The sequence below is a fragment of the Malus domestica genome, chromosome 06 (assembly GCF_042453785.1).
Source record: "Malus domestica chromosome 06, GDT2T_hap1".
Classification (NCBI taxonomy): domain Eukaryota; kingdom Viridiplantae; phylum Streptophyta; class Magnoliopsida; order Rosales; family Rosaceae; genus Malus; species Malus domestica.
The window spans coordinates 31495343-31616365 of record NC_091666.1 but is presented as its reverse complement, the minus strand read 5'-3'; the positions used below and the strand labels follow the sequence as shown (position 1 = coordinate 31616365).

At 38.8% G+C, this 121023-nt stretch overlaps 15 protein-coding genes, 2 long non-coding RNA genes, 1 other non-coding gene and 1 pseudogene across 23 annotated transcripts; 13 read left to right on the top strand and 6 right to left on the bottom strand.

Moving 5' to 3' along the window:
* Window positions 1–235: 235 nt before the first annotated feature.
* On the bottom strand, window positions 236–3212 carry LOC103455349 (pentatricopeptide repeat-containing protein At1g74630). Its single transcript, XM_070823298.1, is given in 6 exon segments — window positions 236–627; window positions 630–683; window positions 686–1391; window positions 1393–2123; window positions 2126–2369; window positions 3147–3212. Coding segments are annotated over 6 exon segments (1902 nt in total). The 3' UTR covers window positions 236–526.
* Window positions 3213–3301: 89 nt separating this feature from the next.
* LOC139196937 (large ribosomal subunit protein eL34-like) lies at window positions 3302–19385 on the top strand (annotated as a pseudogene).
* A 9-nt stretch (window positions 19386–19394) lies between these two features.
* LOC139196721 (glutathione S-transferase U9-like) lies at window positions 19395–20356 on the bottom strand. The gene is made up of 2 exons (XM_070823066.1): window positions 19984–20356; window positions 19395–19904 (listed from the first exon to the last, which is right to left on the bottom strand). The coding sequence occupies exons 1-2, from the start codon at window positions 20302–20304 to the stop codon at window positions 19533–19535; spliced, it is 693 nt and encodes a 230-aa protein (XP_070679167.1). The 5' UTR covers window positions 20305–20356; the 3' UTR covers window positions 19395–19532.
* A 703-nt stretch (window positions 20357–21059) lies between these two features.
* Window positions 21060–21140, bottom strand: TRNAL-CAG (transfer RNA leucine (anticodon CAG)). Its single transcript has one exon. It is a non-coding gene; the product is annotated as a tRNA-Leu (tRNA).
* A 62-nt stretch (window positions 21141–21202) lies between these two features.
* On the top strand, window positions 21203–24645 carry LOC103420341 (pentatricopeptide repeat-containing protein At1g74600, chloroplastic-like). The gene is made up of 2 exons (XM_008358402.4): window positions 21203–23990; window positions 24097–24645. Exon 1 carries the CDS (start codon window positions 21239–21241, stop codon window positions 23966–23968), a length of 2730 nt encoding a protein of 909 aa, XP_008356624.4. The 5' UTR covers window positions 21203–21238; the 3' UTR covers window positions 23969–23990; window positions 24097–24645.
* LOC103420340 (putative pentatricopeptide repeat-containing protein At1g74580) lies at window positions 24574–28626 on the bottom strand. 5 transcript variants are annotated; one of them, XM_029104022.2, is made up of 5 exons: window positions 28332–28626; window positions 25613–28140; window positions 25302–25431; window positions 25114–25215; window positions 24574–24938 (listed from the first exon to the last, which is right to left on the bottom strand). In XM_029104022.2, exon 2 carries the CDS (start codon window positions 28055–28057, stop codon window positions 25739–25741), a length of 2319 nt encoding a protein of 772 aa, XP_028959855.2. In that variant the 5' UTR covers window positions 28058–28140; window positions 28332–28626; the 3' UTR covers window positions 24574–24938; window positions 25114–25215; window positions 25302–25431; window positions 25613–25738. The 5 variants fall into 5 exon arrangements, with proteins under 5 accessions (XP_028959855.2, XP_070679929.1, XP_028959854.2 ...); XM_070823828.1 differs by having other exon boundaries at window positions 24574–24974; window positions 25302–25446; window positions 28332–28603; XM_029104021.2 differs by having other exon boundaries at window positions 25302–25446; window positions 28332–28603.
* A 2381-nt stretch (window positions 28627–31007) lies between these two features.
* LOC103420342 (uncharacterized) lies at window positions 31008–33534 on the top strand. The gene is made up of 4 exons (XM_008358403.4): window positions 31008–31353; window positions 31958–32602; window positions 32717–32815; window positions 32979–33534. The coding sequence occupies exons 1-4, from the start codon at window positions 31207–31209 to the stop codon at window positions 33333–33335; spliced, it is 1248 nt and encodes a 415-aa protein (XP_008356625.3). The 5' UTR covers window positions 31008–31206; the 3' UTR covers window positions 33336–33534.
* A 33-nt stretch (window positions 33535–33567) lies between these two features.
* Window positions 33568–34303, top strand: LOC114825501 (uncharacterized). The gene is given in 4 exon segments (XM_070823297.1): window positions 33568–33627; window positions 33881–33954; window positions 34050–34176; window positions 34178–34303. Coding segments are annotated over 4 exon segments (387 nt in total).
* A 656-nt stretch (window positions 34304–34959) lies between these two features.
* Window positions 34960–38764, top strand: LOC103420343 (probable methyltransferase PMT2). The gene is made up of 7 exons (XM_008358404.3): window positions 34960–35374; window positions 35908–36547; window positions 36740–36950; window positions 37108–37396; window positions 37521–37910; window positions 38124–38201; window positions 38305–38764. Exons 2-7 carry the CDS (start codon window positions 35915–35917, stop codon window positions 38537–38539), a joined length of 1836 nt encoding a protein of 611 aa, XP_008356626.3. The 5' UTR covers window positions 34960–35374; window positions 35908–35914; the 3' UTR covers window positions 38540–38764.
* Window positions 38765–39212: 448 nt separating this feature from the next.
* Window positions 39213–40100, top strand: LOC103420344 (protein PHYTOCHROME KINASE SUBSTRATE 3-like). The gene has a single exon (XM_008358406.4). It carries the CDS (start codon window positions 39213–39215, stop codon window positions 40098–40100), a length of 888 nt encoding a protein of 295 aa, XP_008356628.3.
* Window positions 40101–44515: 4415 nt separating this feature from the next.
* On the top strand, window positions 44516–45857 carry LOC139197226 (uncharacterized). Its single transcript, XR_011582433.1, has 2 exons — window positions 44516–44902; window positions 45388–45857. It is a non-coding gene; the product is annotated as an uncharacterized lncRNA (long non-coding RNA).
* A 14821-nt stretch (window positions 45858–60678) lies between these two features.
* LOC103437814 (NAP1-related protein 2-like) lies at window positions 60679–65395 on the top strand. Its single transcript, XM_008376315.4, has 10 exons — window positions 60679–60958; window positions 62317–62439; window positions 62531–62581; window positions 62809–62880; window positions 63002–63112; window positions 63204–63265; window positions 63370–63433; window positions 63538–63594; window positions 63706–63753; window positions 64973–65395. Exons 1-10 carry the CDS (start codon window positions 60830–60832, stop codon window positions 65054–65056), a joined length of 801 nt encoding a protein of 266 aa, XP_008374537.3. The 5' UTR covers window positions 60679–60829; the 3' UTR covers window positions 65057–65395.
* Window positions 65396–76320: 10925 nt separating this feature from the next.
* Window positions 76321–78417, top strand: LOC103409752 (transcription factor TCP15-like). Its single transcript, XM_008348547.4, has one exon. It carries the CDS (start codon window positions 76785–76787, stop codon window positions 78057–78059), a length of 1275 nt encoding a protein of 424 aa, XP_008346769.3. The 5' UTR covers window positions 76321–76784; the 3' UTR covers window positions 78060–78417.
* Window positions 78418–84435: 6018 nt separating this feature from the next.
* LOC103409827 (uncharacterized) lies at window positions 84436–87821 on the top strand. The gene is made up of 10 exons (XM_017325396.3): window positions 84436–84978; window positions 85067–85236; window positions 85328–85392; window positions 85699–85739; window positions 85858–85946; window positions 86057–86170; window positions 86367–86444; window positions 86884–86949; window positions 87269–87349; window positions 87458–87821. Exons 1-10 carry the CDS (start codon window positions 84861–84863, stop codon window positions 87563–87565), a joined length of 930 nt encoding a protein of 309 aa, XP_017180885.3. The 5' UTR covers window positions 84436–84860; the 3' UTR covers window positions 87566–87821.
* Window positions 87822–90217: 2396 nt separating this feature from the next.
* LOC103409753 (transcription factor bHLH47) lies at window positions 90218–93075 on the top strand. 2 transcript variants are annotated; one of them, XM_008348549.4, is made up of 5 exons: window positions 90218–90407; window positions 90991–91092; window positions 91906–92024; window positions 92171–92298; window positions 92517–93075. In XM_008348549.4, exons 2-5 carry the CDS (start codon window positions 91025–91027, stop codon window positions 92940–92942), a joined length of 741 nt encoding a protein of 246 aa, XP_008346771.3. In that variant the 5' UTR covers window positions 90218–90407; window positions 90991–91024; the 3' UTR covers window positions 92943–93075. The 2 variants fall into 2 exon arrangements, with proteins under 2 accessions (XP_008346771.3, XP_008346770.3); XM_008348548.4 differs by having other exon boundaries at window positions 90270–90554.
* Window positions 93076–94851: 1776 nt separating this feature from the next.
* On the top strand, window positions 94852–96575 carry LOC103437811 (HVA22-like protein a). Its single transcript, XM_008376313.4, has 5 exons — window positions 94852–95211; window positions 95332–95358; window positions 95480–95602; window positions 95979–96228; window positions 96303–96575. The coding sequence occupies exons 1-5, from the start codon at window positions 95150–95152 to the stop codon at window positions 96336–96338; spliced, it is 498 nt and encodes a 165-aa protein (XP_008374535.3). The 5' UTR covers window positions 94852–95149; the 3' UTR covers window positions 96339–96575.
* Window positions 96576–96920: 345 nt separating this feature from the next.
* On the bottom strand, window positions 96921–100667 carry LOC103409755 (microtubule-associated protein RP/EB family member 1A-like). The gene is made up of 8 exons (XM_008348552.4): window positions 100169–100667; window positions 99418–99486; window positions 99219–99305; window positions 98437–98543; window positions 98206–98348; window positions 98029–98105; window positions 97776–97889; window positions 96921–97268 (listed from the first exon to the last, which is right to left on the bottom strand). The coding sequence occupies exons 1-8, from the start codon at window positions 100274–100276 to the stop codon at window positions 97101–97103; spliced, it is 873 nt and encodes a 290-aa protein (XP_008346774.3). The 5' UTR covers window positions 100277–100667; the 3' UTR covers window positions 96921–97100.
* Window positions 100668–104584: 3917 nt separating this feature from the next.
* On the top strand, window positions 104585–105527 carry LOC103420337 (pectinesterase 1). The gene has a single exon (XM_008358395.4). It carries the CDS (start codon window positions 104686–104688, stop codon window positions 105397–105399), a length of 714 nt encoding a protein of 237 aa, XP_008356617.3. The 5' UTR covers window positions 104585–104685; the 3' UTR covers window positions 105400–105527.
* Window positions 105528–107564: 2037 nt separating this feature from the next.
* Window positions 107565–108275, bottom strand: LOC103420339 (uncharacterized). Its single transcript, XR_011582256.1, has 2 exons — window positions 108049–108275; window positions 107565–107930 (listed from the first exon to the last, which is right to left on the bottom strand). It is a non-coding gene; the product is annotated as an uncharacterized lncRNA (long non-coding RNA).
* Window positions 108276–121023: the final 12748 nt, after the last annotated feature.

Below are 121023 nucleotides of genomic sequence, written 5' to 3'. Positions count from 1 at the left end.
TGCTGACCCCAAATGAGAGATTTGAACATATCGCTAGTGCCCACAAAAGTTTTGGAAATATCAGTCGGCACCAAATGAGATACAAGTTTGTTCACTTTTTCATATGGTGCCGTTGGCGTTCCTCCCGCCAAACGTTAAATTTTCTCACCTAATTCCTTTGGATATTCTTTCTCAATATTGTATCAAAAGATTCAAAACCACAACAGATTCAAGCCAAACGAAAACCCCATGAAAATTGTAAAAGCCACGAATTTTTCACGATTTAACAAGTGCTTCCAACCATCAATCACTCCATCTGCATTATAATCCCTCTTGATTTATAAGTTTTTTTCCAGCATTCATGATTTCCCTTGCTTCCATTGAACCAATTGTCGAAATTTGAACCAATGATACAACCCCATGCCAAATTCTTGGCATTCTTTTTTGTCTTTGTGCATCAGGGTCAGTATATTAACTTCTTCCACGACGTTGATCTCTCTTAAAATTACAGGAGCTAAACTTCTACAAGCGCTTCATCAGTCGCCACTCACCAGTAATCTTTGCATGAACAAGAGCCATTCTTGAAGGAGTGAAAACGGCTTCTATCTCTAACCACAATCTCCACTCTATAAACCTTAGAAATCAGCTCATCACCGTATGACAGTCCTTACAGACCCATAAATTCTTCACGATCCTTTAATCCTTCCTTCACGCTGTCTTGCCAACCCAAAAGCTACAGCAAGTTTCTCACTGTGCCTGAAAACTGAATCTTCTTTATCCTCTTCTTCTATGTCATGCAAAACACTCCTAACCTCCGGAACATAGCCTCCTTCAACCCTAAGTTTTAACATTACCTCACTTAGCTTCTCATAAGCATCTTCTGTAACTTTATTTGATTTTTTACCAGCCATAAAACTATACATGACCCGGTCAACTTCAATTGCACTCCATCCTGAAGCTTTCTTAATCCTCTGGTCAGCCATTGATCTTCTTAGAGCAGCAGCATCCTTCCACTTCCCCGCAACAGCGTATACATTTGACAAGAGAACGTGATCACCAGAATTGTCAGGATCAAGTTTGGAAAGAACTTCCTTCACTTGTTCTGCCAACTCAACATTACCATGAATGCTGCAAGCCCCAAGAAGAGTACGCCAAATGACAGCATTAGGAGATATTGGCAATTCACTTACAAAATCATAGGCCTTCTGCAGTTTACCAGCTCGACCATATAGATCTACAATACAACCGTAATGTTCAATAGCTGGTTCTATACCATATAAATCTCTCATCTTAGAGAAATACTCACATCCTTCGTCAACCAGACCAGCATGACTACAAGCATACAAAACTGAAATGAAGGTGATCCCATCAGGCTTAATTCCAGATATTTTCAGGCTTAATTCCAGATATTTCCATCTTACGGAAAATTTGTATTGCTTCTTTTCCATAACCATGCATTGCAAGCGCTGCTATCATTGAAGTCCACAAAATAATACTCTTCTTTTCTGGCATTCTTTCCAATACCAACCTAGCCATGTCCACATTTCCAGATTTAGTGTAGGTATCCAGGAGTGCATTATTGACTGAAATCATCCAAAGCAAACCAGCCTTCTCTACTAAACCATGTAAAATTTCACCAAACTCAAATGCACCAGCTTGCGCACATGCAGAGAGTACTCCAGTCAAGCTCGCCTCATTCGGTCTAATTCCCTCCCACTGTAGTTCCCTGAAAAACCCAAAAGCCTCATCAAAGCAACCATTCTGAGAAAACCCCACAATCATAGTACTCCACCACACATCATCTTTCATCGGCATCCTCAAAAATGCCTTCTTAGCCAGCTCAAGCTCATCCGTTTTCACATACCCTGCAAGCAAAATGTTCCAAGAGGTCAAATTTCTCAAAGGCATCTGGCCAAACATCGTCTCCGCACCCTTTGCATCCCCAAACCTAAAACACGAGGTAAGAATCGCATTCCACGCAACCATATTTGGTTCACGCATTTCCTCAAACACCTTTTGAGCAAACTTAACACGCCCGCATTCAGCATACATACGAATCAAAATTGTCCCAACAAAAAGATGGGTATCAAGCCCACAAGCCAAAGCTTGACAATGCAGCTGCATCCCATCTCTTGAAGCCCGCAATTCGCCGCCGCTTTGAGTACAAACGCGAAAGAGAAGCTATCAATGGGGTCGGTCAATCTACGACGCATTTCAGCATACACAACAAGCGCATTATGCGGAGTATCCGATTCGGCGAGCCCGCGAATGAGAGTATTGTACATGAAGGCATCTGGGTTTCGAAAATGAAGGCAGAGGCGGCGAGCGTAGTGGAGAGCGTCGGAGATTGTGACGACGCAGCGGAGGAGGTGTTCGCTCCGGGCGTGCCACTACATGCCGCTAGTAGACGGGATTTGAATGATTGAGGTTGCGCCTGAGTTTGACTTCGAACCGAGAGATTGTGCGGAGTTACTTAAATCAAGGTTCTTTCTTTGCCTTAAAAATAAGGACTTTACTTATATGGAGAAATAGAATAATATGTAAATGACAAGGTTGCTTGGAAATGTAAATGACAGAGGAAAGTGACTAATATTGCAGATTGCTTGTAATTTATATGATGGAAATGAGTACATAAAAGCTACAAATGAGATCGATACTACAAGTGAGTAGCAGAGCTAATAAACAAGAAAAGCAAAGGATGCTTGGCTAAAAATAAATGTTTACAAGGAAGCTGATGAGCTAATTTGAGTAGAGTTTTGATTGGTTGTTTTGAGTGTCCCTAATCCTTGTGCTTGTGCTCCTTTATATAGAGGTCTGGAAGAAACCCCCTGTTGAGGTTTTGTACTTGCCCGAAAGAAGCTTGGGCAGCTTGCATTTCCTTACTTGGGTAGCTTGCATTGCTTTTGCCAACTTTCATGTAGAAACAATATTAAAAGGGGAACTTGCATTTCCACCACATGCTTTCATCACATGTTTTCCCACTTGTAATAAACTAACAATTAAAAGAAGCAAGTTGGCTTCTTTCACATATTCTTGCCCGAAAGCATGCATGGTGACTTTCCATCCACTTGCATGAAAAAACATGCACTTTATCTTTGATTAAATAACTCTCTTGGCAAATCTCCACCACCAAAACAAATTGGAAGAACAATATTATAATGTCAAACCCCTCCACTTGCATCTAAATATATTTCCAAGTTAGCTTTCTTGCATATTAATCCTTCAAATGCCATATTTTACCCAAATTGCCCAAATAAGTAAAAATGGGTATATTTTGAGTGCAAACAGGAGGAGCTTACCGAAGACAAAGGGATGAGCGTCTATGCCGGTCTTGGATGCAAAGGCGTGGACTTGCTTCACGGTTTTGAGAGTGTTTCACTTGCACAGAAAAGACACGCAGAGCTGTTCCGCCGTGTTCATGGTCAGCTCTCGTACTCCTTCACGGGAGATACATCACGTTTTTATATTAATAGAAAATTTTATTTTTTAAGTTATTAACTTTAATTTTATTTTTAAATTATTAACTTTTTAACACACATCCTATCATTTGTATTATAACACATGATATAATTAATAGCGCAGGCTTTTTCGTGGTTCTTGTAAAAGTAGCCGTTTATTTGGGCGCCCAATTAGTACACAAGACTTTTCAAAGAAATTAATCGCAATCAGTGTTTAAAATAAAGAAAACTAATTAAAAGAGTTTGAAAACTTTGAGTTTTAACGATAAGGATAAAATAAAGGGTAAAATGAATAATATCATGATTGATTTTTTTAGTGTAAAAATATGATTTTTCATTAAAATGAAACAGTATCGGAAGCTTTTCGTTAAAATCCTCGTTTAAAATATTCGCGAAACGTCAACATTTTTTGCCAAAATATTTAAAAATCAAGGATAGAAGGAGTGAAATGTAAACTTCATTTTATATAGACAAGATATAGAAAAATCAATAAATATCGATGATATTTATCAATTCACTAAAGAAATTTTGCGGAAACCTATTGAAATTTTTAAACTTTTGAATTAATTTTGACTAAATCTAAATGAGTTTATATACCCACCATATTAAAAAAATTCATAATTTTCATCGAATACAACTAATATCGACATTTCTATGAATTTACATATAACCTTTTCACTAATATTGATATTTTCAACACTAATTAAAATCAATAAATTACAAGTTTAGTGAGAAAATTGGGATTTTCATCAAATCACAAGGGTATATAAGCAAGTAAGCCAATGAAAAAGACAAGAAGTAGAAATCATGACCGTTGAAAGAGAACACATGGTAGCCGTAGCCGTTAGATCCTAGGGCAAGTGAGGATCCTTTCTTCAGAGGCTCACATACCGTACGCGCCACAACTAAGCAACCAAGTCGAACCAGCATCGGATGGTCAAAACCCCTGGTATTTTTACTATCCTTAATACATAGTTAATTATATATTTATATGGGATTAAAGCTGATGCTTTTGTGATCAAGGTGCAAACTTTGAGTGTTTTTCATGTACTGTGGGTAATTAAATTAAATTTATGGGGTTTTCTATATGTTATCCTGCGAAGAAATGATATGATGCCGCTGTTAAATTTGAAAATTTTGAGATTTTGATTGATCCAATTTCATAAGAAAATTTGTGTTCTTTTTAGAATTCCTTGACTTGCAATACAACAACAACCAAGCCTTATCCCACTAAATAGGGTCGGATGTATGAATCCTAGAACGTTATTGCGTGCGATTTTGCACCATGTATTAGCTTCAAGTTCTCCATATCTTTTCTTAAAGTCTCTCTCCAAGTCTTCCTAGTTATTCCTCTACCCCTTTTGCCCTGAGCCTCTATAGATCGTTCTAAACTGGAGATTATGAGGGATTGCTAATCTAAACTAAACTGACCTTAAAACATAAAAACTAGACTCTAAAACTCTAACTAACGTTATATGACTCAAACAACCTTAAAAGACTCAAAACAGCTTCAAACAATCAAATTGACTCAAACTAGACACTAGAAATGACTTTGAACGTAAATTGATTTGATTATAACTCAAGACACTCAAAAACACAAAATAACACAGATTCTAACCTAATTGACACTTAAAACAAAGGGGGTTTTGGTTTTGACGAATTTGAACTAAAACAAGACAGAAACTAAACTAGATAAAGTTTGGTACGAATTTGGATTTCTGGATGGTTTGTGGGCTTAGCTAGAGGTTCCTTATCCGCACATAACTTATATGAACATGAATCGATTTCCAGTTACTCTTTTGTTGAATTATGAACGACAATGCCCCAGATTAACCGTGTCAATGACTAATTAACCCTCAGATTTTACTTTAGTTATTGGATTGGATGACATCATTCGACAAGCCAAAGCATTCTTCAAAAGTTCCCTACATGACATCATAATAGAGATACAATCAAAGATCATTACGTTCTGTGAAAATCATAAGCATTGACAAAGCATTCGTAACTATGACATCATGATACTCATGCCAGGAATTTAACTTAACGCGATCGTGACTAGCAACCTTCACTACTTGTGAATATAAGTTCCTAACGATTATGTGAAATTTCCTTATATTCTAGCATCAAATTCATGCATGCAAACTAAGTGTGCACCCTTAATCGACATACAAGAATAAGTTATGAATAAAACAGTTAAACAAATTGCATTCACGATTCACAAATTCATAACTGGATTTAATCAATTCATATTGCATATAAAATCATGGCTTCAAAGTCTCCCCTAGCTAAAAGGGGTTTAGCTCCTCATATTCACAAAACAAAGATAAACAAACTTAAACATTGAAATCAAAAGATAGATTACACCTAAGAATGATCCAGCAATCCAAACTTGAATAGCAAGCACTCCAAAGGTCCTCCTTCTTCTCTTTGTTGCGGCACAAGGGTTGGGTGAAGGTTTGAGTGGTGAATTGTGGTGGTGGATGGATATAGGTGAGTTATAGTGAAGGGGGGATTCCTTTTTTTTTTTCAATGAGGATGCTGCAATGGGCATTTATAGGGAGAGGAAAGACTTAACTTTGCAAAGGAAAGAGATTTGTTTAACTCAATTTCTAGTGGGTTAGGTGAGTGCACAATCCACTCAATTTCTGGTGGGTTAGGTGGGTGCACAATCTACTCAATTTCTGGTGGGTTAGGTGAGTGCACAATCCACTCTTGCAACTTGCATTTGTTTCTTCAGATTTGTAGCATGTTCCTAGCCTCTTTTGACTTCAAATTCGTCCATCCATCTTGCTCAATGCATAAGCTATCCAATCTTGGCTAAAAATTGCTCCAAAATGCTCCAAATTACACTTTCTTGCCAACTTTGTCATTAGAACCTACAAACACACGAAAATAGCTTAAATCATTATAATAAGTAGAAACTAACTAAATAAATGGCAAAAAACAAGCTAACCAAATCTCATAAATATGCTCCTATCAAATTCCCCCACACTTAGCTTTTGCTAGTCCTCGAGCAAAACAAACAAAGGAAACAAACAACCCAAACCTTCCAACAATCGCCTCAGGGATTTCCAATGAAATATGACATGTTAAAAATCACTACTCACATAAATTTTAGCCATCCTTACCCTTGAGCACATACTTGATCGCAGTCACCACTCACTAGCTCACATTTAATCAATTAAAACAATGTTTTGAATGTAGTAACATGCCTTAGAGAATTCACTCAATTCCTTATCGGATATACACTCTATTTTCACACAAAATTTCTGACTACACTCCCTATACTAGGTATATGTGAGAAGATTTATGTAAATATGTAGACTAGCACTCACATATAATTATAACAAAGAAGGCATTTTCTGGAATTATTAATACATTTGCATAAATATGATCTCATGAATGGAATGCCACTACTTAGACTCGAGAACCAGAGACACCATATGCTCATACCAATCCCAAACTCCACATATTGAAACACATAACACTCAAGATAGAAGTTAAGATCTCATGAATGGAATGCCACTACTTAGACTCGAGAACCAGAGACACCATATGCTCATACGAATCCCAAACTCCACATATTGAAATACATAACACTCAAGATAGAAGTTAAGGGATGTAACAGGGCTTAGGGTATTGGCTAACAAAGAAAGATAAGGATAAACAAACGTTCTTAAAGCGATAGTACGCAAAGTAATGAAATTGATACTTAGAATTCACTTTTGCATGCAGAAATCAACTTTAAACACACTGGGAAAGCTTCACACATCTTTTAGGGCCAGATTCAAACTTTTGGACCCTTTCTTCAACAACAACACTTGAGATTTCCTTTCTAAATATTTTTTTTTCGTGCCTTATTTCTTTTCTTGGCACACAACACACAAAAATCCCTTCCCCCATACTTATTTTTCTGCATAACGACAATAAAAAGGAATTCCTTCTAAGTCATGCTTCACTATGCCTTAAGAACATATTTTTCTGCATAAGGACAATAAAAAGGAATTCCTTCTAAGTCATGCTTCACTATGCCTTAAGAACAAGGGTATGGATAGTCCTATTTTAGGCTAGGTAAGGATAATGTGGCTAACAAAGAAAATAACCTAAACAAGGCTCAACGGGGTTTAAACCTACAAAACATAATGCAAAGGGTAAGGCTTTTTTTTTTCTGGTTTTAACTAACAACTTCATTTTGTTTATGTGTTATGCAATTCAATGTCATGCTTTGAATGAGACGGGTATGGATTCTAGTATTTGGAACTATAGTGATGAAACGTCTTCTAAGTAGCAACCAAGCAAAGAATAAGGAGATCATGCAACGACTTTAGAAAACAATAAATCACAGCTTAATAACTCTCCAAATAAGGCATAGGCTTAAGTCTCTCAAGGTTGTAGCGTTAATTTGAGTTCATTCCTTCAAGCATGTTACAAAAACTGATTTTTTTTTCTTTGTGATTACATGTGAATTCGTAAACGACAACTACAACTAAGCATAAACCAAAGAGCATATCAAACTTCCATCTATGTTTGTAACTTTTTTTTAACAATTATGCAATTAAAAACCAAATTCTCATCATTGTGTTGGAATGTACCCTAAGACACAAACAAACACACAAAAACAACTCTTTTTGGGTGTTTCAAAACATTTTTTTTTTAAATTTTCGTATTTTTCTTTCAAAACACATTAAAACCCTTCAAAACATAATAAAAACACTTCAAAATAGTGAGTAAAAACTTAGCTTCATGTGGTAGATGATCTTTGGCTTCGGTAGTGAATGAATCGGCACGTATTTTGTCATGCTTGTTGACTTTCCACAGCTTTGATCTTGAACTGCATTGGAGTTCTGAGCAAGGAAGATGAGAGTTCCTTGGTGGTGGTGATTTGATTGCATTGTATGGAGAGGCTTTGCTCTTTGGCAACGGTGTCGTCAATATGTTATTGAAACTTCTCGAGCTCTTGGATTCAACTCAGATTCATTCTGCTGGGTTATATGATTGTGCAGGGAAGGGTGTCATGCTATAGTGATTTGTTATAGCTCACCATGCTGCATTCTTCTCTGCTTGTTTCTTCTGTACAGCAGGCAGGCATGAGGTAAAGGTGTTGGTCTATTTCTTTTTTCAATCTTTCCAAGTGTCGACCGATTGCTTTCTTTCTCTTTGTCCCACAGGCAAGAGTAAGGGTAAAGGAAAACATGCCATGAGATATATTTTCCTTCGACTCTGATGATATGAAATACTTTTGCTCTTGATGACTTGATTGCAGAGGTACTCCAAGGAATAAGGAACACTGAGTAACTCGAGAGGCTTCGTTGGGAATGCATTCTCGGAGATGAAGGTTGAGTAAGTCTGCTTTGCTATGGAGGGTGAAGGTTGACATTTATAAGAATTTCTTCATAACTGGTAGAGATATTATTCTTTTACTCTTGTCGGCAACTGTTGGGTGGTTGAACAGTAAGATTCACACGCTTTCAACTTTGTCAGAAATCTTTGACAAAGTTGCCCGTAATTTCTGCAAAGTTGAGGTTGCTTGTGAAAGGTGCTGACAAGTCTGGAAAAGTCGATCTTTTGAAATTTGAAGATCGACCCGTGGTTTCTGAGCAGGTGCGGCTTTTGAGAAAGGATCACCCTTTCGATTTCTGAGCAGGCGCCTCTTTGATTTATGAGCAAGTGCCTTTTCGATTTCTGATTTTTATAGAGGCACGCATTATGTTCCAAAGCACACTTGAATTACCGCATGTAGAAGCTCCCTTCTTGCACTTCTGAGATCTTGATTTGTCCGACCTCTTCTTTTTCTTCAACACCTTAAAAAATGTCTTGCCCATCTGACCGTCGTTTTAACTTGAATGTCGGGGAAGATATTGACATGTCTTCTCCAGAAAACATTTGGCATCCGTCATTCTCATCCCCCAATGATCCTCTTACAGTTGGGGACTCTGTGATGAAGAACAATACAACCGCTACGGTGGTTGCTAGAAATCTTCTTACTCTAAGAGACAGTATAATGATTTCCAAGTGGTCCGACGAGCTGGTTATTCAGGACTCTCTGGCCTTCAGCATCCAATGTGCAGGCTCAGTATCAAACATGGGCCAACGCCTTCTTGCTCGATCTCGTCAGGTTGAGTCTTTGATGGCTGAGGTGGCTAGTCTTCGGCAAGAGTCCAGAGGGCTCAGGAACGAGAATAAAGAGTTGCACATGCTTGCAACTAGTTACTCAACGAGTATGAAGAGAAAACTTGACCAGCTGCAGGAGTCCAAAGTTCGGATTCAGAGTGATCATCAAAGGTTTGTGGCGTTACTCCAGAGGCAACTTTTGCCTTCACCATCTGGATTTTCACCAAGTGTTGAGGCTTCGGAAAATCAAACTTTGGCGTTTCGTCTTTCTGGAGCTCTGTCGAGTGCTGAGACACCACCTGACCAATGAAGGTTCCCTCGTATTTGTTTGCACAGTCTTGTAATAGATTTTTTATTTTATTTTATTTTCTACCCAATGTTCATTTCCGACAAAAATCAATGTAAAAACAACTTGTTTACCCCCCCCCCCCACACTTAAACCAAACATTGTCCTCAATGTTTTAAACATAGATTCACACATAAGCAAACAAACAACTAATGAACTAAGCATGACAAGATAAATGCAGTAAAGAGAAGGGTCTAGGAACGCAAATCTGATTGTGGAGCGATTCCTAGGTCTTCCTTATTTGAATACATTGGTTGCCTCCTCCCAAGAAGCGTTTGCTTTAACGTCTTCCAGCCGGACGAATACTTCCATTCAAACTCCCCTAGGTCCCATGGCATGGAATTGATCTTTGAATGGCAGGTGATACTTGAAGTGATCTGGCAATGGCTTAAATTTTAGAGTGGGTGCTTGAATCATTAACAACATATTAGTATAAAACAAAATTGAAATTCGGGGAGGTGGCTTACATGTTTACTCCGACATGAACTCAAGAATAAACACTTCTTTGAAAGTTTCAGGAATTTAGGATTTGGCCAGATTTGTGACTTGTCCTGTGTCATAAAACTCAACTTCTTTGGGCTTTGTTGTCTCACATACATCCTCGTTGATGCATTCTACATCTTCCATAGCTACTACTTTTTCTTGAATCCTTCTTCTTGATGTACAATTCTCTTCAAGAAATTCAACACATTCTGGAACTTGTTTTGTTGTAACAAGAATCGGGATAGTACTTGGCACATTTGGGAGGGCTTCCACAACGTATTTTTCACTCTCTTCTTCCTTGGAAATCATGAACCCGTGGCAAGGATTGTTCTTCCTCCTCCTCCTCAATCAGCAGCTTCTTATCCTCTTCTAGGCTATGTTTGGACGTTTTTAGGTTATCTCCAATCACTATAGCACTTCCCAAAGGGATAGCTTCAGCGATTTCAAAATCTCCCATTAGATTAACAATGGTTGAGTTGGAGAGTTCACTTTGTTCTTGAATTTGTCCCATGAATTCCGCAATCTCTCCCATTTGATTCTTCAATTCGCTCATCACTTGGTCTTGATTTTGTAATTCCTGCGTCAAAGAGGTGAGTAATTAAATAACTTTATCATTATCAAAAAACATACCTGAATTTGATTGGAATTGTTGTGAGGGAGGCTGTGGTGGATGCATCGACGTTGTATAGAACTCCTTATATGGCTGCCAATATTCTCCTTTTTGAGCCTCATTGGCTTGATTTTGTGAGCCATGCGCCAAATAATTTAATTCATCAAGAATTTGATCATAATCTATTGATGAACCTGAGTTTGGTTGGGCATACTGTATATGAGGTTGTGGTGGCTGCGCAGGGCTTGAATAGAACTCCTCATATGGCTGCCAATGTCATTCATGTTGAACTGATTGAGGATGAGGAGGAAGAACAACCCTTGCCACAGGTTCATGACTTACAAGGAAGAAGAGAGTGAAAAAGATATCGTGGAAGCCCTCCTAAAGGTGCCAAGTACTATCCCGATTCTTGTTACAACAAAACAAGTTCCAGAATGTGTTGAATTTCTTGAAGAGAATTGTACATCAAGAAGAAGGATTCAAGAGAAAGAAGTAGCTATGGAAGATGTAGAATGCATCAACGAGGATATATGTGAGACAACAAAGCCCAAAGAAGTTGAGTTTTATGACACATGACAAGTCACAACCATCACATTAAATCAGGCCAAGTCCTACATTCCTGAAACTTTCAAAGAAGTGGTATTTATACTTGAGTTCATGTCAGAGCAAACAAGTAAGCCACCTCCCCGAATTTCAATTTTGTTTTATACTAATATGTTGTTAATGATTCAGGCACCCACTCTAAAATTTAAGCCATTGCCGGATCATCTCAAGTATCACCTGCCATTCAAAGATCAATTCCATGCCATGAGACCTATGAGAGTTTGAATGGAAATATTCGTCCGGCTGGAAGACGTTCAAGCAAGCGCTTCTTGGGAGGCAACCCATGTATTCAAATAAGGAAGACCTAGGAATCGCTCCACAATCAGATTTGCGTTCCTAAACCCTTCTCTTTACTGCATTTATATTGCCATGCTTAGTTCATTAGTTGTTTGTTTGCTTATGTGTGAATCTATGTTTGAAACATTGATGAAAATGTTTGGTTTAAGTGTGGGAGGGGTAAACAAGTTGTTTTTACATTGATTTTTGTCGGAAAGGAACATTGGGTAGAAAAGAAAATAAATAAAAAAACCTATTACAAGAATGTGCAAACAAATAGAAGGGAGTCTTCATTGGTCAAGTGGTGCCTCAGCACTCGACGGAGCTCTAGAAAGATGAAGCACCAGATTTTGATTTTCCGAAGCCTTAACACTTGGTGAAAATCCAGATGGCGAAGGCAAAAGTTACCTCTAGAGTAACGCCACAAACCTTTGATGATCACTTTGAATCCGAACTTCGGACTCCTGCAGTTGGTCAAGCTTTCTCTTCATACTCGTTGAGTAACTAGTTGCAAGCATGTGCAACTCTTTATTCTCGTTCTTGAGCCCTCTGGTCTCTTGCCGAAGACTAGCCACCTCAGCCATCAAAGACTCAACCTGACGAGATCGAGTAAGAATACATTGGCCCATGTTTGATACTGAGCATGCACATTGTATGCTGAAGGCTATAGAGTCCTGAATAGCCAGCTCGTCGGACCGCTTGGAAAACATCCTACTGTCTCTTGGAGTGAGAAGATTTCTAGCAACCACCGTAGCAGTTGTATCGTTCTTCATCATAGAGTCCCTAACTGTAAGAAGACCATTGGGGAATAAGAAGAACAGATGCCAAATGTTGTCTGGAGAAGACATGTCAATATCTTCCCTGACATTCAAGTCAAGACGACGGTCAAATGGGCAAGACATTTTCGAAGGTGTTGAAGAAAAAGAAAAGGTCGGACAAATCAAGATCTTAGAAATGCAAGAAAGGAGCTTCTACATGCGGCAATTCAAGTGTGCTTTGGAATGTAATGCGTGCCTCTATAAAAATCAGAAATCAAAGATATGCCTGCTTAGAAATCGAAGAGGTGCCTGCTTAGAAATCGAAAGGGCGATCCTTTCTCAAAAGCTGCCCCTGCTCAGAAACCACGGGTCGATCTCCAAATTTCAAAAGATCGACCTTTCCAGACTTGTCAGCACCTTTCACACGCAACCTCAGCTTTTTGGAAATTACGGGCAACTTTGTCAAAGATTTCTGACAAAGTTAAAAGCGCGTGAATCTTACTGTTCAACCACTCAACGGTTATCGACAAGAGTAAAAGAATAGTACCTCTACTAGTTATGAAGAAATTCCTATAAATGTCAACCTTCACCTTTCATAGCAAGGCAGACTTACTCAACCTTTCTTTATCTTCGAGAATGCATTCCCAACGAAGTCTCTCGAGTTACTCAGTGTTCCTCATCCCTTGGAGTACCTCTGCAAACAAGTCATCAAGAGAAAAAGTATTTCATATCATGAAGGTTGAAAGCAAGAGTATCTTATATCATGCTTTCTCCCTGTCTTTTTCTTTGTCTTTGTTCTGACCTGCGGGACAAGGAGAAAGAGTAATCAGCCAGCATTTGGTATCAATCTTCCGATCTGGAACCGACTATCTGGAACCCCTTCTTGATTGCTCGCGAGTACTCATCTTCAACTGCTGATGTACTTCCAAAGAAGATGCTGCATCTGCATAGAGAACAGATAAGACAAGTGAAAATGATATCTTGAAGCATGTGGAGACAACGTGCTAATTCATCCTCAACTAAGCTGAGGATCACTTGCCATGTGAGACTGCTCATGGTCCGATTTCCTTCAAGATCAAGTCTACTCTTCCTTGCTAAGAAGCTCCCCAGCCCAGTTCAAGAATAAACTTGTGGAAAGATACTTCTTCAAAAGCAAAAGTACCTCATATCATCAGAGTCGAAGGCAAAGATATTTCATGGCATGCTTTTCCTTTACCATTGCTCTTGCCTGCGGGACAAGAAGAAAGAAAGCAATCAGTCGGCACTTGGAAAGATTGAAAAAAGAAATAGACAATCACCTCTACCTTGTGCCTGCCTGCCGTACATAAGAAACAAACAGAGAAGAATGCAGCATGGTGAGCTGTAACAGATCACTATAACATGACACCCTTCTCTGCACAATCATATAACCTAGCAGAAGGAGTCTGAGTTGAATAGAAGCTTCAACAACATATTGACGGCACCGTCGCCAAAGAGCAAAGCCTCTTTGTACAATGCCATCAAATCACCACCACCAAGGAACTCTCTTCTTCCTTGCTCAGAACTCCAATCTAGTTCAAGATCAAAGCTGTGGAAAGTTAACAAACATGACAAAATACCTGCCGATTAATTCACTACCGAAGCCAAATATCATCTACCACATGAAGCTAAGTTTTTACTCACTGTTTTGAAGTGTTTTTAGTATGTTTTGAAGTGTTTTAATGTGTTTTGAAAGAAAAATACGAAAATTAAAAAAAAAATGTTTTGAAAAACCCAAAAAGAGTTGTTTTTGTGTGTTTGTTTGTGTCTTAGGGTACCTTTCAACACAATGATGAGAATTTGGTTTTTAATTGCATGACTGTTAAATAAAGTTACAAACATGGATGGAAGTTTGATATGCTCTTTGGTTGATACTTAGTTGTAGTTGTCGTTTACGAATTCATATGTAATCATAAAAAATAAAAAATAAAAAAAAAGTTTTTGTAACATGCTTGAATGAAGGAACTCAAACTAACGCTACAACCCTGAGAAACTTAAGCCTATACCTTATTTGGAGAGTTATTAATCTGTGATTTATTGTTTTCTAAAGTCGTTGCATGATCTCATTATTCTTTGCTTGGTTGCTACTTAGAAGGTGTTTCATCACTATAGTTCCAAATACTAGAACTCATACCCGTCTCATTCAAAGCATGACATTGAATTGCATAACACATAAACAAGATGAAGTTGTTAGTTAAAACCAAAACAAAAAAGCCTTACCCTTTGCATTATATTTTGCAGGTTTAAACCCCGTTGAACCTTGTTTAGCCTATTTTCTTTGTTAGCCACATTATCCATACCTAGCCTAGAATATGACTATCCATACCCTTGTTCTTAAGGCATAATGAAGCATGACTTAGAAGGAATTCCTTTTGATTGTCCTTATGCAGAAAAATAAGTGTGGGGGGAGGGATTTTTGTGTGTTATTTGCCAAGAAAAGAAATAAGGCACGAAAAAAAATATATTTAGAAAGGAAATCTCAAGTGTTGGTTGTTGAAAAAAGGGTCCAAAAGTTTGAATCTGACCCTAAAAGATGTGTGAAGCTTTCCCTTTGTGTTTAAAGTTGATTTCTGCATGCAAAAGTGAATTCTAAGTATCAATTTCATTACTTTGCGTACTATCGCTTTAAGAACGTTTGTTTATCTCTTTAAGAAAGTTTTTTTATCCTTACCTTTCTTTGTTAGCCAATACCCTAAGCCCTGTTACAACCCTTAACTTCTATCTTGAGGGTTATGTGTTTCAATATGTGGAGTTTAGGATTAGTATAAGCATATGATGTTCCTGGTTCTCACGTCTAAGTAGTGACATTCCATTCATGAGATCATATTTATGCACATGTATTAATAATTTCAGAAAGTGCCTTCTTTGTTATAATTATATGTGAATGCTAGTCTACATTTTTACATCAATCTTCTCACATATACCTAGTATAGGGAGTGTAGTCAGAAATTCTGTGTGAAAATAAAGTGTATATCTGATAAGGAATTGAGTGAGTTCTCTAAGGCATGTTACTACATTCAAAACATTGTTTTAATTGATTAAATGTGAGCTAGTGAGTGGTGACTACGATCAAGTATGTGCTCGAGGGTAAGGATGGCTAAAATTTATGTGAGCAGTGATTTTTAACATGCCATGTTTCATTGGAAATCCCTGAGGCAATTGTTGGAAGGTTTAGGTTGTTTGTTTCCTTTGTTTGTTTTGCTCGAGGACTAGCAAAAGCTAAGTGTGGGGGAATTTGATTGGAGCATATTTATGCGATTTAGTTAAACGAATTTGAAGTCAAAAGAGGCTAGGAACATGTTACAAATATGAAGAAACAAATGCAAGTTGCAAGAGTGGATTGTGCACTCGTCTAACCCACCAGAAATTGAGAGGATTGTGCACTCACCTAACCTACCAGAAATTGAGTGGATTGTGCACTCACCCAACCCACCAGAAATTAAGTTAAACAAATCTCTTTCCTTTGCAAAGTTGAGTCCATCCTCTCTATAAATACCCATTGCAGCATCCTCATTGAAAAAGAGGGGGAATCCCCCATTCACTATAACTCACCTATATCCATCCACCACCACAATTCACCACTCAAACCTTCACCCAACCCTTGTGCCGCAACAAAGAGAAGAATGAGGACCCTTGGAGTGCTTGCTATTCAAGTTTGGATTGCTGGATCATTCTTAGGTGTAATCTATCTTTTGATTTCAATGTTTAAGTTTGTTTATCTTTGTTTTGTGAACATGAGGAGCTAAACCCCTTTTAGCTAGGGGAGACTTTGAAGCCATGATTTTATATGCAATATGAATTGATTAAATCCAGTTATGAATTTGTGAATCGTGAATGCAATTCGCTTAACTGTTTTATTCAGAACTTATTCTTGTATGTCAATTAAGGGTGCACACTTAGTTTGCATGTATGGATTTGATGCTAGAATATAAGGGAATTTCACATAATTGTTAGGAACTTATATTCACAAGTAGTGAAGGTTGCTAGTCACGATCGCGTTAAGTTAAATTCCTGGCATGAGTATCATGATGTTATAGTTACGAATGCTTTGTCAATGCTTATGATTTTCACAGAACGTAATGATCTTTGATTGTATCTCTATTATGATGTCATGTAGGGAACATTTGAAGAATGCTTTGGGTTGTCGAATGATGTCATCCAATCTAATAACTAAAGTAAAATCTGAGGGTTAATTAGTGATTGACACGGTTAATCTGGGGCATTGTCGTTCATAATTCAACAAAAGAGTAACTGGAAATCGATTCATGTTCATATAAGGTATGTGTGGACAAGGAACCTCTAGCTAAGCCCACAAACCATCCAGAAATCCAAATTCGTACCAAACTTTATCTAGTTTAGTTTCTGTCTTGTTTTAGTTCAAATTCGTCAAAACCAAAACCCCCATTTGTTTTAAGTGTCAATTAGGTTAGAATCTGTGTTATTTTGTGTTTTTGAGTGTCTTGAGTCATAATCAAATCAATTTGCATTCAAAGTCATCTCTAGTGTCTAGTTTGAGTCAATTTGATTGTTTGAAGCTGTTTTGAGTCTTTTAAGGTTGTTTGAGTCATATAACCTTAGAGTTTTAGAGTCTAGTTTTTATGTTTTAAGGTCAGTTTAGTTTAGATTAGCAATTCCTGGTTTAGAACGATCCTTACTTATCCATACTACAATTGTTAACAAGAGGGTTTAATTTGTGTGTTAAGTTCTCATAGGAATTCCTTGATCTGAAATATGGAGCAAAGCCCTACTTATCCTACTTATCCATACTTATCTCATAAGAATCTGCGTTGTCAGCGGTTTTGAAGTCTTTATAACTAAGAGTGAGATGATTACCTTATAATTGGTTTTACTGGCTTCGACTAGCTAAATGCCCGTTTCTTGTCTCCGCCTCTTCGTATTCTATGCATTTGATTGTATGTTTCTGAGTTGGAGTTATGGAGTTGTTTGAAACAATGCTGAACTTCAGTTTATTTACTTCATTTGTATGTCATAGATCATAGTTTTACTTGGATCGTAATCGATTCATTCCTGCAGTTGCATTTTAAATGTATCGTAAAGTTTTCCATTCTGTTGGTTTTGTGTGGACGGGGTTTCACTTACACCTGTGCTTTGATATATAGGCGGAAAGCTCGTGTATCAGACCTCTAAGAAGAGAGCAAGTGGACCCAAATGTCCTGTTACTGGAAAGAGAATCCAAGGGGTGAGTTGATTGTTTGGGGCGACTTGTTTTGGTTCTAAGTTCTAACTTTTGTTTTCAGTCTTTTGATCATCGATTTCTATTTTTTCCCACAAGAAATGTATACCTGATATGATATTGACTTTAGTGTTGTCATTAGGAAAACAAGGATTCACATTAAGCATTTTGGTTTATCGCATATGTTGCTAATACTGCAAATCTAATTTTTTATGCAATTTCTTCTTTTTAAAGGGTTATTATCGTATATATATATGCTTATTTTTTTGGTAAATCATATATATATATATATATGCTTAGGAGTTAAGATTATTGCATAACGAGCTTAATTTGTCACAATTAGTGTTTATGGAAAGTTAGGGATGTCATGTTGATATATATATATAGAGGAAGCCTTTAAGGGATGGAATCCCCATTTAAAAAAAAAATGGAGACATCCTCTTGACCGTTAGATTTAGCTTTAATGAAATTCTGTGGTTGAGATTTTGTAGCCTGTGATTTAATCTCAACCACAGAATTTCATTAAAACCAAATCTAACGATTAAAGAGGATGTCCCCATTTTTTTGGTAAATCATATATATATATATATATATGCTTAGGAGTTAAGATTATTGCATAACGAGCTTAATTTGTCACAATTAGTGTTTATGGAAAGTTAGGGATGTCATGTTGATATATATATATATATATATATATATATATATATATATATATATATATATATAGAGGAAGCCTTTAAGGGATGGGATCCCCATTTAAAAAAAAAAATGGAGACATCCTCTTGACCGTTAGATTTAGCTTTAATGAAATTTTGTGGTTGAGATTTTGTAGCCTGTGATTTAATCTCAACCACAGAATTTCATTAAAACCAAATCTAACGATTAAAGAGGATGTCCCCATTTTTTTTTTTAAATGGGGATCCCTACCCTTAAGGGCCTCTATATATATATATATATATATATATATATATATATATATATATATATATATATATATTGTTGATATGAAGTACGTTGTATTTCCTTTTTCCCGCCACTTATAGTTTGCTTTCTGCTTCCCATCTTGAGAAACTGTGTTGTGGCATAGCCTACCCTTTTTTAAGATCTCACTCACCACCATTACAGATTCCTCACTTGAGACCCGCTGAATATAAGAGGTCTAGACTATCAAGGAACAGGAGGACTGTGAATCGTGCCTATGGAGGTGTGCTGTCTGGTGGAGCTGTCAGAGAGGTTTGTAATGGCATTGCAGGATCATCAGAGCCTTTTCGGTGGAGGAGCAGAAGATCGTGAAGAAGGTTTTGAAGATTCAGAAGGCAAAAGAAAAGCAGGCTTCAAAAAGCAAATAGGAAGCGAACTATTTTTGTGATATGCAAGTGAGAAATTTTGACTATTACTATAAAAAAAAAAAAAAAGTCGTACCCAGTGCACAAGGCTCCCGCTTTACGCAGGGTCTGGGAGAGGTGAATGTCGACTAGCCTTACCCCCATTTATGGAGAGGCTGCTCCCAAGTCTCGAACCCGAGACCTACCACTCATGGGCGAAGGCACTTGCCATGATAAAAATTATTACTATGAGATGATAAAAATTATTGGAACCAAATTTGCTGTCATCTGTTTCTTTGATTCAGTATTACACACAACGTATTAATTTCGGATGGATACAGATTGAAAATATGCCACTGATACGTGGTTAACTAATGCGATCGAGCATGACTCGTCTGCTTGATAAACTGAAGGAGCTGAACAAGCTTGTCATGAGGAGGGTCTAATTCTTTCACCAGTGGATGCTCATTCGTTGCAGCTACCCATGAGAACAGCAACGGATTCCTATCTGGGTCCAACATTTTGAAACCAAGGACTTGTTCATGAGCTTTGTAAGGACCAAATGTTGCAACCATCAGTATGTCCAGGAGTCCCAGATTTTCACCGTTGGTGAACGGATCTCCTCCGTGAAGGTACTCCTTCATTCCTTCTTCAAACACTCCCAGGCTTGCAAACACTTCCTCGAGCGCTTTCTCTTGCGCTTCACCTTGACTTGTCACCACCCGGCTCATGCCCTCGAACAACTGCATCAACAAAATTAAGCATGATGATGATTGATGATCGAAAAGACAGACAAACATAAAAACAAGGACATTGGCTCACCTGTTGCTGGATATAAGAGGCCCAGAATCGAACTTTGGCTCGTTCATAAGGATCTTCAGGCAGGATTTTAGGAGCATTGTTCCAAGTTTCATCAATGTACTCTAAGATGACGTACGATTCAACAATCGGTTTTCCATTGTGGACAAGTACCGGAACCTTCTTGTGAACTGGATTGTACTCGAGGAGCTGCTGGCTCTTGTTGCTCAAATCTTCTTCTATGTACTCGTATGTTACGCCTTTAAGCCGGAGAGCGAGTTCCACTCTCTTAGAGTAAGTACTACCCCACATCCCGTGCAGTTTTACTCCGTTTTCGCCTTCCATCTCTCCCGCTGCAAGCAATGGCCTAGTTTTCTGGGTCCGAGTCTATGAGATTAGCCTTTTATATATAATTTTTCATCCATCTGTCGTCATGTTTTTGCCTGATTTTCTGTATTCAACAGTCAAACAAATAACCTCAGATATGCTTTTGGAGAAACGAAGGCATATTCTTTGAAATTTGACCATTTTTGCTTGGGAAAGAAGATTAGTTTAAACCATTTACTTAACTTGCTCGACAAGTCTGCCTAAACAAAGATTAGTGCACCCAAGTTTTCAACGTTTCGAAAGCAGAGGGACCTCTATCGACAGGAAGACAATTGCTGATACAATTTTCTTGGTCATAACTAACAAAATATTAGTAGCTGCACCTTTGATGTCAAGTTTTCCAAAAGATAATGTTCAGAAAGTCTTCAGGTTCCTGAACAGCGGCAATAAGCTCTTTGAGCGGAGAAAGGGCAATTCTTTCTTTCCTCCAAGAAGCCGTTGTCATTTTCAACGATTTGCAGTACCGTTGTGGGGGCGAAGATAGGTTTTACGAAGAGAAAAATATTAATGGAACTTTAACGAAAAGCTTCCGGTACATTTTTACACTAAAAAGTCAATATTGGTACTATTCAATTTACCTTTTATTTTGTTCTTATCGTTAAAACTCAAAGTTTTCAAGTCATTTTCGTTAATTTTCCTAAAATTAATTTGTCAAGAATGGATGGTTTGTGTGAACTCTGCGAGAAAAATTTAAAAAAGAAAAAAAATTAATTTGTCAAGAATGGGATTCGAACCCATGCCCTTTCGGACCAGTACCTGAAACTGGCGCCTTAGACCAACTCGGCCATCTTGACTTGTTGCAATTATCAGAGAATTTCAATTAAATACTAAATATTTGTGGCCACCGAGTGTTAGGTTATTACATGTTCATACGTTCCCGCGTTTATTCAAAATGATCTGTGACAAAATCATTATGCTCTCCCTTTCCGCTTCACGAACCCAAATGAATTCTCTCCTCAATCCAAAAATCCCCTCCAGAATCTCACTCTTTCAACTCAAGTTTCTATCTTCGCTTGCCGTTGAGGAAAACCCATCTTTTTTCCCCATCGAAAACGACCAAATTCCCAGTCGATTTGACCTTTTTCAGTTCTTCAATGATTATGCAAAATCAAGACAGTGTACCGTTAGAATCACTAAAATCGTACACACCCATTTGACCACAACCGGTTTGCTTCAATCCGATATCTTCCTCTCGAATTCATTGCTTGATTTGTATTGTAAGTCCGCTGCCATGGTAGATGCACTCAAGCTGTTTGATTTAATTGCTGACCGAAATTTTTTTTCGTGGAATATCATGATTTCGGGTTATAACCACATTTCGTTATTCAAGATGGCATGGGAAATGTTTTGTAGGATGCACACTTCGGGTTTTGGGCCCGATGAGTTTGCCTATGGGAGTGTTCTTTCGGCTTGCACTGCCTTGCAAGCTCCTATTTTTGGGAAGCAGGTTTATTCGCTTGCAATTAAAAATGGGTTCTTTCCGAATGGTTATGTTCAGTCCGGAATGATAGACTTGTTTGCGAAAAATTGCAGCTTTGAAGATGCTTTGAGGGTTTTTCATGATGTTTCGTGTCAGAATGTTGTGAGTTGGAATGCTATTATCTCTGGGGCTGTGAGAAATGGAGAGAACAGGGTTGCTTTGCATCTTTTTCGGAAAATGTTCCGTGGATTCCTGTTGCCAAATAGTTTTACATTTTCTAGTGTTTTAACCGCTTGTGCTGCGCTTGAAGAAATTGAAGTCGGGAAGGAAGTGCAAGGGTTGGTGATTAAACACGGTGCAGAAGATGTCTTTGTTGGGACTACTATTGTAGATTTATATGCCAAATGTGGAGAAATGAATGAAGCTGTCAAGGAATTCAAACATATGCCAACCCGTAATGTGGTTTCTTGGACTGCCATCATTTCCGGTTTTGTGCACAAGGACGATTATATTTCTGCCCTCAAATTTTTCGGAGAAATGAGAAAAGTCGGAGAGCAAATGAATAAGTACACTGTTACGAGTGTACTTACTGCATGTACTAGACCATCCATGACTGAAGAGGCAACCCAAATTCACTCTTTGATTTTGAAATCTGGATTCTTGTCAGCTGCCATTGTGGGGTCAGCGTTAATTAATGCATATTCAAAAATAGGAGCAGTCGATCTATCCGAGATGGTGTTCAGAGAGATGGAAAATATAAAGGATCTCAGGACATGGGCAGCAATAATATCTTCTTTTGCTCAGAATCAAAATTCTGGAAGGGCAATTGAATTGTTCCTGAGAATGTTACAGGAAAGTGTGAGACCAGATAAGTTTTGTACTTCCAGTGTCTTGAGCATTGTAGACTGTTTAAATCTAGGGAGACAGATCCACAGCTACACTCTTAAAAGTGGGTTGGTATTTGATGTTTCTGTTGGTAGTTCTCTTTTCACAATGTACTCGAAGTGTGATAGTCTAGAGGAATCTTACAAAGTTTTTCAGCAAATTCCTGACAAAGACAATGTTTCATGGGCCTCAATGATTGCTGGTTTTGTGGAACATGGCTGTGCAAATCAAGCCCTTCAGCTATATAGAGAGATACCATTAGAAGAAATTGTACCCGACCAGATGACTTTAACTGCAATTCTAACCGCATGTTCTGCCTTGCGTTCCCTACGGACTGGTAAGGAAATTCATTGTCACGCTCTTCGCAGAGGAGTTGAACAAGATGTACTTGGTGGGGCAATTGTGACCATGTACTCAAAATGTAGTGCTCTATCATTGGCGAGGAGGGTGTTTGATATGCTTCCGCAAAAGGATGAGGTTGCATGCTCCTCCTTGGTTTCAGGGTATGCCCAAAATGGGTATGTCGAAGAGGCGCTTCAGCTATTTCATGAAATGCTGATGGCAGATTTGACTATTGACTCCTTCACAATTTCCTCCATTCTAGGGGCCATTGCACTTTTGAATGGATTAAGTATTGGGACTCAACTGCATGCCCACATCACGAAAGTTGGCTTCAATTCACATGTTTCTGTCGGCAGTTCACTAGTGACAATGTACTCAAAATGTGCAAGCATTGAAGATTGCCTCAAAGCATTTGATCAAATTGAGAAGCCAGATCTAGTTTGTTGGACAGCTATGATTGTGAGCTATGCTCAACACGGTAAAGGCGCAGAGGCTTTACAAGCATACGAGCTTTTGAGGGAACAAGGAATCAGGCCTGATTCAGTGACTTTTGTTGCACTTTTATCTGCCTGTAGCCATAACGGATTGGTTGAAGAAGCTTATTTCTACTTTAGTTCAATGGTTCAAGACTATGGCCTAAAGCCTGGTGATCGTCACTATGCCTGTATGGTTGATCTTCTTAGTCGATCAGGCAGACTGAAGGAGGCTGCAACATTCATTAACAATATGCCTATTAAACCCGATGCTTTAATATGGGGAACACTGCACGCTGCTTGTAAAGTTCATGGCGATATGGAGCTTGGAAAGCTAGTAGCTAATAAGATGATGGAGTTGGAGCCATCAATGGATCCTGGCGCATATGTTTCCATTTCAAACATGTATGCAGATGTGGGCCAGTGGGAAGAAGTCATCAAGATTAGAAACCAGATAAAGGGAACTGATATGAGAAAGGAACCTGGTTGGAGCTTTGTGTGAGCTATAAGTAATATATGATCTGGTGAGTCAGACTGATGGTGATTTCTCTGTGACAGACGGGGTTTGAACTTTTTTTACTATGTCTCATACTTCGCTTCTCATTCCATGTTTTCGTTGGTTCTGTGTAGCGAAATACAGTCTCACTTCGCAATCAGACAGACACTTGTACTTACTGCACATAGATTTGAACAAGCATGCCTAGGCGAGCATAAGTTTGGGATTACGCAGATCTGAGGCCAAGCTGGTCCGAAAAGCCTAACTAACCGATCATTACAAATACAGAGGGAAGAAGATCAAGGCACACGCAATTTTATATGAAAAAAGGAAGAATCATTTTCCTGGAACTGTTCTTTTTGTTTGGATGTAGTTGTTCTGGATGACAAATCAACTAAGAAAGAGGCTGCAGAACGAGAGAACTGTGGCCAATGTTGCAGAGTTCGTGTAAACGCCTATCGGACATCATTGTTATACAGAGATGGGTGCTCAAGGGGCAGTATGGAGCTTCAACCCAGGACAGAACACATCGAAATTGATTGATCTTAACGTCGTTCCAACTTCTAGCTCGTAATTCATATGTAAGCAGCCAACAGATGGATTTTGTACAGTTTTACTCGTAGAAATTCATTTCTTCTATGATGGAAATAACGTTTACAAAATTGTATTAACATCTTTCTCAACTTTTCTTCTGTCCGGCAACGTGATGAATGCCCAAAACTACGTTCTCGGATTTCCGACGGCACACGTCTGGTAAAACCAAACTGTATTCTATAACTCTAATACATTCATACCAACCTATATATTCTCCAACATGGATATTCCTGTATCTACAAGACGCTCTATAAGACAACAGAGCAGGCCCTACATAATCCGCTTGTTCAAAGGACAACCAAGGGGCACTTGGGCTCACATCTTCCTTGCCTCGTGCCGCCAGTTTGTTATGCGAGATAACTCAGACGTTCCACGTTAAAACCTCAAAACATGTGCAAATCATGATTATATCATAAGTCTGTCCATACGAACAACACGAGGGAGCCAAGATTTAGTAAAGAAAAACATTAATATCTTAATTTCGTTGTTCCTTTTAAGTAAGAAGAAAGATCAGATAATTTTGAACCAGAATGATAAGAACAAAGTGACATACAAACCTGCATGCTTCCCCCAGTTAAACAGAGCACAAAAATTTAACTCGAATCATCTTCGTTATAAGCAGTTAAAAATTTCCAGAATTGGCACTCTCGGGGCAGTTTCTGTGAAATATAACTGACGCCAAGTCATTTTCAGTTTCATCAAAATATATAACTTAATAAATATATAGGGATTCGGTAAGAAGTACCAAATGTTCACCATCTTTGCAAAGGACGATTAGTTATCCATGCCCTTCCCTATACCAAATTTGTTGTTGGAAGTCCGAAAGGCCCCAAACATGATACTCAAGTTTCAATATTCAAAGTATCGGCCAAATTCTGTGACAAATAAGGCTGTTAAACAGACAACACGAGGGAGCCAAGATTCAGTAACGAAAGACATTAACATCAGTTAGCCACTTAGTGATCAGCGATTTAGAGGCTGAGCAAGCTATTCAGAATGAAATCTAAGCAGTAAGAATAAAAAGATGACCAATTACCAAAAGTTCAGGAGAATTACCCTCAGAAGCTACAAGAGCACTGGTAAAAAAGTTTGTTACTTCAGGTTTATGCCATCATTGCGCTTACCGCCATATCAGGACTGAAGAAGTATATGCTCCATAACAGAACTGTATTTTTGCAACACTCAAGGACTTCGTTTTGAAGTCATGGAAACACCTCGTTTGAAGCTCTTTTGTGTTTTCTTAACTACCTTTTTATCTCTAATTCCATCATATAGAAGTTCATAGGCATAATAAGTTATATGACCCTTCTTCAACAAATCTTCTACAACAATCTTGGGTGCAGCTATTTCCTTCTTATCAGACTCGAAGATTGTACTAACAACATCAGGAACAATGCCTTTCTGCACCATAAGGTAGACGATACCAACAGCCTCATGAACTCTATGCTTCACACAAAGACAATTTAGCACTCTTCCGAATGTCACCAGTGATGGAATGAACCCCTTCTCGATCTTCTCCAGGAGAAAATTGTACCCATGATCATCATTTCCTGCTTTACAGAAACCATCAATCATGACACGGTAAGTGAAACAGTCGGGGGCACATCCTTTGTCACCCATCTCACAAAATAGTTTTTGTGCTATGCTACTGTTAAGCTTTTCACAGAAAGCATTGATCATGATATTGTATGTCGCTGTTGTATGAGATACATTATATTCATGTTTCATTCTTGTAAATAGGTCATATGCTCCGTCCAAATCCCCATTGCCACACAAACCATTCATCAACGTGCCAAAACAAACAATATCTGGAGTCAAGCCCTTGTCTCTTATTTCCTGTAGCATGTCCAAGGCCTTGGTCACTTTCCTGGCTTTGCAAAGGCTTTCTACAAGTATGTTATATGTAATAATGTTAGGTACACACCCCTTCTCCATCATTGCTTGAAAAGTACAGATCACATCCTCGTATTTGGCAGCCTTGCAAAGGCCATTTAACACAGTATTGTACGTGATCACATCAGGAGTAACACCATGACTCCACATGCTACTAATGACCTCAAGAGCACTATTCAGATTCAACTGTTTACAGTAACCATCTATTAACGTATTGAAAGTAAATATGTCGGGAAGGCATCCTCTGGCAATAGCATCATTCATTAGTTTACTGGCATCAGATACATAACCCATCTTGCACAACCCGTCTATAACCAAGTTGTAAGTCCAGATATCGGGACTGCAACTGTTTCTTGACATCTCATTCATCAGTTGCAAAGCTTCCAAGAAAAGCCCATTCTGCGACAACCCTTTTACCAACGTGTTATAGAAAACAATATTAGGCTTGAATCCCTTTCCTAATACCTCATTGAACAAAGCTAGGGCACGGTCAATCTGGCCATCCTGGCATAAACCCTTAATCAAAGAGCAATATGTGAAGTCATCGGGTATGAATCCCTTGAAAATGGCATCACTGAGAATCTTATCTGCTTTTTGTATCATACCCAATTTGCAATATCCATCGATAATACTGTTGTAGGTAAAGGCATCAGGCCAAAATCCATTGTTCACCATTTTATGCATATAGCCCTCCGCTTCCTCAACCTTAAAGTTTTTACACAAGCCAAAGATCAATGTATTATATGTGACAACATCCGGAGTTAAACCTTCTATCATAAAACCATCCAGCATTCTGACAGCCAAATTTAGTGAACTGCTGTTGCAAAGCCCTTGAATGAAAATATTTAATGTAAACAAATTAGGAGACACACCCCTCTTCAGAACCTTGTTGAGAAGTTTTTCGATTTCTTGGACATGACCCTTCTTGGATAATGTATGAATAAGCTTGTTAAATGTGGTAACGTTGGGACATACACCTTGCCCGAGCATGTCTTTAAACAATTCATATGCCTCGATCTGGTAATTCTCTTCATAAAATCCACCTATGACCGTACAATATGCAACGGCATTGAACTCACACCCCTGGGTAGGCATGTTATTAAGCAGTCTCAAAGCAACATGAGGCCTGCTAGTCTTACAGAAAGACTTTATCCGTATTGTATAAGTATACACATCTGGATCAATCCCATTATCTCTCATCCCCATATACACCTTATGCGCTTGATTGAAATATCCATACTCAACGAGCACATTCATGATTGCATTATAAGATTGAACCGAGGGCTCACAATTATAAAACTCCATCCGCTGAAACACATTAACAGCTTCTTCAACCTTTCCTTTCCTTCCATAACTCCTCATGGCTCCAATGTACACTCCTTCTAGTAAGCTATTATCAACATTCATCCTCATGTCAGAAATCACACGCTCCATGGCTTCAAACTCGCCATGAAACCCGAGTTTTTCAACCATGCATTTGTAAGTTAGCAATGTGTGCTTAAACCCATCTTCCTTTTTCACCGAGTTAAACATTTCAAGCGCTTTAAACGGATCCTTTTGACACTTAACAACAGCAGCAACATGCTTAGGAAGTAAAACCCGATTCATACAAATAATTCAAAAACTAATAGCAGATGATAACAAAACAACCCATAATCCACAAGAATTTGAAGCCTCAAGCTTTAGCTATCCTGAAACCAAAAAAGGAAGAAAGCAACAAAAAGCTGTCATCTTTTTTCAACTTAGACACAAAAATTCATCAGCATCAGCAGCATTTACTTAACCGGAAGAAGACAATTAAAGGGTCTGTTTGGTTGCTGGGAAACTGTAAAAAGTAACAAAAAATGAATTCCTACTAGCTGGGATTAAGAGAAAGATTTACCTCTTTGCGTTCTGTGCTTTATCTCAGAACCATAAAAAGATCAAAACTTCATTTGTTTATCAGCAGGATTTAACTGGTACCGTGGTACGTAAAGTAAATAATCTCCGAATATAAGGGCAATACCTAAAGTTGAACGCAGGGAATGCATTGTAATGGTTGCTGTTGCTAAAATTTCCCAAAATTGGGGAGATTAGGGTTTCAATTGCAGAGTTGGAGAGGTGAAGAAAAAGAAGTAACCAGGACTGGATCCTCTGCTGCCAGTGTTTGGTTCCGTTTGGTTCCGTTTGGTCGAGTTATAATTATGATCCCGCCATGTCATCTTATAAGTGGGACCCAAGATGTGTTGATATTCGGAAAAAATCAACGTGCTTGATGATATAAAGTGGTTAGACAAGAGACGAAATCACACTGTTTGATTTTTCCCGAGGCCCAGTATTTATGGAAAAATGGACTTAAGATGCTCAAAGCTTTCTCTAGTCCTAGACTTATATGACACAGATACACTGTCATAATAACATTTAATGTAACAAAATAAAGATATGGGCTGGTTCGGTATAGGATACCAAACCGAAACCCTTGTCCCGATTCCCAAACCGAAGTTTTCGGGAATCCCAATTTCAATTATGATCCCAAACCAAATTTTCAGGAATCCCGAAGTAGTTTCGGAATTTCAGAACAAATCGGGAATCCCAAAATTATTTCTAAGCCTCGGATTAATCTTTGGTTTAATCTCTTCTCAACGCAGATTTGGCTAAATGAAATAAGATTTACAACTGAATTGCCTAGCTTGAGAGTTATGAACTATCATCTGCCTTCACAAGAGTCAAAACTCGACCTCTCCATTTATAGCTCACCTGCAACCCATAGCCCATCTCTTTATGACATAACAATCTGTTGATCATGGTTATGAACCACCACCTCCCATAATTTAGCTGCCCTCATATCCTATAACTCCAAACACATTAAGAAGCTTATCTGTCACCTACAAATTGATAAACCAAACAATTTAAAGCTATTGCGGTAACATATTCTTGGCAATTTGAAGTGTGTTATCTGGTTCATCCAGATCGTCCCAATCAAAGTGCTAACAACCACTAAGTAACCCAGCCTGCTATAGATCATATGTTTCAAATATAAAAAAGGATTTCCCCTTCACAGAAACCAAGAACCCAAATCTGATCAACGCCCAATAAAGACAACCAACCAATCCAAATTTTTCGATAACGCTCAAATAATCAATTAGAAAATTACATACTTTGAATTCCTTAGCAGCGAATTTCAGCACGGCAGCCTCTGGAAACCTGGAAAAAAAATTAATTGACATATAAAAAATTGTAAAAATTCGAAAAGCCAAAAAGGGCCTCAAAGAAGAGAAACTGAAATAGGAATCGAGGGTTATACAATATAGTGATGTACGTGTTGGAGAACAATTCAGAAATAAACAATATAACAAAAATAAACATAATTTGAAATTCACAATTTTATTTCACAAAAAGTATTTGCGGTACAGAATGAAAAGTATACAATAAATACATAAATTAATATAAGAATATCAACAGTACTAACTTGATTACAGAAGGTAGAGGCTAGCGTAAAAGCTATGTCCTTCGAACAATAATTCTGTCCCACTCTTGTGCTTGTGGTTCTATAACGTCTACTCGACCAGGATACAACTACCTAATCCTACAACCCGCATTGGATTATAGAATTCTAGCGAATTGCTTTGTGTGTTTACTCTCTCTGGAAAGTTTGTACGGAAGAAAATGAAGTAGAAAAGATGATTGATGATGAACTGAGGACTCCAGTTATATAGGCTCTTTCATACCTCTTCAAATACCTTTTGGATGTATCTGAAGCTTTACAACTCTCTACAAAAGGTTGTATCTTTAATCAAAACGTTTTTAATTAATTTAATTAAAAACTTAATTCGAAATTAAAACTAATTGATCAGATTAATTTTAATTCTTAGGCCCCAAGGCCCAAGGTCCTTGTCTTGATTAATTAATATTAATTTATATTAATATTATGGTATAATCATCAAGCCCAATCCACAGAAATGGTGGCCCAAGCCTCAATTCCCATTTCAAGTGGTCCAACACATAGCTAATATTGTAGAAGACAAAACATATATAAAGGTACTTGGGAATCTTGTTTTCACCAATGTGGGACAAGAGTCTCAAAACTTCAAACAATACGAACTCGCACCGGGGCAATTCCAAAACAAGTGATTCTCCAACAAGGTGAGGTGAGGTCGAAAGAGTGACTGAGTGAAGGTGACTGGGTGAGGTCGAGGATGAGGAGGAGGGTGAGCCGGTGAGGTCACTGAGGTGAGATGAGGTTGAGAGAGACTGAAAGCGAGTGATTGAGTCTGAGTCTGAGTTAGGGTTTATTTGGTTCAACAGTTGAGAGTAAATCTCAACCAAATCCGATGGTTGTTATATTTCAAATATATATTTAAAATTAAATAATATATATAATATTTTATTTTGATTCAGTTTGGGATTTCCGAACGAATGCAAATGTGAGACCGATTCCCATACTGAATTTTCGAAATCAGTGCGGTTTCAGGATATATATATATATTTTTTTTTTCCACCCCTAATGAGTAGTTTTTGTTTACATGAAATTATATCAATGACACGAGAAATCATTTGACGGTAATCGTATAAGTTGTTCTTTCTGGTCCCATTGTACACTTCCCTTTCTGACTTGGCAAGATCAGTGAGATAGACCGCATGAGGCCTCGTGAATGAGCGCACTATACTATCACCAAAAACCCCTTCGCTGCCAGACCCAAAAACCAGGCTCGTCGTCTCCGATCGTCTAAAACGGAGAGAAAGCTCGAAACTGTGGGGGAGAGAGAGAGAGAGAGAGAATGGGAGCAGCGGGAGAATGGCTGGAGAAGGCGTTGGTGGATCTCTGCGGGAAGATGGAAACGGGGGGTTTGGATAAGGATATGATATCGGGTTTGGTCTCCTACTGTGAGCTCGCCGATCCTCAAGACGCCAAAGAATACCTCGACGTGAGCCCAATTTCTTACTTTTTTTTTTCCTCCAATTAATTGTGTTCTTGGGTTACAGTTTTGTGCAAATTCTTAGGATTTGTGTAAAATTCAGTGAAAATGTTTATACTGCTGTTGGATTTATGGGTATTTTAAAACCCAATTGTTGATTGCAAATTGGGGTTGAGACTTGAGAGGCACCAATTGGGATCCGATGAGAAAGCTTCCATTTTGTTTTGGGCAATTCAAATTAGTAATTTTTTTGGTGTTTTATTGGAGTACATTTGAATTTTGGCAAACAACTTGTACTAGAACAATTGAGTTTTTCCTTTTGTCTTATGGGGTTCTTGTTTTGGACTGGACTTGAGACGAATGCTAGGGTATATCTTTCGTCTATTTGAGAGTGTATGCAGTTTGGTTGGAGATTCAAAGGAACTTTTATGTCTGTTGATTGAGATACCGTATCCGAGTTGAACTAGGTAAAAGTTATTAGGTGGTGTGATGGAATATTGCAGTGTTACTGAATTGAAGAAAGAGATGATTGTTTGTGTAGTTCCTTTACTTCTAGAACCGCGGATGTATATGTTTGTATGTTGGTATTTAAGATTGCTTGTCTTCTATGCAGAACATAATCGGGGAGGAGGTTGGCAAATTTGTGATTGAGGAATATTTGCAGAAACGGGGTCGCTCAGATCTTTGCAGCAGCACCCCGGTTGTTTCAACCTCAAGTTTGCATGCCTATGTTAAACCACCTTCAAATGAAGGTTCTGCAAGTGGAACCAAGAAACCGTTAAATACACCGAAAGTGGCTAAAGTCCCCAGTGATCAAGCAGCTTCCAGCAATCAGGTGAAGCAGCTTTCAAGTTCAAATAATACAAACCAAGGTAATTCTAAGAAGAAGAAAGCTGGGAAAGTCGTTTCACTTGCTGAGGCTGCCAAAGGATCAATTGTATTCAACCAGGGGAAGCCATGCTCATGCCAAGCCCGTCGCCACAGACTTGTGAGCAATTGTTTATCTTGCGGGAAGATAGTCTGTGAGCAAGAGGGCGAGGGGCCTTGCAATTTTTGTGGAGCTCTTGTGCTGAAGGAAGGCAGCACGTATGCTGGTTTGGAGGAAAGTTTTGCTCCCACATCAGATGCTGAAGCAGTAGCAGAAGCTTATGCAAAGAGACTCGTTGAGTATGACCGAGACTCTGCAGCACGTACTACAGTTATTGATGACCAGAGTGACTACTATGAAATTGAGGGGAATAGTTGGTTGTCAAAGGAGGTTCGTAATTTCTCGCTCCATTTTTGGAAAACATAATATGAATAAAATTCGTGCATGTTTGTATGTTAAATTCACTCACATCTCCATCCCTAATCCTTTTTTTATTACTTCCAGGAAAAGGAACTTCTGACAAAGAAGCAGGAGGAGATTGCAGAAGCTGAGCGGATCAAACGAAGTAAAGTAGTTGTATCTTTTGACTTGGTTGGTCGCAAGGTAATTATAACTTCACTGATTGTGTGCTTGTATGAGTACGGTTTGTTGTTGTAAAACTTTTCTTATGAGATTTTTTGTTGTATACTTGCATGTTGCTTTTGCAGCTTTAAACCGCATTTTCCTAAACGTGCATTTTGCCCATCCCATATTTTGTGTTCCGCAGGTCCTTGTAAATGAAGATGAAGCTTCTGAAGTAGAATCAGAAAGCAGAATATTGAGGCCCCAAGATGAAAAGGAAGTAAACCGCATCAAACCAAACCCTTCTCTTAAAGTACAACCAGTCTTTGTGGATCCGGGCCCTAGTAAGAAGCCTATTCAAGGTAGAAAGGCAAACAAGACCCTAACAAAAGGCTTGTGCTTGGGGATAACCGGGAGGGTGCAGCATGTCAGCGATGAATTGAAACATTTTATGGTGGACAATCAATTGGCAACTGCTTCAAATGGGATGTTTTCGCAAGGGACGCCTGTAAGTGGAGGTACGCTTGATGATGATGGAGAATGTTTTCTGGATTTCCATTGAGGGCAGTTTTGCGGTTTCATTTTTACTTTGCTCCAACGTCTGTTGTTTTGGAACGATAAAAAGAACAAAGGTGTTGAATGAAATATACAAGTTTCAGAACACCATTAGCTATATTACAATCTTCCCTTTTCGTTGCTTGTAATCCATTTTCGAGAATTTTTTTCGAGAATTTTGAATGGTTGAATTCCCTCTACTCAAACAGGTGTAGTCGTCGCCCTAGAATAATCCGCATATGAGTTTAGTTGCGGCTGAAATAGTCCCGAAAATTGGATTTTCATGTGATCTGTTGAAGGTACTGCCATGAGAGGAGGAATCCAAGTCTGTCCTGCTGCAAACTGTAACTGCTCAATAACTATCCCCCTGCATCAGCAAGAATGTTGGAAGAAGCAACATGACCTTCGGCACCACGCGGTGTTTTTAGTTCTGTGAACCCACTTAACAAACATAATTCCCCATCGAAATCGCCATGAACTCTACACGCACTTATCAACAGCCTCCAAACAACTGCATTTGGCTCTACAGGCTTACTTTTCACAAACTTGCAGGCCTCCTCTAGCCTTCCTGCTCCTGCATACATATCAATCACGCATCCACAGTGCTCAATTGTGAGCTTGATATGGTAAGACTTGCACAGACCTTCGTCAAACAAACCAACACGATCGCACGCTGGTAGAACACCGATGAATGCAACAGAGTTCGGTTCAACTTTCCCAGCACACACTCTCTGGAAAGCAAGAAGCGGTTCCTTATCAAACACAACTTTAGCTCGGGTCATGCTCCCGCATTTTGCATACATGTCTATAAGAGCATTGGAAACGTGTTCAGTTCTTTGATCCATTTCGGCCATGGCCCGAAATCTATCATCGGCTAAACAATCATTTGGTTATGCCATTTTGGGCCTTGCTTTAACCGAAGCTATTGCATCGTTTGCCCCAATGATGGTCTTTTTGATCCCATCCGTATTTTGATTGGTTTCGAGGGTTACAATTTAAAAAAAAAAAAATATATTCCACATGAGGACAATTTCTCTTTTGAGTAATGGGAAATAGAAAGCAAGCTAGTCCTCGAAAATGCTCATTAAGGTTGGAACTTACAATTTACTCTATGAGTCACGGTCGAACAGATTGTGTCATTTATATATTTAATCTTCTTCTAATAGGGTCCCACCATGAGCTTACTTTCATCTCAATACCTTTTAATCGTGTGTGGGTATACAGACGACGTAATTCTCACACCGGACTTCCACCAAATTTACCTAAACATATGGTACCTTTTCAAGTTTACCCTTTCACCAAAAAGCAAAGCCATCATCTTTGGCCCAAAATTTGTGTGCTATTTTACCCTTAAACGACGTCGTTCCCCAACACAACCCCTCATGTTTTTCCTGTGGCCGCGGGACCCAACCGATTGGGAACTAAAATGGCGGGATCAGATTCGGTGGAAGCATCATCAACCCTCCGATCCGATGCGAGAGAGTTTTCAATGTAACTGTCACACGAAGTGATACATTATGTATCTTTATATAAATAGTAGAATATATATATTAAAATATTAATAACTTAAAAATTAAAATTTTATATCACTTACATAAAAACATATGATATACTATCTATGTTTCCGTCCTAACTAAAAATTATAAACATGCGATCTTAAAGTCACTTACTTCAATTGAAACAGTGTTCCCCCGACCAAAAAAAAAAAAAAAGAACTGAATTGAAACAATGCGTGCAAACACACGGAAGAACAACAAAAGCATCCTCGGCCTCATCGTACCTTGTCTTTCCAGTTAAACAACGAAAGAAGAACAACGGCAGAGCCGCTCGCCCCGCCTCCGAAATCAAATTCGTGTCAGAATTTTAGCCGCTGCCCACGATTTCTGCCGCATTTCCTCTCATAAAGTTGTCGTCTTTTTTGTTTTGTCTTTTGTTTTTTCTTGGATGTCTCCGTCTGTGTCGTGGGTTACGGATTGCTGGAGGTGAAAGATGCGTTTGATTTGATCCGACCCGAAAAAGATTCGTGCTTTTCGCTCCCTGAGATCCGTAAGAGCTCTCGATCCTTTTGATTTGGATATGAGTTCTGTGTTCTTTACGCATGCTGCATTTTTTTCTGATTATTTTATTTTATGGGATTTAATTGGTAGTTTTATTAGTCTGTTTGAATCCCGTTTTGCTGTGGTGTGCTTTGTTCTTGATTTTCTTGGAATAACTGTGATTGACAAATTGTTGGTTAGTTTCGATTTTTCGAGTTTGTGAGACTTTACCTAAGAAGAAAAAGAAAATGGGGAACATATGAAACAGTGGAATTGCAATTATACGAGTCAATGATTTGTGTTTCGAACAATGTGTAATTTGTTTCGTGGGGAATTGAGCTTCGAGGTTCCAAATAATAAATTTTCGAAAATCTGATTTGTTTTTGACATCAACTCATCAAGGTAGTCAAGTAGTTGTGGAGTTTGGATAGAATATGGAACATACTTGCTGCATTTTCAGACATTTAAGGATCTACCCTATATTTATTTTCTTTTATTTGGAAAATGTCCTAATTGGTTTCGGGAATCCCAAAATACATTCAGGCACATCATGGCGACAAAAGGGAACTCAGGAGATAACAGGAGTCGAAGCTCCATGTCAATTGTCATTGTAGCTGGCCTGTGTTGTTTCTTTTACATATTGGGTGCGTGGCAGCGAAGTGGTTTTGGGAAGGGAGATAGCATAGCTGTGGAGATTACCAGACAGACAGACTGCAGTATCCTATCCAATCTGAATTATGAGACCCATCGTGGTGGGATTGACGATTCTGAAGGAGTTGTCAAGGAGTTCAAATCATGCGGAAATCGCTATATTGATTACACTCCCTGCCAAGATCAAATGCGAGCAATGACTTTCCCCCGAGAAAATATGAATTACAGGGAAAGACATTGTCCGCCTGAAGAAGAGAAGCTACATTGCCTTATTCCGGCACCCAAAGGCTATGTGACTCCATTTCGATGGCCCCAAAGCCGTGACTATGTACCTTATGCCAATGCTCCCTATAAAAGCCTGACAGTTGAGAAGGCTGTTCAGAACTGGATTCAGTACGAGGGCAACGTGTTTAGGTTTCCTGGTGGTGGAACACAGTTTCCTCATGGAGCAGATGCATATATCAATGAACTTGCAGCTGTGATCCCAATGGACAATGGGATGGTTAGAACTGCATTGGACACTGGATGTGGGGTAATTTTAATTTCTTTTTTTTTTCATTTTTCCGCTCCTTTTTAATGTCTTGACTGTAAATACTGCTATTCTCAAACACATCCGTACTCTTGTCCCTCGTTGAAACTTACAACCCAATTTTCAAACACCTAGCAGTTATTGCACGTTGTCTTAGAATTTGATTTATTGCCCATGTTGGTTCATGCTTCATAGGTTGCCAGCTGGGGTGCCTACCTATTTAAGAAAAATGTTATAGCAATGTCATTCGCGCCAAGAGACTCTCATGAAGCACAAGTTCAATTTGCTCTGGAAAGAGGTGTTCCGGCAGTTATTGGCGTCCTCGGAACTATAAAGCTGCCTTACCCTTCTAGGGCCTTTGACATGGCTCACTGCTCTCGTTGCCTGATACCGTGGGGTGCAAATGGTGATGCTCATAAATTAGCCACTGATATTGCTTTGCGTTTTATGAAGTTTAAGTGATTTTCTTTCCTCATTTTCTTTTTGGAAAAAGGCAAGCTTTCATAACTTTTAGGTAAGGATATCATTTATGACGTGAAATCATCCTTGGACTTATTCTGCAGATGGAATGTACATGATGGAAGTTGACCGGGTTCTAAGACCTGGTGGTTACTGGGTGCTTTCGGGTCCTCCTATTAACTGGAGGAATAATTATGTAGCGTGGCAGCGCCCTAAAGAAGAACTTGAGGAAGAACAGAGGAAGATTGAAGAGGTTGCGAAACTTCTCAACTGGGAAAAGAAGCATGAGAAGGGTGAAATTGCCATCTGGAGGAAACTAACAACTTCTGAGTATCGTCGTGACCAAGATCCTCAACCGAATACGTGTGAATCCAATAATGCCGATGATGTTTGGTATATCACTTTATTTGATCTACTGACTCTTTTACAATTTTGTTGAACATTTATTGGCTATCAGTTTACGTTGAGCTTTTTTTGCCATTTCCAAAGCAGTATTTAACCTTTTTCTGTTTCGTAGGTACCAGAAGATGGAGTTGTGTGTAACTCCTTATCCTGAGACTTCTGATGCCAATGAGGATGCTGGTGGGCCATGGATTCCATTCCCGGAGAGGCTTAATGCTTTACCTTTCCGAATATCTAGTGATTCTGTCCCGGATGTATCTGCTGAGACATTCCAGGAGGACAATAAGGCATGGAAGAAACACGTAAATGCTTATAAGAGGACCAACAAGTTAATGGACACCAGAAGGTACCGCAACATTATGGATATGAATGCCGGTCTGGGAAGTTTTGCTGCTGCTCTCGACTCTCCTAAATTGTGGGTTATGAATGTTATGCCTACAATAGCTGAGAAAGACACGTTGGGAGTTATATTTGAACGTGGATTGATTGGCATTTACCATGATTGGTAATTCTCAAACATTTCTTTTCTGTTTGTTCTTCTCTGCGACAATAATGTTCTCAAACTGGATTTTAAATATGCTGAGGATTAGGACATAGAATAACATCTGTCTTGCTGCTTAAAACCAATCATTCGTCCAGAGTCATTCTCTTGGCCTTCGTAACTTATGTTTTCTTGACATGCTATTCTGCTTGATAATCTTTTTTTATCTTCCTCCAGGTGTGAAGCCTTCTCCACGTATCCAAGGACATATGACCTTATTCACGCAAACGGTGTTTTCAGCTTGTACAGGGATAAGTACGTTGTTTTTGACCCTGCTTGTTACTATTGATTGAAAATGGTGTTTCTCCAATCAATCAAAGGCACTCGATCTTTTTGTACTAATAAAAGGCCAATGCAGGTGCAATGCTGAAGACATTCTTTTGGAGATGGATCGCATCCTACGGCCTGAAGGAGCAGTGATATTTCGTGATCACATGGATGTGCTAGTCAAGGTGAGCAAACTTGTGAGAGGAATGAGATGGAACACGAAAATGGTGGACCATGAAGACGGCCCTCTTGTTCCTGAAAAGGTATTGTTTGCGGTTAAACGGTACTGGGTTGCCGGTGAAGACAAATCTACAACGTCGGAATGAATAAGAAGCAGAAGGGGCGCGTCTCCTATAGCATTTTTGTTGATTGCCTTGTTCTCACCCCTCTTCTTTAAGTAATTAAATGATTTTTTTCATTTTCTTGGTCCTAAAATGTTCAAGTTCTACAGCATTTTCTTTTAAGTTAATGTTTAGTTTTTCTTCTCTTTTGTAACTTGATTAACTAATGATTTAATTCAATTTTATTATTAATTTAATTTTTAATACAAAGTATGGAGTAAGGTAATTGACAGTGTTCTTGAATTTCAAGTGTGCTAAATACAAATTAGCTTAACTTATCTGTATAAAATGCAAACCCCTTGACAATGTTAAACTTATCGGGACATCGTTGTGACGTTATTTCAAGTCAGTCATGCACTATTGTGTGTTTTAACTTTTTCATATGGCCAGTCAGTAATTGGCTTCGGATCGTAACAAAATAGCATCTCTTTGTTGCATGGAAGTCCTTCTCCCACGTACTATTTAGTGCAAACTGAAGAGTACACCAAGAATGTAGGACCTTCCCACAAGCCTACCTGTAGGAACTGGTTCTCAAGAAGCCCGTCAATCTCCAACCCTCCAAAAGCTCCTTGTCTTTCCAAAATTCCTTTTCTAATTTTGTGCTTTCTCCCTTTGTTAAATTTAAACATACTCAAAGAATCAAGCTTCAGTAGAAGCCATGGAAGGAGAAGCCAACAACGGTACTCGTACTCAGGACGCTTCATTTTCTTCTTACCTCAGAAGGGCAGAAGGTAACTTTGTAGTCAAGTTTGCAGGATCAGTTCATATTCCGAATCCCCCTCCTGCCACGAAGACTGAGGGTGAAACCGGCGTCTTTGGTGCGGAGAAATATTTCAGCATGATGCTGGAAGATGACGGTCCACGACTTGTGGACTATGACACAAGCAAATTTGGGCAGAAGAAGAAAGAAAATAGGGGTGGTCAGCAGCACAAGCAACCAAAGAGCAGGCCAGGAACCCCGAGTACTTGTTCTGAAGCGAGTTGGAACAGCCAAAGCGGCTTGTTATCTTGGATGAGGACCCCGTCTCAGAGCAAGAAGAAAAAGGTAAATGGAAAGATCAATGTCTTTTCGAGTTTTAGCTGCAATGGATCTTGCTCAGATAAGAAATCCATATCTGTTCATGAGATGAATGCCGCGCATGGAGGTCGCGGCAATAAAGATTTTAGGAAGCAAAACGTTGGGAATATTGATCACAATCCTGCTAAGCAGCCTCAACCAAGATCTAAGGCAAGAGATGAGGTGAACTACTCCAGCTTTGAAAGGTCAAACAAGGAAGAGCATTTCGCATTGGCAAATCTGAACTCCGGTGCGCAGAAATTGGCAGGTAAATCACAGTTGGAAGAGAAGAAAATGAAAGAACAAGAAGGTCCCCGGAAATTGCTCGAGGTGTTTGGATCCCAAAGGATGAAGGAAGACAATGTCGCAATAAATTCAGAGAGGAGATTGTCCATGCTAACTTCGGATGCCATTCCAAAAGCTCCAGTGATGAATGAAGATGCCGAGAGTGATGCTAGTTCTGATTTGTTCGAGATTGAGAGCCTATGACCTGCCACCAGGGATGAGTCCAGTGACACCGGCATGGAGAAAATGGCGGTAAAAGGTCTTACACCGGCTCCAACAACGATTGGCAATTGGAATCTTCAATGTAATTAGGGAAAGTTACCATTTGAAACTGGTAAAATAAATCTTTGAGAAAATTGTTCCAAATTTATCATGAACTTCACTTTCTGATTTTATCTTGCTCATGTATTTCATTTCTACTAGTTGAATGCATGAATTCAATTTAGAAACCTTACCAATAGGTCAAATATACAGTCTCGCTATTTCCGTTGAAGAATGTAAAGTCCCAGGTCGGAAACTTGACAAACTAAAATACAACTATAATCTCCCGTTTGGTGAACTGCGCATACGATTAAGTTGGGGATGACGTGTTCCACACCTTTTTAGTTGGGTTATCTCATAAAAGAACAACATTTTCTTAAAATATCCTCATGTCGTTCAAAGACAAAATACCCCAAAACATTGAGAGCATAGAGATTCCACACTTTTCAGGGCCATTTTCCACACCTTTTTAGTTGTGATTTTATCTTGTTTTCTAATTTGCAAGTGCCTGGCCAATGTGCCATTCATGTTTTGGAGCTTCTTAACGACTTTTAACAGAAGCAGCTTTTTTAAAAACGACTTTAACAGCAGCTGCTTTGGCAAGTATTATACAAAATATCTCAAATTAGAAACTAAGGGAGCATTTGTTTGTCTTCATTAGCTCTCACTGGACTAGACTAGACTAGACTGGACTAAGAGTTCGTGTAGTCTTGTGCTTGTTACTTGCAGAGACTAACTTTAATGAAATTAGAAGAAACTTGCCTCGACTAAAGATAGTCCAATGCAATAAATGCATCTTAAAAGGCCTTACAACTGGAGGCCATGCTTCAGAAAGTGCTAGCATTCGTTCGTCAGAAGCCCTAAAACTTTCTTTGCAGCCCGACATGGGCACATTATTGAGAGAAAAATCATAACTTACGGCTTCTGTCTTGGCAACAAGTCAGCCGTAGCTGAAGCTACTTACTGAAAGAATACCTCCTTACATGTAACGAGCCGAGTATCTTCTGTTGAGATGTCGTATTTTGTTTCCCTTGTGATTTTGATATGATTAATTAGAAGGATGGACCGTAAAGGATTATCAACATAGCAAGTTGGGTGGCAACATTCAATTCTGTAACTATCTTACAACTAAAGGTGGATCCCATTCTCTCTTCCCTCCCTTTCAACTAGGTTTGACAAGTAAAATGCCGCATAAACAAGATTTTTGTCTAATGTTGAGAGTATGAATTCCGCATTCAGGAGTTAACGCCTACAAAATAGTTATATGATCTTAAGTCTTTCTGCACATAAGGGCTTGTAATTCAAGTAGTTAAGAGTATTTACCTGTCTATCCATGCATTGTCAATATTAAAAAAAATCCTATCGATTGCATTTCAAAAAGCTCGAACGGTAAAATCCATATGTCACCCCATAATGAAAGGGGCAATCTCAAAATATTGGCATGTGAAGCACATCAGGTGCTCCGTTTTTTTTTTTTTTTTTCTTTGAGGCCGAACCTAAACTAGTGCTTGAGAGATGGTTGTTCATACAATGATTGTACGGATTCTCGAGAAGTTTGGTTTCAAATTCTGGTTCAAATGAGAAGTTTTGAATTTGGATGCTCACATTCTAACATGATATCCGAATAGGCTATTAACACGTCCTACACATTCTAAAATCTTATCTTAAAAGAAAGAATAAATATTGATTAGAAGCCTAATAGTTGTCCATACAACAACATATGACATTATGGTTTGAGAGGGAAATATGGACCCTAGTTGAAGAATTTTGCAGCTCATTCATCAGTGGTGGCAGCTGCCTAGTAGTAGTAGTACAAGGAATTATTGCCAAAATTTGCATCTTCTGAAAATTTGGTTCATATGCTTGATGTGGAAGTCCTTGCATATTATTATGCCATGATTTCAACGGTAAAACTCCCACAAGTTACATTTGTTCTGTGCTATAAACTTTGCTTGAAAAGCTAATAATTCTCTCTTTGCATAATGTGGTGGAGAAAGATAAAGAAAGGAAAGCAGGTATGCCGTAAATGCGGATGAAGAAGTTTTTGAGCATGACAGTCACAATGTCACACAATGTTACTAGTTCACGTGTTATATTATGATTTACGAGGTCTAAAAGACGTTATCTACCTAATAGCGCTCCAATTGAGGAACCTGTGGTGGTGAAAGAGACACATATTTGATATTCCTTAAGAAAAAATGGTGGCCTTGATCAATTCATTTTTTGGAGAGAATGTCCTGAAATCTTCTGCAGCTTGACACCCTATATGCATTGCCTGCTAGACAATACAAGGAAGCAGAGAATTTACTTGCCATGTGCAATTACAACACGTAGATTTGTATCATTGCGTGATGATCATCTTATTCATGGACGGAGGCAGCTTGTGCCCACTGGGGCAGCTGCTTCCACTCAACTTTCCTGACTTGAAAATTCCATATATTTATTAAAAATACACTAATATTCCTCGTATTCGCCTAACAAATGAATAAAATGCGTATATATAGTTTTGTGTGTGTGTGAAAAATGTTGTTTTGAGCAAACCTTAATTTATTGCTACTCAATCAAATAAATTGTCAATGTAATTAACATAAAAATTTGATTAAAACTGGCTACAATAGTTGCTCCTATTAGAAAATTTTTCTAGCTCTGTCACTCACACCGTCACACTAAAAGAATCTTTGATAAACTGTGAAGTGTGGAGTTCAATGCTCTAAAAATATAAATAATTAGAGTAAACTATCGATTTTGCCCCATAAACTTTCACCTAGTTTTCGATTTCCCCCCTGAACTTTTCGATTGGAAAATTAAGGACTCAAACTAATTTTTTTAGCCAATTTGCCCCCTACTGTTAGTTTATCAAACATTTCATCCATATTTCTGTTAAGTGAGACCATGTGCACAACATGTGAGAGTAGTTAAGTTATTTCACTCTTAAAAATGATTAAAAAACTGAAAAAAAATTTAAGAAAAAAAAACTTTCCCTATATTTTTTACCTCTAATTCCTATCCTCAATTTTATTTTTCACTTATGAGAAATGACATATGGTGTTATTGTCTTCAAAAGTATCTAAGTTAGTCTTTTTCTTCTTTTTCTTGAAGCATGTACTACCATTTTGTTTTTCTTTAACAAATTAATAATTTGACAAATGCTCATGGTGTTATTGTCTCCAAAGCAGTGCATTAATATAAGCATGTTACGTGTTGTGTTTCATTTTAGAGACATTAAGACTTTACTAGTAGAAGAGTTAGAAGAGTTAGAAGAGTTATAAAAATAGTTTCCAGCAGTTAACATATCCGCCATCTAGTAAAAACTACAACAAGTCAAAGAAAAAAACTACTTCAATCACTAGCATCAAAACTCCAAAGATCAGCTAACTACACTAATCCTAACTATTCCTCCAATTTTCTAGCAATAGTATCCAACCAAATCACAAAAAAAAAAAAAAAAAAAAAAAAGAGCATATCATACCCACGTAGTTCCACAAAGCTTTGCTTGGCTCCTCAAAATACAATATTTTCAAATAATAAATTAATTACTATAACAGAGAAGAAAGTGCACTACTCAACCTAGAATCAAATGATGGATATTTCAATTGCATTCTTGCACATTTAACACCATGAGCATTTGTCAAATTATTAATTTGTTAGAGAAAATAAAAATGGTACTACATGCTTCAAGAAAAAGACTAACTTAGATACTTTTGAAGACAATAACACCGTATGTCATTCCTCTTGCATAGGAATGAGTGAAAAATAAAATTGAGAATAGGAATTAGAGGGAAAAAATAGAGGGAATTTTTTTGAAAAAAAATTATTTTCAGTTTTTTAATCATTTTTAAGAATGAAATGACTTAATTACCCTTACATGTGCAAATGGTCTCACTTAACAAAAATATGGATGGAATGTTTGAAAAACTAACAGTAGGGGCAAATTGGCTAAAAAAAATTAGTTTGAGTCCTTAATTTTCCAATCGAAAAGTTCAGGGGGTAATCGAAAGCTAGATGAAAGTTTAGGGAGCAAATCGACAGTTTACTCAAATAATCACTTTATCTGCTGAGTAAACTAACACCATCTCCGTTGGAGATGATAAAATAAAATCAATTATCCAAGGGGTGTGATATCCACACACCCCATTTTACTTCTCACACACCCTTCTAATTTTCGGCCGTCGGATCGGATGAATTGAAGAAGATCAACGGATAAAAATTAACAAGGGTGTGTGAGAAGTAATTTGGTGTGTGTGGATAGCACACCCCTTATCCAATATAATATGATATGATAATGTCAGGATAAAGAAAAATTGTGCAACCACTTGTGTTTGTTGATTAAAATACTCTTGACTTGTAATTTTATATGCAAAGCTTGTCAGGCAAGCTTTTCCTATGAACTCTATATCAAGCTGCTTCCAGTAGTAGCATGAACTCAAGATGTGAGAGAGAGAGAGAGAGAGAGAGAGAGAGAGAGAGAGAGAGAGATGGCAGAGGAAAACAAAGTGACCTTATATGGAATGTGGGCAAGCCCTTTTGTTAAGAGGGTGGTTTTTGCTCTCATACTCAAAGGCATACCCTACGAATACGTTGAAGAAGATTTGAGGAACAAAAGCTCATTGCTTCTCAAACTGAATGCCGAGTCCCTAGTCATCCTTGAGTACATTGATGAAATCTGGAAAACTGGCCCTCAGCTTCTTTCACAAGATCCATATAAAAGATCCCAAGCTCGCTTTTGGGCCGGCTTTATGCAGCATGTGAGTTGAGCACAAAAAATGCAGTTTTTGAAGTCCGTTAGATAACCATTTTGTGTATATAGTTTTTATTTTGTGTCTATTTTATTACATTTCTTCCACATCCCTCGCACTGTTCTTTCTTCACTCCTCGCCATCTTGACGCAGCATGAAGTAGACAAAGGGTTACCAACGTAATCCCTTGTAGAATAAAGTCTAGAATTCACTAGAAAATTGAGAGAAATCCCAAAGGGTTGTGATTGATTAATTCTTGAATGATTGCAATTGATACATTGATGAGTTAAATAAAGATCACAACTCAAAGGACTTTTAGGAATTAAAACAACATTAATTGGATGCCAAATCCGCAATTTCCCACTACGTCCTTTTGTCTTCAGACGATCCATTTTCTCTTCGATCCACTCTGTCATTTGTTCTAGATCACATCTCTAACAAAAAGAATAAAAACTGAAACTATAGAGCTTACATTTGCTTGTTGTTTGTTACAGATTTTGGAGAGCTTGGCCATAGTGTTGGAAACCAGTGGAGAAGCACAAGAGAAAGCCATCAAAGAAGTGAGTGAGAGAGTAAGGTTACTAGAAGAGAGATTGAAGGGTTACTACCCAGATGGATTTCCCAGGTCATTTGACCTAAAAGATGTGGGACTTCTAGAAGTGGTCATTTTTTCACACTTTGGGTGCATATGAGGCTCAGGAAGAAGTCCTAGGATTTAAGGTCATAGACCCTAAAATACTCCACTTATATTTTCCTGCATAAGAGCTATGATCGAGATACCTGAGGTTAGTGAGATGCAGAATCCTCACGAGAAGGTGGTGGCTTTCCTGAAATTTGTTAGAGAGAATGCCCTTAAATCTGCAAAGTGACCAATGTACTTTGAGTTGTATTTGTTTTTTGCTGTGAATTATTTTGTTTTGTGTTAGAAATTCTATGATCTGGAATCCGGACCGCATGTTTCCTATGGACTAAGACACAAACAACACCCTAACCCCACCCCACCTTGATTTGTTATGCTAAACTGGCTCAGAATTTGGTTTCACTTCTCTTTCACGTGTCTTTAATTCGGTTTCTTCATATAAGACTCTTTCGTGGTTAAGGTGTACACTTGTGGATATCTGCCACTTGATGTACGTAGAACCCCCGCATCGTTGATGTCAGAACCTTGGCTCAAGGCATTTTCTTTACCCCTTCTTACTCTGAAAAATTAGGGGCACATTGCGTCCTTGAACCGATAACCATTTTCCGGCTAATCTAGCCTCCTCCGTCCCCTTGGACCAACAAGGGATAGTACAGGAATATTCACCTATTTATGTGGCAGGACGCACCTTCTTTTCTGCGTGCGAGCGGTGAATCATCGACATTAAAGTTTTGGTAGCGTGGAGTAGGTTGATCAACTTTCTACGTCGCTTGGGCTTTTGAGGTGATTAGACCTTCTTCGCTACTACATGGGCCCCTTGAACCTGGACTTTAAGCCTTTTGCTTTGAGCTGAGCATAAATTTCATGTCTTCTCGTTGACCTTTTTTGTCCGACTCTACTACAATTTTGACTCAATCACTATAACAAAGAAACTTAATTCTTGAAAATGTGGGGAAGTAAGTTTCATATTGCTCTCAATATCACAATTTGATTGCAAGGAACAAGAGAATTTCTTAATTATTATTTTTAAATTACGAAATCCTTGATGACATAGGTGCTTCTTGAAAGGTAATTTTTCTGGAGGGAGGAAGAGAGTGGGGACAGAAGAAAGTATAGTTTGGTCATTGGTGATGCAATGGGCGATATAAAATAGTGAACCTGCCAATCGCAAAGCAAAAAATTTGTCTTTGGTAAACTTTAGAGTTCAAAGCAAATTTGAATGCGTCGGTTGAGATAATATATATCATTACTTTAATTATCTGGTCAATAAGCTTTTTGATTTTCGTAGTTGATAATTAGAAGATGGAATTTCATTTTAATATGATACAAATGCGCATATCTTAATTGTTATGAATGTGAAATCCCGTCCATGTATTTCACTATTTAAATTACGTCGTATTTCATATTCTTATTCGTAGTTCGACGCGTTTATATTTACGGCATATAAACTTTTCGATAAGTGAAATGATGAAAACGCCCTTTAATGAACTAAACGGAATTTTCGTGAACATATTTGATCCTTTCATGATTTTCTAGATTTCTTTACATATTTGGATAGTACGTGTCGATACGAATGCGTGAGCGCAAACAAATTGTAATTTGGAGTTATAAACGATTGAAGTTGAGGGCAAAAATGGTCCTTTAATTATTAATCTAGAAGGCTTCAAATTTGTTGGAGCATGAAAGGCTGGGAAGAAGCCACATGTGTGGCTATAATGGAAGGAAGAGAAAGAAAGAGAGGAACGTTCCATATACCAAAAGTATGTAATAACTTTTCATACATAGCTCAAATTGGGTATATGAATATACCACAATGACTTACACAATCTCATGATCGTCCCCATATTTTTAAAATAATTTTTCATCCACCCACGCGCCGGTTCATGTTCTTCTTTTCTTGGGGAGGGAAGCAAAGAAACAGGGAGGAGGTGGCTCTTCCATAGCTTTTGGAAGAAAATTTCTTCTTTCTTCATACAAAATCGGAGAGAGTGTTTGGCAGAGAAATTGAGAGTTAGAGAACGTGATTGTGAATGAAGGATTCAGAGATTTGAAGGGTTAATTCCTTGTTCCTTGATTATCTTGATTTTCGAATTTAATTTCCTTAAGTTGAATTGAAACAGCCATGATATGTTTGGAGTTCGTAGTTTTATTTAGGATTTTCTATCATTCAATGAATCAGTCTAAACATGAATTAGAGTTGGGTAATTCGGATTGGGTGTGCAGATCAAATTTCTTGATCAAGGGTTTGGTTCAAAATGTCAATTTCTTGTTAATTTTGAGTCATGTTAGTTTTGGATGTTGTATACATGACTTCTGGACTACCTTGAAGTATTTTGGGATTTGTTATATGAATTGGAAGTGGGATGTTACGTAAGTTGCATAAAATTGATTTCTTTGCAAAGAAGGCTCAAGTTTCGAGTAGGCCTTCTTTGGCTCTTAATTTCTAGGTCTTTATGTGCTCATTTGGAGAAAAATTTTAGTGTGTTGAAAGTACATATGTTCATGATCATAACCCAATTGTTTTCACTCAGTTCCGTTGAGTTTTGGTTGATCAAAACCTTATTTAAACTTGGGTCGCGAGCTGCCAAACAACAGCAGAAAACTGGGTTTCCAGTTTCAAGACTCCATTTTTCTTTTTGGCATAACTTCCAATTTAGAGCTCCGTTTTTTACAAACTTTATATGCTTTTAAAGTACAGAACACAAGCTTCAAAACTCATATAATATTACACGATTTGGTTTAGTTTTGAATGTTCCAAAAGGAGCCTAAACTTGGTCCGGTAGTGCTATTTTCTGCATATTTTGTGGAGAAGCATAATACTGTTTTTACCACACCTATTTTCTTTTCCAGATTCCTTTCTAATCTTCTTTACTACTATTTGAGTGATATTATTTGAGTTGTAAGATTCCAAAATCAGTGTACTTTCTTTAGATATTATTAATTTTGCGATTAAACACTTAGTTTGGTTATTAACGTGTGTTACTTGTATTTACACTTTTGATTGTACTTTTGTGTTCCGATTGGGTTCTTCAAGGGAACAAAATTAATCGAATTCAAGGTAGGGAGTTCTGGGAAACCTTATATGTATTAATCTAATTACTGCTTACTTTTGGTCAATATGCTACGAATTGATCTTAAATATTAAAATTAGTATTACTAGAGACTATGTAGGGTTTAGTGGGCCTATATTGGTTAGTGAGTTATCCCATATAATATATACATCGGTTTACGTGTATGGGACGTCATATTGTGATATATATATATATGTGTGTGTGTGTGTGTGTGTGTGTGTGTGTATTTATCTTCTTAATAATGTGAATGATAAGTATGATAAATGTTATGACAATGTGATCCTAGAATCCTATTAAAAGTATTATGTAGAACTTATATGCTTGTGTGACATATTAGTTGGTGGTCATGAGAAGTTGATTGTGCAGGCGACTACGTTGTAACTCATAGGGGTTGAGGTATGGGTAGGTTGTGTGTTGAATTTACTGTACCATGTAGCAGTGGTACATGGATGGTTCTACTTAGTATATTCGCGTTGGGGGACCATACGTATTTCAGGGGTGATCATGCTTGGTATATTCACGTTGGGTGATCACTACCTGCACGATGAGATTATGCTATGGTTCTACTTGGTATATCCGCGTTGGGAGACCATACACATTCTAGGAGTGATTATGCTTGGTATATCCGCGTTGGGTGATCACTACTTAGAGATAGAGGATACAGTCCTGCTTGGTATATCTGCGTTGGGGGACTGTTAGGGATGGTCATGCATGATATATCTGTGTTGGGTGATCATTGCCTACGTTATTAGATTATGCTTATGGTTCTGCTTGGTATATCTGCGTTGGGAGACCATACGCATTCTAGGAGTGATCATACTTGATATATCCGCGTTGGGGGACTATTCGGGGTGATCATGCTTGGTATATCCGCGATGGGGGGACCATACGCATACTAAGGGTGATGAGGATTGGTTGTACTTGGAACATTTTGGTAGGTGCCATATTTAGTTGGATTCCGTTGAGTGGTCCAGAATCCTTGCTCTTACTAATTTTCATAAGGTTAGTCCGACCCTATATTTGAGGGAATGGGGTGTAACCACAGTAGACCTGGTGAATATAAATGAAATTCACCATGTTAATACTTATAATCCAAATGGGGATTTAAGTAGAGTCCTTTAATTAAATTCGTGAAATGATATGTTATTCCATTGATTAATTAACGTAGTTAGACGTTAATATTGGGCATCTTTGATTCATGGATTTGATTAATTGATGTGATTATGGAGTGTCGTTGTATATTGATTGTTATTATTATGAATAGATTAGTAGATCAATGTGGCTTGAGAATATAATATTGTGTTTCGTTGGTTCTTTGATATGTTACATGTTGTGGATTGAGGTATCATGATGAAAACATAGTGATTTATATGATGGATGGAATGGAAATCTTGAATGTCATGTGGGTTTCTTATGTAGCTTTGGACCTAGAAATTTCATGCTTGTCAAGTTTTAATAAATGATTGAGGAATGCTTTTCTGCTTGAACGTACTGTGATAAACGACAGAGTGTAGTGAATGGTGAACTACGAATGACTTGATCCCTTTTAGGGTACGTAGGCAGTCTAACGAGGAGGTTAGATGTAGCCAAAAAGTATACGAAAAATTAATATGCGATTCGATTCTCTAGTTGTGCTTTGCCATATCCCGGAGGTTGGGTAAGTTAGAGATATGGGTATTTGGTGACGTCACATGTCGATTTTGGACGTAGGTCGAGATTGGGGCGTGACAACTAATGTTGAGATCAATTCCAGATCTATGTGTTTGGAGCACGCGGACCAAGAGATTCAGACCATTCAAAAGAGAGAGAAAGAGATTTGAGACGTTTAAGTATTTATGTTTTATGAAGTAGGCCAATGAAATGAGTTAATATGGGGCGTAAAATTGAAATTGAGTGGTCCAAATATCTTGGTCCGCATGCTCCGAAACAGAAATCGGGAGTGAAACTCGATCCAAGAAAATGTTTGCGCATGTTTTTTTAATAATTTTCTTACTTTTTTATTGAAGACTTGTCAAGCAGGTTTTTGCTACCAACTTTCCAAGCAAGTTAAGAAAATGGTCTATATAAAGTTGCTTCCAATAGCTTGAACTCAACATCAGATCCAAAACTAGAGAGAGAGGCTGTGAGTCTGAGAGAAAGAGGGAGACAGAGATGGCAGCGTAAAACAAAGTGACCTTGCATGGAATGTGGGCAAGCCCTTATGTAAAGAGGGTGGAATTGGCCCTCAAACTTAAGGGCATACCCTATGAATATGTGGAAGAAGACTTGAAGAACAAAAGCCCATCACTCCTCAAGTTGAATCCTGTTCATCAGAAAGTTCCAGTGCTTGTCCATAATGGAAAACCGATTGTTGAGTCTCTTGTCATCCTTGAATACATCGATGAAACCTGGAAAACTGGACTTCTTCCACAAGATCCCTATAAAAGATCCCAAGTTCACTTATGGGCCGGCTTTATGCAACATGTAAGAGTACTCGAGCATGAATATTGTTGGCTCCTTATACACAACAACAACAACAACAACAAAGCATTTTCCCACTAAGTGGGGTCGGCTATATGAATCCTAGAACGCCATTGCGCTCGGTTTTGTGTCATGTCCTCCATTAGATCCAAGTACTCTAAGCCTTTTCTTAGAGTCTCTTCCAAAGTTTTCCTAGGTCTTCCTCTACCCCTTCGGCCCTGAACCTCTGTCCCGTAGTCACATCTTCGAACCGGAGCGTCAGTCGGCCTTCTTTGCACATGTCCAAATCACCGGAACCGATTTTCTCTCATCTTTCCTTCAATTTCGGCTACTCCTACTTTACCTCGGATATCCTCATTCTCAATCTTATCCTTTCTCGTGTGCCCACACATCCCACGAAGCATCCTCATCTCTGCTACACCCATTTTGTGTACGTGTTGATGTTTCACTGCCCAACATTCTGTGCCATACAACATCGCTGGCCTTATTGCCGTCTTATAAAATTTTCCCTTGAGCTTCAGTGGCCTACGACGGTCACACAACATGCTGGATGCACTCTTACACTTCATCCATCCAGCTCGTATTCTATGGTTGAGATCTCCATCTAATTCTCCGTTCTCTTGTAAGATAGATCCTAGGTAGCGAAAACGGTCGCTTTTTGTGATCTTCGCTAAATTGCTCCAGTCATTAGTGTGGATAAGTATATAAATGGATAGAGATAGGAAAGCAAACACAAAATGTACGTGGTTCACCCAGATTGGCTACGTCCACGGAATAGAAGAGTTCTCATTAATTGTGAAGGGTTTACACAAGTACATAGGTTCAAGCTCTCCTTTAGTGAGTACAAGTGAATGATTTAGTACAAATGACATTAGAGTACAAATGACATTAGGAAATATTGTGGGAGAATGATCTCGTAATCACGAAACTTCTAAGTATCGGAGTGTGGTATCATCTTGACTTGCCTTATCTGTCTCATAGGTAGATGTGGCAGCTTCTCTGGAAGTACTCTTCCTCCATCCAGGGGTGATATCTTTAACTGGTGGAGATGCACAAGGTAATGTATCAATTTCACTTGAAGCTTACTTGTAGTTTCAGGCTTGGTCAAGCGCGATACAAACCATGTAGTAGGAGTCCCCCAAGTCGCCGAGCTAGGGGATTTGCTGAAAGAGGTGACAGACAAGGTAAGCAATCAGAGCTCCGGCTGATTGTTCACCTTCTCCCCATCTTGCAGCAGCATGAAGGATAAAGAGAAGAAAAATGAGAAGAGATGATATGGGATACTTTTGCTTTTGAAGAAGTAACTTTCCACAGGCTTATTCTTGAACTGAGCTGGAGGGTTTTCTGGTTTCCTCCAGAGTATAAGGCCGACTGAAGAATTTGAGGGTCAAAACAAGTCCATCAAATCTAGAGTACGTTCGACCCTGCTGATATGGGATACTTTTGCTTTTGACAGAGTAATGGATGGATCGGCACGTGTGCTGTTACGCTTGTCTCCACATGCTTCCTTGTATCCTTCGCACTTGCCCTATCTGTTCCTCAAGCAGATGCGGTATCTTCCCTGGCAACATAAGATGTTGAAGATGAGTACTCGAGAGCAATGCCAGGTAAGTAATCAGGTAAGGGGTTCCAGGCTGTCAGTTCCTGGCTGGGAGCTTGATTTCAAGTGCTGACTGATTGCTCTCTTTCTCCTTATCTTGCAGGTAAAAACAAGGCCAAAGGAAAAGACAGGGAAAAAGCATGATATGGGATACTCTTGCTTTTAACCCTGATGATATGAGATATTCTTGCTCTAGTATAGCTTGTTTGCAGAGGTATTATCGGGGGGAAAGAAAGCTGAATATTTCGAAAGGCTTCGTTGGGAGTGCCCTCTCAGATATGAGGAAGGGTTGAGCATTTTTGCAGGTCTGCCTGTCCGTTGGGGATGGAGGTCGACATATATAGGAGTCTCCCTAACAACAAGTAGTAATGCTATTCCTTTACCCTGCTTGGTCATAGCACGGTAGTGGGAGCTGCCAGCTTCACATGTTTTAACTCTGTCAGAGCACTTTGAAAAAGTGGTATGTGGTATCTGGCTCTCGAGATTCGGAGAACGATGCTTCTTCGATTTTTGAGAAAGCAATCATGGTGGGGGTCTGGCTCTCGAGATTCGGGGAGCAGTGTCTCTTCGATTTTTGAGAAAGTAATCATGTTGGGAGTCTGGCTCTCGAGATTCGGAAGGCGGTGCCTCTTCGATTTTGGAGTAAGCAATCTTGTTGGGAGTGTTTTCTCGGATGTGAGTAAAGGTTGGGCATGTTTGCTAGTCTACCTTGCCACGAAGCACGGAGGTTGACACACAGGGACTTTCCAATTATCCAGCAGTGGTACTGTTCCTTTACCCTTGTGGGTAATAATATGGTAGCTAGACCTTCAAAATTTATGTGTCTAAACTTTGTTAGTGCTGTTTCTTTGCTATTCTTTTACCTTTCTTGGTCAGAGCGATGTAGTGGGAGCTGCAAGCTTCACGTGCTCAACTTTGGCAGAGACTTTGACAAAGTTATCTATGGTACCCATGAGCTATTGTTGCGTGTGGGAAGTAGGTGATTGAACAGTAAGATTCATGTGCTTTCTACTTCACCAGAAGTCTTCGACAGAATGCCCATAATTTCCGCAAAGCTGAGTGTGCGTGTGACAGGTGCTGACAAGGCTAGAAAAGAAGGTGCCTCTTCGATTTCTGAGATCGGCCCTCGTGGTCTCTGAGCAGCCCAGCTTTTGAGAAAGCGAGCGCCTCTTCGATTGATTCGGAGAACGATGCCTCTTCGATTTTTGAGAAAGCAATCATGCTGGGGGTCTGGCTCTCGAGATTCGGGGAGCAGTGTCTCTTCGATTTTTGAGAAAGTAATCATGTTGGGAGTCTGGCTCTCGAGATTCGGAGGGCGGTGCCTCTTCGATTTTGGAGCAAGCAATCTTGTTGGGAGTGTTTTCTCGAATGTGAGTAAAGGTTGGGCATGTTTGCTAGTCTACCTTGCCACGAAGCACAGAGGTTGACACACATGGACTTTCCAATTATCCAGCAATGGTACTGTTCCTTTACCTTCTCTTCGATTTTTGAGAAAGTAGTCATGTTGGGAGTCTGGCTCTCGAGATTCGGAGGACGGTGCCTCTTCGATTTTGGAGCAAGCAATCTTATTGGGAGTGTTTTCTCGAATGTGAGTAAAGGTTGGGCATGTTTGCTAGTCTACCTTGCCACGAAGCACGGAGGTCGACACACAGGGACTTTCCAATTATCCAACAGTGGTACTGTTCCTTTACCCTTGTGGGTAATAATATGGTAGCTAGACCTTCAAAATTTATGGGTCTAAACTTTGTTAGTGCTGTTTCTTTGCTATTCTTTTACCCTTCTTGGTCAGAGCGATGTAGTGGGAGCTGCAAGCTTCACGTGCTCAACTTTGGCAGAGAACTTTGGCAAAGTTATCTGTGGTACCCATGAGCTATTGCTGCGTGTGGGAAGTGGGTGATTGGACAGTAAGATTCATGTGTTTTCTACTTCCCCAGAAGTCTTCGACAGAATACCCATAATTTCCGCAAAGCTGAGTGTGCGTGTGACAGGTGCTGACAAGGCTGGAAAAGTAGGTGCCTCTTCGATTTCTAAGATCGGCCCTCGTGGTCTCTGAGGAGCCCAGCTTTTGAGGAAGCGAGCGCCTCTTCGATTTCTGAGATCGGCTTTCGTGGTCTTTGAGCAGCCCAACTTTTGAGAAAGCAAACACCTCTTCGATTTATGAGATCAACCCTCGTGGTCTCTAAGCAGCCCAGCTTTTGAGAAAGCAAACGCCTCTTCGATTTCTAAGCAGGCGCCTCTTCGATGTCTAAAGCTCCGTCGAGTGCAGCTTTTTATAGGGGCTGGCATTAAGTTCCAAAGCACACTTGAATCTCCACCAATAGAAGCTCCATTCTTGCACTTCTAAGATCTTGATTTGTCCGACCTCTTCTCTCTTCAATACCTTTGAAAATGTCTGGCCCCTCCGACCGTCGTTTTGACTTGAACCTTGTTGAAGAGGCAGCCCCGCCTTCTCCAGACAACATATGGCGCCCATCCTTCGTCTCCCCTACTGGTCCTCTTACCGTTGGGGATTCCGTGATGAAGAATGATATGACCGCTGCGGTGGTGGCCAGGAACCTTCTCACTCCCAAAGATAACAGACTACTTTCCAAACGGTCTGATGAGTTAGCTGTTAAGGATTCACTGGCTCTCAGTGTTCAGTGTGTAGGTTCTGTGTCTAATATGGCCCAACGCCTATTTGCTCGAACCCGCCAAGTTGAATCATTGGCGGCCGAAGTGATGAGTCTCAAACAGGAGATTAGAGGGCTCAAGCATGAGAATAAACAGTTGCACCGGCTCGCACATGACTATGCTACAAACATGAAGAGGAAGCTTGACCAGATGAAGGAAACTGATGGTCAGGTTTTACTTGATCATCAGAGATTTGTGGGTTTGTTCCAAAGGCATTTATTGCCTTCGTCTTCTGGGGCTGTACCGCGTAATGAAGCTCCAAATGATCAACCTCTGATGCCTCCTCCGTCTAGGGTTCTGTCCAGTACTGAGGCTCCGAATGATCCCCCTCCGATGCCTTCTCTTTCTGGGGCTCTACCGACTGCTGAGACTTCTCCTAAGCAACCTTTGTGAAGGCTCCATCTTGTTTGTTTATTTTGACTCATGTATATGTACATATTTGTAGCTTATCGGGGATATCAATAAATAAGTTTTCCTTCATTTCAACGTATTGTGTTAAATACACCAAAGCCTTCTTCGCTAAGTTCTTTGAATTTTCTTTTGTTGAAGCTTGTATGTTGAAGCTTTCTGAGTGGAGCATGTAGGTTGGGGTAGTGTTCCCTTAATTTTTCGAGTGAGGAAAACTTCTCGGTTGGAGACTTGGAAAATCTAAGTCACTGAGTGGGATCGGCTATATGAATCTTAGAACGCCATTGTGCTCGGTCCTGTGTCATGTCCTTCGTTAGATCCAAGTACTCTAAGTCTTTTCTTAGAGTCTCTTCCAAAGTTTTCCTAGGTCTTCCTCTACCCCTTCGGCCCTGAACCTCTGTCCCATAGTCGCATCTTCTAATCGGAGCGTCAGTAGGCCTTCTTTGCACATGTCCAAACCACCGTAACCGATTTTCTCTCATCTTTCCTTCAATTTCGGCTATTCCTACTTTACCCCGGATATCCTCATTCCTAATCTTATCCTTTCTCGTGTGCCCACACATCCAACGAAGCATCCTCATCTCCGCTACACCCATTTTGTGTACGTGTTGATGCTTCACCGCCCAACATTCTGTGCCATACAGCATCGCCGGCCTTATTGCCGTCCTATAAAATTTTCCCTTGAGCTTCAGTGGCATACGGCGGTCACACAACACGCCAGATGCACTCTTCCACTTCATCCATCCAGCTTGTATTCTATGGTTGAGATCTCCATCTAATTCTCCGTTCTTTTGCAAGATAGATCCTAGGTAACGAAAACGGTCGCTCTTTGGTATTTCTTGATCTCCGATCCTCACCCCTAACTCGTTTTGGCCTCCATCTGCACTGAACTTGCACTCCATATATTCTGTCTTTGATCGGCTTAGGCGAAGACCTTTAGATTCCAACACTTCTCTCCAAAGGTTAAGCTTTGCATTTACCCCTTCCTGAGTTTCATCTATCAACACTATATCGTCTGCGAAAAGCATACACCAAGGAATATCATCTTGAATATGTCCTGTTAACTCATCCATTACCAACGCAAAAAGGTAAGGACTTAAGGATGAGCCTTGATGTAATCCTACAGTTATGGGAAAGCTTTCGGTTTGTCCTTCATGAGTTCTTACGGCAGTCTTTGCTCCTTCATACATATCCTTTATAGCTTGGATATATGCTACTCGTACTCCTTTCTTCTCTAAGATCCTCCAAAGAATGTCTCTTGGGACCCTATCATACGCTTTTTCCAAATCTATAAAGACCATGTGTAAATCCTTTTTCCCATCTCTATATCTTTCCATCAATCTTCGTAAGAGATAGATTGCCTCCATGGTTGAGCGCCCTGGCATGAACCCGAATTGGTTGTCCGAAACCCGTGTCTCTTGCCTCAATCTATGCTCAATGACTCTCTCCCAGAGCTTCATTGTATGACTCATTAACTTAATACCCCTATAGTTCATGCAATTTTGTACGTCGCCCTTATTCTTGTAGATAGGCACCAAAGTGCTCGTTCGCCACTCATTTGGCATCTTCTTCGTTTTCAAAATCCTATTGAAAAGGTCAGTGAGCCATGTTATACCTGTCTCTCCCAAAACTTTCCACACTTCGATTGGTATATCGTCTGGGCCTATTGCTTTTCTATGCTTCATCTTCTTCAAAGCTACAACCACTTCTTCCTTCCGGATTCGACGATAAAAAGAGTAGTTTCTACACTCTTCTGAGTTACTCAACTCCCCTAAAGAAGCACTCCTTTCATGTCATTCATTGAAAAGATTATGAAAATAACCTCTTCATCTGTCTTTAACCGCGTTCTCTGTAGCAAGAACCTTTCCATCCTCATCCTTGATGCACCTCACTTGGTTTAGGTCCCTTGTCTTCTTTTCCCTTGCTCTAGCTAGTTTATAGATATCCAACTCTCCTTCTTTGGTATCTAGTCGTTTATACATATCGTCGTAAGCCGCTAACTTAGCTTCTCTGACCGCTTTCTTCGCCTCTTGCTTCGCTTTTCTATACCTTTCACCATTTTCATCGGTCCTCTCCTTGTATAAGGCTTTACAACATTCCTTCTTAGCCTTCACCTTTGTTTGTACCTCCTCATTCCACCACCAAGATTCCTTTTGGTGTGGGGCAAAGCCCTTGGACTCTCCTAATACCTCTTTTGCTACTTTTCGGATACAACTAGCCATGGAATCCCACATTTGGCTAGCTTCCTCCTCTCTATCCCACACACATTGGGTGATTACCTTCTCTTTGAAAATGGCTTGTTTTTCTTCTTTTAGATTCCACCATCTAGTCCTTGGGCACTTCCAAGTCTTGTTCTTTTGTCTCCCTCTTTTGATATGTACATCCATCACCAACAAGCGATGTTGATTAGCCACGCTCTCTCCTGGTATAACTTTGCAATCCTTACAAGTTATACGATCCCCTTTCCTCATTAGAAGAAAATCTATTTGTGTTTTTGACGACCCACTCTTGTAGGTGATCACATGTTCTTCTCTCTTCTTAAAGAAGGTGTTGGCTAAGAAGAGATCATATGCCATTGCAAAATCCAAGATAGCTTCCCCATCCTCGTTTCTCTCCCCAAAACCATGGCCACCATGAAAACCTCCATAGTTGCCTGTCTCCCTGCCCACGTGTCCATTTAGATCTCCTCCTATAAATAACTTCTCCGTCTGAGCAATTCCTTGCACCAAGTCTCCAAGGTCTTCCCAAAATTTCTCCTTCGAACTCGTATCCAACCCTACTTGAGGTGCGTACGCACTAATCACATTGATAAGTTCTTGTCCTATTACAATCTTGATTGCCATGATTCTATCTCCTACCCTCTTGACATCTACAACATCTTGTGTCAAGGTCTTGTCCACGATGATGCCAACACCGTTTCTCGTTCTATTTGTGCCCGAATACCAAAGTTTAAACCCTGAGTTTTCTAGATCCTTTGCCTTACTACCAACCCACTTAGTTTCTTGTAGGCACATAATATTTATCCTTCTCCTCACCATAACTTCCACTACTTCCATAGATTTTCCCGTTAAGGTTCCTATATTCCACGTTCCTAAACGCATTTTGCTCTCTTGAACTCTACCCTTCTGTCCTAGCTTCTTCACCCTCCCCCGTCTAATAGGATCAAAGTACTTCTTTTGTGTGTCCCGTGTAAAGTTGATAGGAGCATATGCTCCCAAACAACTTTGAGTGGAGTCGTTCGAAAAGAAGTTTCTACGGCCCCCTTGCTCATTTAACACTGCATCCGGGTGCCGATGGAGATACAGCGACCCTTGCTCACTTATCACTGTGCTCGGGCCACACAGCGCGCCACTTACGGGTGACGCCCTAGCTTTAGCGCGATTTTGTTCTGGATTCATTTTCATAAGGATTCGACGTGATCATGGAGTGCCGGCTGTCGACTACCTGACGCCCTCCCCCTCCTCCTTTATCCGGGCTTGGGACCGGCAATGTAAAATTACATAGGCGGAGTTGTTGGCTCCTTATAACATAGAATAAATACTGTTTAGCTCCTTATATGTAAAAAGTCATTCTTTTATACGTAAATTATCAAATAAATGTTTGCGGAAACATGTCGACCGTGATTTACCTGCAAGAAAAAAAGGCTCCTTAAACGTAGCTAACTAAATTATTAATCTTTGGTGCAGGTTTTGAGAGCATGGTCTCAGTGTTGAAAACCAGTGGGCAAGCACAAGAGAAAGCCATCAAAGAAGTGAGTGAGAAACTAAATCTGCTTGAAGAGGGACTGAAGGGTTTCTACCCTAATGGATTTCCCAAGTCGTTTGACCCTAAGAATGTTGGACTCCTAGAAGTGGTCATTCTTGCACACTTAGGGGCATATGAGGCTCGGGAAGAAGTCCTTGGATTTAAGGTCATAGACCTTCAAACAACTCCACTCATATATTCATGCATAAGAGCCATGACTGAGATACCTGAGGTGAAAGAGGTGAGCAATCCTCATGAGAAAGTGGTGGCTTTCCTCAAGTTTTTCAGAAATAAAGCTATTAAATCTTCTGACTGAAGAATAATCCTGCTACTTGGGTCTTTTCTGACCAATGTTTTGTTGTAATTTGTAAAAGAATAAAACGATTAGTATCGCGATTTTTTATTGAGGTGATAAGTCAGAAGACTAAATGCGGTACATGTAATGTCACTATTTATGAAAAGGGTTGTACGACCATGGACGTTATATATTCTATTTTTTTTTGTCGGATTTGAAATCCCCCTTTTTATTGATGAAATAAATAACTAGTTCACATGAATGTCTGTAAGTATCAATTCAATTTCTTTTTTTTTTTTTTTTGGAAGCCAATTCAATTTCTTTATGTATTTAAGAACACATTTCATTCAATTGACCAAAAAAAAAGAACACATTTCATTTTGTTTAAGTGTAAGTAAGCAGGATTTTAACACTGGATGACGATGTTACTAATTTCTTCATGTCAAACGTTACTAACACGTCATATTAAAAAGGGAAATTTAACAAAAAGCTCCCGGTACTGTTTATTTTAACGAAAAACCACATTTTTACACTAAAAAGTCTTGGTACTATTCATTTTACCCTTTATTTTGTCCTTATCGTTAAAACTCAAAGTTTTTAAATCATTTTTATTAATTTTCCTTATTAAAAACATACTTATAAAAGTACAAAACGACTTTTTGAAGCGTCAATAATATATTCCATCGATAATTATTAATTAATAATATTTAAAATGTGCGCGACCCAAACAAAAGAAAATAGAACGGGCCTGCTATTGTTCTAAAGCATTTGGTCCAGCCCAATATGAGTTTTTGGGCCCCGTCGACGTCGACCATCTTTATTACTACATGTCAATAGATGAGTGGGTGGGTATCTGTACTATTCCCGTCGGTTCCCGCAGCGGATTATAACCCAACCCCCCAAAACCCTACCCCTTTTGTACTCTCTCACACACAGTCGCATTTGTCACTTGAGGAGCGAGACAGAGAGAAGAGAGAGGAGAGAGAGAAAGAGAGCGGTAGGGTTTTAGAGAGAGAGAGAGCACCAGAATTCAGAAGCTCGAAGAAAGATGGTGGCTGACAAGGGCAAGAAGCTGAAGCTCTCAGAGAAACCCGAGGACGAGAACGCCGACCACATCGACGAGAAGCTCGTCCTCTCCATCGAGAAGTTGCAGGAGGTCCAAGACGAGCTCGAAAAGGTTGTACCTTCATGCCTATCTCTACATATTCTTGTTCTACTTTCATAATTGAACCAAACGGAAGAAACGGTTTCGGTTTTGGCGATGTTCTTGTGGGAAATTTCTGCCGATTCAGGGTTTTTGTGTTCTTGTTTTTGAATTTCAATTGGTTTCGCAGCATGCATGAGTCGAAAAGGGATTTGATTTTCTGGGTATAGGGAAATTAACCCAGAAAAGGATCTGATGGTGATGTGCTTGGTTGATAGAAAACTGGATTTGTTTGTTTGTTTTAAGAATTTAAAGCGGCTTGGTTATATAGACGGCCATAAGCGGAAGCTCCGTGCTTTGCGTTCTCGTATATGTTGTAGCACAGTGGATGTTATGTTGTAGCACAGTGGATGCTTTGAACAATTATTGCAATTGTTAACTGTGGAATGTGTTTCGTTTTTGTGAAGTTTGAATTGTTGGCATCCGGTGTTAGATTTTCTCCTTGTTTGTTTATCATTACCATAGGTTGGGTTTACATTCGACTGGAGAATAAATGGGGAAGGAAAAGAACTTTAAGGTTTGACATTTTGTGAAGCTTGAATTGCATGAAAATGTAGAGAAGAATATACGATTTTTGTAGCTTCTGATCGTAAGAGCCCCTCATCAATTCTTTCCTATTTTGAAAAGAAATTGCGAGGGTAAACTCAGCATTGGATAACGGTTGGCGGTTTTTCTCTTGTCTTGAACCCCGAAGAAAAAGTTGATCTTGTAGAAAGAACGCCAAAGATCAATGGAGATTGGGGAGTAACTGATCTTCTTCTACTTGAAGACAAAATCCGGTAGCCAATCTTTGGCCTTGAATAACCAGCTCAGCAATAAATTCAATTATTCCATTACATAATTGGGCAGGGTTGCACCTGACAAGTGATGTAAGTGCATACACTGTCAGCTCGATAAAGAAAATATAGAGTTATTTTCTTTCGTGTTCTGTACCAATTTTCATGTTTATTAATTTAACCATACAACTGATAGCTGGTAAATTTAATTATTGTTACTTTTCTTATTCATTTCCCAAATGCTAAACTGAACAGAGTTATAGTATGTGAACCAATGCTACATTTTTCACTTTGTGGCTTTGTTCGTAAGGTGAGGCATTTCGTAATTATGAATGTGCATTGCTTTGTTATCTTTTAAATGAATTATGTTTCTTATAAAAATGTCCATTGATTTGAATTTTTATAACCGGACAGGGTCATTTTTAGGTTCTGAGACATACTTGGTTTAGGCTTTAAGCTGCTACAGTTCACTTGTATCAATTTTGACTTATGAATTATCGCTGTGGATCAACATTGTTCATTTGATTTTAATGTTTTCTTTTGAATGCTTTTTAGATCAATGAAGAAGCCAGCGATAAAGTCCTGGAAGTGGAGCAGAAGTATAATGAGGTACGCAGGCCGGTCTACGATAAGCGAAATGATATCATCAAGTCCATCCCTGACTTTTGGTTGACCGCTGTAAGTTATCTACCCTTATTTATATGCATATGTGAAGAATTTATTATGTTTAAGTGGCGCTTGAATAATTTACTTTCTCTGTACTCTGCAGTTCCTGAGCCATCCTGCGCTTAGTGAACTTTTGACTGAAGAGGATCAAAAGGTTTGCATTTATTGTGACTCTGAAATTATTTAGTGCATCTTTCTGTTTATACCTTTACTTAATCCCTCAATTATAAATATTTGTCGGTGGTCATTGATTATGCAATTCAATTACTCGCATCCCCTTCCTGCTCTTCCATAATCAATGAAAGTATTATTTCTATGTAATCTTTCATATTTGATTCTTGTTTGCTTAGTATGGATTCATCATTCTTTTTCTTTTCATAGATTTTCAAGCATCTGACTTCTCTGGAAGTTGAGGACTTCAAGGACGTGAAATCTGGTTACGCCATCACATTTGTGAGTTCTCTCTTTTCCTATTCCATAGTATCTTTGAAATGTATCAAGGGCATATTTTATGTTTTATTTTAGTTAATGAATGTACTGAGATTGTAACCAAATTTATTATTTAATTGTACAGGTCTTCAGCCCCAATCCTTATTTTGAAGACACAAAGCTTACGAAGACCTTTACTTTCCTTGATGAAGCAACAAAAGTTACTGCTACATCCATTAAATGGAAAGAGGGAATGGTATAAGATTTGTCTTGCATTCAGTTTATATTTCTGGTCAATTATGTTAATGTTAGGGTATTACGACTTACTGCATACCTGATTTGTGAAGGGCATTCCTAATGGAGTTAATCATGATAAGAAAGGGAACAAGCGACCTCAGGTTGAGGAAAGGTTCGTTAATGGAACCTGTTAGGATGGACCTCTGGAAAATACTTTTATTAGTCTTTCGAATTACCTCATATTGACTGAAATTCCAATTCTTGTTTTCTATGCAGCTTCTTTAGCTGGTTTAGTGATAGTCAACAAAAAGATATTTTGGAGGATGAGATTCATGACGAGGTTAGTTTGTAGTTATATTTCAATGTGGTATCGGGAGCTATGTGCCAATCTCAACATTTTCTTACTCGTATGGTACGTTTCTGAACTTCCACATTACACTGCAGATTGCGGAGGTTATTAAGGAGGATTTGTGGCCCAATCCTCTGACTTACTTCAACCATGTAACTTCTGCTTTACCACTTCCCTTTTTCTCAAGCATAATTTAAGTATTGTGTAGAAGCTTTTACTGCTTGCCTAATTTTTAATGGTAGCTCATGACCTCTTTGACGTAGGAGGCTGATGACGATGAGGAATTTGATGATGAGGAACCTGATGAAGAGGTAAATGCACAGATCCTTGTAGGTTTACATGTCAAGTGAAAATACTATAAATGCAGACAACCTTTATGCTAGATTAACTACTAATGGAATCTGTACTTTCTAAAACTTAAATATTTGTGGCATACAAGATCTTGAGGCTCACATAAGTAATTTTTGTAGTTTCTAAAGCCTACATATTTAAGCGTTGCTGTGTCATTCAAAAGCGAAGAAAAATATTTCAGATGTTATTTTCTGGCTTAATCGTTATTAAGTCTTTGCCATGAACTGCATAAATGCATAAGAAATGTTGATAAATTGAACCTCACATGCAGAACCCATACTAGTAGCTTTTGGCATCCTTGGAAAAAGTAAACTGCTTACCTTTGGTGACCTGATGTTGCTGATGTTGTACTTTTATATGCAAACGGAAGCGAATTCTAACAAAGTACCAATATCAATGTCGTAGGTGAAAGCTAAAACAAACAATCTCAAACTAACACGAGATATACTTGGTTCAGCTTAAAGCCTACATCCACGAGCAAAGCACGGTGAGAAATTTCACTAAACAAATGGAGATTACAAAAGAGTGTTTAAACTCTCACAACCCAAATCCCATAAATTACAAACCCTAAACCAAACAAGTAGAGAATCCAAAACTAATGGAGAAGATTCTCCCAAACTGCTCTCTAACTCACAAACTCACAAATTGACTCTCACCAAATTGTCACACGAATGAGCCACACAAAATACACTAACCCTAAGGTCCTATTTATAGTGCATAGGACTTAGGTTACAATAAGAATCCTAATAGGAAATAAATCCAAATTCTAATTAAATAGGCAATTAACAAAATCTCTCCACCAAGGAAACCAACTAAGAAGTCAAAATCCAAACCCAAATAGGACACCAAAACCAAATAAGTATCACATACCTAATTCTTTGCATCATCCTAATTTTGAGCCGTAAAAACCCAACAGCTGATATTGTACTTTTGCAACTCGTGCATTGCTACATTTGTGTGTAATTTAATCTCATAGAGTCCTCGTTCATCTAGGTTCTGTATTACGTAAGGGCATATATATAGTCACCTTTCAGTAATTTCAGCAGTTGAGTGTGGCTGTTTACTGTGCTTCCATTTGAACTGTCTGGTAAATGCCCTTTATGATCTGTTATAACTAGTCAAATGAAGATTATAGTAGGAAATCGGATATCTTAATCTTTGAGGTTTGATTATTGGCAGGGAAAGAATGAAGACGACGACACTGAAGATGATGAGGATGACCAAGATGAGGATGAAGATGGTGACGAGGATGACGGAAAATAAACATTCATCGGGGTCTTCAAATCTTTTAACATTTGCTGTTTTGTTAACAGCTTGTGTAAAGTGAGTCTACAGTATTAGATAAGTCTAGTCTAAGGTGACAGGGGATGACCATCATAACTCTTGACAGCGTTCTGTCATGTAGGCGCCCGACTGTTGCCATAGGCCGGTCTGGTTTTTCGACTCTGCTGTTACTATCTCCGTGGCGTTTCTCTGTTACAGTAGGGTTATTTTTGTTGCTACTCCCTGATATGCAGGTCTCTAGATGACAATATTATAATGGTCTTTTCCTTTTGGTTTTTTGAATGCCATCAATGAGGATATATATTATGGAGTTGGGAAGTTCTCTGGCATCATTTTATTGTTTGATTCTACAAGTATTAGTTCATGGAGTAATGATTTCCGCACACTCCTCTTGTTCTGCACACTCGGGTCGGGTTTATGACCCTTCCTAATTCATGTACAAGTGTGCTGGCAATCTCAATTCTGAGACAACCTGTAAAGGGTTCTGCATATAGATCACAAATCCTGTGCCCTCAGACATGTCGATCTTCACGGGCACACCCTTCAGGCAGTGTCCAACAGAACCCATGCAAGAGGTGGCCCAGCATATAGATGTGACCAAAGTAGTGCCTGGTTATATATGGTTTCTCATTATATTAGGCATTATTTTTGTTAAGAGGTCGTTGTGCATGTCTAGTAGATTGAGCATTCTTTTTTGCGATGGACCGTCGTCATGCATGTAAGCAAGTTATAATATGGAGAATCCGCAACGTTAATATAGAAAAAGATATATCAATAATATCGTTCACTTATATTATAACATGGTAGTTAACACTGCATATCGATGCGAGCGTCAGATCAAAAGAATTCCAATCTTTGCACCCAACAAAACCCTAGAAGGAAGTAGATTTAGTACTAGTTTGGTACTGAGGTGCTTTTATATAAAGTGGGTATAAAAAAAAAGTTGAGCTCAAAAAAGTGTTTGGTAAACACTTAAAAACAGAAGTAGTTTTTTTTCAAAGCACAATAATATCAAATGAGCCTTTATTCATTCTCTTTGATGAATTATTTAATTTTATGCTGCAATATATTCTATTTCAAATATTCTTTTTTTTTAATTTCTTAACTAATATTTATAATGATTGATGTACACTGGCGCAAACATGTGAATTTCACTTCACAGCCAACAAGGTTGATAAATGCCTTTAAACAATCACGTGCATTTGTTTTTATTTTCCTAATTTGTGTGGACAATAAAAATCTTTTACTTTTTGAATTTCTTTGCCTGTTTCATTACATGCAGAAAGGGAAGGAAAATATATACCTCAAATGGCTAAAGACATTTATTTTATTTTTTTTTAAATTTATTGTTATTGAAGAGAGGATGAGAATTCGAAACTATTACAATAATTTAGGAGATAATGAGTTTCGAATAAGGGACGCATAGAGGGAAATTCAACACCCTATCCAATAGAATATTTGATCACATGCGGCTAAAGACATTCTAGTTAACTTGCATTTTCATTCTTTTTATAGTAACTTTTGTTTTTTTTTCAAACCTGTATGGGGAGTTCTATTCAATTTAGGTGTAAATAGAATAGCACACTGCTCTAGCTAATTTGAGTAAGTTACAAATTTGTATTGTTATAATAGGAAATTTTAACGAAAAGCTTCCGATATTGTTCACTTTAACAAAAAACCACATTTTTACACTAAAAAAGTCAATCCTTGTACTATTCACTTTATCCTTTATTTTTTTCCTTATCGTTAAAACTCAAAGTTTTCAAACCCTTTTTATTAGTTTTCATTTTATAATAATCTTTATGAAGCTATAAAGTTTAAGTTGAGTTTTCCATTTTTTTTGGCTTTTAGTATAGATAATGGGGTGTGCTATCCACACACCCCATTTTACTTCTTACACACTCCATTTTACTTCTTATACACCCCTTGATAATTTATGTTCGTTAATCTTCTTCAATTCATCCGATCCGACGGCTAAAAATTAAAAAAAATGTGTGAAAAGTAAAATGGGGTATGTAGATATCACATCCCTAGATAATTCAAGCATGGTGCATGGAATGCAATTAGTACTCTTTTGGATCCGATGCGGGGATGACTATGACATTCAATTGTGTCCTGTTAGACTGACATAGATGTCATTTTCTGAAGGCTTTTAGCTAAAATGGTATATGAGAATAACTTAATTCTTTATTTTGATTTATAACAATAAAAAGCAGTAGAAGTAGTTTCTGAATTTGTCTACGGTAAATCATTTTAGTCATTTCGTAAAAAATCTGTCAATTTGATTAAATTGACACGCAAACGACCACGTAATCACATTTTAAAAAATATTTTTTCGTCAAACCTCCATTTTGGCTAAAAAAAACCTTTCCCCCAAGTTAGGTCTATCGTTCATGGAAGTAATTATACTACTCCGGTCTCGATCAAAAAGAAAGGGGGTCTGGAATAAAGGGGTAAGAAAGGGTTCAATTCAATGGATCTTTTTATTTTATTTTTACCGAAAAAGGACAAAGATATGAGGTGTAAAAGTAAGAGTGTTTTCAAATCAAATCTTAGGCCAAGCACTATAAAAAGTAAATGTAAAAGGATAAGAGATTTTGTTATTCTTTATGGGGATGCTTTTCATTTTTTATCCTTCTTTTGCTACAATCTTTTAATAAAACACTTGATCACATTGTCAGTTAGGTGTATGCGTAAATCTTTTTGGTCCGAGATTGTGAATATGCTATGTCTCTGATGGTAAAAGTAACTAATTTTTCTTTAATTTTTTTTTGTTATCGAAAAAAATAAAAACTTGATCGCATCAGTAGGATTTTCAAACTATTAATAGAGATAAACTTATTTGCAATTGAGATGTTACAGTGACGAATTAATTATGCATTATTGTCGTTTCAACATTTTTGTATGATAGTGTGTGGTTCGGTTGAAGTATCACCACTTATATTTTTTTATATATAAAAAAATTTGGGAAATCGAAGCTTCTTAAGCTTATCTAAGCCAGTGGATGTGTGGGCCTCAAACAACAATGATCAGAAGGTTATTACTTGTTAATTAATTCAACCTGCGAGCAAATGTAAATTTGGAAAGGGAGAAAGAAGTACTTGTGCTTAGTCACTGTCTACAATAAAACTGCGACGGTGGGAGTGATGAGATTTATGTAATTTTGGAATTTTCTGTATTGTAGAGACTAGGTTAAAAACCAAAAGGACAAACAAACAAATATTTTTTTGTCCAAAAACAACTGATTAAGATGGTGCTATTTACATATATGTTTTTACTTTCTACAAACTCTTCTTAATTTTTGACGGTCGAATCAAATAAATTAAAAATAATTAAATAACAAAAATTAACATAATGTGTGTAAAAGGTAAAAAGAAGTATGTGGGTAACACCAGCATTTAATTATTGGAAGCCAAAACTACCCCATTTGTTGGATATGTATTGAAAAGTAACTCACACAGCATAAATACATACCACATAAAATCATGTGTCATGATACAACGTTAAGTGGACATAAACATATATATATATATATATATCATTGTATTATTAATATAGGATGTTTCAACAGCAGTACACTCATGGTATGTAAATCAGTATTCATGTTTTGAGCTCTTTCTCATTTCCAATTGTCCATTGTTCAAGAGTTTGATTCTCTCTCTTCATTTTTCTCCTCCCCCCCTCCTCTCCTTTTTCAGTTTCGTTCTCTTCTTTTCCACTTTATAAAACAAGATGATAATGCGGCATAATCTTAAGCGTTAAGGAGTAATCTTGGGCATTTAAATACGAGAAGAGTGAGAGGAGAGAAAAATGGGATGGCAGAAAATCCAGATCCCATTGTCCATTATCCAAGGCAGATTTTTTTGATAGTGTGATTGGTTCATTGTCTTTTCATGCTTAGCTGCTATGCTCTGATTGGACTTCCCTAGGTTTGTTGAGATAAGATTTTCAGTGTATCGTGGATTTTAGCAACTTGGCACGACAGCAAAAAGTCATCCAAACTGGTTTCTTTCATTGGTGCAACAAAAGTAACAATCCATCTCATAAAACTCATTGGTGCTACAAAAGTAACAACCCCAATACTACTGCACTCATCTTTTGTTCGATCAAAGTTATCATCTTTCTTTCTTGCTGAGGCAAGGCACCACTATTGTTTGGGAATATATACTTAATTATTCGCACAGTCGAGTGTGATTTAGATACAATTCTTATATATAGTAGGTATAAGATCTTATCCTTGCTTATTATAATTAATTAGCAGCTAAGTACTAAAGATTTTCAAGCTTATAAAAAGTGATACATCTTTTAGTGGAGCAGTCCTCTTCACTTTCAAATATTGTTTCCTTTTGTTAAGCAGAAACAACTGTATGTGCCACAAAGCAACATGAATGATTAAAGCCTAGTCTCATAACCTGCGCCGAAGCGGTTTTTTCTCAAACCCTAATTTGTATTATATGTGAACGCAGTTGTAGCCGTTAGATCAATTGACAGGTTCATGGATCATTCTCTATTAGGGTATATTGATCAGTATCGAGTCATTTAGTCATGTACATATTAGTGCGAATTCATATGTAGATATGTGACAAATTAACATAAACAAATATAAATATGCAACAATTTGTGTTGTGAACTGGACACATAAAATCTTGCAAAAAAAAAAACAGATTTAGGATATACTCAACATGATTCACATTTATCGAAGGAAGTGAATAGTGATGAGTAGTGATGAGTGGTCGAATTCTTTAGCGACTAAGCAAAATAGAAAACAAGGGTAGTGGGATTGCATGCAGAATCGCAGATGCAGTGCAGACGAAGAAAAGGGAAGGTGTGGTGTGGATCACAGAAGGTATCCCTATTAAGAGGGAGCCTTCTTTTCCTTTTTTCCTTTGCTTTTCTTTTATTTTTTAGAGGATGATGAAGTCACTGAGGAGTCCGGAATAGAGGCAGGCAAAAAGTTGAGAAAGTGATGTGACTCAACTCCCTCCGTTTTCAAAATATTCCAGTGCAACTTCCAGCCCTACATGAACGCCAAGATTCCAACTGTCTTTACTACTCTCATATATGATATATCTAAACACCATAACCAAAAACCCTTCTTTATATACATATTTATATGCTTCTAAATTGAGTTTTAGGGTTTCTTTCATTGCTTCCAACAAGTTCCATAATCCTCGATTAGTGTTCTGGTTAAGCAAAACAAGCCCCAAGTTAAGTGGGAAAACTTCTTTTCAAAGGCTAGAAGCTGTTTCCCAATAAACCAACCATATTTGATTGATTAACAACTTAAGTTCCTTGTTTATGTGAACTCCAATAGTGAAATGGTATGGACCCAACCAAATGTAATCCCTTCATCCTCAAGAAGAATATATGAAAAACCCCAATAAAAACCTACTTAGCAGGTTTTGGAGGACAACGTTTTTCGACTTTTTTAGTAAACGATATGGTAATTTATGCTAAATTAATCTGAAATACGGCAATGGGAATACGAACTTGAGTGCAGAGAGGAGGGAATCATACTACTCTTTGCTAAGCCTAGGTCTATGGTTTTTCTGGTTGAGTTTTAGGCTGCCAAACACAATTAAACAACCTTAATCGTGTATTTATCTCTATAGATAAATATGGTGAGTGGATTTTTCATTTGATTTGAATGTAGGCTTTAGGGTTTCAACTTTCACATCCAGAAAATTGACAAATCTGAAGATGACTCTAGTTTTCCATAAGATATTAACAGTTGCACAGCTGAAGAAGATGGTGGTAAGCTGTCTTGTTCAATGACATTACATAAGTGGCATGGCATGTGGTCTAAATGGAGGCAGGATTTTGCTAATTCCCTGGTTCACATTTCTCGACAGTAACCCCACAATGCTGTCATGTACAGGAACCCTGTCATCCCCAATGGGATGTTACCACATGTTACAATGGACTTATTCAAATGGAGCCCCATTTGATTTGGTTCAAGTTATTAGAAAGAAAAATAAGTCATTAAACTAGTGAGGTGGAAGTTTTTACATGTAAATATTTACTTACACAGTGAATACCTTATATTTTCATAAACAATCATCCTCATAAGATTTGAACTCAAAGACCTCTTATAATAAAGTGAAACTCTAACTGTTGTAGACCAAATGATAATATGGAAAACTAACCAAAACACCCTTAAAACTTTACTTTTAATCATCAGAACAGATTTTTTCAAAAATGTTGATCCTACCCTTCACACATATGTACAAGATTGGGTCAGTTTTATGCAAAGTTCATGTGGATACATCCAAAAGAAGAAAAAGGAGATTGACATTTTCAGAAAACATTTGCATGCAAAAGGATATGTGGCAAACATTGCAACAACCAAGACAATATAGATTCACATGCAAAAGAAAATGTGGCAAACACTGCAGCAACCAAGACAACATAAATTCACATGACATTCAAGCAAAGACAAGACAGCCAGCTTTCAGAAACAGTATTGACAGTTTTCAGAAACAGTGTGCTGTCACTATTCAAAAAATTGTAAATAGATGAAATGTTATTTTGTCTTTGAAGAATTAGATTTTGTATATAAGGGAGCCTTTCCTTCCATACAGAACACACCTGAATACCACACACCTCTCTCAACATCTGAAAACACCATACTCACTTCATACACTCAAGCATTCGTAGCCTTCATAGCATGCCTGTAAACACTTCTTTGTAATCACTTTCTTGTAAACAACTATCTCTGTAAACATTCCATATATCAATAAAAGCTCAAGTGTACATATTCAAGCAATCTCCAAATCTTAAGTAAGTTTTCTTTTCCTTACATCTCAGTTATCAGCCTTATTGGAAGCCCCAAAATTTCAAAGAAGAAACAGCAGAAATATATTACAAGGTGAAAGAAGATAGAGAAAGAGATGCGGAGCTAGTAGAAGGCGATGTACAATTGGAATAATTTGTCAGAAGAAGAGCTGCATAACATCGACAACATGATGGAAGCCTGAAGAGCTAGCTATAAAATTAGCATAAGTTTAATAGCATAATATAAAATGATGTATTCCCAGACAGAAATGTCAACATCTTTGTGGACCCCGCTGTAATGGCATAAGAGTAAAAAAAGAAAAGTACTTGATTCATTATGGACCTTTCATACACAAAATGTCCTTATAATTAAAAATGAATAGTTCCATGCCCTTTTCGTTAAAACTCCCATGATAATATAGAAAGTTTTAATTAAAAACTGATTGTTGCACGTTTTTTGTCCTCTCGCACTCCCATCTAAATTTAGCTGTTTGATTGGATAGAATAATCAAACGAAAATAAACGAACAAAAAAAGAGGAGTAAAATGCGAATATCATTTTTCTTTTTAACTATTGTACATAGTTGATAATTAATATGTTTATGCAAATATCAAAAACCAAGTGACCCTACATAAGTTAAATATACATAAAGAATGAAGGCATCGCAAATTATTTATAATTGAGGTTTCACCATAAAACCGATTGAGAATATCACAACTTATTTATGAACTCATGCGAGGTTACTTCTTCCGTCAGGTCAAGAAAAAAGAAGAAATAACGGGCGTGGAAAATCAGCAGTGGTTGTGACAATCGGGTCAAGAAGTTGTCAAAAATGCTAGTCATTATCTCTCTGTTGTAAAACCAGTTATGTGAAGATTATGGCTTGCTTAGTGGTAACTATATATCTAGAATAGTTCATCATCGACATCTTTATTTATCCAGTTTCTTTATTAAAACCACCAAATCAGATTATGCCACATGTTCATTTGAGATTCCAAAAGACAAAATTACCATCAGTGATTAAGTATATCTCATCAATTTTTGTGTGGAGCAGATCACACTAGCTGTGGTACTCAATAAAAACATCCAATCAATTTCAACTCGGCAATTTTCAGATATTATAGCAAGTAATTCTGCAAATATATATATATATATATATATATATATATATATATATCTGTGTGTGCGTGTGTGTATGTATATGTATATGTATATACAACATTTTCCCTGCTGCAAAAAGCTCAATATCCAGATCAATTCAGCTAAACATAGACAGAATATTCTTTCGGTATTATTGTGGTCTAATTAATGATGCAAATGGATTAAAAGAGAAAACCAAATGGGGCTTGTAATTTGATTAACTAATTAATTTAATTAAGTAGATTGCTCAAATGAGTGGATTTATGGACCAGCATGAGTGTAAACAAACCTTAACACAGATTCTTTAGACAAAATCAAAATGATTTAGATGGGCCTGCACGTAAAACCAGTAGCTCTGTTCGATCATGATTGCATATTCTGCATGTTTTCCTAAATTTAAAATTTGGAACGAGCACTGCTGATCATCCAGGGCCATCTGTTTGTCCTCAAGGGTAACCCACATTAGCATCAATTAAGGAACACCAAAACCCAAAAGCTTTAAGACCACCTAACCGTCGTTATAATACAAAAAATTAGGGTTGTGAGAGCTAGCAGAACTCTTGTGGTGGATAGGAGACTATCAAAACTCTTGTCGTGAATGCGTATAACAACATAAGTAAAGGATTTGGTTATCGTTGGAGTAACAAATTTTCACAACATGCATAAGTGAGAACCCTAATTCCATATAACCACCATGGAGTGACTCAGGAGTTGAGGACAAATTTCAAGCCCGTATTCCACACGGCATGTCTTGCGTTCAATCACAGATGGTGGCTACGAGGAGGCTAAATGCCTCACAAAGTATTTCCGACCCTTGGAGAGTAGACTGCTGTGACAAAGTCACCCGTTGGGTTTTTTTTTTTTTTTTTTTTTTTTAAAGAAAGAAAAAGAACCCTAATTACATATAAGATCAAAATAGAAGAATGGAAGATGTTTGGAAAACTCTAAATCTATGGGCCAACCACAATATATTAAGAAATACCAAAACCCTACACTCATCCGTCTAACAAAATAAAAATAATTACAATAAGTACTATAATATATAACTCCTCTTGTCGTGGAGAGATTTTTCAGTATGACCGGAATACGGGATGGTGCATCACGTGTCATTATACAAATTGTGAGATATGTATGTTAAAAAGTTAATTACTTATATATTAAAATTTCACAAAACTTATATAAAAATAGATGATGTGTCATCCGTGTTCTGATCACAATGAAAAATCTCTCATTAACGTGAATGTGAGACTATCCAAAACTCTTGCCGTTAATACATAGAAAAACACTTGAGTGACAAGTCCTCATAACCTGCACTAGGTAAACCAGGGGGTAGGTACCCAAGAAAAACGTGCATAAGTGAACCCTAATTAGGGTTTTGGGATCAAAAGAGAAGAATGGAAGATGCTTGGGAAACTAGAGGCTAAACCCTAAAGCCAACGAAGATCATAGGCCCAATAGGCAACAGTCAGCAAAGAGAGGAGGAGGAGGAGGAGAGTTAGTTTAAAGTTTTTTACTGATTGGAGGAGCTGAGGAATCCCAAAGTTCCCTTGCCAGCAACCAACAAATGGCAAAGGTGCAGAGCAAAAGGCAAAGGGCCAAAGGCAAAACGAAATGATTGCTTGAATGAGACTGGGACCCGCGTCGATATAATCTTTCCTTTTTTCCAAGTCTCTAAAATTTTTTTTGACTTGGGATTGGTCCCACTCGGCCACCATTGTCTTTATGGATTGAATGATAAAAAGAGCACCTCACGTGGAGTCCTGAACCAAAGGGGCTGTCCAACCACAATAAAAAGGGAAAAACCCCCCCCCCCAGACTTGGATTGTCTACCCTCCTATTTCGGTATCCTCTTCGTGCTCTCTTGTTTGTATAATCACGGTTAAACCACGTCAACATTTTATATTACTATTTCTTTTTGTTTTATTATTTTTATAAAAAAACAATATAAAATGTTAACGTGGTTTAACCGTGACCACACAAAACAAGAGGACCAAAAAAACCTCTGAGATATGATATAAATGATATTTAAAATATTTGTATTAAAAATTTAATAACTTAAAAATTAAAATTTTTCTCTACTTATGTTATGACACGTGATGTGTTATATGTGTTCTGATCACAATGAAAATTTTCTCCTTATATCCTAAAAATTCCCTGAAAAATTAATATCTAAATGTTATTTGACGTTCGAGTATTTGGTAACGGGGTGTGTTATCCACACACCCCATTTTACTTCTCACACACCCCTTAATAATTTCAATCCGTTGATCTTCTTCAATTCATCCGATCCGACGATCGAAAATTAAAAAGGTGTGTGAGAAGTCAAATGAGGTGTGTGGATATCCCACCCCTTTGGTAATAGATGCTTTGAATGAAATAATTATTGAAAATTTGGATAGGAGTTGTAGACTTGTAGCGCAAGGAGTCTAGAGCACTTATTTTTGTATCAGTGAAATTTTGAGTTTGATTTCCGTCTCTGTGTCCTTTTTTTTTTTTTTTAAATCAATATTAAATTAAATTTATTTGATTTGTTTTTTGGTGTTTGATCATGATCTTTTCCTCGTAAGAACGGAAAAAGAAAATGAAGGCGCTTATAGCTAAACCTTTATTCATGTGTTCGTAGTTCTAAGTTTGATTTCAGCTTCCCTTAGGCCGTCTCCAACCGATCCGGTAAAAGGGTCATAAAACTAAAAATAATTTGAAATGACAAGAAAACAGTCTCAAACCAAGGGTTTGTGGGCCCTATTGGGCCAAAACCACCAAATCAGGCCAGCGGGTTGGCCATTTCCAGCCAGCCCACTTTTTTTTTTGGACAAATTTTTTTTTAATTTTTTTTTCTTCTACACCATTCCATACTATCTTACTCTTATCTAATTTTATTTCAATTCTTCACATTCTATTCTCTTCCAATGATCTTTCCTTTAATTTTTTCAATAATTTTCAACTGGTCACCTCTTTCAATAATCTTCCAATATGTCCCAAAATCTTATTTTAATATGGTAGTTTAATTTAATTAACTATATTAATTCAATTAAAATAATCAATTATGTTCGACATATGACCCTTTAGCCCCCTCGATTAGAGATGGTATAAAATATAGTCTATCACTGTTCATTAAAATATAATTTCTTACAGAGTTATAGGGCTAAATATAACATTTTGGCACTACGATTGGAGATGATCTTACTATTATTTATATAATTTTAGATATATAATAAAAAAAATTAAAATATAAAAGCTAGAAAAAGCTCAGCACAACAACAAAGCAATTTCTTTTCCTACAAAAAATTGCTTTTTAAAGCTCACCCATATAATTCCCACTCATTATCTTTGTTGCTTAAAGCTTGCCTGCCCAGTGCCCAGCTCTCTCTCTCGCTCCCTCCCTCCCTCCCTTATCTTCTCTCTCTCTCTCTCTCTCCAAAGGACCATTTTAGTCCATCCTTCTTTCTCTCTCTAGATATCTCTAGCACTACCATACAATTCTTAACCCAAAACACATCACCTAAACCAAAATCTCAATTTTTTTCGTACACAAATTCCAGCCAACAAACATCCAGAGATTTTTTTATATTTATTTTAATAAAAATAGACTTGTTCTGTAAAAATATAGTGCGAGTGAGTGACTGAGTGAGACTGAAGAGAGCTGAGAGTTGAGTTGATCAGCTGCTGAGTGAGAGACCCACCAAAACCCAATTATACTAAACTAAGCCCTCTCTCTCTCTCTCTCTCTCTCTCTACTCTTCTCTCATAAAACCCTCCACAAGCTGATCATAATTCTCTTTCCCATGCGATCATGGAGGGAGGGGATGATCATCAACTCCACCACCACCACCACCACCACTACCAACAACACCAACAACAATATCACCACCGTCCAAACTTCCCCTTCCAGTTGCTCGAGAAAAAAGAATTAGATCATCAAGAAGCGGCCTCTTGCTCCAACTCCACGTCCCCCTACCCTTCTCTAGCCATCACCACCGTCGACCCCACTGCTAACAACAACACCTCCTCTACTCCCGCAGCCACAACCACCTCAGCTCTCCAAGCTTCTTCCGCCGAGCCCTCCAAAAAGCCACCCCCCAAGCGGACCTCCACCAAGGACCGCCACACTAAAGTCGACGGCCGCGGCCGCCGCATTCGAATGCCGGCCTTGTGTGCCGCCAGAGTCTTCCAGCTCACACGCGAGCTCGGCCACAAGTCCGACGGCGAAACCATCGAGTGGCTTCTTCAGCAGGCCGAGCCCGCCGTGATCGCCGCCACCGGTACCGGCACAATCCCTGCCAACTTCACGTCACTCAACATCTCACTCCGCAGTTCCGGCTCCAGCATGTCCGTCCCATCTCAGCTAAGATCCTCTTACTACAGCCCAAATTTCTCTCTTCACCAGAACCAGCGGCGTAGCCTCTTTCAGGGCATCGGCCTCTCGTCTTCTGACAGCTCCTCAACTCTCCTAAACTTCCAAACAAACCCCATGCACGCTTCCATGTTGCAAGCCAAGCAGGAGCTCCGCGATACAGTGTCATTAGATCTCTCGGAGGCGGCGTCGGCAGGGGAGGGGAGCATGGGAGGGAGGAAACGTCGACCGCCGGAGCAGGACTTAAATCAAATGGGCGGCGGCGGCGGGGGTGGTGGAGGAGGGTACTTATTACAGTCAAGCACGGGTGCAGTCCCGGCCAGCCACCCACATAGTCAGATTCCGGCTAATTTTTGGATGCTGGCAAATTCTAACAACCAAGTTATGAGCGGAGACCCTATCTGGACTTTTCCAGCTTCGGTCAACAACAGTGGACTGTATAGAGGAACAATGCCCGGTGGCTTACATTTTATGAATTTCCCCGCCCCAGTCACCCTGTTGCCTAGTCAGCAACAATTAGGTGGCTCAGGCGGCGGCGGCGGTAGTAATGATGGAAATAACATGAGTGACGGCCAGCTGAATATGCTCGCCGGACTCAACCCCTATCGGCACATGTCCGATACTGGTGTTTCAGACTCTCAGCAGGCGAGCGGATCCCACTCGCACCATGGCGGGGGCGACGATCGGCACGATAGTACTAGCCACCACTCATAAAGCCGGCGAATGGCCGTCGGATTTTATCTTCGTGGTCATCGTTGGTGGTCGTCATTTCTTCCCACATGTGTAGTCGTTTGCTGTGTAACAACACACGTGAGGTTTGATTGATTGCTCTTAAAATTCTGAGGTTTATTTTTACTTATTTATTCCAATTTTTTTGTGTGATTAATATGATATGGCCGGGAGAGGAGAGGGTTTTTTTTAGGGTTTGCAGAAAAAGAAACAGACACTTATTTTTAACATGGGTTAATTATTTTGGCTGCGATCTCTTATTTCTTGAATTTTTGGTGATTAATATCTCATTTGGGAGATGAGTTTTTACCACAAAAGTATACTATCATCATTGTGTGTGCAATCATTTCTCTCTTCTCTTTCTCTCCTTTTGATTTTTCATGAAAAGTAACCCAGCAAAAATTCTAGAATAGACCCGCTCAAACATGAACACGGTGAATCAACGACTAAACGATTTTGTTAATTATGTAATTTATGCCATTTTTATTGTGTTGGTGAAAATGACATTATTTGCATGCTATGGTAAGTCTCCTACCTAACTAACGATTGGATTCTCTCTCTAGATTCTCTCTCTAGGCCACTACCAAGTTTATGTTCACGTTTAGTGAATGCTAACGAGTAGGATTAAATTTCTCTCTCCTTCGATCTCTTACTTGAACGGCTACGATTAAATCACGTCAATATCATGTGTTGAATTTTTCATAGACAGAGAAATTAATAGAGAAAAGTGAAAGAAAAGGAAAGAAGTAGGGAGTAGAAGAGATTTGGAGAAGAAAGAATTCTAATCCGAACGTTAATAAAACAGTAGTAGTATTGTTACTGCAAAATGCAGTGTAAAAAAAAATCACAGCCTTTTGATCATTCTGATTCTCTCTCTTTCTCTTTCTCTCTCTCTCTCTCTCTGCCATGAATCTCTAGTGTTTACTGCATCAATGATTAAGATTTTCAGAGAAGGGGGGGAGGTTGGGGAGGGTAATAGGACGGTAGGGTCCACCACACCTTATCAGTTCCAGGTGTTGGCTCAGGTGGTGGGACCCGAATGCCGGTCTTTGCCCGAACTAACATACAACGTCACTGACAAACAGGTGGATCATTCCTCATCTTTTTTTTTTTTTACATCACTTTTCTTTCCTTCTTCTTTTTAATGGTGCAGTTGCTGACACCATTGAGGGGATCGGTGGTGAGTTTTAAATTTATTTAATAAATCTACTAGGTCGTGGCCCACCATCTCATCAATCAATCTCGATCCTTCATTTTTTATGAAACCACCTTTTGATTGGGCACCATTGAATGATTGGGTCTCCTACTTGATGGAAAGATTTTTCAAATGTTTTCGGAATAAAGAGCGAAATGTCATATGTCTTTGTATAAGTAGAGATAAATATTTTTTTTAATGTCCTTTTATTTGTATTATGATATATGTCGTACATTTCCAAGCTCAATGGAGGGTGGGAAAATTGTGGGAATATGGTGTTTTTAGTTTCATGCCCACAACGTTCAAGTTGTTACAGTCTCCCCCCCTTCATTTCAAGATTTATTTTTAAAGAATTTTATATATAGTTGGCAATGCATAAATCTATAAATTTCCTTTCTTTTTAAGAAAAACTAATGAAAAAAGATTTGAAAACTTTGAGTTTTACTCAAAATGACAAAAATGTGTTGTAAGTGATTAGTACCAGGAGTGACTTTTTAGAATAAAAATATCATTTTTCGTTAAAATGAACAGTACCGGAAATGTTTCGTTAAAACTCCTTTTTTTTTTTATGGTAGTGGATAAAATTATTTTATGCTTTAAAAACTTCAAAAACCAAAATAATATAAGGATTGTACTCTGTGCACCAATTGGATTCCATACATTTAATTGATAGTTCCATATTATTACCTAATTAAAGATTATATTCTTATCACACAAGGGACGATTGTCAATGACCTTTGACAAAGGGCCTATGACATAATTAATCTTAGTAATGTCCCATCGAACATGACTTAATGGTGGTTTGGTTGCGGTTGGTGGGGTTTGTTTAATTTGCAAACGAAAATTATTTGCATTTTTTGACGAAATTTATACTATGCTTCAATGTATATGTATAGGAATAATTGATTGTTAGATGTGCACTTGAGTATCGATCAAATGAACAATGATCAATTCAACAGTCATATTAGGACTATGACGCTTTACGCAGTAACGGAAAGTAAGTTCGATACCCACCAATCTCCGTCTCTCCTAACAACTAATAATTTAATTACTAACACTATCGTTTGTTAAGAAAAAAAAATAACAAAGCCTTCGATATGTACACCGATGCATATTAAAGGATTGATCAAATTCATTATTTTGGTAGTTGTCGTTTCTACCTTACTTCCCCGTTCAAGTTGAAAACGAGTTTTTCTTTTCAATGAATTATTTGTAGATCGACTGAAAGAATTAATGACTCGTTCTTGAGTCAAACAGTGTAACCGGATGAAAATTGAAGGGAAGATAAAGGTTTTAGGTAGGATTACACAGTTCAAAAGGTTTTATGGGGTCTACGGTTTCTGCATAATTTTGGAGTCTTGGATTAGTCGGGATCAATGCAAATCTTGGTAGTGCTCTAGTTAATTGTGGCCATCAAAATTTTATTAAAGCCAATCAAACGGTCAAGAAGATGTTCCCATTTAAAAAAAAAATGGAGATCCCTATTGTTAAAGGATTCCTATATATATATTTGGTAAAACGTTTATGGGGAATAGAGGCTACCCCTCTTGCATCCCGAGATGAGAGCAATGGTCAAGGATTGTCTGCCCTCCCGTGCCCTTCTGTTTTGTGTGGTCACGGTTAAGTCACGTCAACATTTTATATTATTTTTTATAGAGATAATAAGACAAAAATGAATAGTAATATAAAATGTTTGTTAGAGTTTTGAGACTCTTGTCCCACATTGGAGAAAACAAGATTCTCAATGTCCTTTATATATGTTTTGTCCTCTACAATATTAGTTAGGTGTTGGACCACTTGGACTGAGAATTGAGGCTTGGGCCACCATTTGTGTGGATTGGGCTTGATGATTATACCATAATATTAATATAAATTAATATTAATTAATCAAGACAAAGGCCTTGAGGCACTTGGGGCCTAATAATTAAAATTAATCTGATCAATTAGTTTTAATTTTCGAATTAAGTTTTTAATTAAATTTAATTCAAAACGTTTTGATTAAAGACGCAACTCCTTGGAAAGAGTTGTATAGCTTCAGATACATCCAAAAGGTATTTGAAGAGGTATGAAAGAGCCTATATAACTAGAGTCCTCAGTTCCATTCCAGACATCTTCTTTTCTTCCTTCTTGCTTCTGTATGAAATATCAAGAGAGTAAACACACAAAGCAAATTCGCTAGAATTCTATAATCCAATACGGGTTGTAGAATTAAGTAGTTGAATCCTGGTCGAGCAGACATTGTTGAACCACAAGCACAAGAGTGGGATGCAAATACTGTTCGAAGGACATAGCTATTACGCTAGCCTCTACCTTCTGTAATCACGTTAGTACCATTGTATTTATTTCTGTATTATTGTGTAATTTTCGTTTTGCATAGCAAGTATATTTTGATTAAATAAAATATTAGAATTTCTGTTATTTTTGTTTATTTCTGAATTGTTTTCCAACAATGTTGACGTGGCTTAACCGTGACCACACAAACAGGAGGGCACGGGAGGGCACCGGAAGTGGGAGGGCAGACAATCCTTGTCCGAGGGCAATACCAAAGCATAGGTGGTTTTAGCCTTTAGGGGGTCTTGCCCTTTTTTTTTAGGGTTTTACATATTGTTCATCAAGAGAAATTGTTGGCGGCAAGACTCGAATTTAGATCTTAGTTTTACAAAGAACAATCCTTACTAACTCAACCAATCTTGGTACGCTCGCTGTTATATATTTTTAGTGGTCCTTTGATGAATAAAGTACAAAAATACAAGTGTAAAGTGATCACTTGTTGTTATCGTGCATTAAATATGCAGATTTATCAAATATAAAAATCTAATCTCATTAGTTGTATTAGACATACGTGTGAATTCTTATTATAATATTCCATATCGAATAAAATGCCATGTTCATAAGATTTATCCAAACTACCATTAAGCTTGTGTTTGGTTTTTGCAACAAAAGGATATTGTAGTAGATCGAAGAGACGTAGTAAAAAGGAGAAGAGGTTTGTGAGAGGTATAAATATGTGTATGGATAGTACCACTCGTAATAAATTCAGAAAAAATAATAAAATCATCCTGAAGTGAAAAAATATCAAATATATATCAAGAAATAAAACACTGCTACATAAATTAAGAGAGAAATATCGGGAATCAATTTCTATGATCCTGACTGTCCAAAAAAACTAGCATCTGTAATTTGCTTGATTATTTAAGAAGGAAAATGATAATCACACACAAATTTTCTCCTATACACCTATTTATTTTCGAGCATCATACTGAATCAATATAACAAAAACAACAAACAAGAGTGTGTAGGTGTGATAAAGGGAGTGTGCCTGATTGTCATTTCCCTATAACAATAAACATACGAACGGCTAATATTCTCGTAACATTTCTTCGAAACTTTTGTGCGTTGCAAGCTACTAATCAAACACTACATATTTGTCGAGAAGCGAATTTCAATCACGTGTGGCTAGTTCTTAGTACTTTTTTTGTTTGTTAATATTCTCATAACATTCTTCGAAACTTTTGTATGACTGCAGGAAGTGAAAGATCCTAAGAGGATCATCATTGTAATTTTATTTCAGTTGAAAAAACTCATGTAATTTGCAGCAACCACACAATTAATAGATATCTTGATATATGTTTGTAGGTCGTTTGTTGCCATGACTCAAGATCATGACAAGCATGATTTGGCATGTACTATCTGTAATCTTGTTGTGTGAGAAATCTGTGTCACCTCCATCATCGATCGCGAAATATAACTTGGTCTGGGTCGTACACACATTGTGCACATGGTCTGGAACCCTGTCGACGACACTGCCGATGGTCCCATGCACCCAGCAAATGAAGATCTCGATAGATCGTATGCCAGTAGGAGCATGATTAGACCATCTAAACTTATTTAGCCATGCAATCTTCCGGAGTGAACCAACAAACCTGCCTCCATTCGGGAATTAAATCAAAGCCTTGTTAATACTCTACTAATTTGGCCCATAAAATCTCTTCTAATCCCGTTTCATGTGATTGGTTAGGGCCCAGAAAATCTTATAACCCCAGCTTCCACGTAGCTTTGGTTAGCTTATTTTTTATCTTATTTTTTGTGTGATGGAAATGGATGGAGTGGCGTGTCACATGTGCCTGCCTAGCTTGCTGCCGGCTTTTAGGTTAAGGGTTGCTTGTTGGCAAGCAAGAAAATTGGATCAAATGACCCACCACCACATCCACATCCACCCTTAAACGTCATGCTTGTTGGTGCTAATGTAACCTAGAACTCTCCACTCCAGGAGAGCAACATCTTGGGTGTAATTGTTTTACTATTTTTCTCGCTACGTGATCATTATTTGATAGGTCACGGTACATTCGCAAATTAATATTACTATGAAAAAAGGTTAAAGAAGACATAGACAACTAACTTCATTGACCTCTCAAACTCAAATATTCTTCCTTAAGTATCATCGGTTCATTCATCTAACTACTAGGTAGTGCAACCTAGTACACAATTTGAATTAGACCACTTTTTTTAGGAAAACTAGTTAAAAAAGTTTAAAAACTTTGAGTTTTCACGATAAAGACAAAATAAAGGGTTAAGTAAATAGTACTATGATTTTTTAGGGTAAAAATGTGATTTTTCGTTAAAGTGAACAGTACCAGAAGTTTTTCGTTAAAGTTCCCTTTTTTTTTTGAGAAATCATTTTCGCTCCTCTTTTCCCTCACTCTCATATATGTTCGTTGATAATTGTTTTTTATTTTTGGAATTTTAATGAAACACTTTTAGTACTGTTCACTTTTAACGAAAAATGACATTTTTACCTTTCCTTCCTGATACTATTCACTTACACCTTTATTTGTCATTTTTCATTAAAAAGTAAAGTTTTTGAAAATTTTTGGTTAGTTTTTCTTTTTACGTTTTCAATCCAAATATCGTAATAAAAAGAGGGAGTGCGGAGTAGATAAAAGACTAACCACTTTTGAAATATGAATAATTTATTTAGGGGTCTAACATTGAGGGGAATCTAGCGTACAACGAGACACTTTCATTATTTTCCACGTTATGTGCTCTCTTGTGATGTAAGAAAAAGAGCGATATCCCTCACGAACAAATATCTCCTCCAGCAATCACTGGGCATAATTACAACAAATTGGTGACTATAGAAAGCATTGCGCACAGGCACAACAAATTGGCGACAATGGTAGTTGTCAAAATAGTTTCATGTATAAGAATTAAAAAATGATTTTTCAGTGTACTGAGAACACGTATAATTGGTTGCAAATTTAAAAAAAATAAATTCAATCTATTATATTATTACAGTTGATGTATCAAGTCATGTTCCCGACATGTTAAAAAATTATATTATTAATTTGATAAAAGCGACACTATATCATCCCGTTTCATTTAAATTATTCTTTTTTAATTTTAACCGACACCAACTCGTCTTGTATACTATTTTGTGTTGAAAAAAAAAAAAAAAAAAAAAAAAAAAAAAAAAAACCATTAACTCGCGTCTCCCTAGTTTAGGAAGTTTCCAGTCTCGGAGTCACTGTTGAGATATGGCGACGGCTATATGGCGGTGATGGGTTGGATGGTGGCGTCGACGACGTGGTAGTATGCATCGCTCCAAGACCGTAGTTTTCATCTGGTTCCTCTACGCCTTGCTCTTCTACTCTCTCTTCCAAATGGCTCTCCGGAACTCCGACTCCTCACGCAATTCCACCTCTGCCTCTGGTAAATTCAATTCCTTTTCCCCTCACTCTCTCACTATTTTCTGTTTGGTTCCCGAGAATATTTGTTAAATCACAATTTCCCGCTTCAGATTCTGTAATTTCGAACAAGGAGCGGAGGTCCGCACTGTACGATCAGATGGGTCGGGATTTGGCTGAGCACGGACCGGTTTTTCTCAAAAACGGCGGCCAGACCTCCCAGTCTCTGTCACTTTCTGATATTTTTACTATCAGGGATGGATCTGTAGCACCTGTGCTTAAGGTAATATTAATTAATTGATTAATTAGTTGATTAAAGTTTTAAACTTGGAGATTTGGCTAATTGGGTTTACTCATGTGTGTGTTTTATGTAGGCAGCAAATCCTCCTGTTCGTGCTAATGTGTTGTATCTGAGCACACAGTACTCGATTCCGATTTTGTAAGTATTTGGCTTTGTTTCTCATAGTTTTGTTCTTTCATTGTGTTTTCGGGTTCGAATTATCGATGCTGATAGGGAAAGAAACCATTTTTGAGCTGATATTAGCAATGCTTGTATTGTGTTGATCGTTGATTATATGCGTGAATCGGAATTGAGCGTAGAAGTGAAGTCGTCCACATTAAAGTTCAGAAATTTTGTTTGGGGGGAGGTGTTTTGTTGCAAGATTACAGGATTAGGTACAATTTTTATAGCTTCAGCTTATTGCTCTTTCGTTAATGTCGTGCATTCGTGGTTGGCTTGTTGCAGGAATGTGCTCAAACCTATACTCGATCCTTACTTTGATGAAGGTAAGCTACTTTTGACAGAGTACATGATCATAGCCTAAGAGTAACAGAGTAGTTTGTCTACTTTTCAACTCTCACTATTTACTATTTGCTGGTATGCTTATGTCTCTATCTTGGCCAGCGATCTGGTTTCAGAACTCGAGCTTATATCATTCTAGTATGTTTCATGCCTCGCATCATATTTCGCCTGTTCCTGCTACTTCAGATGAGGTAAACTGTAGTTTTAGTGCCATTTTTGTGTTTCTTAACATCATTTGCTTTCACTTATACATCGGTTTAGTATGAATTTTGAACCCTGTATTTCTTTTTTCTTTCCTCAGATTGAAGCTGAAGCAGCTGCCGTTAGGAATATTGCAGAGGGTCTCTGCCCTTTGAAAATTGTCTTGGACAGGGTGGTCTTAACTTCAACGGGTGTGCTTCTTGGGTGCTGGCAGGTTATTTTCCTTAACCTATATACTCACCTTTTTCTTTCTCCCCCGTCTCATAATGTATGCTAAATAGGAATATATAATCCTTGTAAATATAGAGTAATAGAAAAGTTTCAATTTCATAACCATCAAGGGAACGATATAACCAAGAAACTATTTTCTGGAATCACTCTTTTGTATTTACCATTGTGTTTTATTGTAGGTAAACTCTGGATCAGATCCTATAACCATTCGAGAAAAATTGAGGACCGCGCTTCCACGTGCACCAGAAAAGCAACTTGTAAGAACCATATATCGATCTTAGTTCATTTTAAACTAGTACAGTACCCCAATACTATGCAGACTAAGAGTTGTCAAGTTTACCAATAGAGTACTCTTAATGACTTGAGATCATAGGAGAACTCAAGCTTAGGAACCGAGGTTTTAACGGTTTAGATATGTTTGAAAGTGAACGATTGTAATGCTTGCTTGAGGTGACCATCTCCTGTTATGGAACTTCTTCCTTTCTGAGTCATCTTATCGGCTGCCTTAATTTGTTAAACTATAAGAACTACATGGTAAAAATCCTGATGTGGAACTCATTGTGGCATCACAGATCTCATCGTCATAACCTGGCCTCATTAGGACGTTATGAAATATTATTGGTAGACTGACAGTAAAAATCCTCCCGTATCTTATGCTTGTAGCACTTACTAATATGCAGCCATTGTCTCCTGCAGTATGATGCTGCTATTCTTCATACTTCATTTGCAAGGCTTCTTGGTCACCCCAAAGCATCATCCACGGTAGTACATCGAATGACTCTTAGTTGCCTATCTCTTTACTTAGCATCATATGTGCGTGTTTTTAATATTCTGGTTCCAATTTATTAGTTGATCTTTTGAAAGTTTGATTCCTAATCTCGCTTCTACTTTTCCCAGAAACTAGGCTTGTTTTCTAATCACTTTTCAATTTTCATAGTTTGTGAAATTTGACAGTTCTTTATAAGATCCAAAACATTTCACCGACTAGAGTTGAAGAAACATGTCTCATCTCATATCATTCTAACATTGATTGCCGTTATGTCTGTTATTTACGTACTCTTGTCGTTTTTGTCATTTTCAGGTGCTATCTAATACTTCAGAACAAGTCCACTTCTTCCAAGAGCTTGTTAATCGTCTAAACAAAGAACTCCAAGGATTTGAGGTGAGTTGTTATGCCATATATTATCACTCTACATACGCGATTCATAGTCTGCGTGTATCCATTATACATTTTAGTGTTGCAAGGTCCTCTAAAATCAATTGAATTCAGGCTGTGGTATCTGAGCTCTGGTATGTCGAAGAATTTGACGTTTTGGCTCTAGCATTGAACGGAAGAATGAAGTTTCGCAAGTTTCAACTTGGCTGCTCGAGAAGTTGACATCACGATTCGCCAATTTCACAAGTATAAACCCAAAACATATCTTCACAAGGATATACCCTTACAATATCTCACATCACATGCATATGTTGTACATTTCCTTCAGGTCAAGAACACTAGTTATTGATATGCCCTTAAACCGTGTTTGTTTTACTAGTTTTCCATCGAAGCAGGTTCTCCATGTTGGCGTGTGAATTCGCACTTTGTTCTGAACTGAAAATCTAAAGAAAATAATTGATGGTGTGGATTTGATGAACGTTTCTCGAATTTGAAAGTATGGGTCGGGTTTATCGGGTTTGGGTCGGGGTTCAATCCGACCCGTTAAGTTAACATGTCATCCGAATCCGACCCGTTAACACCCGTTAACAATTATTATTATTATTTTTTTTTTTGCATAGAGTTTATTTTTTGTTGTTAAGACTTTACTGAAATTACTAAAACATCATCAACTAACAGATCTAATGGGTGCTAACGGGTTGACCCAAAGTGACCTATTATTTAATGGGTTCACCTGTTAGCAATCCAATCCGTTAAGCATCCACTCAAATACTAATATTAACGGGTCGGGTCGGGTCGGGTCGGGTTAATAGGTCGAATTCTAAATGCCAGGTTTTCTTACGATAAAGGAACGCGTAACGGCATATATGATGTGAGGCAGGGAACATACTAAAATGGTACATGCTTGGGCGCTGAAAGCAGATCATTAGCAAACAGAAACAGGCGCATTACGGCATAAGCACTCCAACAGATGGTAGAATGGAGCATTTGGCCGGAAACCAACCGGCGAGTTAGGTCAGGGATGTGTTTTTCAGGCCATAACCACTCTGCAGTTGTTAGACCAAACCCAACTCTGGGCTAAATGCTATTTTTTGGGTTTTATTTCCTCTCAAACCCAATCCAATCCAACTCATGCTAAATGTGTGAGCTAAAAGCTAAAAGTTGAACAAAAGCTAAAGTCCTCTTAGGATTTGGCCCAAAAAATGGTGTGGGCACCACCAACGGGACCCCACCCACATGGACATGTCTCTTAGGATAGGGGTGTGATATCCACACACCTCATTTTACTTCTTACACATCGTTTTAATTTTCGGTCATCGGATCGGATGAATTGAAGAAGATCAACGGACATAAATTATCAAATGGTGTGTGAGAAGTAAAATGAGGTGTGTGGATAGCACACCGCTTATTGAATTCAATGGCTGAGATCGAACATAATCAAATCTAACGGTAAAAAAAAGATCTAACAGCCCAAATTTAAATCCAACTGCTAAAATAATTAAAAAAATTATTTAACTCAAAATTCATCAAAATTTAGTGATTTTTCAATATTTATCGGAATTTAAATATTTTTATGTTAAAATGTTCATAAAATTAAATTATGATAGTGTACATAATTTTTTTTAAAGTACTTTAAAAGAAAAAAATTAGCCTAAATTTATTCTTTAATAATCTCAGGTTAAAAAATTTAGGCTTGGAGTAAAAAAGCTGTTTATGGGCTAAAACCTAAATTTTTTGAGTTAAAATTTTTAAATTTTAGCCCGAGAGTTGGAGATGGTGGGCTGATAAAACCCACACTCTACGACTGAGTTTACAAATTCAAGCTCCAAGTAATCTCATGTGGAAAGAAACAAATCACTCATATACAATGCTTCACCGTCTCTTGCTCAAGAAATCTCGAACACGCAAATGCACATCGTCACATGTAGCTTTTACTTGGGCTAGCGAGAGAATTATTACACGTGAAGTACCGGCTTGAATACCGGATGGTTATAAAAATCAATCGTGAAAAATGATGAAAATATATATTTGATATGTATCAACTTGGGGTGACATGGATGTTCTCATGGATGGCACACGCCTAAGCTTTGCTACAAAACATAAAAATTGCAGTCACTTTCAGTCACGCTTGGAAAATACGTATGCCTTCTTGTGGATGCCACAAGCCTCTCTTGCCAAACAAGTTCTTGTTGTAAATTGCTTCTAGAAAAAAGAAAAAAAAAATAGACCACTCACATTTCATTTGAATACAGGATTTTTCCCAAAGTCAATTGTCAAGTAGGCAATTAGTCACAATTGATCAAAGTACGTGTGTGGACGGATGACTGTAGCATGACATATGATCATTGATAAAAAAAAATTACATATATACGTGTGGATGATTGACACTAACATAATCAAATTTAGTAGAGGATAAACTTTCTACGTATGAGAAGATTGGGTGTTACGGTGACTTGTTAAACACTGCTATATGTTGTGACTTTATTGCATAAAAGTGCATCGTTGACTAGAGATATCACAACCTGACGTTCCAATTAAGAGAAAAACTTATATACATGTTACCAACACAACATCCTCATGACGTCTCACGTTAATAATACAAGAGTAACGTAGAGAGGGTTTTAAACAATTTTTGTATCATTGGTTCATCATCTAGGGTTCATAGTTCACTCGGGTAATGATAGCAAGATCAGCAATTTAAATCATATTTTGTAAATTATATGACGTTGTTGTTGATAATTAAATTATTATTATTAAGTATCAATTACCATACTTATTTTCTATTAACGACACATCACATTGTTTACAAATATAATCGAAAAAATTTGATCTTTACTGAGCATTCCTCTAATAATTAATAAAAAACGGAATGGCACGAGGAGAAAGAAGTAGAATACAAAGGGACGCAAGCCAAAACTCACAAGAAGGAAGGTCACGTGGCAGGGTCACGTGTCTGGGCCCATTACACAGCAAGAAGGCGAGCACTCGGCACACGCTCTCCGCTGCCTGGTTTTCTCCCGCCACGCTCTCCGTCTTCCTCCTCCCCTAAACGCCAAGCGTAGCAGTTAACTCTTTCAATCCCTTACATTTTATCTCTGGATATGTATAAATCTCCAATTTTCCTCAGATTCCTGCGCTATTTGTCTTCAAAGTTCCCCAATTTTTCTTGATCCAAGACCCAATTTTTTGTTCCCTGCATTTCCATCTGCAGGTAGCTTAGGGTTTGGTATCTGGAATTTTACATTTTCTGATCAAATTATGCAGCTTTTTGTTCGTGTTTTTGTTCTTCTACTGCAAATATTGTTGATTTTTTTTTTTTTCATATAGCGTCTCTGGCAGTACTTAATTTCTGAAAAGCAAAGATCTTTTGTAGTTTTTGTTGGTTTTGGGTTTGATTTTAATGGCTAATTTTGAATTTTAGTAGTTTTTAGAATCTGCTAAGCTTGATTTGTGATTTTCAACTAGAAAATTGTAAATATATTTTCAATTTATTGATTTTTTAGTGGGGAATGGGGTAGAAGTAGTAGTTGGGGAAGACAAAACTAGGGTTTCACTTTGAATGTCGATTGCCTGCTCCGATTATGTTAATTCAGCATGTTTTATATAACGAAGTGCAAAACTTTACGCATTGTTTGGATGTTTTGTAGGATATAAAGCCTTATCCAGTTCATCAAGACGATCATGGGTTCCCCGGATCCTGTGCCGGCAGCTGGCAAGGGTAACGTTGCAACGGAGGCATCAGTGCGTGGGTAAGTTCTTGAGATCTTAAGTTTGGCATGATCGCATAAGTGTTGTTACTTTTGTTAGCACTTTTTGTATTATCTTGATTGGATATAATGCTTGGAGTATAAATTAAAGGTTGAAAGTTCATGTCTACGTAGGAATGGTAGAACTTGCATTGCTTTAGAAACTTGATGCAAATTAGTGTAGCATCAGGAAAACGATTTGAAAAATGAAAATTTATTAATGGGGTTTCCAAAGGAGTGTTTAACGATACACACTTCTGTGTATGTTGTGGCACTGAATCACTGATATAACGCTTGTACTTGTTCAAATCTACTCGACCTTCTGGAATGTTGGATGTGTTACTCACTAGTTACTGATCCTGAATTAGCTTTTACAGTGCAAACTAGTGATGAATACATTTTGGACTAGAATTGTAGAAAGCTTTGGTATTTATGTGAAGGGAAGAATGCATATGGTTGGTAGACTTGCATTATCGAGGTTAAAGGTAGTGTTGACATGTAGCATATCTAACTGACCAGAAGATTCAAACAAGGTGGAATTCTGAACTTGATTAGAGAATTTGAAATCTTGACAGAAGTGTTCACTTAGGCTCTATTGTCAACAAGTATTTGACTCCTATGGATAAAGCTGATGTATTTCGGATAGATGACTGCACTAATCGTTGTTATTACTATCCTATGCCAAAATCAATTTGTGTGAAGTTCTTTAGAGATGTGGGTAAAGCACATCCAAGTGGCATAGCATGGCTGTTTATTTGGATAAAAAAAGCACACAGATTTCTTGGTTAGATGCTTAGGAAGCTATTTGATGTGCAGGGCTTGTACTGGAATAAAGAAACAGGGGAAAATTCCGAAAAGAATCCACAAGGCTGAGAGGGAGAGAAAGAAGCGTGAGCGTTTTAACGAGCATTTTTTTGAGCTGGCTGATGCTCTTGGTAAGTTCGTTTTATCTACTAGAACTTCACTATAATTTGGTTTTTGACTGCAGTTCATCTTACATTGATTTGTAGCTTCATTATTTGGTGTAATCATTTTTGATATGATGGTGGGTCGTTCTTAATTTGAGATAGCTCTTGTGCAGAACTGAATCAGCAGAACAGTGGAAAGGCCTCTATACTAAGTGAAGCTACTCGACTGTTGAAGGACTTGTTTGGTCAGATTAAATGCTTACAGAAGGAAAATGCATCCCTGTTGTCTGAATCAAATTATGTAAGGCATTCGACGTCTTTTTATTTTGCTACTTTTCATGTTTATAGAACATATACACATTATATGTGTACTTGTAGTTATCTTAGCTAATTCCCTATTGGTCTCTTTGGATCATTCCTCGTACATCAGTGTTTTGTTAGAATGGAGAAAAACTCGTATAGTAGTAGTGCATTGTCTTAATCAATCATGTTCTCACGAGTTCTTCAATAATTGAACAGATGACCCTTGAGAAGAATGAGCTGAGAGACGATAATTCTGCCTTAGAAACTCAGATCGAGAAATTGCAAAGTGAGATACAAGAGAGGGTGGCACAGTCTAAACCGGATCTAAATGCACCACCTTGCACAGAATTGAGACCAGAAGTTGCCTCCCATTTTACCGGAAATTGCATCGGATTTCCCACTCAAGAACCCGGCTTGCAGCAACCACCCGCTGTCTTTGTCATGCCTGTCGGCCCTGATCTCCAAGCTTATCCACAGCCGGCTGTCGCCCACCTCACATCTAACACCACCTCACATGTGAGCAAACCGCATGCTAGGTATCCAACCTCGGTGGACTCTTGGCCGTCCCAACTTCTCGGTGAGAAACCAACCGCAGGCAAAGGGTTTCGACAAAGCCGGGAAAACGACCATAGTATAATGTAAACCTTGTAATTGAAATGATTTATGTGCAATGCTTCACCTTTTGTTAGGTTTAATTGACAATGCCCTATATTTTGTAGTTTGTATATTTCATAATGTATGAAGAAAAAGCGACCATGTCCATTTTGTATGAAAATTTTATTATGTTTCGGGGTGTTCTATATTTTAAGGTTTTTGACCGTTAGATCTTTGTCAGTGTATATTTGAACAAAAATCTAACGGTAAAAAATCTCAAAATATTATAAACTAAGCATACTAGAAAATCCTCAAATTTAACTTCCATAGTTGCTGAATACTCGATTTGGTGTATTTTTAATTGACATTCAAAACTTCATTTGCCGTGCATTACATAGACTGGAGCATAATAAAATTTTGGGTTAATCTCTGTTTACTACTCTGAAGTTTCGTGGTTTTCAACATTTGGTACATGAAGTTTTTTTCATCCCAGAGTCATACCTCAAGTCTTAATTTTAGGACAGTTTCATACCTCCGTTAAGTTTTTTGTTAGAATTTATGTTAATTGATGATGTGGCGCTCACATGGATAATAATTGAACGTCACGTGTCAATATGGACTCATTTTAATATTAAAAAATTAAAAAAATACAAAAACACAAAAATAATGAATAAAAAGCCCAACTTGTCCCTCACCCCCACACCATTCTCTCTTCTGCAAATCCCAGCACCTCACCCAAATCCCAGGACCTCTCGATTTCTTTTTCTCTCTCTCTCTCTCTCTCTCTCTCTCTCTCTCTCACTACACTCACTTTCTTCCTCCGCCTTATTCGCCGTGAAAAGAAGACGACGAGAAACATCCAGCAAACCCCACCACCGCCGCCAATCTCTCTGCCAATCTCTCTGAACCCACACCCTACAAAACCCAGCAGAAACCCAGCAAATCAATCTCTCACTACGATTCCCTAACCTTTCTGGTTCTCCATGTCCTTCAAATCGAGAGCTTCGACCTCTGGCAGCAAAGCCTCCGAGCCACACCCTAACCCTGACTATCTAGATCTTGAGTGAAGAACACTCACTGTCAACACATCTAGTACGGTCGCAAGAAAAAAGAGTAGAAAAGAGAGAAAGAGAGCTCTAAGCGCCGGACTCGACAAAATGCAAGATCCGCCCAACCCGAAACCGGATCCGAGCTCCAGCTCTCAGGACTCTCACCACCCACGCATGGCGCCCGCCATTTCCAGACACGACTCCGAGCACCCCGTTCCAGGGCTCCTACCACCGTCGAATGCAATCCGAGGCCATTTCCAGATCCCTGACGACCTGGATCTACTCCAAGACCCGTTCGACGGCCCGTCCTGTGGCTTCAAAGAGTTGGGCAGCTCCGATGACGACATCTTCGACACTTACATGGACATAGAGAGGTGAAGAGGGAGGTGTGGGAGAGATCGGGAAAGAGAAAAGGAAAGGATCAGGGAAGAGGGGGGCGGGTGGGTTTTCTTTCTCGTCGTCTTCTTTTCATGGCGAATAAGGCGGAGGAAGAGAGTGAGGGTAGTGAGAGAGAGAGAGAGAAAGAAATCGAGAGGTGCTGGGATTTGCAGAAGAGAGAAGGTGGGTGCGGGGGTGAGGGGACATGTTGGCTTTTTTTTTTTTTTTGTATTTGTTTTTTAATTTTTTAATATTAAAGTGAGTCTATATTGACACGTGGTGCTCAATTATTGTCCACATGAACCCCACATCATCAGTTAATAGAAATTCTAACTGAAAACTTAACGGAAGTATGAAACTGTCCCAAAATTAAGACTTGAGGTATGACTCTGAGATGAAAAAAACTTTATGTATCAAATGTTGAAAATCATGAAATTTTAGGGTAGTAAACAGAGATTAACCCTAAAATTTTCGAAACGATCCACTTTAAATCTCCCTAACTCAACCTACTACGACTCAAAAGTCTATTCTTTGACTCAATCTTTGTTCTTTGAATAAAACGGACCACAGTAACTCCCATGAGACCACTCAATAATTTATATCAAACGCACCAGACCTTTTGCTTTTGCTTTTGCTTTTGCCGCTCCGCGTATTCTTTGGTGGTGCTGAAATTGTTGGAAGCACCTGTCCCCTCCTACTTTCTCTCCTTCTACCGACGCTTCACACACAAGCTGACAAAAAACCCTAGCTTATTCCAGAAGCACTTTTACCAGAAGCTCATACGGTTTCAGTTCAGAGAGTGGTAGATTTGCATTGGGAAATCGGGAAATGGGATCTGGCACTGGTAGCTTCCTCAAAGTGCTTCTCAGGAACTTCGACGTTCTTGCTGGGTACACCCACACTCTCACTCTGTCACTTACTTTACCAAATTTTGCAAACCCAGTTGCAAAGTTTTGATCTTTTTTTTCTTCTCTAATTTGATTTATGGGGTATTTTTTTCTTTCCTGCAGGCCTGTGGTTAGCCTTGTTTATCCACTGTAAGCTGGGTTCAAAGACACCAACTTTTTTTTTTTTTTTTTAATCGATTTTTTCATTGTTTTTGTGTTTAAATTGAAGTTTTTTATAATGGGGAGTTGGATTTTGGGTTGTTTTCGATAGATACGCATCGATTCGAGCGATAGAGACGCAGTCTCCGGCCGACGATCGCCAATGGCTGACTTACTGGATTCTGTATTCTATGATCACTCTGTTTGAACTCACCTTCGCCAAAGTCATTGAGTGGTAAATCATTTTCTACTTTCGAAATGTAGTTCCTTATTCACTTGTATATAATCTCAGATTGCATTGAATGTGCCACTTTACGTTTGCTTATGATATGAGACCCCGAAAATGTAGATTCGTTCGTTAAATTTTCGTGTAAAGATTTCATCTTGCTGCATTTACCAGTTTTTTACATACTGGTGCTTAATGGAAGATGTATGAAAGGTTATGTTCGAGTTCGCTTGGTTTGCGTTGTCCTGTCAGCCTTGTTGGGGCTGTAAACAATTACCTTGCATTAGATTGCATTAACTCCCGAGCTGTTGTTCACGAATGATGTGCCGTTGCTGCATTTGATATAATTTTGTGTGTATAATGTTCGAGATCTTTTTTCTTGCAGGATTCCAATCTGGTCTTACGCGAAGCTGATTGCGACTTTCTGGTTGGTCCTCCCATACACGAGTGGCGCTGCGTATGTTTATGAACATTATATCCGACCTTTCTTTCTCAACCCACATAAAGTTAACATTTGGTATGTTCCGAGGAAGAAGGATGTATCGGGCAAGGCAAACCCAGGCGACATTCCGGCTGTTGTGGAGCAATACATTGCAGAGAATGGGATTGAAGCATTCGAGAAGATCATCCACAGGGTATGCTTGTTGACCATAATATGTGAATCATACATTGTAATGTGCTTATAACGTTGCATATTCCGTTTCTGTAGGCTGATAACAACCAGAGGGGCATCCGTCTTCGATGAGGACCGTAAGTACTATCGAGAATATTAACCGTACGTTTCACTGCATCTAGCCAGCGGTGTTGTAAAGAAGACGATGTTGGGCGTTACCTTTTCTGTAGCTGATAGCGTATCTGTATCTTTCGGTTTTGTAGAGGATACTGAATGTTTCTTGTTTACTAATATGTTGTTGTCATGGTTTGGCGACATCTTTTCTCATACTTTGTCTCCTAAATTCAGTTAATCCAAAGTTTTAATTTATTTGCCTCGACTCAAAGTTCGACATAAGCAAAAATTCTAGGATGCTCCAGAGTATAGGATGTTTCGGCTTTTCAACCGATGGTGTTTGTGTTCTTGAATAAAGATCTAGCGGTTAAACATCTTGAAGTGCCCTGTATTCTGGAGCAGCATCAAAAATCCCTGAGGTGGGATTAGCCGTGAAATTCGAACATCCGGCATCCGCCGTCATTTAAAACAATTTGAGCGTTCTTGATCGGTTAAGTACGAAGCACAAACTAGTTGTTGCTTATCAAAGTTCAAAAAGCACTAAACTTGGTCAAAAGTACTTTCAAGAGAAGTTATATAAAACAAGTTAACAAGATCTCATTTCAAGTAGAGGGTCTATTATTAATAAGATCTCATTTGTTTCGGTTCGCAACCATCTGTTCAGCACGTACAAGGAGGAATAAGTTCTTCAATTAATGGAAAGAGAGACCACCGATTCATCGGCTTGTTTCGACGCTAGTGTCTTGCACAGGCAACGTCCTACAATGCTGGCCTCAAAACTCAATGGTCAGTTTCTGTTTCGGCTTCAGCTTCTGCTTCAGCTTTGGTTTCGCCTTCATCTTCAGCTTCACCGACGTTCAGGGATTGGTAGAGGTACTCCTGGGCTTCAGCAAGTGGTGATTCTTTTGCATCCGCGGCATACAATATCTTCTTTACTGCCACCGCTATCTGCATGAAATATAATCGCAAGCGTGATAAGTTGGTTCATCAGATCACTTAACATCCAACATTCATACACAATGACATATATACCTACTTTCATACACAACGGCATATATACCTACTTTCATACACAACATGATAAATACCTACTAAATCACCCAATTTCAAGAGGGGAGGGGGCAGAGGCAGAGGCACAGGAGGGAGGGACAGACGGACAGAGTTTTGTTTCTAGTCAATACTAGCAAGAAATGCCAGCCTAAAGGAAAACGAAGAAATAAATAACCTAACCTAGCTCCTTACGAAAAGAAAACCGAAGTCTAGAGTACATATGATCTCAAGATCCATTAAACAATTCCAATATTTTGCTTCAGAAGTTATTAATTTCTTTCTTCAGCTTTAGATGCACAGCGAGATTTGAAAAGAAAGCATGACACCGGGAAAGGAATATACATCATAGGAATACAATGCAAGAATAAACCAAGTAATATAGAAAAACATGTCAGAAATTCCTACCGGAACCTCCTCCAACTCTGATGTCTGACAAAGAACTTCTATATCCCTTAATTTTGCGAAGTAAAAGTCCCTTTCTTTTTCCAAAAGGTCCACAGAGAGCTTGAGATCTGTAATCTGTACAACAGAAGCATACAACAAAAACTATTAGGAATTGCACAAATTACAAAGCAAGATGAATAATTACATGAAAAGGTCCACGAAAAGAGAGGGAGAAAGAGAAATGATTTCCTCAGGCAAGGCTAGATACTGATACCTCCTTAGACAAAGCTTGAATCTCTCCTGAAGAATTAGCACTGCCTGCCGCTGCATAAGGCTTCCCTTGCCTTGGTACTAAAGAAAAAAGCATCAAGCAATGAGAAGCACTCTTAGATTTTAAAAACTAAATAAATGGGGTAGAAACGACACTTTTGGTGGGGGAAGGTGATCTGACCTGAGGTCTTATTAAGACCAACTGTATCTCCAGTGCTAGGGTTATGTAAATTGCTTGCTTGCAGAGATTTTGAGATTTTCTGAGCACCTTTGGGATGCCGATCCTTCCCACCCTTGCACCTTCGCTCCACAGGGTTATAGTTTCTACAAGGAGAAAAGATGTAATGTAACACCAACACGCACGAACCCAAAGTTTTAAAAAGAGAGGGGTATGTTAGAAAAACGAGCATACTCATTCATAATGCCACCATTTATGGAATCACAGTAACGTTTCAGCCATTGCAAGAATTCCAAGTTGTCCAAAGGCCTGCCTTTAACAAGCCTATTGACTTCAAGAGGCTGCAGAAGGATTGTGGTCAGAAAGAATATAAACATCTTGGTTGTGCTTGTTCCAAAGATTACCCCAATCTGGTTTCCCGGCTCACCTATATTAAAGTTTGCAGAATACAAACTATCCCAAGTCATGGAACCACTACCATTCACAAGTTGGAGTCCCTCCATTCGACTAGGAAAAAGAATTACAATAGAAGTACCACATATGAATACCACACAAGCTCTCTGTCAACCTTACTCTTCGATCATTAACGGCAAAGAACGTAACTGCTAGCCTTATCCTAGCAAACAGGTCATGAAGAGGGATATTTTCTTTTTCCTAGTAGCCAAACAAAGTTAGGACCAGACAACTCGTAAAGGTACCACAAATGAGTGGGAGACAATTTAGAGCAAACAACACCATACGAAACTTTATGAACAGTTCCTAGACATAAAGAATTCCCATGATTCATTCTAGCACCTACATCATAAGTTTTCATCTATACAAGATAAAGTATTCCCATGTGTGGTGAAGATCAATACATGCCCCATAAAAAGAATTTTGATTGGATAATTCTTTGTTCTAAAAGTGAGTATGTATTGGAGGTGTTTGTAAATAACTTTCAAAATAAGGTTATTCCTCGAAAGCCAACTATGAAAACAAAGACAAGGAGGAGTGGAGGAGCATCGTAATGAAAATACCTTCTCAATTTTTAACTTGTTGAATACTTCCTGTAGAACCTTATAATTCTGGATCATATCATATTCTGTTTTCGCATCAAAATTGACCTGCAATAAACCAAATAGAAGGAGAGTGAAGAGGGAGCCAGTCCGGCAATAAAATGTTAATCCCACCACAATGTGCTGATCAAATAAATAAAAGATGCGGAGACGCAGATACCTTGTGCATTGGAACAACACCAGGATAGGTCATATCCATCATTTGACATTGCACAGCACCAGATGCAGCCTAGCCACATTTGTTCGCACAGTTATGATTACAAGAAGTTTAGTATTCGTTTTCAAGTGAAAAATTTTAAGATCAAAATCGCACAATGTGACTTAAAACGGTCCAATGAATACATATCACAATTTAATGTTCAACAAGAAAGCTACTTTAGTTTCATCCATCCATCCTACGACTGAGTATAGAACCGTTGTAAATTGTCCAAAAGGTGAAACCCCGAGTTGCATTTAAGACTAGGGCTAATGCTTTTAAACCTATTCGACATTAGACACGGGCTCACCCCATACACAGCTCAACTAGAAGCAGTATACTACTTCTATCACTTCATTTGTGAAAAATAATCAAAACCCACAATTCAGTGTCACCTCTAATCAATTGGGTCTTATCACTAACACACTTTCATAAATCTAAGCAGATAAAGCATTCAACTTTCCAATTATATATACGAATACTTCAATTGGGTCATACATTACCTTCAAAGTAATGGATTAAAACATAGAATAAAGATAATTCAGAAAAAAATTGGAACCCAGAAAGCATTTTACAAAATGAACAAATGGGTAATGCTCAGGTAAACAAACCCAGATCAAGATCGTTTCTTTTCGATAAACAAACCCAGATCAAGATCGTTCCTTTTCGACACCCACATTGTCAAAATCACAAAGAGAGAGAGAGAGAGAGAGACCTCTTCAATGCGGGAGAGATTGAGCTGAAGGCGATTGTTGATCCACGTCAAAATCTCATTCCTCCCAACAAAGTAAGCACTGTCCATTATCCCAATGTTGGAAGCCATTTTTCTTCACCCAGAGTTTTCCCAATTCTTCCAATTCTCACAGACCCAGAGACACGGAAGGGAGAGGAAAATGCCAAAATAGAGTCGGTAGATAAAGCAAAATATTGTTTTAAGTATTTAAACCGATGAGGATTAGGGTGTAATGAGTTTTTCAAGGAAAAAAAAATTAAAATTCAAAAAAAAAGAAAACAAGATTGTGGAAATCATGAGAAGCTGAAGGAGGATGGGAATTTGATGGTGAGAGAGAAGAGAGAAAAAGAAACGTAATTGGAAATTTGCACGACCGGCGGGCACTGATGTTTTGTAATCCGGAGGGTATCTTATCGTAACTGCATTTGGCAAATACAAGCGGGCGAAGAGGAGAGAGAGGGTTTTGTTTTGTTTTTATATTAGTTAACTTTAATCCTTTTGTTTTATTAACTTAATCCCTTTGCCACGTGGGATTGATGGTAACTTTCTTCATGAGCAACGTTTATTTGTGGAGGAAGGAAAATTTGGGTGGAGGTGTTCCACCGTGTTATCTGACGTACGATTAGTTTGAGACGTTACAATTTTAAAGAAGTAAATATAACCACGAGCTTGTGATTTAGTGGTAAATAACGGATTGCAAGACTTTCTTTAAGTTAAAAATTGGAGGTTTAGGGTTCGAAACCCATGGCTGGTGTGGAAGCCAGACTTGTGGTCATGATGAGGCTGAAATGCCTCTGTGAGTCTTACCAGCCCCTGAAATGGATGGATAACCGTGGCTGAAATGCCTCTGTGAGTCTTACCAGCCCTTGAAATTGGTGGATAACTGTAGATTGCCATCAGTTGTCCCCCTTTAAAAAAAAAATGAAGTAATTGTTACGTAGACCAAAATTTTAAATTAAATTTGTAAATCAAATGACGTGTCACGAAAAAGACATCTCCTCAATGGGTATTGAATGCCAAGTCTTGGTAGTTGCAACCTTATAGATATCTTCCATGTTTTGAATTTGAAGACAAGAAAGAAACCCTTGTCTGTGGGTTGATTGAGGTATAAGAAAAAGCCTACATCTTATTTTTCACCTCTTCTTTTGATGGTTAACAACGAAATTACAATAGATATCATTATGACGGGAGCAAGAGATTCAAGCAATGTCACATTAATAGGAATCGATCTTAATCTTTTTGTTCTATTGGGTGCATACATTACGCATGTCTCTAACTTTGTAAACAACAGATGATTATGGTAAAAAATAATAGAAAATGCCCACATACAGGTGAATTCAATTAGAATTTTGCAAGATTTTAATTCTTTTAATGAATTTAGGAGTATTCAATTAAAATTTTATTTGAATAATACACCCTGTATATGCATTTGAAAAGATTTGAAATCTTATGGGAGATAAATATAGGATAGAAGAGAGAGAAAAATGTTGGATTTAAAGAGAGAAAACGTTGGATTTAAAGAGAGGTGAGGGAAGGGAAAAAAAACTTTTTATAAGAGACTATTTATCATCCGTGATTTTTACTTTTTAATATTTTTATTTAATTGTGAATAAAGAACCAAATCGTATTTTTTTGGTTGATGAATATAGTTTTGTTAATAGCTAGAGTAAATTGTGAAAATTTATAATGGTTAGTGACCCTCGATGAGAAAAAACCCTCGTCAAGTTTTTGAGGGCGCGGCTCTCCTCATGAGGATGAACCGGTATAAGCTTTTGGACGAGGGCCAGAACAAGCTCGATTATGTCTTGGCTTTGGCTGTCGAGAACATCCTCGAACGCCGCCTGCAGATGATTGTGTTCAAGACTGGTATGGCTATGTCCATTCATCATGCCCATGTGCTCATCAGACAGAGGCACATCAGGTAGTCTTATTTGTTGCTACTGATCTATTTACATTTCATGTGACAATATTAATACTACTGAAAGGTGTTCTATTTGCTCATAGTTTGTGCTTAATCCATAAACAAATGGCAGTACTGACTATTACATCATTATACCAACAAATGTTGTGCCGCGTTGTTGATGTTGAAAATTTTGAGTAGAATTTCATTGTCCCACATTGTTCACCACCATAAGATTTCCTCACTTTTTAAGATTTTGTCCCTTATAAAAAGTGATTGGAGTGATGGACATTGGAGATTAAAATTGGGCTCACCCTTTGAGTTGGACTTTGGGATGTAATAATTAATTAATAATTAATATATAATTAATTATCAAAAGATGGGCCTTAGGCCTTGGGACTCTGAAAATTAAATTCTTTAATTAATTATTTTTAATTAATTTCAAATTAAATTAAATTATTTTTTTTATAAGTCTGAGTGTGTATCTGAGAAACAAATGGAGCAACACAACCCTTTACATTGAACAGTCGCCTCCCAAAAACATGTATGTTGCGAACAGACATATGCTCATTATAAATACATGCATCTGCATATCATTCAGATCACTGAAAATCATCAATCCTCATATATCAAGCATACTGAGAGTACCACAAACAAATTCGCCAGAAGTCTAGTTTTCCGGTGCTAGAATTCTAACTTAGATCGTTGAATCTTGGTGAAGCAGACGTTCGTAGAACTACAAGCACTGAATATGGACGAAATTTCTGTTTCAAGGACATTGCGGTACGCAAGCCTCGATCGTCAAATTGTTTGTTTTATATTTTTGTTTTGTTCATACTCTGTTAATTGTTATATTCGTATTTATTGTTTATTAGCATATATAATTAAATCACAGATTATTGACTTATATCCAATATTCTCTTAAAGAGAAACTTGGAGCTAATTTGTTATAAAGTTGAATGGAGGAGTTTTAGCGTTAGAACTCGTGTTTTACCACTCTATATCCATCAAATTATCAGTATAAATTCGCTGCGATATTGATTCAAGAGTTGTTCTTCTTCCCGTTTCATTTTGATTTCCGCTAATAGAGAAGATGCTATAGTGTTTGAATGGATCACATTGTTTACATATTATAAAACATCAACCAGTGTTTCGGTTGCTTGAGCTGCAAGGTGAACATTCATCCTCACTATACCTTGTTCGCTTCTTGCGGGCAGAGTTGGGAGGCAAGTGGTGAACATCCCCTCATCCCTGGTGAGATGTGACTCCGAGAAGCACATCGATTTCTAGCTTACTAGCCCGTTGGGCGGTGGACAGAGTGAAGCGAAGGAACACGAAGGCGGCTGCTAAGAAGGCTGCTGGAGGAGACGCAGGCGAAGAGGATGAAGATTGAATGACATTAGGTTTTCTCCCAGAACTACTAGGATTCACTTCTCAGTTGCAATTCTACGTTGCCTTGCAAATAATGTTTTTTTTCCAAACTCGATTTTTTGGGTCACTATTTCGAGATGTTCTGTATTTGTATTTGACTAGTTTTGAAGGATTCAATTTTTCATTATTCAACAACTAGCTCTTCTTCCTAGTTGTTAGTTGTTTATGTATCTCTTTGCCCATCGAATATATTTACCGTTAGTTACGCGATTCTATCTATTACATTATTATTTTTTTATTTGTAAATAGAGAAATGTCAAGGAGACTGTTTCAAAAGTACGACTCTTCATAGACTTTCTATGAACGCCAAATCTCAAACAACATTATAAAACATTATGAAAAAAAAAAAAGCGTACCATTTCTCTTGTCAATATTAAACAATCTTCATTTTCGAGACTAGTTGATTCAGCCAACAACGATTTGTTGAGAGGTTCTTTCTGCATACTCATGTTTGTTTGGCCCTTGAATTTTTTTTTTAATGTAATTCAATTGATGGGTCAGAAATACACAATAGTGTCCAAGAGAAAAAAAAATGTACGAAAATCACTTTCTTATTCATTAATTATCAAATGTCGGGGGCAATAATAATAACAATCTTATTTTGAAGAGAAAATTTTCAATGTGCATATAACATTGGTGGTTGATAAAAAAAAATTCAAGCCTTCAACCAATTGTGTTATGACACTTGACGTGTTGGATCGTCTCCGCAACACACTAAAAAAAACTCTCCATTTTGAGGGCATATTATAAGCCGGCATCAACCACGTGGCAGATCATATTATAAACTTAATTAGATTATTTAATAATTCAATCAAAAATTAAATCTATTTCAAAAGTAAAAAATTATTAAAAATTAAATCTATTTCAAAAGTACGATTCTAAAATTAGACCTATTTCAAAATTTTCATTAATAATATCATGGGGTGTGATATCTACCCACCTATTTTTACTTCTCTCACACATTTTTAATTTTCGGTCATCGGATTGAATGAATTGAAGAAGATCAAAAAACAAAAATTAACAGAGTGTATGAGAACTAAAAATAGCTGTGTGGATAGCACATCCCTAATATCATTAGCTCAAACTGTACTCAATCTCAATAGTCATCGGCCCATTAAACTCTCCTTCTCCAAAACTTCATCCAAAACCCCAAAACCAGAGCAGAGAAATGGAATCCATCAACCACCTCAAAGGCTATGGCAAAGTCAACCCAGAAACCCTTGCAAACCCAGAACCCCCTAAACCCCAAAAGCGCATCTCCTCCGCCGTCGCCATCTCCGCCGTCATCTGCCTGACACTAGTGATCACCCTCGCGATCGCCGCCCTCATCCACGAGTCCACCACCGAGTCACCCGACGAGTCCCAACCCCAATCCCTCTCCAACTCGGCCGAGTCAACCATCAAAACCGTCTGCAACGTGACGCGCTACCCCGACTCGTGCTTCAGATCCATATCCACCCTCAACCGCTCTCCAAACCCCGACCCAGAAGCCATTTTCAAGCTCTCCCTTGAAATCTCCGCCGCCGAGCTCTCCCGCCTCTTGGCGTTGTTCAAGACCGTGAACTCCGATCCGGCGACTCAGGACTGCGTTTCTCAGCTGGAGGAAGCGATAAGCCGGGTCAACGACTCGGCGTCGGCGATGAGGGTGGACCCGGGAGAGAAGGCGTTGACTGGAGACAAAGTGAAGGACATACAGACGTGGATAAGCAGCGCCGTGACGGATCAGGAGACGTGCTTGGATGGGTTGGAGGAGATGGGATCGACTGCTGTGGAGGCGGTGAAGAGCGAGATGAACAAGTCAAAGGAGTACAGCAGCAACAGTTTGGCAATTGTGGCCAACTTCAAGGGCATTCTTGACAAGTTCAATATTCCCCTCCACTAATTATATTTTAATTAATTGTATAAAGAAAAAAAGAAAAAGGAACATGAGTTTAACTTTTTTTTTTGGGTTTTGAGTGTTTTAAGTATAATTTTCTTCTTAAATTATATAAATGGTGTTGTTTTGTTGTATGATTTTGTGTTTTTAATTTAGTGATTTGTTTGCACTTGCAAGTTCTGAATGAACAAAATGTGAATAACCACGTACTAGTACTATTCACTTTACCCTTTCTTTTGTTCTTATCATTAAAACTCAAAGTTTTCAAACCATTTTCATTAGTTTTCCTATATAATTAATATCAAGATCCCTGTGCGGAGCAAAGGAAGGGAATTCTCAGTTGGTGATTGATGTTGTGACGGATAGATGTACACTTTTAGGTAGACTTGTAAACGGGTCGGGTTTATTGAGTTTGGATCGGATTTAATCTAACCCGTTAAGTTAACGGGTCACCTGAACCTGACCCGTTAAGCTAATAGGTCACCCGTTTTCCCGTTAACAATTATTTTTTTTTTTTTTTGCATAAAGTTTATTTTTTGTTATTAAGACTTTACTAAAATTACTAAAATATCATCAACTAACGGGTCTAATGGGTTGACCCAAAGTGACCCGTTACATAACGGGTTGTTAACGGGTTCACCCGTTAATGACCCGACCTGTTAAGCATCCACCTAAATACAAATATTAACGAGTTGGGTCGGATCAGATTAACGGATTGGGTCCAAAATGTCAGGCCTACTTTTAGGAAGACGAACCAATGTCATTTATAGCTCGGTCATTTTTTCAAGAGTGTGCACTTTTAGGATTATATAATCGCTTTGATGATAAGAATGCGTTACTAATTGACGGATAGATATACATTTAAAAAAAAAACAAACCGATGTCATTTAAGTTGCATTTTTAGGATTATACAGTCGTTTTTTGTTGATAAGAATGCGTAACTAATTGACAGTGTTCGACTCCTTGTGATAAGGGATTCTCTTGTTATTGTTTTGTACACAGTTTATTTTCTAGAGAAAAATCACAATTTTCAATAACTATTTTTTAAGAAGTGACATATCAAATTGTGATTTGCCCTCACTTCCATAAATTGCTCCTTAGAGCAACTTTTCCATAAATTGCTCCTTAGAGCAACTCTACCCTCGGAGCCTTTCCTCCTGGCAATTCACTATTCAATCCACCTAGTGAACAGTAACTGTCCTTAATCAATTGCCATTTGCAACTCTACCCTTCGAACCCTTCCCTGGCAATTGGTAATAAAATATTAATATTTTTTTTCTCACCCAATCCATAAAATATTATTATTTTATTTCTCTCTCTCTCTCTCTCTTCACCGTGGCTCCTCTTCTTCTTCACCTTCTTCACCCTCGCATTCACCCTCACCTCATCAGCACCACCATCCCCTAAACCCTCCCGGCCTCCTCCCTCACCCACACCTTCGTACTCCCCATCCTACCCGCCATCCTGGACGCACCTTCGTACTCCCCATCCCACCCGCCTCACCGCCCTCATGGACGTACCTGTAGAACCTGATAGAAAAAAAATATTAAAAAAGGTGTCTGACGTGAGCTGACGTCAGATCCACCTAAGGCGCTCGGGCTGGCACGAATCCACCGACCTGGCGCTCGGGCCTGCTCGGGCTCCCTCGCCAGCCAACGCTGGACTTCCTCCCACCGGCCCTCGGGCCCTTTCCTGGAGCCTGTCCCCTGAACAACCACCAACGGTGGACTTGCTCTTATGCATGAAAAGTGAGGGGCTTCTCAGTTCTCTTTTTAACCAAGTTATTTTTTAAGGAAATATAAACAAATAAAACTTATTAGAAATTTTAAAATCTAAAAAATCGAACTCAAGAAGACTATGACGTCAAAAAAAGAACACTAAATTACACTGTATATACGGCTTATTGCTGCCTTAGTGTTCCTACTATTGTATTTTAATTTAAAAATTCACAACTTTTGTTCCAAATTATGCAGTTATACCATTTCAACTTTTGTTCCAGATTTTACCATTTCAACTGTATACTCCCCTGAATGAAACAGGTTCAGATCCATATTAGCAGACAACAACCTGGGGGTGGTTGCTTTCGTTTTTTTTCTTTATCTTGCTTTGCTTTCAATCCTAATCGTTCAATGATTGATTGTGACGCTATATTTTGTAAATCGAAGACATTGTTTCTGGTCTATATATTGCAGCAAAATTATTATAATATGTAGTTTGGAGCTAGATCAATGACTAGCTACCATTTTAACAACACAGAAGAGATCAGAGTAGGGTACACTGAAGATTAAAAAACATATTTATATAGATAGATAAAGATATATATATATATAATCCTCAAATATATTTATCTATATCTCTCACTGATTGGATAACCAACCAAATTAATGTCGTAAAAGCGTTCTAATAAGTTCTTCATCAACATCAGTGATGCCTGCTGAATCCAGGAGTTCAGATAGTCTTTTGCTCAGATCTTCCACCTCCCTATGCAGCCTCTTTATGTAACTGCAAGTTTCTTCCAAAATGCTCGATGCTGATACCTGCGTGAAATTTGAAACCGTCAGAGTGTCATTTGTGATAAAACCCTAAACATAGAACACTAGCGATAGGTCATTTTAGCTAGAAATTGCATGCATGATTATTTCCCTAAGCCTATACCGGTGCGTTGCGCAAATGATGAAGCTGAGGAAGGAGCGGTTGTAGCTTTAAGACGAGCTCCTTAATCTCATCATCTGAGGATTTAGAAGCTCTTGATGATGATGATGATGATCTGCTTGACATTGCTGGTTGAAGAAGCACTCTTGCTTCTTTTTTTTTTCTTTTCTTTTTTTTTCTGCTTATAGCTTTTAGCTTCTTCGCACTATCAAATGTTTGGGGGGAAGTTTTAAGTACGAGGCCAAAGCTTCTTAAAAAGAGAGTGGGAAAGTGGGTGGAGACACAAATCTTTTTAGTTAGAATAAGACACCAACGATGTTGATATGTTCTCGAGGCCCCATTGTACTTACTTCGTGGTTGAAATTCAAGTTTACCCGACATAGTATTTTTACTTGAATAAAACCCAATGACTAGTGTCACATCTCGTCCCGGGCCTCCACCATATCTCAGGCTCGACTCTGCCGTATCACGATATTGTCTGCTTTGAGCCCCGATCACGCCCTCACGGTTTTGTTTCTGAGAACTAACACGAGAACTTCCCAATGAGTCACCCATCATGGGATTGCTCTCACGTGAACTCGCTTAACTTCGGAGTTTCGATGGAATCCGAAGCCAGTGAGTTCCCAAAAGGTCTCATGCTAAGTAGAGATGAGATGTTACAATACACCCCCCTTAGGGGCCCGACATCCTCGTCGGCACACTTCCGGCCAGAGATTGGCTTTGATACCAAATTGTCACATCCTGGCCCGGGTCCCTACCACATCTCGGGCTCGACTTCATCGTAGCACGATATTGTCTGCTTTAGGCCCCGGCCACGCCCTCATGGTTTTGTTTTTGGGAACTCACATGAGAACTTCCCAATGGGTCACCCATCATAGAATTGCTCTCGTGTGAACTCGCTTAACTTCGAAGTTCCGATGGAATCTAAAGCCAGTGAATTCCCAAAAGGCCTCGTGTTAGGTAGAGATGAGAATATATATATATATATATATATATATAATAAGGCTTAGATGATCCACTCCCTGAGCGATGTGGGATGTTACAACTAGGCTCCACATTAGCAAATTCATTAATTTTGTTTGACCTTACACATTTTGTTTTTTTCAGATGACAAAAATACCCCTAATTACAATTTTAATGTATACATTTAATTCTATGCATATTTGAAGGGAGGGATTAATGAAAAAAAATTCACTAATTTTTAAATTCATTGCATATTAATATATCATAACAAATTATATGTTAATGCTTATGGAAAAAAAATAAATAAATAAACATTAATGTTATACTTGCCTTAAGATTTCGTAATTGTTTTCCAAATTTGCATAAAATTAGACAATTTTAATTTAATCTTGTCATTTTCTTACTAAATGAAAACTGAAAGGGAACTACGGAGTAATGTACATAAATATATAGATAAATTATTTGGACATATGTGTTAGTAATAAAATAATCTCAGTTATGTAATAATACATGCAAAATAATTTACCTACAAAATAAAAGAATGTTATTTGATTGAAAATTAATTTATCTACATTTTATATGTAATAATGCATGTAAAATAACTTACTTACAAAATAAAGGAATGTAAGTTGATTAAAACAATAATATATCTACTACTTTTTGTTTATGAATTTTAATTTACCTATTTTTTTTTGTACAAACATAATGTACCTACAATATATAATTCCTACTAAAACTAATATAAATGTGCCCAGTATATGTAATAATGCATTAAAAAAATTTACCTACAAAATAAAGGAATGTAATTTGATTGAAAAAAAATATATATATCTACTACTTTTTGTTTATGAATTTCAATTTTCCTTTTTTTTTAGAAACATAATATACCTACAATATTGTTTAATTCTTATAAATAAATAATGTACTTATAATTTACCTATTGTTTAATTCTTATAAAAATTAATTTACTTATATTTTACATATACATATAGATAAATTATTTTTAACACGCATATATAATAACAAATAAAAAATGGCTAATGTATGTAATAATCTGTGTAAAATAATTTATCTACAAAATAAAAGAATATTAATTGATTTTTTTTTTATCAAACAATATCATTTGATGCAAAATAATTGATTGTACAAAGGATTCTTTTTTTTTTTGTCATACGAAACATGTGCCTATAATTGTTTATGAATATGGGTAAATATATATATATATATATGTTAATAATTGTAAACACGGAAAATTCCTGAAACGAATGAGACAAGAACACGTGTACAAAATAATATTTGTATTAATGATTTAGGGGTTACAATCTCTTCTACGAATTTGGCCTCTGATTCTATCTTTGAAATGCGTAGATGTAGTGTTGCTGATCCAGGGGCCGTCGAGGCTTGATCTTGGACGAACAGTTGATGAGTGATGAACACCTTCTTCAAGGGCCGTCGGGGCTTGATCTTGAATGAGTGGAAGTTCTCCAAGGGGGGCGTTAGGGCTTGATCTTGAAGGAGGATTTCACGAAGAACGAAGAGGGCTTTCTTGATCCTTCGGGATTTGCTTGAGAGCTTCAGAGTTTCGAGGCTTCAAGGCTTTGGTGTGGTGTGAATTCTCTTCCAATTTGGGAGTAGAGAAAGTGTATGCCAAAATCCTCTCTTGATTCTTTGATGGAGGAGCCTATTTATAGACTTTGGGAATGAACCACCACCATCCATTTATTTTGGTGGATGTTGTAGGTGAATTTGGGTGGAGGTTGTAGGTGAATTTGGATGGATTGTTGTAGGTGAATTTGGGTGGAGGTTGTAGGTGAATTTGGATGGATTGTTGTAGGTGAATTTGGGTGTATGTTGTAGGTGAATTTGGGTTGAGGTTGTAGGTGAATTTGGATGGATTGTTGTAGGTGAATTTGGGTGTATGTTGTAGGTGAATTTGGATGGAGGTTGTAGGTGGATTTGGATGGATTGTTGTAGGTGAATTTGGATGGATTGTTGTAGGTGAATTTGGGTGTATGTTGTAGGTGAATTTGGGTGGAGGTTGTAGGTGAATTTGGATGGATTGTTGTAGGTGAATTTGATGGATTGTTGTAGTTTTAATGCAATGGTCAACATTTATTTCACTAAAATTTCAATGTTTACAAATGTAATTTTAATGCGATGGCTAACATTTATTTTAACGAAATTTCAATGTCTACAAATGCCCCCACTTCAAGGCGCATAGTATACATGTGCTTGTCACGCGTAGAAGATGCGTTTTGAAGTCCCTTAATGTAGATGTCGATCCAAGGGCCGTTGAGGCTTGATCTTGAACTGGTCTGGGAGTTTCTTCAAGTGCCGTTAAGGCTTGTTCTTGAATTTTGTTTGAAATTTCTTCAAGGGCCGTTGAGGCTTGATCTTGGATGAAATTGCACCACAAGGAGCTTCACGTAGTAGACGATCCTTGGCTTTGATAATGGATGAATCAGCACGTATTTTGTTGTGCTTGTTGACTTTCCACAGCTTTGATCTTGAACTAGGCTGGAGGAGTTTTCTGGTTTCCTCCAAAGGACTTTCCTCAGACTTAATCTTGAATTGGATTTGACTCAAGGGTGGTGGACACTTTGATCTTGAGTCAGGGTCGTTGAGGCTTGATTTCGAACTTAAACATGACCATGAGCAGTTTCAGGACATGCATGCTTTGAAAGATCAAGGAAGTTCGCAGCATTTTCATATGAACCCTGAGCAGTTTGGTCAACAGTATGATCTTCAAGATCGATGGGCTCTTCTTCCAGTTGGTGACTTGATCTTTAAGGATTACCGAGACTTTGCTCTTTGGTGACAGTGCCAGCGAAAGGTCGTTAAAGCTTCTCGAGCCTTTTGGGTTGGAGCAACGGTGTCTAGCTTGGATCTTTACTTGAACTCCTCCGTCTGGATTATGTGGTCATGCAGGGAAGGGCTTCGTGCTTCATGATTTGTTCCAGCTTGTTGTGTTGCATTCTTCTCTGCTTATTTCTTTTGCATGGCTGAAGCGATGTGCAACCTTTTGCCTTTAAATGGTTCCTCGGAGCACCACCTCTCAGCGACTCACTCATGCTTGGCAGCTTCAGTGCAAAGAGCCGATGTCAACAGATCCACACTCTTGAAGCATTTGCTGAGGGAATTCGAGACATACTAGCAGTTGAAGATGAGCACTCGAGAGCAACGCTAGGTAAGTAACCAGGCAAAGGTTCCGGGCAATCAGTTCCTGGTCGGACATTTAATTTCAGGTTCCGACTGATTGCTTCCTTTCCCCTTGTTCCGCAGGCAAGAGCAAGGGCAGATGAGAAGACGGGGGAAGAGCATGATATGAGATACCTTTGCTTTCGACCCCAGTGATATGAGATACTTTTGCTTTTGAAGAAGTAGCGGACGATCAGCATATGCATTCGTCGCGCCTGTCTCCATATGCTTCGATGCATCATCTTCATCTGCATCATCTTCACCTGCATCATCTGTTTTCCAGGCAGACGTGGTAGACGAAGAGGAAGCAGAAGATGTTGACGATGCGTATTCGAGAGCACGGCTAGGTGAGCAATCAGGAAAGGTTCCAAGCAGTCGGTTCCTTACCAGGAGCTTGAGTGGAGGTTCCGACATATTGCTTTCTTTATCCTTGTCTTCGTAGTGAAGAGGGAGGACAAAGAAAAGGATAGGGAGAAAGCATGCTATGAGATACTCTTGCTCTCAACCCCAGTGATATGAGATACCTTTACTCTGGTGTGGCTTGGTTGAAGAGGCGCTTCCAGGGAGGAAGAAAACTGAATTTTGGTTGCAGATGCCCTTGGCGAGGAAGAAAGGTCAGGCTGGATGCGTTTTCAGGGAGGAAGAAAACTGAGTTTTGGGTTGCAAATGTCTTCGGCAAGGAAGAAAGGTCAGGTTGGATGTGTTTTCAGGGAGGAAGAAAACTGAGTTTTGGTTGCAGATGCCTTCGGCAAGGAAGACGAGTCAAGCTAGATGTGTCTTGCTATAGGATGGAGGTCGAATTATATGGTGAGCTCTCAACATCAAGTGGTAGGGTGAGCGTGGCCTTGTCACCCACGCTTGTCGGCAGAAGTGCGGTAGTTGGCGTAATGGACCTCACACGTTTTCAACTTTATCAGTGATATCTGACAAAGTTGCACGTGATAGCCGAAAGCTGAGATTGTGTCTGAGAAGTGTCGACGGACTTTACGCAGAAAAATCCGGGTTTTGAAATTCGGGGAGTGGTGTTTCTTCGATTTACGAACGAATGGTTGTGCTGCCTCTCCTTTTAAAGAGGTGTCAATTGTATTCAACACGCACAATTTGAAGATTGCCTGTCCGTGAAAAATCACCTCTGCTACTCTTTACTGCATCCAACCTTTTTCTTTTAGTATTTTTTTTGAAAATGACTTCCCCTTTTAACATTTGCTTAGATTTGAGTCTTAGCAGCGACACAGGTGCACCGCGTCAGGGTGATGTATGGCGCCCTTCTTTTTTTTCTTCTAATGGCCCTCTTACAGTTGAAGACTCTGTGATGAGGGATGCAACAACGGCTACGGTTGTAGCTAGAAACCTCCTCACTCCTAAAGATAATAGGATACTTTCACGACGGTCCGATGAGTTAGCTGTTCAAGAGTCTCAGGCTCTCAGTGTCCAGTGTGCGAACTCTGTTTCCAACATGGGCCAACGCTTACTTGCTCGAACTCGCCAGGTTGAATCATTGACAACTGAGGTGGCAGCTCTTAGCCAAGAGATTAGGCAGCTCAAGCGTGAGAATAGAGAGTTGCATGTGCTTGCAAATAATTATTCGACGAGCATGAAGAGGAAGCTTGATCAGCTGACGGACTCCGAAGGTCGAATTCAAAGTGACCATCGGAAGTTTGTGGATGTATTCCAGAGGCACTTTTTGCCTTCGTCATCTGGAGTTCGACCAAGTATTGAGGCTCTGAATAAGCTATCTTCAGTGCCTCCCTCCTTTAGGGTTCCACCGAGTATCAAGGCTCCAAGTACTGAGGCTTCACACAAGTGACATTCGTGAAGGCTTTTTTTTTTTTTTTTTTTTTTTTTTTTTTTTTGTAATTTCTCGGAGATATTAATGGACATGTCTTATTTTATTCAGTATGGTGTGTTGAAACGCAAATAAAACGCATATCTGACTAAGATGCATTACTTCCCTATGCACCCACCTCCTTTTAGATGGTGACTAGTGCACCCATTTCTTTTTAGATGGTGACTAGAAGCATCATTTTGTCATCACCACCCATTTCCTTTTCCATTATTGACTTGCGAATAGTAATACACACTCGTGAGTGGCTTGACGATAGCACAGTTGGTTTTTTTGGTGGCATTCCTCACTGCATTGCGTTCTTCTCGCATGCGGACCATCTTTTCACTTGCACAATCACCTTATCACAATCTTCATTGCATGCGGATTGCTTTTTACACAGTCATTGCATCGCATGCGGATCACTGTTTGCACAGTCACTGCACTACATGCAGACCGGTTTTATTTGCAGCCTGTTGAGACCAATATATATATACACACGCATTCATACACACATGCATACATACATAGGGCATTGCGTAGTCTTTACATAGACACTGCACCAGCTTACTGCCCTGAATCTTAACTGCACCGTCCTGTTTCTTTGCTGCGACGTGCTCTTCTCGTCTGCCGTGTGGTGAGCTCGGTGTTGGATAAAAAGTGGTGCAGCTTCTTCAACCCCATCGCCCTGCAGTCGGTCACGTCGATGTTCATCGTGTTCATCCGAAGTCTTCACTGCGGCAAAGGAAAAGCTCACCATTATCAAAATTAGGGCAGCAACAACAAACTTCATTATCCTGCAAGCTTCAGGGAGAGTTGCAAAGAGCATGAGGACGGAAGGATGAAGGACTGCAGCATGGTTGCTACAACCGCTTGGGCTTCCGTTTATCGTCCTCGATGGCGCTGCAAATGTTTCCACCAATGGAGAAGATGAATGAGGGCGCTGCCTTCACTCTGTGAGGTATGTTTTATTGCTGAGGACGGTTTGCCGCATATATAAATATATATATATATTTTATTTTTATATAGTGCTCTGTCAGGCTGAGGTTGCTAAACCGGCGAAGAACCTAGGAAGGCGTCAAAAGTCTGCTCTGCTTGACTCGGTCAGAGAAAGTGAATGCGAGTGTAGGTTCGAATGACAAGGCCGAGTTGCTTTCCCCGTCTTCAACCGCTGCAGCTTCATTCTTGTTGCTACAGGTTCGTCTTTGCTGTGGCTTGGAGAGAGAGACGTCGCTGCATAGGAGAGAGAGACGTCGCTGCATAGGAGAGAGAGAGAAACACCACATCTGGATTCAGATTTTGTGCATCTGCGGGTCTTCCTTTCGTTTGTGGGTGATTGTGCAACTTTTATGAGAGGAAGAAGAAGAGTCAATGGAAAAGAAGGTGTTTGCAGACGAGGTCGCGCGGCTGACTTGGAGGTCCACTTGCTTCGGGTGTGCGCACCATGTGTTGCAGGTGGGGTTTTGCTGTGCAATGCCTTTTGGTCACAGTTTTCCCTTGGTGGTGACGTTGGCGTAGTGCTCACCTTTGTAATATGGCTTTGTAACCAAATCATTTCTTTAAAGAAATAAAATATTCATATCTTGAATTTGCTATTTATTCTTCAAAGTGTTTGTGTTTTTGTTGGTGATGTGACTGTACTTGAAGTTTTGAAGTTTCAAGTTGCCTACGTACCCCCGGTTGATGAGGGATCAAGTCATAACGTAGTTCAAATGGTGATGATTTTTTTTTTTTTTTTTTTTTTTTTTTTTTTTTATAGTGATTTTGATGATGATTTTGCCGTACACAGTTTATGCTCTTGCGGGCCAGGAGCCTTGTGCCGTAGCCTTTTAGGGGTAGTAACGCTTCAAGAATCTGCCATTGATGGGACCGACCTTCAAGCCGTCTTCTGCCATGATCAAGTAGGCGCCGTTTGTGTAGACCTCTTGTATTACGTACGGTCCATCCCACTTTGATGTGAACTTGCTTTTTGTCTTGTGAGTCGTGATGATAGGCCTTCGTAATGCAAGGACGAGATCTCCGGTTTGGAAAGACCTTGGGCGGACCTTCTTGTTGAATGCCTTGGATAGCCGTGCTTGGTAGCATTCCAAGTGTTGTTGAGCTTCGAGCCTTCTTTCGTCGAGTGATTCCAACTCTTGAAGGCGCAACTTTGCATTCTCTTCATCAGTCAAGCCTTCTTGTATAGCCATCCTAAGTGAGGGGATTTGACTTTCTAGCGGTAAAACAGCTTCTACGCCATATACGAGAGAATAAGGGGTAGCTTGGGTAGGAGTCCTATGCGTTGTCCTATATGCCCAAAGTGCTTCGCTTATTCTTTCGTGCCAGTCTCTCTTTGTTCGGCCGATCACCTTCTTTAAGAGGTTGCACAATGTTTTGTTGAATGCTTCTGCGAGACCGTTGGCCGGAGCATGATACATGGAAGACTTGTGCTGCTTGAACTTGTATTTCTCACAGAGTTCGTCTACAAGTCGGTTGGAGAACTGTTTTCCATTGTCAGTGATAATGTACCGAGGCACACCATACCTGTGGATGATATGCTCTTTGATGAAGCGGACAACAGTTTCCTTTTTTACTTCCCTTAGGGGTATGGCTTCAGCCCACTTGGAGAAATAATCTGTTGCAGCTAGGATGTAAGCTTCTCCTGCAGACGACTTTGGAGTAATTGGTCCCACGACGTCCAATCCCCATGCATCGAATGGCCATGAAGCAGCTGTAGGGTGTAATGGTTCAGGTGGTTGATGTATGAAGTTGGCGTGGAATTGGCAGGCTTGGCACCTTTTGGCATGTTCCAGGCAATCCTTCACCATACTTGGCCAGTAGTAACCCATTCTCTTGAGCTGGAAATGTAGCTTTGGTCCAGATTGATGCGCCCCGCACACGCCTGAGTGTGCTTCTTCCATGGCTTGATTGGCTTCTTCCTCACCTAGGCATCTCAGAAGTACTCCTTCGAAAGAGCGCCGGTAGAGTGTTTCTTTGTAGTAGAGGAAGCGAGGTGCTCGTCGACGTATTTCAGAGCGGTGTCTCAGATCATTTGGAAGTTTTCCATACTCCAAGTAGTCAATCAATGGTTGTCTCCATTCTTCAACATCGACTGGAAGTACCGAGATGACATTTGTATCATCTAGTATCATTTCGGTGGCGAGGGGGATAACCCATCTTTGGCAAATTGGCACATCTGCAGCTTCGTCTTCCCCTAGTGTCATACTCGAGGCTAGGTTGGCGAGAGCGTCTGCCATTTGATTTTCTTTTCTCGGCACGTGTTCTAGTGTTACGGCCTCGAACTTTTGTAGCAGCTGAGTTGCCAATCGGAAGTACGGAACGAGATCATCTTTCCTCACCTCATATTCAGTCAAGAGTTGACTAATTATGAGCTTAGAGTCGCCATATACCTCAAGGGTTGTGATTTCCATGTTGATCGCCATTTGAAGCCCGATGATTAGTGCCTGGTACTCAGCGACGTTGTTGGAGCACAATTCGCTTAGTTGGAATGAGTAAGGTAGTATTTGCCTTTGCGGTGACATGAATACTACTCCTGCCCCCGCTCCGTCTGCTCGTGCGGATCCGTCGAAAAACATCGTCCATCTCGGAAATATGTCAATGTAGAATACCTCCTCGTCAGGCAAGTCGTCTGAGATTTTCCAATCGGCTGGGATTGGATGATCGGCAAGGAAGTCTGCTAATGCTTGTCCCTTGACGGCTTTAGCTGGGACGCAAATGATCTCGTATTGATTGAGAATCAACGCCCATTTAGCTAGTCGCCCTGTCAAGACTGGCTTGGACATGACATATTTAACCGGGTCAGCTTTAGCAACCAAGTGGATGGTGTAAGCATGCATGTAATGTCTGAGCTTCTGGATGGCAAACACTAAGGCAAGGCACATTTTCTCTATTGGGGAGTAGTTCAACTCGGCGCCGGTGAGCGTTCGACTCAGGTAGTAAAGCGCTCCTTCTTTCTGGAATTCGTTTTCCTGGGCCAAGAGTGCTCCCACTGAACTTTCCTGAGCGGCGATGTATAATATGAGTGGTTTCCCGGGCACAGGCGCCCCCAGGACAGGTGGACTTGATAAATATTTTTTTATGCTTTCAAAAGCATTGTGGCACGCTTCGTCCCATATGAATGGAACATCCTTTTTCATGAGTCGACTAAACGGTTGACAACGCCCTGCAAGGTTGGAGATGAAGCGTCTGATGAAGGCTAGTCGTCCTTGTAGACTTTTCAGCTCGTGCAGGTTTCTTGGCTCGGGCATGTTTTGGATGGCCTTGATTTTTGATTGGTCCACTTCAATGCCACGGTGCTTGACAATGAAGCCGAGGAACTTTCCAGAGGTGACGCCAAACGCACACTTCAACGGGTTCATCTTGAGGTTGTACTTTCGCAGCCTTTTGAACACTACTCGCAAATCCTTCAAGTGATCTGATCTTTTCTTTGTTTTGACCACCACGTCGTCTACATAACATTCTACGTTTTTGTGTAGCATGTCATTGAAGATTTTCTGCATTGCTCGCTGATATGTGGCTCCAGCGTTCTTTAGACCAAACGGCATGACCTTGTAGCAGTAGATACCTTTTGGAGTGCGGAATGCTGTTAGTTCCTCATCTTCGAGAGCCATACGAATTTGATTGTATCCAGAAGAGCCGTCCATAAATGACAGTGCCTCGTGGCCAGTGGTTGCGTCCACCATGATTTCGATGATCGGCAAGGGAAAGTCATCTTTCGGGCAAGCGTCATTGAGGTCCCGGAAGTCTACACAAACACGTATTTGTCCAGATTTCTTAAGGACGATGACGATGTTGGAGATCCACTTGGGGTATTGCACCTCTCGAATGAAGCCTGCTTCGATTAGCTTATCAATCTCTACCTCGATTTGTGGAATTAGCTCGGATCGATAACGCCTTTGAGTTTGCTTTATCGGTCGCGTTCCAGGCTTAACTGCAAGATGATGTACAGCGATGACAGGGTCAAGGCCGGGCATTTCCTTGTAAGTCCAAGCAAAGACGTCTTTGTACTCTGATAACAGTTGGTAATACTCATCTACCTCGTCTGCACTTAGCAGCGCACTCACGAAGATAGGTTTCTGCTCATCTTTTGTGCCTAAGTTGAGCTCCTTGAGATCATCAACCGTGGATTGCCCCCCATCCTCAAGTTGCGGTGGCGCAGCAGCGACATCTTCTTCGGGGATCTCATCTTCTCCGCTTTCTTGGATCGTGATGCGGAAGACATCTTGGAATTCCTCTTCGGTGTCGTCCTCTTGGGCTGGTCGGCATGAAGATTGTCCAGTGTGGATGATGGTGCGCCTTTTTACTTTCAGTGGTCCATTTGTGTCCACCTCCAAGATTGCTTGGCGCTTCATCCTTGAAGGAATTGAGCTTCGAATATCACATTTTTCTGCTATCATGTCGAGTTTTCCTTCCTTTGACATTGTCTTCCTATTTCTGGAAAACTTCTTGCTGTCTTCAAGTCTTTCCAAAGCTGACTGACGAGGAAGAGAGCTAGTCGTGTTGCTTTGCCTCTTAGGTTTTGACAACCTTTCAAAAACAGAGCTTTGGGATGCTGGCATGTTAAGTCTCTTGAAGACGGAGGTTCGGTTTTGACCACCAATGCGGTTAAGTGCTGACATTCTGGATCTTGAACGATTCATCCTATCGAAGACTGACGTCCAAGGGGTGGATTTAGGCTCATTATGATCTTGTTCAATACTCACGCTGATGTGTTGGGTGCTAGCATTTTCCGCTTTGCTTGAAATCTTCACGGGTGCATTTGGTGTGAAGCCTAGTCCAGCTTTGTTGTTATCAACTCCGTAACCGTGCTTCTTCAACTTCTTTTGAGTCTCGGTGAGGTCACGTTCTTTATTGTTAATGGTGTTTGAAACCTTCTTTTCATGATTCGAAGAAGAAGCGAAGTCGTAGCCAGCTTTCGACATGAGTTTATAGGCGTTTGGATCAAAACCTTCTTCGGTCCTCTGGGTTGGGAGAAAGCTCGGTTCCACCCCCTTCGGTAGAGCTTTTATGAAGCCTTGTGGTAGTCTTGCGACCTTAGTGCCGCCTAGCTGTGTCAGAGGTAAAACTGCATTCGTCTTGAGCAACTTTACATTATCCATATGCCTCCGTGCATCGGCTTTGTTTGCTCCAGTTTCGAACGGAGATTGACCATTCTTTCTTCTCGACATCGGGATGTATCGGAAGACGGGTATGTTTGGTCCATTTGAGGGCATCCTACTCCCCTCTGTTGTTGCTCGTTTAGCCAGCTCATTATCGTTCTTGCTTGAAGACGGCGTAACTTCTTCTTCTTGCTTCTTGGGCATGGCTTGTCGCTCCTGCTTTTTAGGTGTTGCTTTGCCCGTGGATTTGATTTCTTTTGGAAGAGCTTCGGGTACCATGTCTTCATCCATGTAGAACTTGGCGTCTGCGAAATGTGATTCGGCTTCAGTGAATGGTTTGGTGTCGCCATAGATCACCTTCACTCCTTCTCGGTAGAATTTTAAGCATTGGTGAAGGGTGGACGGTACTACTCCATTCGCATGGATCCAAGGCCTTCCTAAGAGTAAGCCGTAGGAAGTTCTTGCATCAATCACGTGGAATATCGTGCTCGACTTGAGTTCACCAATAGTCATCTCCACTCGGATCATGCCCATCGCTCTTTGTCCTCCTTGATTAAAACCTTGGATTAGTAGACGACTTAGGGACAGCTCATCTGCTTTGATGCCGATTGTAGTCATTGTTGACTTTGGCATGATGTTTATGGCTGATCCACCATCCACGAGCATGCGGTTGACTTTGTGCCCCTTTACATACCCAGAGACGAAGAGAGGACGGTTGTGAGGCTTGGATCCTAGCAGCAAGTCTTCGTCGGTGAAATGGATTGTATCCTCGATAGCACAACATGTGGCACATTCATGTGGCCGAAGCTTCAAGCCTTCGTTCTTGCTTTCTTGCACTTCATGTTCATTGGGACTTTCCAAGACCGCTGCTAATGCTATTCGCATCTTATTTGGTAA

Bases quoted from the DNA above. Each gene is read 5' to 3' on its own strand.
- LOC139196721 (XM_070823066.1), bottom strand. From the start codon at position 20,304: ATGGAAGGCGAAAACGGAGTAAAACTGCACGGGATGTGGGGTAGTACT. The intron at 19,905-19,983 runs GTGAGCCAATGT...TTGTTGATGCAG, and splicing joins CCTCTTATATCCAGCAACAG to TTGTTCGAGGGCATGAGCCG.
- LOC103420341 (XM_008358402.4), top strand. From the start codon at position 21,239: ATGATCTGTGACAAAATCATTATGCTCTCCCTTTCCGCTTCACGAACC.
- LOC103420340 (XM_029104022.2), bottom strand. From the start codon at position 28,057: ATGAATCGGGTTTTACTTCCTAAGCATGTTGCTGCTGTTGTTAAGTGT.
- LOC103420342 (XM_008358403.4), top strand. From the start codon at position 31,207: ATGGGAGCAGCGGGAGAATGGCTGGAGAAGGCGTTGGTGGATCTCTGC. The intron at 32,603-32,716 runs GTTCGTAATTTC...TATTACTTCCAG, and splicing joins ATAGTTGGTTGTCAAAGGAG to GAAAAGGAACTTCTGACAAA. The intron at 32,816-32,978 runs GTAATTATAACT...TGTGTTCCGCAG, and splicing joins TTGACTTGGTTGGTCGCAAG to GTCCTTGTAAATGAAGATGA.
- LOC103420343 (XM_008358404.3), top strand. From the start codon at position 35,915: ATGGCGACAAAAGGGAACTCAGGAGATAACAGGAGTCGAAGCTCCATG. The intron at 36,951-37,107 runs GTGATGCTCATA...CTTATTCTGCAG, and splicing joins GATACCGTGGGGTGCAAATG to ATGGAATGTACATGATGGAA. The intron at 37,397-37,520 runs GTATATCACTTT...TCTGTTTCGTAG, and splicing joins AATAATGCCGATGATGTTTG to GTACCAGAAGATGGAGTTGT.
- LOC103420344 (XM_008358406.4), top strand. From the start codon at position 39,213: ATGGAAGGAGAAGCCAACAACGGTACTCGTACTCAGGACGCTTCATTT.
- LOC103437814 (XM_008376315.4), top strand. From the start codon at position 60,830: ATGGTGGCTGACAAGGGCAAGAAGCTGAAGCTCTCAGAGAAACCCGAG. The intron at 60,959-62,316 runs GTTGTACCTTCA...AATGCTTTTTAG, and splicing joins TCCAAGACGAGCTCGAAAAG to ATCAATGAAGAAGCCAGCGA. The intron at 62,582-62,808 runs GTTTGCATTTAT...TTCTTTTCATAG, and splicing joins TGACTGAAGAGGATCAAAAG to ATTTTCAAGCATCTGACTTC.
- LOC103409752 (XM_008348547.4), top strand. From the start codon at position 76,785: ATGGAGGGAGGGGATGATCATCAACTCCACCACCACCACCACCACCAC.
- LOC103409827 (XM_017325396.3), top strand. From the start codon at position 84,861: ATGCATCGCTCCAAGACCGTAGTTTTCATCTGGTTCCTCTACGCCTTG. The intron at 85,237-85,327 runs GTAATATTAATT...TGTTTTATGTAG, and splicing joins CTGTAGCACCTGTGCTTAAG to GCAGCAAATCCTCCTGTTCG. The intron at 86,445-86,883 runs GTAAGAACCATA...TGTCTCCTGCAG, and splicing joins GTGCACCAGAAAAGCAACTT to TATGATGCTGCTATTCTTCA.
- LOC103409753 (XM_008348549.4), top strand. From the start codon at position 91,025: ATGGGTTCCCCGGATCCTGTGCCGGCAGCTGGCAAGGGTAACGTTGCA. The intron at 91,093-91,905 runs GTAAGTTCTTGA...TTTGATGTGCAG, and splicing joins ACGGAGGCATCAGTGCGTGG to GGCTTGTACTGGAATAAAGA. The intron at 92,299-92,516 runs GTAAGGCATTCG...ATAATTGAACAG, and splicing joins TGTTGTCTGAATCAAATTAT to ATGACCCTTGAGAAGAATGA.
- LOC103437811 (XM_008376313.4), top strand. From the start codon at position 95,150: ATGGGATCTGGCACTGGTAGCTTCCTCAAAGTGCTTCTCAGGAACTTC. The intron at 95,212-95,331 runs GTACACCCACAC...TCTTTCCTGCAG, and splicing joins AACTTCGACGTTCTTGCTGG to GCCTGTGGTTAGCCTTGTTT. The intron at 96,229-96,302 runs GTATGCTTGTTG...CCGTTTCTGTAG, and splicing joins TCGAGAAGATCATCCACAGG to GCTGATAACAACCAGAGGGG.
- LOC103409755 (XM_008348552.4), bottom strand. From the start codon at position 100,276: ATGGCTTCCAACATTGGGATAATGGACAGTGCTTACTTTGTTGGGAGG. The intron at 99,306-99,417 runs GTATCTGCGTCT...GGTTTATTGCAG, and splicing joins GTGTTGTTCCAATGCACAAG to GTCAATTTTGATGCGAAAAC. The intron at 98,349-98,436 runs GTATGCTCGTTT...TTCTCCTTGTAG, and splicing joins AATGGTGGCATTATGAATGA to AAACTATAACCCTGTGGAGC.
- LOC103420337 (XM_008358395.4), top strand. From the start codon at position 104,686: ATGGAATCCATCAACCACCTCAAAGGCTATGGCAAAGTCAACCCAGAA.